Below are 144,179 nucleotides of genomic sequence, written 5' to 3'. Positions count from 1 at the left end.
CCAAAGGTTGAACCTTGGACTAGAACCCACCAGGCCAAACCAAAAACCTCTGGCAACCAAATTCTCCTTGCAGCCTACACATCCAGATATCCATTCCTTCCCAGACCCACTGCAGTTGAAGCTCTTGTCTCTCTCTCTCAATCCTAACCCTGACTTTAAGCCCAACCAGAGGCTGAGCCTCAGACATGGCCCTCCGCCAGTGCCCACAGCAAAAAGTTCTTGGAGCCAATTTCTCTTTGCAGCCCACCCTTCATTTTGATAGCCCTCTTCTAGCCCACTCCAACTGCAGCTCTAGCCCTTCTCTTGGATTTCTCTTTTTCTCAGCCCCAGTCATGACCACAGGGTGAGGCAGGACACCCCACCAGTGCCCACACCAAAACATTTCTCCTTCCAGGTTCTCTCTGCACCTCACTGGTTTTCTCTGAAGCTCCTTTGTAACCTCATTCCAGCTGCAGCAGCAGGCTGTCCTTCCCTCAACTCTAATCCTAACTGTAGCCCTAATCCTACTGGAGGCTGAGCCTCGGACATAGGCTCCCTTCAGACAGAGAGCTCACAGCCCAGATCTTCTCTTTGTTCCTTTACACCTTACGGACATTTCTGTGCATGCGTGAGGGAGGTTTTAGTTCATACAGCCTGGCATAATATGGCAGTTGTATTTCAGTCCATTAACAGTTTTTTATAGCATGACACTGCGAGTCAGCAGTGAGTTGCAGTCAGCATTCATGGTGCATATACAATATTGGGAGACGAAAGACCTTCTGGGACAGTATTAAAAAACTTCAGAGCTAAGACCAAACCTGGTGTAATGTTGCCTGTAGTGCTTGCGGAGAGACACCTCTTGGGCAATGTATCTCCACAACTGTATTCATGCTGCACTTCAGGCAGAGCTGCTGGTTTGGCTTCACAGATAAACTGTGAGCAAACTAACTTAGATGCTGTGGTGATGGTCCAGGCACTGACAGGAGACTGAAGGGCCAAATTATGACAGTACGACCTCTCTGAGGTTGCAGTGGGTCCTTAGCTGGCTCTTGGAAGTCTGCCCAGGATCTGTAGGTACCAGTGTTGGTAAGAACACTTATGAAAATAGAAGAGGAGATTAATTCTCTGAGTTACTGTGCATTTCAAATCCTGACTAGCACTTCCTACTCGACTTTAAAGAAATCCACACCCCACATCCCCCCCCCAGATATACAAGTGTTTGAGACTCCTTCAGTGGTGTCCAGACTTTTTTGATAACTGAATGTAAAGCTTTTGCACTCCACAAGGACTGAATAGGGGAGCACAGAGTTAATTCACAGTGCTTGGAAACTTTATTAAATAGGTGTGATATCACCAGTGGACTAAGCTAATCTTTTTGCAAGCACAGAACATGCTTTGCCTCTGATGAAGTAGTTTATTGTCATTAATAGAACAGAGTATATTTAGAAGCTTCAATGGAGACCTAAAGGAAGATCTTTTGGGCTTGTAACAAGTTGCAAAATAAGCCCGGGGAAAACTATTTATTTTGTTTTGTTCTGTCTGCTTCAGTTTTTTTTTCTACCATTGGTACTAAAATTTCTGCTTCGTCCCACTTCTGGTGCAAGATGATCTCCACTGGAAGCTATGGACAGGGGAGAGAGAAGACAAGAGGATGATCTAGCAAGACTGTGCTAATGAATGGCTGCCCTTGACTGACTTCATCAATAGAATAAATTAAAACAAGGGTGGGAGCTCTCACCTTGAATTTTAAGAAAAATCTGGGACTAGCCATAACTAGCAAGCTCACTTCTCAAATCTATTTGCTTTTTTTGACACTTGCCACAAAGTTTTGTTTAGCATTATTGTTTAAACATAACACTTTCTAATTTGTTACTTTATTCCAGTATGAAAAAAGTACATGAATCACTTGCTTTTTGTTTTACTGGTCATCAAAAACAATTCTACTGGTGAATTAGGGTCTCTAATTTTAAGGAAAGGGATCTCACATAGTTTGTGAGGCTTTGCCTAGCTACTGGAAGGTAATATTTCCCTTTACAATTATTTTCTGCAGCTGCAAAGAACAGAAGGCTCACAGAGTTTCCCTGGGCCAACTGCCATAGAAACTAATTTCAGCTAAGGCAGACTCATAAATTGTTCCATTACTCTATAAATTGGTCTGGGCACATGTCACTTCAAGCCAAGCTGGGTTACTTTAAATCTCGCTTGTAATTCTAAAATACTGCCACTTTTTTAAAGAACATGTCTTAAAGACATGACGAAAATAAATAATATCTGAAGTGAGTTAATCTGCTGCAAGAGCATGAAAACTACAAGGATGTCTAATTATTAACCATTTTATTGGAAATACATAAAGACCACACCAAATATTTTGAAGACAAAGCATTTCCTTCATTTGTAAAACAGAAAAAGAGAAATAGAAAACCAGTATCTATAAACTATTTAAAATGCAGCCTCCTTAATTGCTCTGTATTCAGAAGAACAAATACAATCTGTATGTGGGAATGATTACTGGCTACATGTGTTTACAGGCAGAAAGTATCACATGCCAGTTTTCAGATGTGCCATCAAGAGCTGCAGGATTCACAGAATTTCACACTATTACAGAAGATTCTAAAGAGTCTATGGAACAAAACTTAAAATATAAGATAAAAATGACTAAAATTAATTTACAAAAATCAATGTAATAATTTCTTAAGCAGAAGGGATTCTGACATTTCATTAAGCACTACCAACTTCCCTCTGTTCCTCAACAGGAAGCACAGTACCTAACCAAATGCCTGCAAAGAGACTATCAGCCCCACTTAGAGATCAGGCAGCTAACCTAAGCGATGCTTTCTCTTTTTGCTTGTTTGGTTTTTTTAAAGGTGAAAAAACAGACAGCCCACTCCAGTCTGGGCTTGGGAAATTAGTACAGCCAGGCATAGCTCCTTTAGTCACAATCCTAGAAGCAGTGGAAGCCAGGACAGGTTCTTTTCACCTTGTTCAACTCTCCATAAACAAGCCACCTAAAAGTCTCCCTGCGATCAGCATCCAGCAGTAGCAGTGTCCATTTTAGTTCAAAGTGAATTCTCCCTAGGCAGAGAAAGGCTAAAGCCCAACTATCCCACTCCCTTTGGGGCCCTCTGCTTCCCTTTTATGACTTCCCCCACTTAGGCAGCACAGCTGTCAGTTCCACCTCCCAGCAGTTTAACAAGCCACAACTGCCAGGTTTTGCAGCTTATATAGTCTTTAAGGGCTAACCTCTTCCTTTTTCTTTAGTGAAGGCTTTTAACCCTTTCTAGGTTCATAGCAGCTACAGCTCAAACTTCTGAGTTGTTTGTGTGCAGCTTTCTAGAGTAACTGGGAGTTTCTGATGTCTCTGTTGATCCAAACTCCTGTTTTATCAGGTGTAGTCAGCTAGGAAATTGCAGAACTGTTCCTATACACTGTTGCTCCAGCTGGGGGGTTAGAGAGCAGTATATAAAACAATATATAAACCTTTTTTTCCCCTGGCAAATAGATCAAAATTGTGGTATTTTATGAATGGTATCAGATACATGTAAGCTTAATAAGGGCATTTTGTATATACATCTTGTTTATTCTTCAACTTGAAAGGTACTTTGCTCAACATCAGGTAATAAATGTAACTTTGAATAATCTATTAATTGCACTTGTGCCTGTCTAAAAGCTGATCTTTTTTCAAAATATGCTCTTTTTCTTATTGAAAAGTTTTTAAGCTTCCTGTATCTGATTTTAATAACCTTTAAAATATAAAAGGACACACATTTTAATACTAGATGAAGAAATAAAATGTAGTATTTAATTTCTTTAATTGCACATCTTTTAATAAAAAATGGTTGTTGCAGAGCTTATTTGGTAAAAAACACTGTAAGTTCCATTATTCTTTAGCTGTGATTTTTATTATTTACAAAATTTCGGAAGGATTTTACCTCCTGCTACAGCACTTCAGCAGACTTTTCAATTTGTAGGCCAGAAATACAGCTTCCTTAGCATATGCCATTTTAGCATTTCTTGCTTACTGTGGTTAATCACAGGAACTACAATAGCTGAAGAACTGTAAGAGAACTACAGTTGTTCCCACATGTTCTAATTTAGATGTTGCCACTGTTACTGAGGCTTTTGTTTTAAGAGAAGGTTACGTTTGTGCGCTCTTTCAATGTTGCTATAGGACTTTCTAGCTTTTTTTTTTTTTTTTTTTTTTTTTTTGAGACATTGAAAAGCTGCGTTAATGCCAGTTAGGTTAGCCCTGGAAAAGTCTCATGAAAGTCATGGAAAAGTAAGATACAGAGTTTTCAAAGCTCAATTTACAAAAAGATCCTTTTATTTTGGATGCCTCCAATTTGGACAGAAAACACCACATACCAAGACCCTGAGCACTGACAACTGAATCTTGAGGCTCTGGCAGCACAGTCCTTGTGAAAACCAGGTCTCACATGTATCCATATGGTATCTAAAAGGAGTAACATTTAAAACATCTGGCCCTACGTACACTTAAACAATTCACATGGTCAGCATTTCACCACACATCTGTTTGCTCCAGACTTCATCCATTCCAGTTCTGAAATCTCCAAAGAAGGAAATCCTGCAACCTTCCCCTTTTTGGGGTGGTTCAGCCTGGAGAAGAGAAGGCTCCGGGGAGACCTTATAGCAGCCTTACAGTACTTAAAGGGGGCCTATAAGAAAGATGGGGACAGACTTTTTAGCAGGACCTGTTGAGATAGGACAAGGGGTAATGGTTTTAAACTAAAGGAGGGTAGATTCAGACTAGATATAAAGAAAGTTTTTACGATGAGGGTGGTGAAACACTGGAACAGGTTGCCCAGAGAGGTGGTAGATGCCCCATCCCTGGGAACATTCAAGGTCAGGTTGGACGGGGCTCTGAGCAACCTGATCTAGTTGAAGACGTCCCTGCTCATTGCAGGGGAGTGGGACTAGATGACCTTTAAAGGTCCCTTCGAACCCAAATTATTCTCTGATTCCAGTATTTGGCCACCCACAGAGGGAAAACATTTTTCCATATATCTAATAAGAACTCCCCATGCCCTGACTTGTGTCTGTTGCTGCTTGTCCTGCCACTGGACACCTCTGAGAAGAGCCTGGTTGCGTCTTCTCTATTCTCCTCTCCCATCAGGTATTTGGAGGCAGCAGTAAGACCTTCCCTTTGCCTTCATTTCTCACTGCTGAACAAAGATCTCTCAGCCAGTTCTCACGTAGTGTGTCATGCAGACCCATAACCATCCTGGTGGCCTTCCACTGGGCTCGTACCAGTGTGTCGATGCCTTTCTTGTCCCAGGTATCCCCAAACTGGACACAGCACTCCAGATACAACCTCACAAGTGCTGAATAGAGGGGAATAAACACTTTCCCCAAACAGGTGGCTGCACTTCTGCTAATACAACCCATTTATTCTGTCCCAGATGCAAGATCCCAGATTCTATTTGCCCTTGTTGAACTTCATAAGTTCCTGTCAGATCATTCTCCTGTCTATCCAGACCCTTTGAACAGCAGCTCTGTCCTCCCAGCATAACAGCTCCTCCCTCCAATGTCATATTGCCTACAAACTCACCGAGAGTGCACTCCATCCCACCACCCAGGTCATGAATAAAGATATTAAACAGTATTATCCCCACTCTGAGTCCTTAAGGGATGCCACTTGTACAAGCAGTCACCAGTTCTGTTTCATATTGTTGATTACAACTCTTCCAGCACACTGTTCCAGCTGATTTTCTACCCATGTTATCACCCACTTACAGAGTCCATACCTCACTAATTTGACTGTAAGGAGATAATGGGAGACTGTATCAAAGGCCTTGCTAGAATCAAAGTAAACAACACTCAGTGCTCCTCCCTTCACCCAGTGCAAGTCATCTCATCACAGAAGGCAATCAGATTGTTCAGGCATAATTTGCCCTTTATAGTTGTGTGCTGGCTGTTCCCAATCACCTTCTTATCTTTCCTGCACTTGGAAATGGCTTGTAGGAAAATTCTGTCTGTAACATTCCCAGGGAGTGCAGTTCAGCTGAGTAGCCTGTACTTCCTCAGATTCTCCTTCTGTCCTTCTCCAAGATGGATGTGAGTTTGCATTTTCTTTATGGCTTGTTTGTAATATGTTATTATTTCAATCAATTAAAAAAATTACAATGGGACCCTAATATGCTATTAGAAGGTTAGAATCTATCAGGTCTCTCCTTTTAAGGAACCTTTATATTCTAATGTAAAAAACTTGCAATATTTAGGTTTCAGTAAATTGTGATATGGTTCTGCTAGAGAAATTTTTACCCTAGGTAACAATCTTGTCTCAAATTCTTTTGCTTTGCATAACAAATACACATTTTCCAAGAAATGAAAATGGAAATTACAGTCACTTCCTTAAATCTGTTTTAATGGCTAAAAAACTTTCCTGATGACAATAGACATTTAAATTATTATTTTATATAAAATAAATGCAAATAATCAACTTGATAAACACCAGAATAAGAAAGGAAAAAAACCCCAAACAATATTAAGAAAAACTTGTCCATCTTAACTACTTTGTAATTATTATGTAAAACTCAAAGGACTTCAGAGAAAATGAAAGTCATTTCTCATAAGAGCAGAAGAATGGTGTAAGAGCTGCTTAGGCACAAGGCTGATTCTAGTGACATCTCCAAGAAACTGCATAATGTGCTGTAGACCTGAATAAAGAGAAAGGCTTTTGAGTGTATGGTAATGTGTTGCAAACCTGTGATTGGTCTCATCCTTGATATGATTAAGCAGTTGTAAGCCACAAGACCACCACTGTTTTATGTAAGGTAGTGGTAATGGTTGAGTTCAGTTTACTAAAACTCTTCACTGTCGCAAGTTTGAAAACACATGTATGAGGCCTGATTTGCACAATTCTTTTTTGTTAATGTTTTGCCATTAAATGAGCAGTGTAACTCTCAATGTAAATAGTCATACAAGTGCAGAGGTGACTGCAGTTGCTTATACTAAACAATTTTACTAGCAAAGGTAGGTTATTTCCTGTTCTTAGGAGAAACTGCTACACCATAAGAGCACTTTTTTACACGTATGACATCCTCTACCCTAAGAGGTTGTGGCTCATTGCCTATTCTGGTTTTAAAAAGTAGGTTAAACAAAGTAATTGCAGCTGTTCTAGAGCTGAGGATGTGCCTCTTTGCTCAGGGTTTCTTCCTTGGTAAGCTTTAGCAGTGGAGGTGGCACTTCCTGGCGATCATGGGGATGATAAGATACTGCTCAGTCTGCACATGTGCCTTGGTGTCAGTAACCAGAGTCCTGGTATGAGATTAATTAGTAGGGATTATTAGTGTTGTTCAAACAATGTGACCTGTGTGCAGACAAAGCTTTGATCATTATAATATGTCATAGAAAACTTCACAGCGGTCTTCAGCAGCCCATCTCCCAGGTTTGTTATCAGAGCTAACAGGCTTTAGGTTCTTTCAGTTTCACTAGGGAAGCATGATAATTTCTAGGAATTCAGCTTTAGAGAAAGCCAGTGGTCCCATAGTGAAAAAAGAGCCATTCTAGGCAGGAGCCTAATCAGTTTGCTCCAAACTGATTGTGTTGCATCACTACCAAAAATTATTCAATATGTAGTGGAGGACTCGGGAAGGCAGCTATGGCCAGGGCTAGGTCCAGCACCATTTACATTGCAGATATTGTTTTGACAAGTAAATGAAGGTAGTCTTCCCCCGTTTTTGGTGGTGGTAAAAATATGGTCAATTAATATGAGCCATGCTTTATTTTAAACTTAAAGTGACACAATATAAGTATGTGATTTATAATAGCTTATAATCGGTTATTAATGTATTCTACATAGTTTTAAACTACTTTTCTTACCTGTTTTCTTTTTTTCCCCCAAATGTTCAAGAATCCAGTTTGTATTTATTTTGCCTGAGACCAATATCCAGCAGAGACTGGATGTACAATTGACACAATGCAGATGAAGGCAGGGTATAGAATTACCTATGCGAGTTACTACAGGCAAAAAGGAATGCCTTTTCTAAGCACAGAACACATCTCAATGCCAGCTAGTTCCTTTTCTTACATAAAAATGCATAGTTCTTTTAAAATCAAAGAAGTTATAATAATTAATACCAGGAGAGCATCTTGTCTGTGATGACATATAAAGTAGGCTTGGTGATTAATTCATTAGTAGAGGGGAAAAAGGATGAAATGACAGGTGAACAACTGATACATGCCCAAGCTGTCTCTAAAGTATACAGTTTTACATGTATGGGGTGGGTAGGATTAGAGTGGCAAAAAATGGAAGCAAAAGAAGTCATGCCACAAACCACAGCTAGTCTGGCCCTCAACTTACTTATGCTCATGCTGTTTCTACATTTGCAGATGAAGTTGCAGCCACATTTCCTCTGCAAGGCAGGCAGAAAGGGCAGCTGAGAAGCTTGCAAACTGCAGGGTAAGTGCAGCGCGGCAGGAGTTTTTGTATTGATCTAAATGGCAGCTCTTTGATGTTAGGTACTGCACTGTCCTGCAGAAATTAAGGCAGAGTTCCCATCCTGTGCTGAAGAACACAATGAGGAAGCCAAGAGGCTTTGTTTTGCTTTGAAGCAAGGATGAATAAAGACTATGAATGAAATATTCATGCATTCCAGTGTGTTATTTCAGTTCCTTGAACAACTATATTTTGATTTGAGCTCAAGCTTAAGAAATGTCTTAAACTACTGCCCCATGGTAGAGAAGGGCTCCAAGGCCTAAAGGCTGTGCTGAATATGAGAAGCAGAGTATTGGTGACACTGGACCAACACCACACTTACTGTTGCAGACCCTACTTTTCAGTTTAAAACCAATATTTACTAACAGAAAATTGTCAAAACAAAAATAAAAGTCAGACATGCTTAAATATTTGTGATGGGAAAGAAACCATTTCCATGCTGCTCACAGTTTGCAGACCACATGGTTTCTGTTCAGGTTCCTGCAGGGAAAGCGGGGGAGGAAAGAAAACCTGTGGCAGATTGTGGGGTCTCTTCTATTTCCAAAGCAGAGAAAACTCCAGTAAATATAACCATGTAACCTGATATTTGCATGTCCTTTTCCCTATTATTTTGGCTGCTGAATATTGCAAAGGAGAGACTTCAGCCATTCTTAAACATGGCAAACAAGTCAGCTCTTTTCCCTAAGTGGAAGGCAGAATCTTTTTTTCACAATCATTATCTGACTACCAAAGAATGCTGTGAAGACACCATTAAAAAAATCACAGGAAAATATTATTCCTTGTCATTTATTGCTTGCACAACTATGCAGACACACATACACAAATATATCAGCCAGAAGGAAGAAGGACTGTTGCAGGGAAGAGCTGACAAAAAAGGAAATGAAGGAGAGACAAGTAAATGATACAATGAAAAGGGAGGGAGGGAGGAAGCAGTGAGTGTTTTCTTTCCTCTTCTGCATGCTCTTTGTGACAAGAAAATTACTTTGGAGGTTTAGGCATTAGATTAGATATTTAAAAAGGAATAGCAGAGAAGCATGAATGAGACTGATCTTTTGAAACAAGCATTACCTTATAAATGAAATCAAATAGCTTCTGCTGGGACAGCAGGTCTCATGAAGTATGCCATCAAAGTGACCTACTCTGTCAGATAGCAAGTCATGTTTCCCCTTTTGCTCAGAGCAAAGAAACAATTTGTATGACTTATCACATCAGTATTTTACTAATTTGCTTTCTCATCCATTACTGTGATATTTTCTATCAGTTACCAGGTTCCTCTTGGCTCTGTCCTTCGTCATATTCATTGGCAGAAAGTAGTACTGGCTTGAAACAAATCTCTCAAGGAGAAAGATGTATTTCTCTAGGCATTTCAATAAGTCTGAAATATTGTTGCTTCTAACAGTCTCTAAGGAAAAGAAGGAAAAAAGCCAAGTATGAATATCTTTTGCATGAGGAACTATTTAAACATACATGTAATCTTTTGTATATTAATTTGGTTTTTATGAAGAAAATAGTATTTGCATGTCAGAGAGCATAGGGTATGGTAAAGGAATGGTCTGTGCTGTGGTTAGCCCCAACAAGCTGGAGAGGAAAGTGCAATGCCCTCTCTTCCATCCACAGAGAGCTACACTGGTCAGCTCTTTGCTGCATTTTAGGAGTATTGCAGACACCATCCCCAAGGCACCATTCCCTGACAGTACCTGCTGTCTAGCTGTAGAGTATCCCAAGCTGGTACATAAGGAAATTATATACTCAATTCTTAATGTTCTTCCATCTACCACTCCACTTGTTAGTTAATAATAGTAGTAATACTTAAACAGTAATTACTAATATAGTAATAGTAAGAATTGAAAAGAGAAAAAAATCATTACAAAAGCAGTTAGCAATTTATAGGAGAAAGTAGTTTCTCTGTATTGCAGCTCTGAAATTATTCCTATATTTAAGTGTTTTAAGAACTGCACTTTAATTTTAGACAACAGTCTAACAAAGTGGATAGACACATTAAATGTAAGAATATAGGATGTAAGTGAAAATTTACAGCCATGTGAATAACATCAACATAAGAGGGTTAAGGTTGTTGGCTGAACTGGTTAAAACTCCCGTTCTAAAAGCTTCACCACTGTCCTGGAGAGTTTCATAACTCATTCCCACAGGAGTGGAAAATTTTGCATTTTAAAATCTCATTCTGAAAGTTGTCCATAAATAGGCAGACATATTTTCCATGATTTCCAGGTGAAATTTGTCAAGTTTACAAGTAATGATCAATCTCAGAACTCAGCCTCCAATTTGAAGATTTTTTTCTTCCCTTTTTTTTTTTTTTTTTAAATTTTGAAATCCTCTCTGGTACTAGAAGTTCAGCAGCATAAATGATACCCTCATTGACTTCACCTGGTCAGCTGACTGGGCTGAACCTCAGTAAAGAGTTCTGATCACAAATTAAGTCCTTTCAGAAAGATTAGCTCTGCACTGCATGTAGTAGTGAAGCGCTGTAACAATATTTTAACCACTTGAGTAGAGAGTCATCATGCCAAATATACACAAAGGAGGGAACTGAGGAGAAGGAAAGTGTCACTGATGATATATTTATCACTGGAGAAGTGCACTTGAAAAACATTCAGATGAAAAGAACTTCCTGAAAAATAGGTATTCTATGGTAAAACTACTTCAAACTGGTACCTAGAGAGAAGCAAATGTGAATAATGACACCTGAGGACTGGTTCTTTTGATTTTAGCTCAGAAGAACAACTCTAATTGAGGAGAATTTTGCCCAAAGAAGCACTGCTTGGGTGACTTGGGATCTACTTACACTGGCCTTGATAAAAACATATATGCCTTGGAAATGAAAATGAATGGTTTAAAGGAAAGGCCATAGCCCAAAAGGAAAGGAGCACTGGAACTGGTATGGAGTCAGGTACAGCCGGACCTCAGGGCACAGCAGACAACCACACCATGGCAAACAGCTGCAATGGAACGAGGGAAAAGAGGGAGCAAGCCACAGGCAGCCTTAATGTCTGAACTGGAATGAAACCCTGCGCTTCCCACCTCTAATGCTGCTTTGGGCATTCTTAGCTTCCTGATAGGGAGAAACTTCCAGTATTTTGGCCCTTCCCAAAATGCACATTCTGCCTGCTGGGCCTTGTTCTGCTGAGAGAAACCTGAAGTTTTTAGCTATTGGGACACGTGCATCCTTTGCTAGGCAGAACCTGCTGTTATTTTAGGAGAAGTTTTATAAAGTATCCCAATGGAATTTACTAGTAGTATTTGACATTTATATTTCATATTAGCTTTTGAAAGCACGGAACAAATTATAGCTGACTTGTTAATTAACTGATTTTCAGCAGATGGGGAAAGCAGACATTGAGAGGTTAGAATAAATTGGCTGTACAAGTTAATGGCAGTCAGGAACATGAATCAGTATCTTCTGGCAAACAGGGCACAAGTCTTTGCCAACTGTGCCACTGTGACAATATGGGCTTATCTGGTAGGATGTGCTCGCTCTCTCCATGTTTGCCTCCTGCCAAGAGGCGCTGCATTATGCCTGCCAGGAGGGCCCTCATCCTGGCACATGGTATGGTCTGGCCATAGTCACTGCTCTGCCCCGGCCCTCTTGACTCAGTGAAGGACTCTATTTTTCACATACAAAAAAGCTGTTGACTTTTCAAGGCTTAAGTTCAAGCTTCTTTCTTCACATCATTGTCAAAAGCCTTGAAGACCTGATCCACAGCAATTAGGTTTACTTTACTTAGCATTTTAATCTTCAACCCTTTTAGTCACTTTCCAAAAAGTCATCTAGCTTGTGAGATGCTTTACATGATTCAACTGGAGATCTCTGAATTTCAGCCAAGGCATTTCAGGTATGATGGATGATTGTTCGATACAACCATCTTAAATGGTTTATAATCTATGACTTGGTCTGCCATCACTTTGTTAAAAACTGTCAAGTCTTCGCCTTTCAGGCTGGAATCAGACAATTCATTTTGCATGTCTCTCTGAATGACACAAAACCTTTAAAGACAGTTAAAAAAACCCCTCTCTGATGCACTCTCCTCCTCTGTAGAGCAGGCTCGCATCATCAACATCTGTGGATGCCAACAGCAACACTTACCCTACCTACTAGGAGGGATGTCATTTTGCAAGGTCAACCCGATTTCTGGGCTTGATTTCTGCTCAGCCAGCAGCAGGGCTAGTTGTACCTACATGGACAATTGCTGGTGGTAGAGAAGGACTTGATTTAGAGTTCCTGAACATTGATGTCTAGATCAAAATGTACATCCTTGGAAACAGTTTTCCTGAACTGAAATTGGAGTACTCAGTTGTCAACACTTTTCCATGTGAGGGGAAACTCAACTTTGGCGAATCCCAAATCTGCACTGTTTTTGCAGGCATTCAAAGCATTTCTCTTAAGACCATTTGGCCATACTCATTTCTTTCAGGGAAGCAACATAGCATCTATCTGTCAACTTCACATGAGTTCACTTTACCCCTAGAATGCTTAATATGAAAATAACAATTTAGTTCTTCACATAATTACAGAAGAAAAGCCTCTTTGGAAATATTCAGGAGCCTTCTGGACATGTTCCTGGGCAACTGGCTGTAGGTGGCCCTGCTTGAGCAGAGGGGTTGGACCAGATGGCCTCCAGAGGAGAGGTCCCTGCCAACCTCAATCATTCTGTGATTCTGTAATTGCAAGTATAAAATATGTCACTACCAATCTTTTGTCTTAACTTTCACTTATGCTGCAGCTTCATCACAATTTAGCAACTCTTCACCCTTCACTCCTACCTGTTATTCAACTTGGAGGTTTTCCGGTTGCCACTGGATATACAGAGTCAACAGATGTTATAAGAAACCTCTGTTTCTCTAGGAACACTGTATTTCCCTATCTCTCTCATTATACTATGATTAAAGGCATGGATCAATTGCTCAGCATCTGGGAGAATGAAATGGAATAACCTGAAATTTGCTTGAGACTGCCCCTTCTGTGAAGTGCAGAGTTCTGTTTCTTCCCCTCTTTTGTCTTTGGAATTGAAATTTAGACATATTTCACTGTAATTTCATTGCTTTTGAGAATCACATATCATAAAATTGTTCTTACTGTGTGGAAATTTCAGCTGCCTTTTGGGATTACTGGCATCTTACATATATCATGCATGCCATGATAATACCACAGTTTTAGTTTCAGGGACCAGCTTGTCACACGGCCTCTTTGAAATGTTCCTGCTTTTTTGCACATTCAGAAGCTTGAATGCATCCATCCCTTGCAAAGGGCCAGACTGGGACACCTCATTCCCCAAATATTGCCATTAAATTCAAAAAGTGCTAATGGCTAAATAAAGTACAACTCAATATTACTAAATGAATGAGAATATATCCTCTACCTCTTGCAATATAGGATCCTGCTACAGTGCAAGCTACAAAGATGTCAAAAGATACTAAAAAAACCTGAGAACTGTACTGGTACACAACTAATCAGAATCCCCCTTAGCCACAACAAAACAAAGTTGGTTTTTTATGTCTTATTTTAAAGAAATGGTAGAGAGATCTACCAAGACTCCCTCCCCCACCACACACACAATAATATTATGCTTTACCCTTTCTGAAGGTTTTGCAAAAAAACAGGTAATGATTCAGTATTACCTGCCATACCCACAATGTATATATTGTTATTGAAATGGCAGCTCACAGAGCAGATATTCAGACACGCAATGGCACCAAGGAGTTACTCACATGCTAACTGTGTTTTTCACTTTGTATTATTCTGTACACTGGTCTCTAGTACTTAAATCATATTTCATCCTTTTGCTCTGTTCTAGTCTGACCCCAGTTTTTAAATGGAAAAATATATTAAGAGAGTCATAATCTTAATGCTCCCTCTGGTTCCATTAGCTTTGGAAGAACTGCGTTTCATACATTATACGTGACCAAATTAAAAGGCCCAAGTTTTTTCTGTGCAATTCCTGGCTTACAGAGGCTGGGTATAATTATTTCTTCTAGGGTATTGCATTATACTATAATTTGCACAATGGTCCAAAAGCCTTCCAATGTGCCAGCAGAATCAAAAACTCCACCACTTTACAGTCAAGTGCGGTGCTGCTGCTCTGCTTGTTTCAGCATGGATAAAAATTAGGTAATTAGAGTGGAATTAACTCCCTCATTCCCAAATTAGGGGTTGTACTAATATATAAAAAGAAACACTGAGTTTGAAACATACATATTGATCTCATTTCATCAGGAGTCATGAACATATCATTAAGTTACATACAAAGTAATTATTTTTAAGTGTGCAACTTGAAATGTTGAAGAGGTTCTGCATAAGATCTTCATACTGAGATTCATAAACCTGTTTCCTCTGCAGCCTTTGAAAGCAGAAGCCATCCTTCCTGTTCATCTGTACATGTAAAATTAGGTACCATTGAGTCACAGCCATCTCAGTGGACAGAAAATGTTATTGCAACAAAAAGTACCCTCATATGAAGCATTTAAGTAATGTCACCACATTCAGCTTGACATTTCTAAGGTGACTTCAGTGACATTTCTGTAATTTGACTAACTAATGAACCTGAATAATCAACTGATGATAGCTGAGATCAAGCCCAAACATCTAAAGCAGATCTTCAACTTACATTTATGTTACAAATTGCTGTGAAAGATGATTCTAAATAGTTTTGTGATCTGTTTAAAACATGGCTGGATAATGGATATCACAAAAGCAAAGATTATAAAGGAAAATTCATATCAAATCATTGTAGAATTTGTGCAACTGGGCTCACCATTCACTTCATACATAATGGGGGTATCTTGTTCTTCACACCACAGGCATTTTTTAATAGTTTATAATAAAGCTGAATAGTTTTTCTGCTCCCAGATTAAATTGTGCTTTCCTGAGATTGGATTAATTCAGTGAATTGCCGTTTTCAAGAGATTGGTTGAAATGGAAAAGATAGCTATTATGAAATAGTACCAAAGAAAAATACCAAAAAAGAAAGTTTAACTTCTTTCTTTGAGTTGTCAAACCAATTACTCAAGCTCTCATTTCAGGAATTTTTGATGCAATTTCAGTTTCCTATTATATTCAGAAAATGATGCCAATTATTCTGCATTATTACCTTTTGTTAGATATAGAAAATAAATGCTCAGGGAAGCATATCATACTTCATCTTTCATATGCTGAAATATATAATTTCATTGATAGTTTCTATTAATGTTCCAAGTTTATATAGTACTTACTCTGCAAGTATCATTTTAAGGATGTCATGATCTGCAAAATTAAAACGTGTCACTGCAATGAGTTGCTGTGACTCATTTTTCCTCTTGTTATAGCATGGCTAACATCGACATTACATCTATGCTCTTGAATATGTTTATTCAGATATACCTATTTTCTTTCTTCCATTGGAAGTGTTGGAAGTTAAATATACCACACACTATCATAATCTTTTAAAGAAATGCAGTTGCTTTTAATAATTCAGAGAATCCAGCAGTTCCCTCAAGCTCTTTTTCCTTCCTTCCTTCCTTCCTTCCTTCCTTCCTTCCTTCCTTCCTTCCTTCCTTCCTTCCTTCCTTCCTTCCTTCCTTCTTGGGAGATTGTAATTCTCTAAAAGCTTCACTTGTGTGCTTAGAAGCACATTGATTCTAAAAACTGTAGAATAGCAAAGAGCGGGGATATTTTAATTTCAGAAGAGGTTTTTTTCAACTCAGAAGTGTTGCCTTCTTCATCTGAACTAGTCATCTGAACTCCTTTCTAAGCACTGAAGATCCATTCATCACATCCTAGAGCAGGACAGGTGGACCATGCCCTGAAAGTGTCTGCTTCCTCTCAGCTGAATATGAGGAGGTTAGGATCACTTGGTCTGACAGAGACCTCTTGCTGTTGCAATTCAAAGTTAGGGAGATGAAGTCCTCCCAAAGCCCCTGTCTGTATATAAGCTTTAATAGAGTCACTGGAAGCTGTCAGCTCTGGCTATGAAGAAAGATCAGCCTGCTTAAAAAAAAACACATGGGGAAAGATTTGTTTCTGATGAGGCAACCTAGAAACAGTAACGCTATCAGGCATCTGGCATTTGGTTCCTATTACAGGGAACAGTAAGGACAGGTCAATGCTACAACCAAAAGAAATTAATTTCCTTACAGGAAGTGTACTGGCTGTCTTTTTAATTACTTCTGTTTCAAATGTTTTATCACTTTGAAAATATGCACTTCATTTTTATACCTCAGTGGGTGATCATGTGCCTATCTAGACTGGCAACTAGAGTATTATCTAGGGTGTTTTTTTCAAGAGGGAAAAAGCCCCTAAACTTCACATTATTTTGGTAAAGTTTAGTTAGTATTTTGGTTCCTATTGTTGTTCTATAGTATAGTCTATATTGGGACAGAATTTTTAGGGGCTCACCCCCAACCCAATTTGCATCATTATACTGGAATGCAGCTGCTTTTATGTAACCATCATATTTCATGTACCTAAGTTTCTCCCAAAGGTGCAGTAACAACCAGATATACCAAGAGAGAAAGAAGTCCTTGAGTAAAGAGAAGAGGCTTAGAAGTCCTCATGACTTGGAATGTTATTTATAGGGCTGAGTGGGGATTTTCTGAATATACTGTTTTGCCATGAAATATTTATTAGTCAAAAAAAGGAAAATTTTTTTGCAGAAATATTTGTACCACTTTGGACAAGAATGAAATGTCTGACCAAAACCACCTGGCCTTCTCCCAGGAAGCCAGTAGCCTAGTGGTCACAGCTCTCTGGTGTGATGCAGGAAACTAAAGTCCAAATCTGCGCTCTGCCCACTGCTGACCAACACCTCTGTTGGAGTCACTTCTCTTGTGATTGCCCCATCATCTGGTCTAACGACCGTTGAGGAAAGGATCTCTCATTATCTCCTGTCATAGTCATACTATTTTATATAAATAGTTAATTAGTCACTGAAATGGAGACTTAAGCCTTGACTCCCACATCTCAGGTGAACACTGTAGCGATCAGGGTACAGATCCAGTCTCTGACCCAATGAATATTTCACTTATACAAGGTGGAACTGCTCCAACAGAAGAAGAAAACAAAAGAACAAGAGAGAAACAGAAAGGCTCCTCATTAGCTGAATACTATCCATCCTGGGACCAGAAAAGCAACGTCTTTTTATGAAAAATACAATATGTAATGATGAAATTAAAGACTGACCTCAAGGTGTATATATATAGAGGAGGAAGAGGACAGGGTAAATTCAGCTTAATCCTAGCTTTGAAAGATTGGTAATGTAAATTATGGAGAACTTAGATTGTAAATTTTTAATGACATGAGTTTAGAACAGTAATCTGAAAAGATAGAAAACTCATCAGTTTCTTACTGAGACCCACAACAGACCAGTAGAGGGTGATTAAATATAGATCTACTCCAAAGACACCTGCCATCTAAGTTAGTGGAGTAATTTGCAGTCATAAGTGGTTTATCGCTGCATGTGACTGACAGCACAGTGGAATAGGATGGGACACACACCTTTGTATGGATGTTGCTGATCTTTGTTGGGAGTGACTAAAGAAGACTTAAAAATCTTATATTCTTTTCCAGTCTCTGAAGAAGAAGTGTCATTTAATTGGAATGGCTCTTCTTCCTATTGCTCCCAGGCCTGAACTCTTTTCTGCTGCCCCTTTAGTCTGTTCCTACCCAGTCCTCTTCTCCACTTCTCGTTGCCCATCACGAACCCATACTCCTCTACAAGTCACGGCTCTACAGGCTTCTGAGACTCTTACCCCAGTAAATCCCCGTGTCATTGGTTTAGACTGCCAGTCTTTCCTATTCCACTGTCCTTTTCTGGCTCATTATCTTTGTTCACTGATGGGATAGATGCCTGAGAAACCACATAAGCACAGGGCAAGTTTATAGTCAAGCTACAAGTTTCCCAGTAAAATACTCTCAGCTTTCAGTACTTCTCAGCCTAGAATTCCATGTGTCTTGTTATTTATTGGGTATTAATGGATTTTACATAGGACAGGATCAGCTTCAGGCTCAGTCTCACCTCCTCCAAAGTGTCATCAAGAAATCATAAAGAAAGTTCAGCTTTGTCGCTGTGTCCTCAGGTTGGAAAGATGACCACTTATTTTGTGGAGGTAGCTTTTGTGAAGTCTTGGCAATCCTGGGAGCTGTCAGACATTTGAGCATGCTAGGGAAAGTAGAATATTCACATTTTTTAGTTTCAAAATGCAAATTTCTCTACTGAGCATTAGCAATCTGTGATTTTATAAGAATTTAGAAGTCTGACAAGAAGGAAAAATGGACCGGTTGAATTTTTTTCTGTGCAAGATGGACACTTTCAGTCCAAATTGCTGGAGATGAGCAAAGCTACAAGTAACTGGGGGAAAAAATCTATAATGGAAACTGTCAGCTGACCCCGATAACCGTGCTGCTCTCTACTCTGCCTCACAATCATCTGCTGAGCTATAGGGTACAAAACTTGTAACACAATGAATTAGATATCTCTATGTTCTCATCAAACTAGGAATTTGAAACATTGTAAACCTGTTTGCTATAGACAAAACCAAGATTGTGCTGCTGTCCTAGGAATGCAGATTACTCTGCTTCCTTCTCTTGACACTGTAAGTGTTGGATGCACGCAAGAGCTTGACTTTCTCCTGCCGCCTGCTGTGATCCCTCTTCTTTCTGCTCTAGTCACTCAAAGCTCAGGAATGATCCAAGTCCTTTTCACTGGGGACTTAAGGCTCTTGCACCAAGCCCCATCCTTCAGCTTGTGATGTAGGAGGCACACTCAAGTCTTAGATCTGGTCATAGCAGTTTTGCATCCTGGCCACTTCAGTTGATGTTTCATGGACGGGAGGCTACACCTAACTCTGTGTTCCTATAAAGCATCATCTGCTCAGGCTGGGGCTGATATGAAATCAGCCTTGAAACCAAGGAGCTTCAGCAGATCCAGCAACCCTCATCATTGTTACCCTGCTCTGCATCAGGAGATACTTCATGGCATCAGGAGATACTTCATGGCCTGACAGTCTAGACCATTAGGGCCTTCTAGACCATTTATGAGAAATGTAGACACAGACAGGGTATGCTGGTGTTTATGAGCATGTCATGAAGCAGCATAATATATTCATCCTGAAAAAATATCACAGCTAATAACTAATACATTTTCGGGGAGGGGGGGGAAGTTTTAATAATGGTTTTCATCACAAATTTTGCAACTCTATTCTCCCAGTTTTCTGAAGAGTTTTTTTCTAACATGTTCTTATCCCTCACATCCCTGCAATAGCTCAGTTAATGTTTTTGCAAAGCCTTATAATTTCAAGCAAAGTCTGTTTCCACGAGTATATGCTGTATTACTGTTTATTGTAACCTGCATATCAAAGCCATGCAGCTAACAGAATACTGTACTTGCTTTTAGCCCTCCTCCCATACACACAATTGCATATGGAGAAGCAGTAATTTAAGGACACAATGGATTTTTGTCTATTTCTACAGAAGCCTGTACAGCTAGCTAGTAAACTGAAAGCTTTAAACTATGTATGACTTGTTTAAATTAATCTTTCTGGCAGTCTTTATGTTCTATGTTTATTACAATGGAAAATCAAAATATATTAAATTACTACCAGTATGAAATACTGTTTGTAGTCCATAGTCTGATAATATTTGATTTGGTTTAAAAAAATAAATAAAACCACACCAAAGACTAAGCCAAATTCACCCAATAGCTCAGTGGGTCTCAACTTCAGACTTATAATCAGTGGTGTTCTACCAACGGAGAATATGGCCCACACCTTTAATTTTGTTTGATATTAGCAGTTAGCTAATATAATATTCCCTATGAAAGGATATCACTTACGTTAACACAAATATGTTGGGTAAAAAGAAAGAGAAATTGTGATGCAAGTAAGTTAGTAGAAGTTAGGAAAAATATGAAGCAGAACATTTGTTCTTCAGATTTGGACAGTGATGGCTTACCACATTTATGAATAATTCCTTACAGTTTTTTATCACTTTCTGCCCCAGAAGCTAAATTAGTTTTACAACTATTAATTGAATTGTCTAACTTCACTACACACTGGGAGATAGAAAGGATTATTAACTCCACTTTACAGATAAGGAAACTGAGACAGGGAAAGGAAACGATTAGCTGGAGGTCACACGGGGAATCAGAGACAGATAAATCCCTGATCTCTCCATCCAATGCATTAAGCGCTGAACATTGCTCCTTCTCCACACAAACAGCCATCAGAAATGAGACACGTTTCAAAGAGAAACAATTAAAGCAACATTTCATCAAAGATAAAAGCTTCTGAAATTCATCCTATGCTGGTGATCCCAAACATTGTTCTTTTTTGTCTCTGTCACATTGTTTTAAGTGCAGATTATCCCTCCTTCCTTGCTTCCTGCACAATTAGCCCAGCATGTGCAGCACAAGCACTCACATCATTCCTGTAGCCCTCCTGCAAGTATCTGCCTGACCTACGTACTGTACACTGCTTTGCATGCATGTAATCACCATTTCCACTGTAAAAAGTACAAAAGCTTAGCATTCATGGTACATGAAGTATACATTTGCCTCTCCAAAGAGACCAGTCTTTACATTATACAGGTATAGGATGTTTTTTCTTTTAAGAAGTTAACGGTTGAGTTCATAAATAAATTGTGCAAGGTTTAACACTCTGAGAGGATGGGGGGTGGTTAACAATAAAGCAAATACCTCATACTTCTGAGATTTGTTTGGCCTGACCTCACTCATGCTCTGGGTGTCTAGGAGAGCTCTAGCATACACACCTTGCACAACACATTTACAATTTCAGCTATCACCACTCTGAGTAAGGTATTTGATTAAACTAATTAAAGTGGTGTTTATTAGCTGACAGCCATTAATAAGTGAGCTGGTTAAACACTTGTCACAGTGTATCAATCAACAGATTAGAATTTTCTTTGTTTTACTTTAAGCCTACACGTCTTTGTTGTAATTACTTTAGTACTTAGATCTAATCCTGAATTTCTGTAAATCAACAGACGTGTTGCCATTAATTTCCACAGGAAAAACATCAGGAACTCTATGAAAAACATTTTATAAAGCACTGTATGTGAGCAAATCAGGTGTCTATAAGATTACAGTTTTGAAGCAACCTTAGTTTCTGGCTTCAGCATTTCTTTGTGTACTTTTGTCTCCACTTAATACCTGTACACAAATTATTTTCTCCATTTCTAACAGAGTGAATGAGGTCTTGTCCTGCTTTTGGCCGGGATAGAGCTAATTTTTTTTCCCCCTTCTTAGTAGCTAGAACAGTGCTGTGTTTTGGATTCAGTATGGGATTTAATGAGAAGAATGTTGATAATACACCGATATTTTCAGTTGTTGCTAAGAGATCAAGGACTTTTCAACTTCTCATGTCCTGCCAGTGTGCAGGTGCACAAGAAGCTGGGAGGGAGCACAGCCAAAGGAACAGACCCAAATTGGCCAATGGAATATTCCGTATCCTATAATGTCATGCTCAGTATATAGATGAGAGTTGATTGGGAAGCTCACTCTCTCACTTCCAGGATTCTTGTTTAAGGATTCTCTCCTGTCTGGGATCGCTCAGCTGGGAACGGGCTGGGCAGTGGGTGGTGAGCAATCACATTGCTCATTACTTGTTTGTATTTTCTATTAGTACTATTATTATTATCATTATTATTCATTATTATTTTAATTCTATTTTATTTAAATTATTAAATTGTTTTTATCTCAACCTACGAGTCTTCTTACCTTTAGCCCTCCAATTTTCTCCCCCATTGCCTGGGGTCGGGGAGGGTGAGTGAGCATCTGTGTGATGTTTGGCTGCTGGTCGGGTTTAAACCATGACAGGTCTCATGACTTTAGTTTAACAGGGCAGATCTATACTACTAAAGAAGAAAATTAATACGTCATTGCAAACATTAGAGCGGAAATGCAGATTCATATAAAACAAACCAAAATGCTTCAAGAGGTAGCATGAACTATTCCAAAAATCTTTAGCTACAACATTTTCATTGTTAAAAACCTTTCTTAAGTTCTCTTGCACAAGTTTGTAAAATAGAGTTTCTAAATAGCAACGTGGATCAAAAATCAATGTATTTTTAAAATAGTTCTTAATGACTGCTAATTCAGTATAGAATTACCCTTCAGCATTTTTCAAAGTTAAATAAACAATATGTTTGTCTGGATTGGTTTCAGTGGAATCACTGGGAATACAATCTGAGAAAGGATTTTATTAGCAGTACTTGAAGTCTAAAGTTTCAAAAAACAATCTGGAATTCAAGAAAATGAATGCAATTAGTTAAAACTAAAAAGACTTACTAATCATTACTGATTACAATGGTTGTCTCTGCCCATTACTTACTATAATTATAGTCCTGAAGTCTCTTACAAGGCCTGGAACATGAATGCATTCCAATTTACCTATGGCATTCCTTAGCTAAAAGGTATAATGCATTAAACTTTAATATTTGGTCTAGACACAGAAAAAGTATTAATTTTGCTTGTGAGGTGAATACTCCTTTTATTTACTTATAATTGTTTTTGGGGCCACTTATATTTTGTTGGAACTATAATGTGTAAAGTATGATAGATGAATATTTGAAAAATAGACAAAGTGAGCTTAGTTTATAATAAGACTTTTCATGGGTATCTAAGAAACAGAATTTATAATGAAAGTCTTTTGTCTTCTCAATGACAGCTATAATAGCCTTTCTCAAACTCAGACCCACAAGGTTAGACTACAGCTGTAGGCCATTAAACACCAGTGACCTTATCCCATGAGCTGCTGAAGATCTTTGAAAATGACTCATTACCTAATAGCAACTGTGTAGTCAAAAAGACCCCAGCAAAACCAAAACCAAAACCAAAAACCACCACCACCAGCAAAAACAACCAACCAAACAAAAAACTTGCCAAAACAATCCCAAAACTCGGGGATGAAGCACTGCCCCTCTTCCAGGTAGCACTGCCCCTGGCATCCAGGGAAGTTTCTCCACCAGTGGTATTCTACAGGGGGCAAATTTGCTTGCTGTATGATCTCACTAAATGCCTAGGGCTGTGTAAGGGTACTGGATTGTCATGTCTGCACACAGATTAATTTTCAAACCCATCTCCAGAAATTCTTCTAATTCCCATCTTCGCCTCCCGAGTCCCAGTGCAGAGGCTTGTTCTGCTTTGGCTCCATTTTAGATGCCAAGAAGAACTGAATGTTCTGCCACAAAATCAAGGCTACAACTGTGTCTATATTAGTGTTGTGTTTTGAGGCAATGCAAATCCCGACAGTCCTCATTTACTGTGCATTGGTGCAGTCTGCAGAACAATGTTTATACTAACTGGCTTTCCTTTCAGAGAAATCTAACCTGATGGCTGTGCTCCATATGGCCACCAATTGCACTTCGGTCCCTAATGGGGACACATGATCCTGTAACAGTGCTTGCTGCTTCAGGGTACGTCTACATTACTGCTAGTCGGTTCAGATCACAAATGTGCATTTGAAGCAGATCTCCTGGTTGTCCCACTTTTTGATTCATACCACAGAGGGGTTTCAGAGGGCCTAAACTGGATTCCTTGTAGGTGAAATTAACCTGGAAAGTATACTCCAAGAGTTTCTCCTAATGTGCTGCAGCTACTAATGGATGTTCAGTACATAAGACCAGATGAGATCTAATTTGTAGTAAACCCTCTGAAACACATATAATGTGGTCCTCAGCCCCAGTTACTTCGCTCTGCAGGTCTGCTTTTCTCGCAGCACACTACTTGCTAACTTAAACACAACCTTAGATAGCACATGTGTGATGATGATGATTGTGGTGGTTCAGGGCACCAAATTAAAACTACTCCAAAGTAAAACCCCTGAACTGCACATAATGTAGATGTACATACTGGTTACTTTATTAACTTATTAACTGTTCCTTTTATTGCACCAGATTACTTGCGAATGTGGACATAGCAGGGTGCTCTTTGCTGTTAGACAGTGGCCTCTGATGCTTAATCATGCTAACCAGAGGACAGATATTTTAGCCCTTTTAAAAAAATATATGCAGTTTTGTCACATTGTTTACACCCGAACACTCTGTTGCTTTAACTCTATGGCATTACTGATGGTGAGGCTGCAAGTAAGGAGAGATGGGAGACGTGCCACCATGGAGACCCTGAAATGGGCTGAGAAGGGCTGTCAGTTTTCATAGCTCTACTCAGTTAAGACTTAAATTCCATCATATGGCTTTTACTGATGGTTTACTTAAATCCCACAAATGCAGTTTTATTTTATTAATGTGCTCTATATCCGATTAAATCTTGTGTATTTTTTTTTATCTCTGTATATCACCTAGCATTAAAAGTAGAGTCACTGGAATATAAATAAATACATAAGTGAACTCAAATCCACCATAATTCTGCTGGTCTGATTCTGATTTCATGCTAGCCTTAATCAGAACTAAAACAACTGAAAAAAAATCAGGGCCATATACTTCCAGAGTTTGTACTAGTGCACTTGATAGATGGTATCAGAAGGTCATCCTCTAACAGCACAGCAGCTTCTGCTGTTGCAGACTGTAAATACTAAAATAAAGAAGAAATCACAATAGAGCCTAAAATTAATCTGATGCAAAGCCCAAGACATATCCTCCATGGTCCTTGTCAAAAGGGAACACAATAGATTTGACCAAGTGTTATTGGTCCTAATTTAAAAAGTGGAAACGAAGGTTTCCACATATCTGACTTCTGCCTTGTGATTTCAGTCCGCAGTAGAATTAACCTACAAAAGAAAACAAATTGTGGCAGGACTGCAGAAACAGATCAAGGCTGCTTTAGATTAAGTTCTCTGTATACCTCATGGATCTGTACCATCTGTTTTGTATTGAAAAAGAATAATATTTTAAGGCACATTTATTACAATATATTAAGAATCTTAAGAGCTCACATACTCCTTTAAAATATATATTGAAACTGAGGGTCCTCAGCATCTTTCAAGAGACACTCAACAATTTCATGATAGCACTGTAAATGAAATTCAAGCCTAATATATATGATTCTTGCCTTCATCCTGTAAAAATAATCACTGTTACTTATACTACTCACATATTTTACATGCATATCCTGTAAATTACAAAGAATAAACTTCAGTCATAATACTCACTGATAAATTTCTGTTATACAACTATATGAAGAACTCTATATATGCACTGTATATGAAATTCATGCACTTTTTTTTCCTGGGGTTGTATAACTTTTCTCTTATTATTCAGATTTCACAATGTCCTTGCATTGTATGCCTCAGTGAATCCATTATTTTTGGGTTTTGTTAGAAAAAAAAATAATTGATGAACAGCCACATATTATCCTTGAGCACTGCAGTTACAGTTTCCTTTATACAATTTAGGCTAGTCACCCCTGCTAGGGGAACTCTCAGTTGTCTGTTTAAATGAGTTATCTAACATCGTGATAGATATAAAAGGGCCCTAATTGGATCTGGGATTTTTTAATGGTTCTTAGAAACTAGTTACAAAGACCACTTCTCAGCAGATGCCCCGTTCTCTGGCTCTGAATATCCATGCAGCAGCAATGCTAATGCCATGCTGGGCTGCATGAGCAGCAGCCTAGCCGGCTGCCTGACAGAAGTGAGTGGTCCCCTCTGTTCGACACTCATGTCCAGTTTTGTCAACCCCAGTACAAGAAAGACATGAGCATACTGGACCAAGTCCTGCAGACAGTCACCACGATGCTTAAGGGACCAGAAACATACAAGGAGAAGCTGAGGTATCTGGGTTTGCTCAGCCTGGAGAAGAGATGGCTAAGTGGGAATCCAGTTGCTGCTTTGAACTGCCTAACTGGGCTTACAGAAAGGATGAAGCCAGACTCTTCTCAGAGCTGCACAGGGAAAGGACAAGAGACAACACTCAGGTTGCAACAAAGGAAATTCTAAGTGGACACAGAAAAAAATTCCTCTGTGAGGGTACCTAAGGACAGGAACAGGAACAGGTTGCCCAGAAAGGGTAGGAATCCATCCTTGAAGATACTCAGAATTCAGCTGGACTGCCCACTGCAACTTGAAAGTCGGTCCTGCTTTGAGCAAGGGGCTGGCTTTGATGACCTCCAGAAGTCCTTTCCAACTAAATTCTAAGCCTATGTACATGGGTTGCTACTCCTACCACTGTAATACTTCTCATATCTAGCTTTTCTGCATCTATACACTAAATCTGTTGACTAGATCCTCATAATCTTGCATCCTGATTAATTCAAAACTGCTGTTTTCAGGCCATCTGTTACACATATCCCCCCCCTCAATCAAGTATATACAAAATAGTGGCTGTGATATTCCCTGACCACAATTCTGACGTTACTGCCTTTTTGCATCTCATCACAGCATTGCTTATCTCCCCCCCACAGCACAGAGGATTTGCTTGCCCATTTGTCAGATTCTGCCACCGGGATCTGCCTGCACTGGCAGATCTGCATGGCAAATCATGTGCCGTGACCAGTCCTTCAGAACTGGTGCATAAACACCTTCCAGCCTCCCACATTCTCCCACACAGAGTTCAGTTGTTATGATTTTTTGAAGAAGCTGCCAGATGATGCGTAACTAGAAGGGTCATGGTGTTTGTCAGTCTCTTTCTTTAAAATGATTATATATATATATATTCCCTAATTATACATATAGATTATATACATACTCCCTAATATTTCTAATCTGGTATGCCTTCAATTAAATAATTACAGCAGTTTTTCAAAGTACATAGGTTCCCATAGATACTATGGGACATGCTTTTTTCTAAATGCGTCTCATTTCCAGAAATATCAGTGAGAGTTAGGTGTGCCCTCTTGCAGCATATTTATGCTGCCTAAGTGTTTTTCAAAGTCTCACCAGGCAGAAATCTACACGTTTAGCTAAGCAAGTCTTGAAGATTTAGTTAATGTGACATGAGACATAACAACAGTAAAACTACTGCAAAGGATGATAATTAATCTTTAAGTTGTTTTTCAGTCCAGTATTTTTTAGGGGTTTTGCTGATTGTGTTTTTGGAGACGACAGTAGGATGTTGTGCTCTGTGTAGATACATAAATCTGCAAACTAAAGTCCATCACAAAAGTTTGATTCACATATTTGTACACAGGCACCTGGTGGTGCCATTTGAGATGTTCTAGCTTCCTGCATACCCGCCATGGCCTCTATCTGGGCACTGTAGAAAGAGAACCAATTATACACTGTATACACTGCTTTCGGCAGCTACCTGAGGATGTCTGAGATCCTCTAGGAAGTCTGAAAAGATATGGAGTACCTTTATGTGCAGGCAACTAAATTGGAGCCCCTAGTCCCTAGTTTGTACATAACTTGTAAAATAATAAAATAACAATAACAAAGGAGCTAATCCTACAAAAGACACTGAAATGCTGAAATGATTAAAAGAAAATTGTAAGAAATCCAGAGGAAAAAAAAAAATCATCAGGTATTCAGTTTCAAATGTTAGGTGTATCAGTACTTGGCACACTGGAGTGGAAAGGGCTTCTTCCAGTGTTAGCGAGTCCAGTCCCTGCCATCATTGCCATGACAACCTATAATCCTCTCCAAAAGCACAAGTTTTGTCTTTGAGCACATATCACCTACTGCTCTTCCAACTAACAGCCAAACATCTTCATCAGTTATAAACCATAGATATATATGAGAGACATATGGGATATATTTTACTGAAAATATCTACATTTTGATTGTTTCTCATGCCCTTTCCATTCTTCTGGAGTGTGTTTAGACCATGATTTTGAAGAATTACATCAGTCAAGCTGGATATCAAGTTGCAAGTTATGGGATACTTGTCTTCAACTATCTGTCAACAACTTTGTTAGAGAAAGTGAAAGCACTTACTAGACAACAACTCTGTATTTTTCGTGTCTTCAGAATAAAAACTACAAATAACGACATCTCCTTTTGCATTGCCTCTGCCCATTTTGGACTGACAATCAGCTGTCTAAAATCTGACATTTGGTTTATCTTATCCCAAATAAAAGAGAAGAAATAAATTCAGGACTAATACATCAGTACAGAAAAAAAAATCTTCATTTTCAAAGTGGTCTGACAAACAATAGCTCCAGTAAGGGAAGATTAGTAATATAACTAATAAATTAGCTTTGTACTGGACTCTCTGTATAATGGGAAGTTAGAAACATTTGTGGCTGGACCTTAAGCTACGCAGCCAACAGAACTCAAACCCACTGATTGGAACTGAGATGGGGATTTGATTCTCATTTCAAAGAAGTGAGCACTGGTCACTTCCTATATCTTTGGTAATTTTTTGCTTGATACTCTTTACTGGAAAGTTGAAAATAAGGTAGAGGAGGATAAATATGAATACAAACTTGGTGTTTGGATAAAATGAACATAGTGTTCATCAAAATTATAGAAAGCCTTGCCCACTAGATGACTACAAGGTGCTAGACCATAAATAACTGCATAACTCCATGTGAATATAACCACTGGCAAAATCTTAAATAACACTGTCTGTATCGGTCAAAACATTTGCATACTGAACTCACCAGAATACCCCCAAATGCATCCACATAATCATTATTCAGCACAATGTATTAATTATAGATTGAACTTGACAGCTATGACCAGCTTCATAAAAGCACTCTGACATAAAGTTTAACCCATGATTGCACTTATAGTAAAGGATTCTTTTCCGGGTTTAGATGACTTGTTACAACAATCTCTATCTTTTTTGGAACATTGTTACTATATTCTCTCCTTCCTTAGTGGAGAATTTGAAAATACCCGACATTGTTCTACTTGTTTTCTTGCTGTATGTTGCTTCTGGCATAGTAAGTACAATGTAGTTACAGCCTTCTACCTTTTTCATCTGGAAGATGTGAGTGATTGTACAAGATGCTAGTCTGCAGCAATCACATCCATTGGATCACTGAATTTAGACTTCAGACCTGTCAAGTATTTCACACTGCTTGCAGGTTTCACACAGTTGGCTCTCGCCTGCCATTCTCTTGCAGCTGGGGATCCAATGCACAGATTTATTCAGCATTTACACAGATCCTTTGATTTGGCACATGTGATCATGGAGTGGGAATGAAACCGTCGCAAGTCCACGCCATCCTAACGGAGCCTCCCACTCACAGAGGTCCTGCTAGGGGATATACTCTCTGGACGCAGCCCAGTTCCCCAGCTCCATGTTAGCCCATCATTCGGCGCTCCCTCTGTCCCCTGGCCTAGCACAGCATTCTCACAGGTACTGAAATAAATGGGACCTGAAAGCACTGATATCTGATACCATACAATGCACAGAACTTGCAGTTTATTATAAAGCAGACAGTGTAATAAATCCCTCTCTATTATATTTAGTAATGGTATCATTTGTGTCATTCAGGAAAGTAATCTTGATAGTTTTGTAAAACCCCACGGCTTTGAATAAATCACTTCCATAGTGAAATATTTGACTGATGAGACACTAACTGTCCTACAGCGAGGAAATTATTCAGGCTGGGAAGATGACAGGTTCAGAGCATGAAAAACAATAAGCCATAGAGAAGCTGGAAAGAACAACATGTACAAAAGACCAAAGGGCAATTGTCACTATCCCTGAGTAATGACCATAACAACAGGTGCTAAAACATACAATACAACTATATAGTACTAGCCAATTTCTAAACTGGCAGAAAGCTCAATAGCCAAGTGAAACCCTTTATAAGCAAGAGAGTCTCATTAGCACAATGAAAGAGACAAATAAAAATGGGTAGGTTTTGTTTGCAATACCCATTACAGTCGCCTGCAATGTGAAAGAGCTTCCTGTCTTCTCTGTCCATTTGATCTCCCTATGCTATAGCTAATATAATAGTTACCAATTGTAAAAGTAAGTAGAATCTTTAGCTAAAATTGTCTATGGCCTTGAAATTGTTATAATTTCTTTCCTTGTCTTTCTTTCCAAGAAGATCCCTTTCTTACCAAGTACAATATATAATTATTCCAATTTTCCTCATGGAGATGTTTATCCTTTCTTATCTAGCCTGCCTGTCATAGCTTGTTATAATTTACAGAAATCTGAAATACGCTGCTCTGATAAACCTGTCAGAATAATAACAGAAATACATATACTTAATCATTGTGATAGGGCTTCCATATTACTCTGAGAAAGATAGAACTGAATATTATGAATAACACTCTAAATGTAATTTATATGAATACATAAATCCTTACCAGTGGTTTCCATTTTCTAATAATCTTGAAATCTTATATTAATTGCTAATAAGCATGATTCATTATGACTTACTGTGTACAGATTTACTGTTCGTGACAGTGAAGTAAGCAAAGAGACATCGGCATGGACTATTCCTGGAAGTGATAAAAAAAGTTTTCGTTAACTATAGGCCTGTCAAATATGAAATAATACTTGTTCTAAAGAATGCCAGTATGTCTGTGTTGGTCTTCAGTACCTACATTACTCTAAGCCTTTTTTTTAGAATAAATTTACCAAGACTTTACAGAAGAAAATAGAGGAACTCTATTGTAACACTATGCAGCAGAGCTGAGCTAGCTAGAGATAGGAAGTGGTTTCAAGCTGTCATTTCAGGAAATGTTACATCCAGATTCTTTAGGTCCAGTCAGGGAGACCTGAAGGGAGATTTATCTTCTGCTGTATAATTGCTAATGACTTCAATGTTGAATTCAAGAGTTCTGAGAACAGAAAACATAAACCCCAGAGAATGACTTTTTTGTTTGAAAGGCACATTAGCTTTAATCCTAAGCATATGTCCCTGCCTCCTGCACAAATATAGGAAAATCCAACAGAATAAGCAATACCATCCTTTGATTTATTTCTCTGACTGCTCATGCTTCAGCTTTGTCATCAAGCGATCCATTTCAGTCTCCTCTGTGCACCTCACATCTCTTCTTTTTGCTGTTTCTCATTGCAGCTCTTCTTGCTGCTTCTGCCTCCTGAGTCACACACAAAGAGATTTAAGCATGAACATTTAATGGCAAATACCTTTGAAAATTCTAGAACTAATTTTTTTAAATTATTTTTGTCTAGTTGATAGCTTGCAGCACCAAACCAAACAGAATCATTAAATGGTTCAGTGGACTAAGATCAAAGACAGACACCTGTGAGCAAAATCCTCTATTATCCTTTCACTGTCAAAAGTAATTGTTGCTAATTGAACAAGTTTGTTTAATTCTAATATAGCTCAAGAGACCATATCCTGAGCTGCTGGAAATAGATCTGGTTCTGCTGAAGTCAGCTCTGCTAATCTATAGCAACTGAGGAACTGTCACAAGGAGAAAAACAGTTAACCCATTGCTTAACTGCATGGGCTGTGTGACCAGCTATTGCAACCAAAACACATGTCTCAAAACTTGATCCAGATCAAGAAAAAAAAATTACCACAGTTCGTCTGTGCCTAATTTTACATGAGAAGCTATTAAATGCACACTCTGATATCAGTAGACTATAAGACATCCAATAGAATTTGATGAAGGTAAAAATTAAAATATTCTGGAAGGTCTGCAAGCAGACACCAGACATCATTTTCTAGATGTTTTTAAAATCTGCTTTCCCTTTGCAAGAAAGAAAGCTTCTCTTCTTCCTACTCAAGTTTAGCACGCAACAACAATCAACCAGCAAGCTACAAAAAGCAGTGCTAGTGCATGGATTTAAAAGTTTAGAAAGTAAATAATCACAAATCCAGCACATCTTCAAATCAGGCATCTTTATAAAAAGAGCTCAAAATAAAGTGTGGGTCTATCTCCCACATCTTAATTCCTGGCACAGTGAATGGAAAAAAAAACCAACCAAGCAATCACCAAAATGACTTCCTGTAAGGGCAAATTAGATAGAGCTGTAAGATATGGGTCTGTTACACACATCACACCAGCCTGATTATAACAGTAAAATTCTATACAAGTAATGCTTTCTGAGGTAACATTGCACACTGAAAATGAAAGAATGTAATTTAGGGAGAGATTAAAAATAATTGCAATCATAAATACAAATATTATTTATTTATTTCAGAATCAGTGCTGGCTCCTTCACCCAGTTAAGTTAGGAGAGCCTACAAATAACTCCTGTAAAACCCCATCTTACCCTGTTTCTCTGTCTGGTGCCTCATGTGCTCCTGTTTTACAAGGGCTTGCAGCAGTTCACAGCTACAATGGAAAGCCAGTGCAACACTGGACTACTGTGCAGATCGTCAAGTAAACCCCAGCATTTAAAAGACTCCATATTATCAAGGCTGATGCACATACAGTCTGTAGAGAGATAGATGGGTGCAACTACAGAGATGTATCATGAACAGAACAGCATGCTTCATCATGGGTGCTAAGGACAGCCAAATTCCACTTGGTCCCCTTGCTAACTCCAATGCTATTTACTTACAATGCTTATTTTACTATTATTATTGTTGTTGCTTATTACTTATTTTCTGTCTTTTTGCTTGAGCTATTCTAAGTCTCCAACCATTACCTTTAGCTCTTATTACCTTGCAATTACATTGTTAAAAAAAATTAAATCTATAAACCACTGAAGAAGCTGACACATTATAAAGACAGCTTGTTAAAACTCACTCCTGCAAGTGCATGGGCATGACAGATGCCATACATTCAGCAAACATGCAAGAAGGTACCAAGTCCCTTTTTTTTTCCAAAACCAAGAAACATTAAGAGCCATTGCCTAAAGTATAGGGCACAGCTAGATCCTACCAATGACTGAGCTACGTGCATGCCAGATGCTGGGACCTAGATGCAGGTGCCAATACTAGGGATTATTGAGTGGAGAAACGGATTGAGGATCCAAAGCAGGTACAGAAAACAGCAGATAAAACAACATGTAGCAAGTAGTAATGTAGTCCAGGGATGAACAGTTTTTGGGAGAGGACTCGCTGGAGGGAGGCTTGGCACTATGAGCAGCTGTCTCAAAGCACACAAGATTTTACAAGTCTGTGTTTTGATTCCAGCATATAGAACTTGAATATTAACCAACTGCACATGTCTCAGGGGAGACAATATAGAAAATATACAAACAATATACAAACCAGCAGTATTTAAACACTGGCAATTAATTCTACACTGGCTGTGATGGCATCTCTTACTTCAGCGTAACCACAATGGAAAAGGAGACAAGACCTCCTGGCCTAAAAAAGAGCTTTTTGGTACAGAATTGTTCATTTGCTAGTGGCTTCCTGGATTGGTTAATGAAGACACGAGGTGCATACTATGAAAATATATACAAATTACTGTGTTTATCTTTTTAGTTCATCTCAGATGACTTGCAAAACTTTACAGGTTGAGATGCAATGCCATGATACTGTGTTGTGTGCCACAACACATCTTCTGCAAAAGTTGATCTATTAAGAGTACATGTCATGTGAAGAAATTATTTTAAATGATCACCAAAACACAGAGACATGCAGTTAGTAAGTAACTTTTCAGATCCTGCTCTATGTTAAAGTAAAAGAATGCTGCACAACACCAGGCTCCCAAGAACAAAAGTCCTGGGAATTGGTACAGGACCAAACCTCATTAGCTTAAACCATGGGCCCAGGGGTGTTTCTGAGCTCCCTGGTTTGAGTGTGCTCAGCTGCACATGTCCCACGTCAGGGACTAAAACCCATGAACTCTCCAGCTTGCATCCTTCCCCTTCTCACCCCTGCTTTGGTTTCTGCAAGACAGTCCCTAAATCCGACTGGTGAAAAGAACAAGATCCTGAGGTACCACAAAGACAGCCCTTGTTCCGCCTAGGTACAGTCATTTGCCTGTCTACCTAATTATACAGAAGGTAACCAAAACACAATTATACGCTTTAAAAGCCTTTTTCAAGGCCCTTCATTACCATCTGCATTGGAAACCACACCCTCGGGTCAGACTTCCCAAACTCTTTGGAAGGTTTTTGCTGTGCTCATATTATCTATCAATGAACCATGTAAGGCAACTGAACTCAAATTATTGCCGCTCTGGACAACAGTGATTTTGCAAAACCACACAGCATTTAGTCCTTTTCTGATGTAAGCATAGCAAAAGGTGCATTAGTACGTATCTACTCAGAAATCAGGACTGGGCAAGTACAAAAAGTATACTTCTAGAGTAAAGGGAGTGCAAGATCCAACAACCCCTAACTGAACATAGGAAAAGCAGAAGACAAAGGAGGGCTGTGTTGCAGAACATGTTAGTTAGCATCTTATTCAACATCCTAAACTAAACATAGCTCTGAAACCATCTGTGCAGATGCCCTACCAAACAGTCCTGAATGCGCTCAGCCAAACACCTAAAATGGCTGGGCTGATGACCAATTTCTTAATATCCAGAAATAGGTAACATTTTGGTAGGCTGACAATATGCCAAGGTAATTTTCAACACAAATAATGCCAAAACAAGAATTGGATATTAATCAAGCTAGAAAATATGTATGAAATTCAAAATAATTTCAAGTTAAAACAAGAGCCTTATTTATTGCCATGCAGTTTCAAGGTCACTGACAGCTCATCTCACTTTTTGTACTTCCCTTCCACTTTGTCTAGATTTTATAGAAGCAAAAATATAAGACCTCAGCTGATAGATCCAGATATAGATCTAGATTTAATTCAAGCAGTGAATTACACTATTCTAACAATAAGGCCTGGCACCACAAACAGGCTTCGGAGACAGCAGTGCTGGCATCCTTCAAGTTACCCGTGGGCTCATTAAGTGGTTGGCCAGCAAGATGCTGGATTCTCATATCTGGTCTGAGTCTGGCAAGAGCACTCCAAAACAAGTGTTTCCTTAAAAATTAGTAGGGTGTGGGAACAAATAGATGCTCTGATTTTTACAAAAGTTCTTCTAACTGACTATGAGGGGGAAAACAGTTTGAAGATACTTAGCTATCCCTAAATACATGTATCTGACTTAAAAATATTTCAGTAATAACAGGCTATTTACATATTCTCTCAATATCAGGAAAAAAAAAAACAGAGGTATCCCAGCTAAGATTAAGAAATGTGATAAATAATATTTAAAAGCAATATATAGACTGATAATTTAAATAACTTTTAAATACAATTTCTTACCTCCGAACATTTTCTAGATGTAAAGGCCCTTTTCCGTTAAAAAAAAAATTCACATCAATAAATGGACTATCATCCAAACTAGTATCTTTCTCAGGAAAATGTATTTGTATGCCTTGTGTGCATAACTTCAAATGTAAAAATGTTTGTTTCTTTTCTGATTTCCAAACTCAAAAAAAAATCCCTACATGGAGGATTTCTCTCAGCTGCAGATCTATTTTGTCTCAAGTTTTTAAAAGTTACACAGTAAGCAAAAGGAAAATGAAACTGTAATTCTGTACCCTGTACTGTTTTCTGAGTTAAGAGTTGTGTAAATTACAGAGTAGATTAATGAAGAGGAACTGAAGAAAAGTGAAAAAATTGCTCAATTTCCCCTCCAAAGCAGAAAGAAACATAGAGAGGAAAAGGGACAGAAACCGCAAATTCTGAGAATTCTAAATCTATGATTAAAAGAGCAAAGACTTTGACCAAGAAAAATTTCCATTTTGAACGCTACAGCACTGAAACAACTTAAAAATATTCATTAAACTATCTTCTATATTTTGTGACTCTAGCCTTCAAATCCAAGATAAGAACAGAGTTGTCATTCCTTGTTGAACCACAGCCTTTGGCAAGGCTTCAGAGCATCGGTGCTGTTATAAGAATGGCAACAATACAGCACAATTTGTCCTGAGGACACTACAGAATGTTTCATCTTTGAAGACTGAAGTTGTAAATTGAAATTTGGGCAAGAAAAATCTCAGGTTTTTTATACACAATCTGTATATTCCTTCATCAGAGCAAGAGATTATGGCCTCTGAGAACACCCAGTATCAAACTTAGCATGTCCAGGATGACACTTAATAGCATCCCAGAGAATTATCCTGGGATAAATTATCCCAGTTTAGCCTTAAAAAGGGTCTATGTTTTTGTAAAACAAGTGATGTTTTAAAATATATTTGCTAAGAGACTGTGAAAATATTTAGGCAGAATTATCTGATCTGTGTTAGATGTGAGGTCAAAAAGGTGATTTCTTCAGTTATCCCTTCAGTCATTCCTTACAGTCATCCCTTACAGTCATCCCTTAACATCTCTGATAACATCTACAGTTTTCAAATACCACTTTAGATAAAAACCACACTTGTATATATATGTTCATTTATGTTAGCTGACTGTGGTCACTCCTAACTTACTGTCTTTTAAAAACAAAAAAATGTGATAGTCATGGTGACTTAAAACACAGTCTCCTTTTCTTAGGATACCTATGCCCTAAGAAACAAGTGTGCCACCTATTGATTTACCAGATACCACTTAAGCATACCCTCCCTAATTTTGTAATGCTTACATGCTCCAGCAACAATATTTGAGGACCTCAATGAACTTCAGCTCAAAACACGGAGTGTGATGAGGACTTCAGAAGTGTCCTGTTTCACAGGCAGAAATTCAAATATAGAAATACTAAGGTATTTGGTCATTCCAGTTAAACAGCAAAATTGGTTTCATTTTATGCAGTTTGTTCAGGATTATACAGGAAGTCTATGGTCTCAACTCCCAGCTTAAAACTTTTGCTGCTGAACCACCTGTCCTCTTCCGAGTGACTCAAGATATTAAGAACATCATACACATACTGATGTTATATACCACTACCAGCAGAGATCTAGGCTGTAGATCTAGCTACAAGCTGTGGCTGCAAGTTATCAGTTTCTAAACGATAGTGCTAAGCAATTTGCCATTTACAAACTATGATAAATACATTTGCTAAAAATAATCATCCATTAATTTAGTTTTAATGTTGTACAGAAGAAAAACTGACTAGAGAATACAACTACACTGGGAGGGCTTTTTTTAATACTCTCACACCGTACACTTGGTGCAGGCAGGGTGCCTGTGAAAAATGAAGACTTACAAATCTCACGTGCAGCCAAAAGAATGAAAGGCTTGTTCTTTGTTTTGATTTCCATTTTTTTTCCTAGAGAAAGAGGTCCATTTACATTGATATTGAGTATTTTAATGTGTGAACTCATACAGCAAACTGAAATGCCAAGATGATATGTTATAAATTCATCACTCCGTAAACCAGCTGCTTCTTGTCAGAAAAGGAAAGTTCCTTTTAAGTGTCTTTTGAGACTGATATAAAACAAGTTATCTGACAAGACTGTTTGTACTGTATGTCATCAGGTATTTCTTAAAGCATAAATTATGACTGTTTTTTTTTTTTTAAATTGAAAAAAAGAATTATTTCAGACAAGCAATCCAGCAAATAGTAATTCCACTTCTGATGTTTCAGGAAATGAGAAATTACTCCCCCAGTGGTGCTTTCAGTAACACTACAAAGATAATTTCAAACACCTCAACATGCAAATTTCCAACACTTATTCAAGTGTTTTCAACAAATAGTTTGATTTAGCAGTAGCTTATGCATTTTGAAATTAAATATCTAAAGTGTTGCTCCACAATATTCTTTCAAATACATTTTTAATCCATACTTGATTTAGTTTTGCAGAAGCCTTAATCAAATTGATAGGCTATTTGGCTCTGTTCCTTCATAGGAAAGCACACATATTCTATAGTGGCTTTATCAAAAGCGAAGTCATGAAATTTCATTAAAGTGTGCAGTTAACAAAGTCCTTATTCACTTTATTAGGTATTTAGTCTCTAGAAAGCTCTTTAATTTCATAATCTCCTATCTTTAATACAATTTGTATTATTTTGGTTTGTGTATTTTTTAGCATTAGAATAAATTATATTTCAGTAAAATATTTCTGTCATTTGTGACTATTTGTCAGTTGTGAATTCTCATGACATTTTGTAAATGTTCTTCTCATTAGTCCTCTTCTTTTGCTTCCTTATTAGTATACTGTTACTTAATGACACACTCAGAATATTTTTACAAAATTAAATTTAAAAATTATTTCTTGATATATTTGCATGATTGTGCCAAAACATAATAAAAATACTGCAATTATATGACTGCCACACAGTGCTTGATTGCCTCTACCCATGGCAAACATAGATAAAGACAGAAAGGATAATCTCTGCAGAATTCATTTCCATGGAATGGTAAGACCACATTTATTTAGACTATGGAGTAGGTAGGTGCCAACAATGTGCTCATGGTCCTTAACTCCCAGGCATACAACTGAATAGAAATAACACTGGACTAAGGAACACAGAAGGGATGTGCTCAAATCTCACCTGTCATGGTGTCCAAATGCCACAAAGGCACACACCTGGAGGTGCTTCTAGGTCCTGAAGTCTAGACATGTAAACACGGCACAAATAACAGAGCTGGGGAGGGAAGAGCATGCTCATCTTTCTCCTGGTCATCTGCTGTTGTCCTTCCTTTCTGTCTGTCTGTCTGCTTCAAAATAGATGCATACTCCACAAAATTTGTGAGAAGGTGCTGATTATGAGTTTGAGACTGCCCACTCATTTCCTATCTGCATGAGACACTTTAGTCTTCAAGGATAACCGAGCCCATTGTTCCAGGAGTATACTGGAACACACAGTGGTCATGCCATGTTACATAACCCAGTTACCATGTCCCTCTTCTTTCATGTGGATTCTGCAACATCATATGTCTTTTATGTGACCACTCGTATGCAATAAAGACCCAACCAACAAAAGTTTGGCCAGAATTATATTCGAAATAGCCATAAGAACTACCATCACTGAAGACAAGAAAAAGTAAAGCTTCCACAGTCATGGAAATCACTGGGTTCATGGTGAGTAGATCCCAACCAGCAACTAAGAACTAAGATCACCACCCCCCACACACCCACAGCAGGATGGGGGAAAGAATTAGAAAAGCAAAAGTGAGAAAAAAGTAGTGCGCCAAGATAAAGACTGCTTAATAAATGAAGAAAAAGTTTTTAAAAGCCCCAAGTGATGCAAAGGCAATCACTCACCACTTCCCACAAGCAGACCAATGCCTAGCCAGTCCCCAAGAAACATTTACCTTGGAAAGACCATCCCCCAGCTTTATTGCTGAGCCTGATGTTATACGGCATAAAATAACCCTTTGATCAGTTGGTGTTAGCTCTCTCAGCTGTGTCCACTCCCAGCCTCTTGCCCACCCTCAGCCTCCTCCCTGGCGGGTCAGTGCAAGAAACAGAGAAGGCCTTGACACTGCGCAAGCACTGCTTAGCAATAGGTGAAACATTGCTGTGTTATCAACACTGTTTTGGTCACAAATCTACAACATGGCAACATACAAGAGCAACAGCTGTTACGAAGAAAACTAACTCCATCCCAGCCAGACCCAGAACAGAGTTAAACCCAGATCTTTGCCTTCACTATTTACATGCATCTCTTCTTACATTTCTATCACCTGCCCGCCACTGCGGTGCTGGACTCTGTTTACAGAAATAAAGATCCACAAAGAAGGTTGTGAAGCAGATGACTTGTCTCTACCAAGCTACTGCAAAATTTTTTCCCTTTCTTCCCTGCCAGTGTGAGCCTCTACTAACCATTGTAAGCATGAGAGATCGATCAGCCAGACTTCATGGAGTGTCTGTCAGAAATTGGCCTTAAAAGTTCAGTGTGATTGCTGAGATATGGGTCGGTATAAATGGTTCTTGACTTGTCATTGCAGTTGCTTTCCAGTGAAGATGATTATAAATCTTTATCATTTTCTATGGGAGTGGTGAAGTTAAAAAGTGAAATGAGACACCTTCACACACGTGGCTTGTTTACACTTAAAAATAACCCACCAACTCTTCTGTTAAGATGGTAGTAGTCACATTTCTCATAGTATAAACCAACAAGGCTAAGACCTATTTGTGCTATGATCTCAACAGATTGATATGGCTTATAAAAATAGAACTAAATTCTTACTTGCAGTGAAACATTGTAAGAAATGTATAGAGAAAGCAATGATATTTGTGATAAAAAGGAATCACAGGAGACAGTTCATAGCTCTAATTTCTTTACCTATTATTACCTAACTTTGCCTGTTTCCTGTTACTTCTGCAGTTACTGACAGCAATTAAGCTACCTTTCTCCAAGCTAGAAAATGTTATTTCATTTCAGAATTTGGCTTAGTATTCATTCCAAAATAGTCCTGGTTGGCAAAAGAGAAATACTACAATGAACTATTATTCTGAGAATAGCACAATTATCCATAGAGCCTGGCTTTCTCCATCAGAGCTGATAATAGAAAAGAGACAACTCTTTTGGCCCCCTGACAAAGCTCTGTGCTGACCAACGGGCCACAACAGCTCTGACAGATTGCCTTGGCCTTGCTCTAAGTCATAACTGTTTCATTTGTTTACTCCCAAGAGCGGATGGTTTTTTCAACCTTTTTTTTTTTTTTTTTCCCATGAATGCACTGAAAATAGTGAAACAGGAGCAACAAGAGAAAAAAAAAAACACAAAAGGAAGGCCTGAACACGGCAACTTTTAATTTTTAGACAGACTGTACACGTTTATTAATTTTCAGAAACACTCAGTGTTCTTTGGATGAGAAAGTTGCCTTTTCGTTTAGTTTTGAGAAATAACTGATTTATTTTTTCATCACTACCCCAGCCTATCAGTATTAACGACCTAACGCTTCCCTCAAAGATGTGTTACCAGCACCTTGGGGTTGTGATAAATTGGGAAGAAATGTATTAATGCATGTTACATGGTGAAATCACTCTCCCGGGGCTCTGGAAATTCCTGTTAAACGAAGACGATTGGAGCCGCTGCCCGGGGACAACCGGGAAAGGCGAGGGGAGGGAAGGAACAGCGGCAGCGGCGGGTTTCCCTCGGCTTTCCCTCGGCTTCCCCTCAGTCTCCCCTCGGGCTCCCCTCAGGCGGGCGCCGCCCGCCCCGCCGCCTGCCCCACCTTCCCGCCCGCTCCCGCGCGCGGCGCCCAGCGCATGCGCCGCCGGCGTCTCCTAGCAACTGGCGAAACACCGGCGCGGGCCGCTGCTGCGTGGCCGCCCCCGGGTGGCGCGTCGTGCCCGGCCGCGGCGGGTGAATGGGGGCGGCTCCGGGCGGCGGCAGGCGCGGAGCGGGCCGGGGGTCTCCGCGGCGAGCGGCAGCGCCTGAGGGGAGGCGGGCGAAGCGGGCAGGTACCGGCAGGGCGGAGGGCCTGGGCGCTGCCAGTCCAAGGAAGCAGCAGTAGTGCGGTCTGCGTGACTGGCGAGCCGCCGGTTAGAGCCCCAACGCCGCGAGCGCGGGGGGCGGCGGTGCCGGGGCGGCCTTAGGCGGGAGGTGGCCGGCGGAGCCCGCTGCCTTCGGGACGGGCCTGGCTCCTCGGCGCCTCACCACTGAGCTGAGGCCCACGCGGCCACAGACTTCCAGAAGTCATGAGTCAAAGTTAAAAAAGAATCGCTAATTATTCTCGTTATTATTCTTAAAGTCATGTGTTGAAGTTTCCTCCAACCACAACCGAAAAACCCCAAAAATTTACTGTCTGCTTGATAATGGCACCTTTAAGAAAAGCAGTGACAATTGCAACATTTATAATAAAATTGTAAGATTTAATAACAGCTGAAGTATATCAGAATGAACATAATAATATGTAACACCAGGCAGAGCAAATCCTGCTCTTAGGGGCTCCTGACACTATTTCCTACTAGAAACTGGGAGCTTAGGAACAACTGTCAGCAAAGGCAGGGAAGGGCACGGGCAGACTAGTTCAAATTCAGCAGAGGGGATAACAGTGACCAGTATTTTTAGATGTGAGCTGGGAAGCAAGAAACTGCAGTGGACCTGCCCTAAGGAAACTTAATATGGTACAGAAAAAGAGTTGTACTGAAAAATTTGGATAGGCAACATGAACAATGAAAGAACAGTGCACTACAGATAAAGTATGTGGAGTTTATGTGTGACAGTAACATGAAAAGTATGAGACTTAAAATTGTATGGATAATAGGTGAGAAAGAAAAAGAATAACATTTAAAATACAGAAGTTTTATCCTAAAGAACACTAACAGGTGATTAGGCTATTAGGGAGGAAATAGCACCTAATTTATCGATGTGTCAAAGGTTTTGGGGCATCTGCAGACAGGAATTTCAAAACAAAGTATGGATTTGCTGGCAGAGTAGCATCATCTGTAGAACAGAACTCTTTTATAATCTTATTGCTAGTTTGAAATTATCATCTATATAAGGTAGTCTGATACTTTATTGTCTTAACCTATGTGAGATAAATACATCTGCTTTCTGTTGTTCATTGGCTGTGAGCAAGCTCACTTTCTCATCTTGGTGGAAACAACATTTCTGGTTGTTGGGGTTTTTTAAATTTCCTTTCATTTTCATGATTTTTATCATGCTGCCATTTTCTGATTATCTAATGTTCTGCTAATACAATGAATGCCAAGATGGGCTTATATGTCTTATAGTTCCTACTTTTGCTTGCAAACCTGCTACCTCTATTTTTGTCCTGAACTGTTACACATGTTTTCTTGGTTTTGGTTTTTTTTTTTTTTTTTAACTGTTAGCTTGGTAAATGAGCAGTTAAAATTACATGATAGGGTTACTCTTGCAGTCTGACATAACCATAACAGTCATGAATGTGATAGTAACACAGCTGAGGTATTTCCAGTGTCAACAAAGAAGTATGAGTACAATTTTGTACAAGACAGGAGAGGCTTCATCAGGGATGCTATGTTCAGCTGAGGTCATCCATGTTTTCAAGAGGTTGACTTAAAAAAGGCTTATGAGGATGATGTGGGGAATGAAGAATCATTTTTCTTTGAGGAAATTAGAAGAGTTCTTTAACCTAACAAAGTGAAAACTGGGTGGGGATATGTTTGTTATTTTCAAATATATTCTGTTTCTATATATGTAAATATATATAGTGTATATATAATATACAGTATTGTATGTATAGAATATAGTAAATACATATTGTATAGTATAAATATTTAGTATAAATAATATATTTTGGTACATGCCAACAAAGAAAGTAATTGACCAATGTTCAAACATGACATGAACTGGTCATGAATAAACATAGACTAAAAATTCAAAAAAGTCCCTGGCTGTCTGAGCAATCGGCTTGTAGAACAGCTCTTTAACGAGAGAAGGGGGAACAACATACCTGATGGTTTTTAAGATACAGCATGATGGGTATCTGGTGGGGTTAACATGATGCAGTGGCTGTGACAGAGGAGGGCAATGTATCTGATCATTCGGAATGTCCCTTTCACCCAATGTCCCTGTGAAACTGGCAGAAGGAGGCATTCATTTTAAGACCTGTAGATTGGCACAGCTGACTAAAAACTTAGGAGTGTCTTTAATTTTTTACTAGTCTTTAAAATATCTTTCTTCCTAAGGCAGACCATCTTTGACTTCTGTATGAAAAGCGTCCTGCTATTATTGCTCAGACAGTGGTTGTGTAACTACTCACTCTCATTTGTTTTAGATTAAGTCAATTTTTCTTTAGCCTGTTTCTCATGGGATAAGGGATATCACTATGTGTCTCAGTGAGACATGTAAACTCACACACATAATTTCTAAAAATCTCCTTCATTCAGGTTGTCACAGCTTGAATTCTCCAAGGATAGATCCTAGGTCTGATGTTATTTAATATGTTCATTATAACTTGGAAATGAGCGATAACATAGAAAAATCAAAATTTTCTGGTGAGAGAAAATAATTTATGTTAAGACTAAAGAAGACTGCTAGAAACTTCTGAGAGCTCTTGTGCAGTTAGGTGAACTGGTAACACTGTGACAGATAAAATTCATTGTTGATGAAAACAATGTAATTTACACTGTCAGGAGTATTTGAAACAATATACTCTTCAGTAGTGAGCCTAAATTAATTGTGATCAACTGGGAAAATGACCTGTTTACCATATGTGGATAGCTTAGTGAAAATCTTCACTGAGGAAATTGAGTAAAAATTAATACCCAAAAAGTTATAATGTCGCTGGAATAAATCAGTAGTGTTCTAGAATTGATTATGGTATTTCGGGTTAGGTTCATCATATCTGAGAAAGATTTAGCAGTCACAGAGGGACCCTGAGACAAGAAACATATATGTCTGGAAAAGCTATATGGAAAGAAATAATTAAGGCAGCTTAGAAAGGTGATAAATCAGAATGTACAGGGAGTTATAAAAGCAAGTAGAAAAGATCAAGTCAGGGCATCTTTTAACTAAAGTTGTAATACAAGAACAAGGGGATGTTGTGTTGAATTGAATAACACATGTAAAGTGTTTACATATTTTTTAAATCTAAGGAGTGTTCTTTATACAGTACACTTGACAATTGGACCTGTGCCGTAGCATGTCAGACTAAGAATGAAGAGTAAAAGGATTGAGCATGTATGTGGACAGTAAAAATAGCTACTATTGTTAGGAAGAACATAAAAACTTCAGGAGATCTAAACCGTTGTACTTTAGGGAAATAAAAAACCTGTAACAGATGGAGGAAATCTGACTTTTGGGATTGGTTTCACGCATTTATCAGAAGCACTTGGCTCTTACCACTCTGGAGGCAAGATACTGATCTGCCATGGAAGACTGTTCTTATTCACTGAGGGAGGTTTTTTTGTGCTGAGGCCTCTTAGTTATTCTGTGATTTGGAAAGAATGGTATCATGTTCTTTAATACCCATGACTTCTTTTTATTAACATTCATACATCATCTTTTATACTGTACAGATTGGAAAATACATTCTGCCTCTACAGCTTAGGACCTTAACACAAGTGAAACGCTCCTGACTTAGTACGCCTCTTACTAGGTGTACCAGGTTGTTCAGCTTCAGAAAACAGCAAAGTATGGTCCTTGGGCAGTATGAAAAAAGGCACTGCTATTAATCAGAGGCTGTACATGAGTCAAAATTTTATTGCAAATCTTGCATGTTTTCACAGCATCAGGTTGTGGAGTCACCTGATAGTCTTGGCTTTTGTTAAAAATCTAGGCATCTACTGTTGGGCTTCTGAAAGTAACACTCAGCTGAATATTAATGTGATATCAGAATGCAAATAAAAAGTGTCAATTATTTTTAATTGCATTATTTTTTAGCTCACCTAAATTCCCCATATTTTCTCTCTCATAGCTGTTTCCTCAACCTGGCATTTAACTACAAACTCATTTTGGTTTTAAGGTTTGCAGAGTACTCCACCCTCAGTATTTTTTTAATATTCTTTTGGTTTGTGTGTGTATTATTTATGAACACACAGATCATTTAAAAAAACGTAATTTTTAAATGAACTCTCAGAATGATCAGAGTACATTTAGTCCTTTTCTGCAGTGGGATAAACTTTGTCCAGCTGAATCAAAATATCTAGGAACAGATTCTAGTTAAGTTTGGTTAGTTAACATCTGTTGCACAGTAGCTAATTCTTGACTTAATTCGGATCATTTTTTGCCTAATATACACATGGGCACAGATAAAACAAGATTGGAAGGTGTTGACTTAATTGGTCTCTCATATAATGTATTATTTTCATACAACATATTTCTTCAGGAACTGAATATTAAATTGGACCTGGTATTTCTTTTTAACTCTCTTCTCCTATGAAGCCAAGTATTTTATAATGTGTTAAATGCTTGCACTGGCATTACAACACTGGGCAAGGGGAGTCTGTTGATCCATTTGGGAGAAAGAAAGAAGGGAGTTTCAAGATTATTCCACAATGTTCTCTTAATTATGACAAAGCTACCTGAGAATGATGAGGAAGATATTTAAGCTGGCATACAAAGTTTCTGGGGTAGAAAGGGGTGAGATTGTCTGCTAATGCCATGATTATAATTTTAATATCTTCCTTTTGATTGCATCGGAAGGCAGCTGAACTAGAGTGTCCATACGGAAATCAATTGAAATAATCAACGAAGATGACCAATTTATAGGCAATTTTCATTGTTATCACAGAAAAAATAGTTTTAATTTCTGTGAGACAAGAAGAAACAGCAAGACTTCACTTAAACTAGCTAGACTAAATTGAGATTACGTTATTATCATTTGGGAGGCAAAAAGAATCTCACTTGTACGTCATTGTTGGGAAGAACCTGAAAATCATGGCCAGGTTGTAGTAACACAGCTTCAGACTGTCTTAAAGCATGGGACAGTTAATTCGCAAAGTAGATCATGTGATAAATAACTGGTTAGAAGCTATTCTGAAATCCTTCCCTTTGCACTGCTTTTCCATAGGAGTAATTGCTCTCAGAAGAGACCTTTGAATCCTTGGCTAAAAAGTAAGTTCCACAGCTGACTGTGTGCTTGACTTGTTCATTGTCTCATGTCTTGCTAACATTCAATATGTGCAGGGTCTTAGGTTGTTGTGTCAGTTATTTAAGGTTTTAGAAAACGGAAGATGCAGGTGGAACAGGTGATGTTTTCTAAATGCATTGTCTGACTTAAAACCACATAATATTATGGTCTTTAAGTGTATGCAACAGGACTCCGATAGTATAGGTATACACTCCGTACTGTAAAGGAAGTGTTTAAGATACTTCAGTATTTTGAAAACCACCATCTTGAACAGAAACATTCCCTCATGTTTCAAAGAATGATTTATAGACTCTTTTTTGTTAAAGCTCACTTGCTAGACGTCATCTTGGGTTTTGTGGGTTTTTTTAAATATAGTGACTAGAAATAAGTGGATATCTCAGATTTGCAATCCAAGAAACTATTCACACTGAGCAGAGAGAGCTTCCTAGAGCAAGACAATAAAATTAATTAAGTACAGGGATCATGGCCGTCATTACCTTACGATCTAGTACTTGGAATCTGCCTCTCCGGGCAGGCATTTACAACAAATCTTTCAAAAACTAAATAAATTTTCCTTATTTTATTTGACATGGCAGAGATGCCAGTTCATGATATAATAGCCAAGAGGTTAGAGGGTTCCACTTCTGAACTAAAAAGTCTGTATTTGTGACCTTCCTCAAAATCATTTTCCACTTATGGGCAAAATGTTTTAGTCACAGAGATGTTACTGGAGATGGGCCTGTTCCTTCAGCCACTTTTTAAAAGACAAGGTGGCTGTGTTTTGTCATATGCCTAGTTCTGCTAATGCTCAGCCTACTGTGATAGTATCTGCCAAAGCTAGCCTGGTATGTGGATTCATGTGGAGAAACAGGATAATAAGTTTATCTCATTAACTGTAGATATCAACATAAATGTCCGTACATGAGCTATTAACTCTTGACTGGTTTTGGTCCAAGGAAAAGGTAGTTATTCTTAAGGTATAATTAAGTTTTAGATACCTTAAGAGCTATTGAATACATTGACTAGATCTCCATCAATTATCAGGGAGAGTGACTAACTTAAGTACTGATGCCTAATTTAGTTTAGTGGACACCACTCATAGTTTCTGGGTATTTAAGATACTCACCCTGGGGTAGTTCTGGTCCTATGGGAAAGCTGGAGGCCCTAGTGAAGTTCAGAGTGAAATAGGGAAGTGCCTGCTGAGCTTAGGCATGAAGAATAGCCAGAGCTGGGGAGAGTGTTGGGGACTGTAGTTCTGGAGTGAGGATTTAGTTAGACATATTTACTGTCCTGCTGGATGAGAGACAACACCTGATTAGACCACTGCACTGAAACTAAGCAGGAGAAAGTAAAGCAGGCTCATTTGTTTACCACTGAAGGCAATAAATTCCAGGTGAAGGACAGGAAGTAACATAGAATGATAACTTCATAGATTGCTTGACTATATGTTGGCTACATCTTTTCTGTCCAAGTCCTTTATTAGCTCTAGCTCTACATGATTTAAAACAATCAACCCTTTAATCTCAAAAAACATAGGTGAAAGAAGTATGCTCCTATGATTCTAGAAGCCTACAGAACATGAAGTAGAGAATACTACCTAAATGAGAATCTTCTTTATTTTGTCTTTAAGATTTAATTAATTACACTTCATTACTAGTGAATAGAGTTTTAGTTTTTAAAAGAAAATTTTCAGGTAACATAGACCCAGCATCTAATCACATTTAAAAATCTAAATCCTGCCACCCATTCGTTCTGAATTCTAAGTGTTTAGAATAGTAAACTGAGAGTCAAAGGTATGCATACTGTAAACCTACTGAGAAAAAAGACAACATGCAGTTATCATGGAGAGAAAGGGATTTGAATAAGTTCTTTTGTGGGTCGGTAGCCTTTCAATACCTGTACACATTGATTGTCTACAATAACTAAAATTCAATGCAGAAGACACATTTTTAATTATCAGTAAGCCAAAGAATTTCACGTGCATCATTGCCTCAAGCCAGAGAATGACCACTGAATACAGAGAGCTTTACGGGAACAAAGCTAAAACCAACAGCTGATGGCAGAATGCGTTGAAATCCAGAATAGTAACTGCATCAAAGAAACAGACAGAGAGACATAATCCACAATAAACTAATTGATTCATTCTCTGTGCTTGTTGCTACAGATTGTACTGCTTTTCTAATACTACCATGGAACCAAATATTTCTGAATGTGTAGAAAAATGTATGTTTCTCGAAAATATTCTCAGAAGTTGGATGTATTTATACAGTGTGAAGAAATATCTACAATTAAAGGCTTTAGTTATTCACACTCTTGAAATATGTGTAATTATTTGAATCTGTGAACATTAATTGTACAACATGATAAATACTTTTACATGAATTAACTTTTAAAATTGTATGGTTTAAACCTAATTGAACTCATTCAGAATTAAAATTGCCTTTTATGACTTTAGCTTAATTTGTATCTGAAATGAATTGAGATGAAATGAATAATTCTAAATAACTGTCTGTATATCCATACCAGGATTTAACACAATTTAAATAACCCAGATTTCCAGAATGTCCTTGTAAATCTGATTCTTGTATGTGTGCATGATGCTTACTTTCTGCAGTGATTGCATAAATCAGAAGGTAGCGTGTCCATCATTTTTGTTGAATATACTGTCAGTAATTTGTCCTTATGCTTTCTCTTATATGAGTTAATTTCTCCCTAGCCAAAGCTGCACTTCCTGAAACACTGAATTCTAGTGCATCTGTACGTGTTCATAGAGGTGTATATATATATATGCACAAGGGTAAAGAGATTGGAGCTGAAGAATCTTTGATTGTATGGGTCTTCCTCTCAAAGCTACAATTAGTGACCTGCCTATGAAGTTTTAAATTTCAGATCCATTTTTAAGATGTACTTATCAACTGGTTTCACTACTGCTGTGTTACAGTTTGAGAGGCTAGTAGAGGAACAATACCTGAAAAAATTCAGAGGATTCAAGAAGAGCTCCAATTTTTTGTTGAACACAACTGATAGCCCTGAATTCTGTAACCAGCCAGGCTACAGCTCATATTGCACTAGAAAATAATCTCTTATACCACAGCGAGGTTGTCAGGATAGTCCTGGCTGAGGGTGAATGTGTAGTTTCCCTTTGAGAACTAACTAATGGATAATAACAGTGTACATTTCACTTTTACACAGTGTTAAAACAAACCTAAGTTTGGCATAACTTGGGTTATGTTCTATGCATAGCTAGTGCTAGTGGGTCATGTTGCTCTTTACTTTTGCCTGTAGCTTAACTGGAAGGCTGTGCTGAAGTTTTGCAAGCCACATGAAATTAGGTCCACATGAGGTATTATATCCATATGCTTCAGAAGCTACTATTAGATGCAGCTGAGAAGGTCTTCCTGGTTCACATGCACATGTGCTAATACAGACAAAGCAGAAGACAGAAGCTGGACTTGGTGTAAATAGATGTAACCTTTTTTAATCGGTGAAATTTGTATTGTGCAGAACTGCTTCTTAATACTTGCAGACCTGATTTTTGTCTTCCGTGAAATATGAACAGAGAATTCAAATTGAATTTGAACCTCATTTTCAAGGTAGAACTTATTTGTACATTCTGCAGTTGTATAGAATGTTTGCCAACATAGAATGTATAAACAGACAAGGGGAACCTAATAGGACCTTCAAGTTCACATATGATTTATAGATGCAGATAAAACTAACTTGCAGAAAAGCATGTCCTATGTATTTGTACCACATTACAACTTGAGCCTGTGATGTCTCAGATCTTTCTTTTTAGTTATGTATTTTGTTGACAGATGTATTTACCTAATGTGTTCAAGTGTTAGAAAGTTTGTTTTGTTTATAAGGGACAACTTTCTGCATAGAAATCTTCAAACTGATTAGGTGGGTCAAATGAATGAGAAAGTCTGTCTTACAAGCTTTCCTAAATCACTGGTAAACTGATTCCTAAAACACAGAAGGGAGTTTGTTTGTCTGCTTTTATTTTTTGTTTTTGTTTTTAGAATGGGTAAAAAAGTAAAGAAGAAAGTAGAGCCTCCACCCAAGGATGTGGTAAGTTTATAAATTGCTATGTGCTATAAAATAAGCATTACACAGTTATGGGCCCAGTTCTGCCATCCTTACATAGTTCCTTACTCTCCTAGCTTACCCACATTATTCTAAAAATGTCTTTTAAAGATGATTCTGTTTCTGCTTTTCTTGGACAGAATACAAACCAGAGTGACTGGGCATGTGTAGTTCTTTGTGGAGATTGTTGTCTTTGGCAGGCTTTGCAAACAGTAATGTATGAAACAATCCAGGCTTCTTTTTATTTGAAGAACAGTATTAGCTTTCCATTTGTAAAAATCAAAGGAGAAGGGAGAAGAGCGACCTGAAATCTGCCTGTCTTTTCAACTATGGAGGCATTCCCTTTCTTTAAGGATGAAAGAGTTAAGAGCCTAGATGGATCTGCAGAGGTTTTTAATACAAAATCTTACAGATATTTTGAATGACAGTACTACGTATTCTGGATCTATACAGTCTTTAGCACCAGTTCAGGTTTTTCTGGTATCATTGGAAGTGCCGCAGTGAGAAGTAGTAGAGCTGAAGCCAAATATGGAATAATGGTGGTAATGTGACTTTTTTTCAAAAACATCTGACACTAGCACACTTTTCAAGAGTTTCTCTAACTTGACAAGGTAGAAAGAGACCCCCAAAAACATAGAGGTCCAAAATACAGGTATTTTTAAAGTTTAATTTATTTATTCAGAAAGAAGTAGAGGAAATAAGACAGAAACATTGAAAGGAGTATAATATAAATCCTGTGCCAGATAATAACTAAGTTAATGAAAATCAGGACCTCAGTGAGTCCCACAGAGGAGCATGAAACTAAATGCAAAGTTCAGTACACTGTTTTAAAAACACAATGGGTTTGTCTGTAAAGAGTAATGGTACTGCAAGAGCTTTTTCAAAGGTCATTGAAAAGTTTATCAGCAAAAATTATGTCACAATTTCAATATTAAATAAGCATAAATAATTTTGAGTAAGACGGTAATAACCAATAGCCATGATGTCACTGAGGCATAGCAATTGATACCAGGTTTTGCCCAACTGTTCTGTGGAAATATGAATATTACAAACATAATTCATAAGCTCCAATCAATAGTAAATCCTTATGAAGGGAGACTTGACATAAAACTTCAACGTGAGAGGATAAATTGACCTAAAGCCATTTCTGTATGGAATAACCTAGAAAATCAGGAGGAGACACAAAGGTAATGTGGATAGGACTAATTAAAAGTCTAAGAAAAAAAATTGAAAGGCATGACAGTAGATTTAAGGCATACAGATGAGCTAACTCCCTCCAGAGTAATAAAAGCTGACTTTTTCAGTAAATATCTAGAAAGTAGAAGCAGCACCACAATTTGTAGATCCAAAAGACACCATAAATGTTTCTGGAGAAAAGTATGGTACAGCCTACTAACTACTACAATAAACTGTGAATAATGTTAGAAAATATATTTAATAATTGAAAAAAAAAATTACAGAAAAGGTCAGTAAAACTATTAAAAAGGAAAGAATTGGTAAGAGTGAAGTCCAGATGGCATCTGCAGTTTTTGGCTTAGTTGTTACCCTTATTGTACTTCAGGCTAGCATATCTCTTCTAACAGTCCTATCAGGAGAAAAAAAAAAAGAATGTTGCATAACGAAATAGTATTAAGCATTAAAAAATATCATTGATTAGTTGTAACTATCAACAAGAAAATCTTCTAGCTATGAGAATATTGTTAATAGTGATCATGTAAATTCAAATCTCAAAACTTTACATTTCACCTGGATATTTCAGATGGCAGGAAATGAGATGCAGACAAAATAAAAGATGTATTAGCTATTATCTTCTGATTGATAATCTGCTTATGAAAATGTCAAGTCCAAGAAAAGAAGCCTTGAGATAATGTGGGCAGGCTTATAAAAGAGAGCCTTTGTGCTTGTGGAATGCTCTGGGAATATATGGTACTGCAGATGACCACTAATTTTTATAGATTTCTAGGAACAGGTGGGAAACACATCTCTTAGCGTATCCACTGCTTATATGTTTAAGAAAGTATTCCAGAGGACTCTGTTTTACCTGCCTTTCATAATTTGTCTGTTACTATTATCTGTTCTAAGAATTAGGCTTCTCCAGGAAAAATACTGCTTTGAGCCTCTATCTCTATATGGATGACCTTAGACAGTAATTCAGGCAGATAAAATATGTTAGCTTTGACATAGATTGATAGGAACTTTTCATATGATATCTTCATTAAGTTAGGTCTGGACATTACTAGTTGATCATCAGCTAGGGCACAGACATTAAAAGGGAAGCCTAAGATTACCACTAGATAAAATACTGAGGCATTATCACTGAAAGAAAACTATAGCTACCTGAGTATTTTTGATAATGGCTTAATTCACAACAGTAATGTTAAAGAGGTGGAATATATGAAGTGGCACTGTCAACTCCTGAAATTCAGTCTCCACATAAACACCTTTTGAGCAATTAATGCCTAAATACTTATTTGACTTGTCTTTAGTAAGGCTTTCAACACTGTCTCTCATAACATCCTCGTAGACAAACTGATGAAATACAGACAAGATAAATAGACAGTGTAAATGAATTGAAAACTAGCTGAACTGCCAGACTTAGAGGATTGTGGTCAGCAGTATGAGGTCCAGCTGGAGGTCAGGCTCTAGTGTTGTGCCCCAGGGGTTGATCCCAGGGCCAGTACTGTTTAACCTCTTCATTAGTGACCTGAATGATGGGACAGAGTGCACCCTCAGCAAGTTTGCAGATGATACAAAATTGAGGGGAGTGATTGACAGACCAGATGGTTGTGCAGCCATTCAGAGGGACTTCAGCAAACTAGAGAAAAGGGAAAATGGGAATTTCATTAAGTTCAATAAAAGGAAATGCCAAGTCCTGTGCATGGGGGAAGAATAACTGGTACAGACTGGGTGATGACCAGCTGGAAAGCAGCTTTACAGGAAAGGACCTGGTGATTCTGGTGGACGTGCACCAGCAATGTGCACTTGGGGTAAAGAAAGCTAACAAAATCCTGGGGTACATTAGGCAGTGTTTTGCCAGCAACTGGAGAGAGGGGACTATTGTCTTCCCCTCAGTGTTGGTGAGTGAGACCACACCTGGAGTTCCGGGTTCCCCAGTACAAGAGAGACATGGACTTACTGGAACAAGTCTGCCAAAGGCTTGGAGCATTTGTCATATGAGGAGAGACTGAGTTGGGTCTGTTCAGTCTTGAGAAAAGGCTTGGAGGGGTCTTGTCATTGTGTATAAATACCTGATAGAAGGGAGTAAAGAAGTCAGGCCAGGCTTTTCTCAGTAGTGCCCAGTGAAAGGATGAGAGGCAATGGGCAAAAACTGAAACCCAGGAGGTTCCATTTAAACATAATAAAAAAAAAATCCTCTTTTACTGTACGAATGGTGGAACATGACACAGCTTACCCAGAGAGGTTATGGAGTGTCCATCGTTGGAGATATTCAACATCAGACTGTGCACCAGCCCTGAGCTCTAGCTGATCCTGCTCTGGACAGGGCAGTTGGACCAGATCACCTCCAGAAGTGCCTTCTAACTTTCTAAACACTGTGATTCAGTGGAATATCTTGGATTTATATTGTTAGTATAGAAGATCAGACAACGACAGAACTGAAACAATTAACATGACCAGATATATATTAACTCTGTTATTCTAGGTAAAGGAAAAGGGGTTAAGAATATCAAATACATCAGTAATGCTTCTAAAGAGTCTACAAAAGGTGCAAGGATAAAGCAGACTTGTAGTCAATTAATTCAAATTTAAAGGATTATTTTTTAAAAATAATGGCATGATTAAACAATAGAATAATAGCAGATAAATACATCCTTCAAAAGGTGGGATTTGTATCTAAATGGGAAAACAAGAAAAACCTTGCACTCACAAATGAGAAGTAAAAGCACAGTGTCACAACGCACCAAAATATCTTGGGAGAGAGCTAGAAAGCTAGCAATAAAGCTTTTCCAAATTGACCAGAAGCAAGAAGCTTCTTAGAGGAACACTACAAGGTGATTAAAGTCATAAAAGAAAAGCAAAATTACTTATTTTTGTGTCAAAAGACAAAGCTATATAATGAATCACTAAACCAAATGTGAATAAATTGTCCAAATATGAACAAATAGTATTTGCCCAGGTCTTGTCCAACTGAAAAATAACTAAAATCTGAAATTGTGGTACTGTTACTTATGGTATTTGATTTGTACCCTTTGTACTAGAGGAATGGAGGGTAGAAAATTTCCTTTTCAAAAAGAAATACATCAATAATTACAGAAAGTTTGTCTTCCATGCTGTGTTAGTTGATAGAAATAGTTACACCAAAAAAAAACCGAAAGAAAAAGAAAAAAAAGGATGCATGGATAAATAAGATAGTAATGGGGTAAATCAATACTGTTTGTGTAGAAGAAAGTGCGGTCTCTGAAATCTTTTTTAATTTTTTCAAGGAGTCAGTGAGCCAGTGGATAATGGTGATCTGGTTGATACAGTTATTTAGCTTTTTCAGAAGTTTTTAGACCAGGCTCTTCACTCACGTAAACACCAACAGGCAAAAAGAAATTCCATTCCTGGCAATAATGTCTGGTTATAAAATAGAAAGCAAAGGTGAGAAAACAAATTACTGTTCAGGTGTCATAATGGAGAGAGGTTGCCAGTGGAATGTCATGGGTTTTATTCTGCAACCTGTGTCACCCAGTCTATCAGAGTTAATGTGGATACTTTCATGAAAATGGCAGCCAGTTACTAAGTAGGCAAAAGTGAATAAATACAACATTTCAAATTCCAGAAATAAAAGGCAAAACACCCCATGTCACTAGCAAATGCATTATACATGCACAAGTTGAATGCCATTAACAGTTCTGGTGTTTCCATCTCAAAAAAGGTACAATTGAACTACAGAAAAGTACAAAGAAAGATAACAAGAATAGACAGTGTGGCTTCCGTATTAGGAAGGATCAAAGAGAGTAGGTTTCTTCATTCCCAAAAGGAAATGACTGTGAAGAGGAATATCATAGAAACTCACAAAAGGATGAATATGCAGAGAAGGCAAATGGGTGTAATTTATTCCTCTGTTTCTTATGGTGAATGAACTGTGGAGGACAAATAAAATTATCAGGTGCTAGTTCTAAAACAAAAGGCACAGCTATTTATATGGCTGTTAAACTGTGATACTTGTGTCTCAGAATATTAAGGGTGGCTAAAATACAGATGGCTTCAAGAATTATTTACCAAATTAACTGGTGGAAAATTTTTCTTAGACTTTTTAAACACAAATATGAAATCACTAGCTCACCAGTTCTCTAGGTGGCGGAGTGCTGGAGTATGGGAGGGAATATAAGCAAAGTTTAATAGTCTGCTTGCCCACACCTTTTAGTGGCCTTTGTCGAGAACAGGATGCTGGGCTAGGTGGGTCTTTGGTCTGACTGGAAACATATTTTGTATCACCTTCAATTTCAACTAAGTTAAGTTGATGGAAGTGGAAAAAAAACCCCACAAATACTCTGCAGTTTCTAATGGCTTTGAAATCAGACGTACACAATAATAATGATTAAAGTTATATAGAAGTTTTTGAATTACAGCTTTCTTTTTCATTTAACTTGTTTTTTCTTAATATTATTCTAGCACACAATCTGTCCTGTGTGTGCCATTAAGGGAAAAGTCTGTGATGATGTATGAAGATTTAGGACCAAGACTTGATTTTTTTTATTTTTAAAAAGAGGGGGGAACTCTAGCTATGCTGGCATTATGATAAGCAAAAGTCACATCCAGTTCTGTGATAGTTTTGACAAACAATGTTACTTCCCAGCAAATCACTGACCTCTTGATTTCTTAAACATACATTGATTTCAGTGACTCGTCTTACCAGGTTTTCAGCACAAAACTGCTTCTGCTAGGGAAGTGCCTATTGAATATTTCAGACAGTAGTGGTGATGTAGTATGTAGTAAAGTCTATACAAATGGGCAGAGATTAGAGCAATTTCATTCTGCTCATGTGCCAACCTGTCATTAAATCCTAGGAATTATCATTGAATTGTAGTTTATACGATTACTTGTGAACATGAGAGGCAATGAAAATTAAGCAACATAATAGCATCTTTGGTATCAACTCAATGTAAATAAATAACTGAGATTTAAAACTCTTATTTCATAATTCATTTCTTATTAAACTTCATCCTCGATCAATCTTTGTGTTTATTTTTCTCTGGAGGACTAACAGCCTCTACTAAAAATTACAATTTTATCTCATCACCAAGTATTTGGCCAGACTCAGGTGATATGTCTGTGCTTAAATCATAGCACTCACCTGGAAGATCATGTTCTGTCCACGCAAGGACACAAATGTGCAGAAGTACAGAAGTATGAAGGTAGCTACAGGGACTTCAGTCATCTCTTAATTCTCCTATATGCCTCTCACAGGGGTAGAATGAGTGAATGTAGCTGTGATAAGCTGAATTTTTTGCCTCCTTACAATCCAAAAAGAAAATTTCCATTTAAAAATTCCATCATTTTAGGCCTATCATTAAGATGTAACTTGGACCACTGTGCCACTATTTGGTTTAATTCTTGTTGCTGAGTCATTATGAAGCAAATTACTTATGGTACAGTAAGCTGAATATATTTTCTTTAATAAGGAGCTTTGTTCCATGACTTGTCCTCTGCCTCTAGCTTGTCACAGCAAACATGAAGTTGGACATGTCTTCAGGTTTTCAGACCTTCTTGAAGATAGGGAGACCAGTTAATCACATTAGCCAGGCCACCTCTTAACTGTTAATGAAACTTGGATCGTGATCTTGCAGACTGTTAAGTGTGTGATATGCCTCATGGAAGATGATGAAATTGCTTGGGTTTAAAAACCTTAAAATTTAGAAGTCTGGGTACTAGTATCATATTTTGCCTGATTTTTTAACAAGTCAGAGGAGGGAGAAGAAAAAAGACTCCTCTTTGTTCACTTTCCTTCTAGCACACTCATAACTTTTTTGAAGATTTGCTCCACATAATTTCCTTGCTTGACAACTGACTTGTATGTATCTTCATGCCCTTATTGTTCAGCAACATGTGCCTCTGATGTAGCTATTAGAGGGGTTTTATATGAAGTAAAACAAATAATAGAAATTTAAATATATATGGTATAAGTATACATTGTAATAATATTTTAAAATAGCCTGTATTGCTATTTTAAATTATTAATCTCCTGTATTTTAAAGATAAATACATTAATATTGAGGGTCTGCATGGCTCCAGTATCTGGTAGTTTCTGTATGCAACACAGATACTCTATGGGCCTAAAGTGTGAGGACAGATGACATTTTTTCCAGATTAAAAAATTATTTTAAACCCAAATAAGCATAAAACTTTTTAGTGGGTAGAATTTTCAGAAAACCTTGAGTCTTGTTAAAGAACAAAAGGCTTTTTTAGAAGATTCCCTTACTCAAGTGATGCTAGTCCTAAAGAGTCTATTAAGAGGGTGAAAATTGCCATATTTGTTGGAAGATTTATTTCTGTGTAAGAGAGGTCAGAAATAGAAATGAAAACTTTGTGTCATTTCTAGCTGGATGAGCAGGGATTATATCATGGAAATACTTCAGCTGGTACAAGATCATAGTGAGCTAGTGAACTGAGTTGACAAAGGCACAGGAAGGGTCCTTTTCTTTTTTTAAAGCAACCACAAAGTGTTAATGCCACAGAGTAACCAAATCCTCTTCCTCATACAACACCTAAGTTCATAGGCTCTGTGCACAGCTGCTCAAAAGAAGCTTCTGTTTGGTTCCGAAGCTGCAGGATGCTCTTATGTGTGTAACAGAATTACATAGTTTATTGCCTTCAAGACTTCCTAGATGTACAGGGAAGTGTCAGGGTTTCCCCAAAATCTTCATACGGGATGAAATAATGATTATATTTGGAAGTCAATTATTCTTTCTTATTTTTTGACAATGTCTCAAATTGTTATTAAAAAATTGAATTTCTCCAAGTAAATAGCAACTCATGTTAATATTTCTAATTCAGTGTAGATCTTAAACTAGATTTTTTTTTTTAATGAAATGTGGGAGTCTACTACAGCACATGGGAAGGCTCAGTATAAATCTAACTGTTCTTTCCTTTTTTTTGTTTGTAGTTTGATCCTTTATTGATTGAAAGCAAAACAGCAGCAACGGTTGTGCTAATGCTTAGTTCTCCTGAAGAGGAAGTTTTGGCCAAAGCATGTGATGCTCTGTATAAATTTGCATCAAAAGGTTAGTCTTTTTGGAATGAGCTTTCTTTGAGTTCTTTAGATTTTGATAGTAGTTCAAAATTTTTTAGCTTTCTAGCACTGAAATCTTCATTTTGTCTCAAAGGTCTCTGTCAGGGTTTTGGGGGTTTTCTGAAATATTTATCAAACCTGTATTTGCAGTTATAAAGAAGTCCTGTGGTTTGTGTGAAGGAAAACTTTATCATTTTGTTATAAAATTTTGCATTCTCTGTTTAATAGAGCTTGGTTTAAATATAACCTAGATCTGTTTTGTTATGAGAAACAGACCTGCATCTGGGAAAGTATTTTTTATGTTACAGTTTGAAACTTCTGTACCAGTGTAGTTACTTCAAGGTTCAGTTTTCAATGAAAATTACTTTTTTAGCCTGTTTCTGTTATTTTTGCATATAGCTCTTGTGTCAGTACTTCTGTGACAGATGATTTATTGGAGACTGCTCAGCCTCCTTTATCAAGCTTATTTCTGTATATGTTGGGAATCTAACAAGTCTCCAAGATTCCAATTCTTCCAGAGTCCCTGTATTCTCTATAGCTAAGCATCATGTTCCGGGTACCCAGAAGACAACTGTATAACAAAGGCTCAAAATTATGTAGCATGTAATTTCCCAAGTTCCTCCTACTCACTCCATGCCAGCCACTCAAATTGGTATACACTGGTAGCATACTTGGTATAATTACTCTGTTTTAATATTAATTTCCATTTACGTTTTCTTTCAAAGTTATGGTTTTATATGCTGATTGTTGTACTGATGGCAATTATCAACACTGCTGAAGTTGTGAGAGAGGAGCTCAAGGCTTTGACAGTTGGCTAGGGATCATTGGATTCTGAAAGATGTTTGGGTTCGGCTTAATATGGCAAGCCTGGTTGAGGGCATGCAACCAAATTTTGAATATGTGAGGAGAAAATTTGGGCTTTTGGGAGACAGCTGTGAACCGCACACCATAAACTCTTGTTGGCTCCTTCCCTGCTGTTCACAGTAAAATATGACACACTGCAAGAGGACAGATATTTAATTTTTCTGTTTCTACTAAATGAATAATACTTTAAATTGTTAATGTGGGTATTCCTGCAATCTTCTAGAAGACTAGACTGTAACTTTGCAGTATGGCACAAGACAAGGAGTTGTTTTCACTTTGCAGTTAATTTATTTCTTGAATGTTGCTAGTAAATTAAGTCCCATCCGTCAATAAAAAATAGTTCTTGTATTTTAATTGTGTTTTGGCCTGAGAATGAGCGTAGTCACATTGCTCATTTGTAGCCAGAAAGGACAGACATGGCTCATTAGATAATTAATTATAAAGCTCTTGTGGGAACTGAGAATAGGAGTAGGTTTTGGATTTTGTTTCTTGGGGTTTGGGTGGTTTTTGAGTGAGCAAAAACAGAAGGCTGTAATCATACAAAACACTTCTGCTCTTTGAATGGCCAGAGCCTATTCAGCTACAAGGTGCTCCATTCTCAGGTGGTAGAAATCTCAGGTGGGATTTAATGATCCAAATCCTGGTAGTTGCTTCAGTTGAGAGGTAGTGCAGATCTACAGAACGAATTAACTGTTATTTCAAGGAAAATAAAATTGGGAGGCAAGAAAAGAGCAAAATAAAGTGAGGTTCTTAATGGTATTTCACTAAATAGAAAGCTGTCCTTCGTACTACCACTGCAGTCTCCTACAAATGAGTTGGGGGTCCAATAGACAGAAGCATGCTTTGATTTACAAATGTGAATTAATCCTAGATACTGTAAATCCTTGATACTATTTGACACATGTTTATTTGGGGTATAGATTAGACTATCTGCCAAGGTCCTGTCCAGGCCTTTGTTCTTTGATTCTATGGTCCAATAAAAGATTGGTAGCTGTTTTGCTTTGTTACATTAGAACTGTGAGCTTGTTTCATTTTTGTAGAACTTTTAACCTAATTACTCTTCAGGTGATGAAAACAAAGTGACGCTTCTTGGTCTTGGAGCAGTGGAACATCTGTATAAACTCATCTCACATGAAGATCCAGTTGTACGCAGGAATGCCATCATGGTATTTGGCATCATGGCTTCTAATCGTAAGAACCTCCATTTTTAAAAAATATTTTTCAATGTGTATGAGTGTGGTCGTCAAAGCAATAGGTGGCTCTTGTGAAAAAATCCCACATTAGCAGCCCAGAATAAAGGAACAAATTCATCTAGAGTGAACTCCACTGATTCTGAAAAAAAAATTACAAGATAAGTTAATTTTCCTCCAGCCCTTGTTTTTATTTTGACATGGCCAAATTGAAAGAGTTTAATACTGGAAGTATGTCTCTCAGAGAAAGCCTGACTACATAAAATGCTTGCCAGTGTGGACACAACACACTCTTCTCTTACAAAAGTTGGAAGAGAAGGATAAAGTGCTATTTATCATCTACAGAAAATGCTATGGTTAAATATCAGTTGTTACTTCAGGCATTAGTGTAACTACAGTGATAAGGGAGAAAATGTATTAAATATAAAGTAGCAAATTTAAGTGTTGATGGCAAAAAAAGCCCTGAACTATCAAGTGTTGGCATGCATATTTACCCACCTTCTTCGGCAGGTCAGTGCTGCTTTAAATGTTTTGTTATCTGCATCTGAACTAGTGAAATTCAGGTAGTCTTGAATATCTCTTGGAGACACTGCATTCATGGCAAGGTAGCATATCTACTGTAGCCACGCCATTATTAAATGATTTAACCACAGTATATGCAGATTTTGTTGTACCTTTTTATAAGATGAAGATGGGTGTATGACTTCCATGCTGGATGGCTGAGTGACAGATGATCAAGCTGCAGTGGGTGGTAGGTAGACATACCTGAAGATGAAAGAGTAAGTGAAGTAAGGTTGAGTTTCAGTGGCTGTTATTTTTACATTGCTTTATAAACCTACATCTAATGAATATGATTAACAGGTCTTATTTTGATAGATGTTCTACCCAATTGTCTTCTATCCTAACCATTGTTTGTAAGACATCATAACCAAGTCTTTTCATCAACTGCTACCTGCTTTTCATGTTGCTCTGGACCTTATGTTCTTTACCTTACTTTCAGCTCAGCACTAACATATATACTCCCTTCAGACCTTGGCTTCCAGTGCTGCTGCACAAATGTGGATTTGAATGACTGAAGATCTTCTATTTATATTCACATCTTAATTGTTTTTTTCTTTAAAAGTAAATTTAACTCTTTTTTTTTTTCTTACATTTCAACACTGTAATGTGTTGATAGTAACAACACAGCACGGTAAGATCATATAAAGTATGTCCCAAAGAGTGTTTTCTGGGTATTCTATCCAGTGGTTGTGGTTTTGCTAGTTTGCCATTGACAACAATAAAAATGTATTCTGAAACTCTTTGCTGTGATTTTAGTAAGACCTATATAATTCATGTTTTCAGTTTCCAGTGTGGACTGTGTTAGCATAAAAATAGAAAGTGATGGCTTGAAAATGAAATAACAGAAGGATTGCCTTTGGTTTGATAATTTTAACCGCAAATAATTCTAACTATTGGGGTATGACTTCTTTGACAACTAAAACTGTGCGATATTTAATCAGAACCTGCTAGATGCAGGTATTCTGAATAAAGTTTCAGTGAACTATTGAGGAACTTCATATATGTCAAATGTCAATGAATGTCATCTGGTACTTGAAAATCTCCTCTATGTTTTCTGGGCCCATTATGATCTTGATATAACTTTAGTTGTGTGTCGTTCCCAGTCAGATCTTTTTGTCACTCAGGAAGTAACCATAAGTACATTTCCCTTAGAGCAGAATCTGTTTCTTTACTCAGCCAAGATTGCCAAATGAAAGACTTCATATTTGTATTTATTTCATTGTAGATGATGTCAGGAAGTTACTGAGGGAACTGGATGTCACAAATTCACTTATATCACAGCTGGCGCCAGAAGGTAGCTTGCAGTATTCATTCCTTGTGCAAAAATACACTCAGAAATAATTTGTGATTGCCATTTTATTGGACAATTTATTAAAATCTTCCTTGTAACTTATGATTTGTCTTACTACATGTTAAATAGGTAATTGCTTTTATAGGAGTAGCTCTGTTACTCACTGAGTAGTGGTTTATGTTGTACAGATGGAGCAACATGTTTATGGAGATGTCAGGTATGATTAACAGCTATTGTTTATTGACTTCAAATAATATTCTAAACCACTGAATTAGTGAATGTACACTGTGCTGAATAAAACATGATCAAAATATTTCTTTTTTTTCCCCATAGAAGATGTAGTTATCCATGAATTTGCTACTCTCTGTCTAGCACATATGGCTGTTGAATATACTACTAAAGTACAAATATTTGAGCAAGGTGGATTAGAACCACTTATCAGACTGCTAGGTAGCCCTGATCCTGATGTTAAGAAGAATTCAGTTGAATGTATCTACCTCCTGGTGCAGGTAAATTTGTTGTTTTAAATTACAGAGGCAGATAACCACTTCCCCCCCCACCCCTGACATCCTCTATGGGGTTAATTATTTTAAAATATTTGGTTCCTTTACTCTCCAGGGTTCATGAATGTATTTGAAAACATGACACCTGAGACCTTGATTGTTACGTTAGTTACAAATATAGCTGATTTGACTCTAATTCTGTTTAACTTAATGCAGTTATCCACGCTGTATACCACTGTGAGATCAGAATCAGATTCAGATTTTTTTAATTAAATATTAATTTGTTTTCTTAGTTGGAAAATGTTATAACCTGTCTATCTAAAAGGTTGGAATAATCCTGTAAATTAAAGAACTAGCAATTACATTGTGCCTTGTTTTGGCCAGCAAGTCCTTAGTCACAATTTTGAACATCTTTTTAATGATAGGTGAATGCTGTCAACAGCTACTTTCCATACTGTGAGGAATAGATTTGTTATTGGCTACTTTGACACTCAGCACTAATGTCATCCATATGCTGCTTAGCAAAAGAATGGTGCATTTGTATGGCAGTTCTCTTCCATGGCTTAAGCGAATCAATTCAATAATGAATTCAGTTTATACCTCTATCTCTTTTGGGGCATCAGAGCATGTCTATTCAAAATCACATTTTACTCTTTCTCCTTTTTTACTATCTCGCTGTCTTTGTTGCAGGGTATATCTGGATAACTGCACCTGGTGCTTGCTTATATTGATAAGGGTAATTGCATGCTGCACATGTGCAATAAGCTATTTAAAAGCAAATTGTAATTTATTTATTTTTTTGCTATTTTAATATAATCTACTACTGTCTGTTTATTAAGCTGCATATACACTGTTTAAAGTTCATATTTTAAATTGTCGTTTTATAATTACTAAAACAAAAGAAGATATAACTAAGCAACCACAGTAGAGCACAAAAACTATTTTCCCCCCACTGAGGTAAATAAAAATGATGAAACTAAATTTAAAAAACTTTCTCAAAGAAACATGTATGTTGAGGTAACCATGACAAAAACAAGAGTAAGTATGCTTCCTTAGGCAGGACTAGATTCCATAGTGTGTACTTCAGTCATGCAAAAAAATTGGAGTTTATGGTTGGTGGGGCTTGATTATATTCATTTTGATTCTTGGCTGAAAAGAAAGAAATCTTCAAAACTGGAAGTTCTTGAATATTGACTCTTGTGTGTTTGAAATTAGATTTTTGGTGTTCTTTCTGTGAAGTCAGGAATTGATGTACTGTTATATTCTCTATCACTAACATTCTTTGTTGAATATTTTACTGCAGGATTTTCAAAGCCGTGCTGCAGTTCGTGCACTGAATGTAATTCCACCCTTGCTGGAACTACTGAAATCTGAATACCCAGTTATTCAGTTGTTAGCCCTTAAAACCTTAGAAGTAATTAGCAAAGACAGAGAAACCAGGATAATACTGGGAGAAAGTAAAGGATTAGATTGTCTTCTGAAGATACTGGAAACCAATGTACAGTTTACTTGCCTTCAAAAATTTTTGTTCTTGCTGCTAATGTTTGTATGACTAATGAGAAATATTATTCATGTTGTGGAAGAGTGATAAAAGAAGAAAGAGCTCCTTACTTGGAGCTAACTATGATAGAAATAGGATAAGCTAGGATACCTAGTTTACTAAGAAAGGGAGCAAAGGGATTCACCGAAATGTTTTTATTTGTTTTATTGCTATATTGCTATTAGTAATACTGTTCTGCATTTACTGTCCATTTCTCAAATTGTGGTAAATATCAGTGAAATTCACCATATAGCTTTTTATACAATGTTTTCTCAAAGTTTTTTATTATATGCTGAATTCTGGTGCTGGTCCCTAGTTTGAACACTGATTTTTTTTCTGAATTTACTTTGATATCAATGGCCTTAAATATAATTTACTACCTTGGAAATTTCATTTTTTATGTTATTATGAGACTTATTTTAGTGCTTCTTGAGTACAGATGATACCATGGGAAATACAATGCATAGAGAAATTAGTGAAGTTCTTGAAATTTTAAGATGGCAGGTCCTTTCTGAATGCCTGGCTAACACACTTTGATGTAAAAGATAAACTTTTGGGGTTTTTAACTGGTTTTGATAAATTGTGTTGCATCCTAAAGCACATCAGAGAAAGTACACAAAAATATGAGTATGAAAAGATGTACTTTGAGGTATGAATAAACTATCCAAAAGAGAGTTATGACAATTATCCTACAAAGTTAAAAACCAAAGGTGTTTTAACCCTGATTTGAAGGTTATTTGTTTGGGGTTTTTTTTCCTTATTAGGAATTCAGTGATCTACATGTGGAAGCTCTTGCTGTGTTGGCAAATTGTCTCGAAGATGTGCATACTCTGCAACTGATTCATCAGACAGGAGGCCTTAAAAAGCTGCTTTCATTTGTAGGAGTGTCTACTGTTCCAAGTATTCAGAAGAATGCAGCAAAGGCAATTACCAGAGCAGCTTATGACTGTATGTGACTTTTTAAAAATCCATGGACATGAATTTGTTTATGAAGTAAATTTTCATCCAGAATGAGGCCATCTTACCTGGTTGAGGGTACTACTTGTGCTGAGGAAAACACTGGCAAGAATGAATTACAGTGATGAATCTTGCTAATCAGAGCAGCAATTGGATGATAGGCTATATATATATATATTAAAATGTTAAGATTTTGCATCCATTTATTTTTAAATGTAATATATTCTTGCAAAATGCTGTCCTCAAAAAGGAAAGTGGACTCTGAAAATATGATCTTTATTGTTTGTTTAGTGATGCCAAGGTAACTGGCATTTTAAGCCACCTTTACCGGCACTATTTCTCATCGCTGTCAGTTAAGACTTAATCGCAAGCTTACTTCCTTTTGCATACAACTGCTCGTCTAAATGTCAGGCAATTTCAAATACAAATTCCTTTAACAGGGACATGAAAAAAAGCCTTTCAAATGGCTTGCAGATTAATATTCCCAGTGGAGTTAGTTTCTTTGTCATCTTTTGATAATTATTTATCTCTTATAGTTCTTTTTTATACACTTTTCTTTAATTCACCAAGGAATTATGAATTAGGCAGAACATGCTCATCATTTTTGCCCACAAGAATGCTCTTTAAATAAATCTACATTGGAAATTCCTTCCATACATGGGCTTCTGAGTTGCAACATATGCCTAATAGTGCTATGTAACAAAATGCAGTGTCAGAAATAACATTGTTCTCTCTATAGATTTTAATTCTGTCAAGGGATTTTGATGACCGTAAGTATGACAGTAGAGCTTAAATATTTCATTCATATTTCTATCATCTTGTGGTCAAGTCATGGTTTTAATTTATGTGTATTTTACAAATATGTTATCTAATTTAATACATGGCTAAAATAATCTCTCCTTTCTACAGTATTTCAGACCTCCTTTCTTCTCTCCCCATCCTATCTTTCCAATTCTTTTCTCACCTTCCTTAGTTTGACATCCTGAATATTTGTAATTATTTGGATTGCAAATGATACATGAAAAGAGCTGAATCTATCATTCCTAGTATTTTGTGGGTTTCTGTATGCTTTTATCATTCTCTATTGGAAGCTTTGCAAGTTACTGATTATTATTTTCATTAATGTTAAGGTGTCAAAGATAGGAAGGAACCTTCTTTATTTGTGTATTTTCCTGTATTATTTTATTATGCTACTTAAGACTGCCAGTATCATTTTTATAGTCCTGTGACAGGCTTGTAAGTAGTATGATAAGCAAATTTATATTTGCTCCTACTACTTTGTATTGCATCTTACTCCTTTTTTCTATTTCTTTTCAAATAAGCGTAGCCTTCTTTTCCTCTTTCACACCTTTTTCAGTTTTTGTGGCCTAATATTTTAGCAGCTGTTAGTAGAAGCATGTCTGAACACAACATTTTTAAAGCACGGTGGCAAGAACTACACATAATATATTACAGTTCTGCCTATGATCTTATATCATGGGATGTTACCGTCAGTGAAGATGCATCTTCTTGTCATACTTCTTTACAAATGGAGTCAATGTGATTTCATTATAAAGGTTTGCTCACTTCTTCAGCCTATGACAGTTGGTATGGATGCAGCAAGCTGGGAAAATAGATCAGAAGGAGATTTAAAATATTTGATTCCAAGCTGTAGAATTTTGGTGACAACCAGTTAGACAAAGGGAAATGCATTGTAGTGGTACAGTGGACAACACAGTCCAGTAAACCTGCTGCTCGACAGGTCCCCCAGAATTATTGAATCTATTTCAGATACATAGAGTACTGGCCTAAAGTCAGCCTTCCAGTGGAAAGAAAAGTGGTATTGGGGCCATTATAAGAATAGTCCAAGTGCAAAAAGAAAACAGAAATATTTGCAGTTCTTGTTTGTTTGGATTCTGGTTGTAAATATGCTAAACAGCTTATCCAAACTGCAACACTAATGTATACTATACTAATACTTGCCTTGATGTAAATCAAATATAATACAACACAGCTCTAAGTTCTTTTATGACTTTTTCATTAAATTTGCAATAGCTATATAGCCCACATTCTTCAGGTTTGATGATCGTAGTTGCAATTTACCAACATTTCCCACATACTTGAGGAGAAAAATACTGCTTTTCATTGAAATGAAGAACTTACTTTTGCTATGACAGAACATGCATCTATCTGTTTTTGTAATCCTGGCAGCTGAGTATACAGCAGTGTCTGGTTTTGAAATAATTATTGTTGACAGATGGAATTTAGTTTTGTTTTTTTTCCTGATAGATGTGATCATAGCAAACAGTTTTGGTTTATGTCCCTTTCAGTCCTTTGGAAAGGGACTCCTGAAACTTTTTGTTGTTGTTGTTACAAGAGGGAGATATCTCTTAAGAGCTATTCTCAATATCAGAATAAATTACATGGTACAAACACGATATTCAATTTTAAATAGCATCTTTAGGATGCTGCTCTATTTAAGTAAATTAAAATTGATCGTATTTCTATACATAATCATTATCTCTTTGCCCCTGAAAATTTGTTTTGTTCTGTAATGTAATTTTGAATTTAATATATTAATTTATCAATGGTTTTATTTTGTATGCTCAGAATTACAGTGGTGAATTTTACTGTGATTCCCTCCTTGCTCAGCAAATAATGCAGTCATTTCAGAATGCAAAATATAATTTAATGCTATAAATTATTGAGTATCTATGAGTGGATTATCTGGACTGTTGATTAAGGAGGGCCTGACTTTCCCCTGATAATGCCAAACACACCAGCAACAACAAAATGCTATGGAGTGTGTATGGAGAAAATGATGATCACAGTCACTCGAGTTTGGCCTCACTCTGCCAAACTTCTGGTTTGAAGCTGTCCCCATTTTTTACATGTATCTAAATGGAAATCCTTTCAAAAGGAAGCATACTAAGCATGCTCTGTAGCCTGATTAACATATGCATACAGGTTTTTATTTATCTGCGTTATCTCAACCCAAGATCAGTGAGAGTTCATGATATTTAACATTAAGTTTTTTTCATTTGAATTTGGTATAAATAATTCCGTAAGGTGATGACAGTGAGCTGAGTAGATAAAACTCGGATCATGATTTTGGGGTAAGAAGGGGAAATAGGAAAATATACTGTAAAACAGAGGTTGGCTCATGATGAGATCGATGCATGAAAAACTTGACAGAAATGTTAGTACTCCAAACTCTTTTAGATGGGTGTGCCTGAGTAGTTTAATTCACGTTAAATCAATGTATTCAAATTAGTTAGGGGTCAAGAAATTCATCACTGTAAATACGGCATTAGCATGGACATGAGAAGTGCTTAAGTACAAAGGATGCTTTTCAATCATACATTCTTTCTTTTCTATAGTAAAGGAAACAACTCATACGGAGAGAGGATCAGCAGAGAATATTAATCCCTTGGATAGAATTGGCACCTGGATCTTAAAATATTAATAATTTTCATCTGACTAGCTAGCTAAATATAGGTGCATACTCTTTACCTTAAGTATAAAAACCAAAATCTGTTTTTCACATTATTGTAAAAAATCTTTATTCTGTTTAAAATATTTTAAATCACTATTTTCACTCATTCAAATTAGTTATTCATATTATTATTTCACATATGCATAAATTACCTTTAAAATGAAACACCCATCATCATAACAAGAATCATTTTTAAGAAAATCTGTATAGTAATAAGTAACTTGCTGTACAAGAACCAAATTACTGAGGCATGAAGAACCTCTAGAGATCATTATTAGGGATTATGGACTACTTTGGCAAGCAACAGGCCAGCAGCATACTTGATAACTTGTCAAAATGGTCTGTAATCCCAATTAAGGTCTTCTCTTGAGAGCTGGCTGGTATGCATCGAGGTTGCAGCCAAGGTTCTGCTGAGACTTAAAATCCTCTGTGTTTTATTTGTTGCATCTTTTGCTTTGTGATTTCAATTGCATATCTCTGATGATTCTAAAAATACTTAAAACTGAGCTAGAGAGGAGAAAATGGCTAACCATCTCATGTATGTGCATTGAGTCATTTCTGCTGTAACTAGATTTTCAATCAAACTTTCTTTTCATTGGCTTTGTGGACTTCTCTTTGTTTACTTTTTTCACTACAGATTCAGTTTTATTTAAAAGAATACACACGATATTTTTCTTCCCTTTTTAAACTTTTTATTTGCAGGACAACAGTCCAAATAAGGGAATGACCCCTCAAAGCATTAGTAAGCACTGAAAAAATTTCCGAATGTGTCAAAGTCATGCTGACTTCTCAGTTCCTGAATTACTTTGATACATTTGAAAATTTTACCATGTAGATATAACTTCAAGCATGTAATTAATTTGCTTTAAATTATGCATATGCTTAAATGTTTATTTACCCTCATGTAGAGCTTCTATGCTGTCCAGTGTCTCTCTGGCTGAGATTTTCACTCAGGGCTGTTTCTAACACCTGCACTTCTGATCTCATCCATTTTGGGATGAGTGAGTTTATTAGTATAATTGTCAGATGTCTGTAGATACTTTGTTAGACACTTTATGTTGTTACTTGTGTAGAGGAAGGGAACACCTATGTTCTTCCTTAGCTGCCGCCGATCATTGCAGTGTAGGTTAGCTGTGAACCCTCTGTCACCAGGCTAAAATACAAAATTGAAATTCTCTACAAAGTGTGCATTAATGAAGAACTGCAAGCTGAGCAGAATTTAAAATCCAATTTTTAGTATGCCTTGGCTTTTTTTGGCTATGGTATTATGTTAACTGGTACTCCACCAAGTTCAATTGTACATTTACAAATATGTTCTTCCATTTTATGCATTTGGACTTTGTTAGGATAAACCAAAGTTAAGCATGATCCTGCATAAGTATGATCTGTTGAATTGGAAAAACTGTTTTCATCAAGCCTGTATGTATTCTGCGGTTTTTAAGTCATAGAGAACAAACTTTGCATTCTGTTGGGCTATGTATGTTTAAAGCTGTGTTTAATAGTCATCTTTTGGGCTTGATTCAGAGTTCACTGAAGTCTCTAATTGGTTTTGGATCGGGTCCTTTTTGCACATTTCTTAATTGCTGGTGCCTCTTTTACCAAAATATTTCCATTTCCATAGTATCAAAAACAAGTGTTATGTTGGAAATAAGTATAGGAAATAAAATTCATGTCCTTTCACTGATTTGGAAAATTAATGCAGATTAATGCTATTGTTCTTCGTTTAAAGCTGAAAATAGAAAAATCTTAAACCAGGAAGAGGTTGAAAAGTGTCTCATAAACCTTTTGGAAATGGATAATGATGGAGTTAAAGTTGCTGCTTCCCAAGCAATTTCTGCCATGTGTGAGAATTTAGCTAGCAAACGTGCATTTGGACTCCAGGGTAAGCAAGGTGGGAAGGGATGAACTGAGAATCTGTACATACTATAATTTTGCAGACTGACATGGTTTATTTAAAGGTTCATGTATACAATTATTTCTTTCAAAGGGATTCCCCAGCTAGTACAGTTGCTAAGCAGTGACAATGAAGAGGTAAAAGAAGCTGCAGTGACAGCATTAGCTAATTTGACAGCAGCCAGTCCTAGTAATGCAAGGTGAGTCTGCAATAATTAAATTATTATTTAAAACACTAATCTGAACACAAGTGATAATATTTTGATTTTTAAAGAATGCCTTATCTTGTCCTTATTCTTTAAGGCAGATCTGTTTGAATTTGACTGTAAGGCACTTTTTGGTGCTTGTGAGTCATCTGGAATAGGTTGGTTCTCATCAGTGTTACAAGTTACGCTATCTCTACTAACGTTTGCTTTATCCAGGAAAGGTATGAAGCAGATGTAATGAAAGCAGAGATATAAATCATGTTTTGAAGAGAACATATGAGGGAAATATGCCTCGTAATCTAAGACATTCAATGTGGGATAATTTTTGAAAATTCAAGATCAGTAAGGTATCCTTTAAAAATTTGATGGTTCATGCAACTTTTTGGACTAATTTTAATCTAGTCTTTGAAGGAGATAGCACTCAGCTATTCTGAATAGTGGCATTGTCTTTTTCTTACTTTTTTTATTGTTTCCCAAGTAATAGAGAATGCTCATAGTGCATGCTCTAAAAGAAGTATCGCTTCAGTATCCACAAAGATACAGAAGCTATAACAAAGAATGGTTAGCTGACTATAAGTTGCAAAATAATTGTATCAACTAAATTCTACTGTCAGTTGCAGAGTTCTGTTATCCCAACTCTATTAAAAGTTCTGTTCAGGGAAAAGAAACAGAGCAGTCTGACGTATATGAGCAATCACATGTAACTAACAAACCATAAAATAAAATTCCTTAAAAGTTTCCTGAAATATACTTAAGGAAGTTGTAATCCATTCACAGGCATTCTTTGAAGTGAAAAAGTAAAATAACTCACCAAATAAATTATTTGTTCCAATTTACTGATTCAGCTCTAATAGTCACCAGTATTCACTTAATGTTACCAGATGGAGCCATAATTTGACACAAGAGAATAATACTCTGTTCTCAGATTCACATAGTAGATTTTTTGTCTGATATTCTGCTCTCCTCATGTGCATGACTCTTCAGTTGGTGTCAGTGGGAGTCATACGCACATAAAAAGAGCACAGTACTGGAGTCTAGGGGTCAAACTTTCAGCTCCGCTACAGCTGTTTTTCATAGCGCAGCCCTTTGAGGTTTCACATTGTGAAAAGGGAATCTCTGGAGAGTTTTGAGTTGGTATAGCAGCTTATGCCAACTCATTCAGTTTCTTTTGCCAAGGAGATAGTCAGGACATTGTTTAGCTCAACTGCTAGAACAATTCTCTGAGACCACAGGCAGGGAAATAGCTGTCTCTGTTCCTCTGCATTATAATGGAGTCCGTATTTGTTTCTTGCTGGGCAGAGTCAGGAAACTGTAAAGGTGGCTTACATATACTCTCTCTCTTTGCAATCCAGCTCCAAGTACAATATGGAAGCACCAGATAATCTAATCACAGGTCTTCTGTGAAAATCAGGAAGCAATAATTTACATTAAATATGTATACTGGATGAATGCCATGTGACTATATAATTACTTCAAAGCTTCATTTCTAAATCAAAACCATTAATAAGTCATAGAAGGGTCCAAGTGTGACTAGGATCTATAAATGAATATATAGAGTTGAACCCTCAGCTGATAGAAATTGGTATAGTTCCAGCTCACTGACTGAGTATCTGGCCCATATTTATTTTACATTCACATAATAGGAAAAAAAATTGTTTGGAGAAAATGCATTCCAGATTGAGTTACCATAATCATATTTCATTCTGGAATATTTTGTGTGTGTCTTGTAAACCACTGAAAATAAGTGTATATATAATGAAGATGCTGATATACTTTTATAATAATGTGACTTTGCTGTGTGATTATGTTGAAAATATTCTGGTCCCAAATGAGACTAATGAGACTAGTGCCCTTTTATTGGTTATATATTAGATTCTTGTTATAAACCCTTCAAGAATATTAAATCATAAAGCTAGTAGTAGCAGGTAGACCTTATGTGGCAAGAACAAAATGGCTACAGTAAAGGGGAAGACTATTTACTATAAATGTTTTCACTTTTTACAGGCTAGCCAAAAATTCAATCTTGTTGAACTCATATACATGTGTTCTGTCATATTTCGTTACATGAGCATTTTTGCATGTATTATATTGATTGAAGGATGTGTACCTTGCCTTTTCATTTTGTACAGTATATATTACAGGATGTAGAGTACAAGACTGCTATTTTTGCTGGAGATTTGTTGCTCTTCTTAGGAATGTTTGTTCACTAAGCGTTTGCTTTTCATATAATATGGAAAAAAATACAAGTTAAAAAAAATGTGTAATTAAGGCTACCACAATAGCTAGCTCATAAGGATAAAGTCCTCCATTGATTAATAACACAAGAACAGCATAGGCAATGGGCAATACTACCCCCCACTAATGTATATTAACCTTGACCTTTAGGTGCTTCCCCACAGCAATGAAAGGCTAGTTCTATACCCCTACCCAATCAATCCTTTGTTTCTCAACTGAGACAGCTAATAAAGGTGTCAAATATGGTGGAGGTTTTGTAATTAGAACACCTGTTCACGATGAACGGGACAGAGACCAGCTTGTCATTTCACACAAGTCCCCAAACAACCACAATTTGGCAAAAATAAATAAATTAATTAATGACTCTGACCCCCGTAGTATTTTAACCAAAGATTTAGCGCAGAAGAGAACATGAGTCCCGTATAAATGGTTTGAGTTTTCACATTTACTGAAAAACATGGATTTTCAATATGATCTCTACCAGAACACATAAAAATGACTATAAATAACTTCTAAAATATTTCAGCATTTAAGTTTTTGCTACAGAGCTGATTTGTCATGCTTCAGTAACACATAGAAAAAAGTACAGTGGTCAAATGCCTCATTAGTTTACAGATTGACACCCTCAGATGATGCTTTTATCAGAATCTTATTATAAAGTAATGATAGAATTTTAATGCTGCTATATATTGATATTAGGCTAAATAAAAATGAAATAGCATAGTATTCTGCAGTTTAAAATCCCATGTACTTATTCTAACATATGATAAAGAAATTATTTTGTTATGTTACTATATGTATAGCTCTGAAGCATCCTTGATATATGTGTCAGAATTTGTTTCTGTGGTCTGCTTCTGGGGAGAAAAGAATTATGTTCAGCTGGCTATTTGCATCCACTTCATATTTTTTAATCCAGAACACCAACTTGCTTTATTGAAAACTGTATACAGTTATTTGGACAGCAGAATGCCATTTTAAAGAATCTGTGAAATCTGTCTATTTTTGATGTGTCCAAGCAGTGGGAAATGTAGGCACAGTCACTTCAATAATGTACATTATGCACAAATTGAAAAATTGCACACAAACAAAGAAACAGCAGTGCCATCTATTGGACAGAAAAATAAATTATTCTGTGCTATACAACTAACTACAGAACAAACGTTTTACTTCAGCCTCTGCCTATTTTTTCGCATTTAAAGTATAACCAATTATTTTTGCTTTTCATGTATTTAGGATGAGCTAATCATGTTAAATACAAGTATGATATTAGTTAGAAGTAACACATAGAAATAAGATCTCAAGTGTACCAGTTAGTCAAACATTAATTTGACCAGCTTTTTTCTTCAGTATTGTCGTAGCACAAATGCCATTTCTAATAGCTATCTTCATAAATCTGGCAGTGTCTGAATTCTGGGCACCTAATGGAGTTACCACTAAAGAAAAACATGTGCTCTGAAATTTAGAGCTTTGTACTGGACATGAAAACTAATTAACAGCCTCAATAATATTTGTCTTAAATTGTTTATTTTAAGTGCAAAATTTATAGCATTCAGTTAGAGTTTGGTCTGGGGCAAGAAGAAGAGGGATGTTTTTTGTTCAGCTGTACTAAGGGCTGCAGGAAATTGTGGTACATGACAGACTTATGATCTGGCAGAATATTTCTCCTGGGGTTTATAATTAGTGTTATGTTGCATATTTCTAAGTATTATATCTGGATTTGAGATAGTAAAGTGACATCCCAAAAATTGCAAAGTCATCAAGCTTGATGTTATTTAATTTTCTAATTCTTTAATTCTTCACAGGAATCAGTGGACCTATTAGCAAAATTATGTCCATATAGGCAGTATCACAGCATTTGAATGTATGATTTCTCAAATGTATCAAGATTTCCAAGATCTGGGAGTAGGTTGGGGGTAGGAAGGTAGGTTGGGAACTCATTAGTTATGGGCAGTGCCCAGTGAGGAGAAAGTGAGTTGTTCCCTTGACTTCAGTGGGTGTTGTGTCTATTTCAAACTGAAATTCATATACTGATCTAATGACCCAAAATACATCCTCAGTCTATTCCACGTGGATAATGCTCACCTGTAGTAAGAGTCTCTCACCTTCTTCAACGGAGATTTTCGGTCTCCACAACAAATTTTTATTGTTTTTAAGACAGGTATGCCTGTCAAGGAATTAATTTAAAGAATGTCCAGTTTTCTTACATTTCAAATTTTATTATCATTAGGAAGTAATGATTATTACCGTTATGTAGTGATATCACTAGGCAGTCATCTTCTCTATTAGAAAATGAGAAACTTAATCATAGCGTTCCTCTTTCAAGACTGTAGATGGAACCTAATTTGCATAAATGGATCAATATTGAAGTGTCGGTATTACACTAAGATAATACATTTGCATGAATATATGCATTAATTTATGAGAACAGGAACAAAAATTTCTAGTACATGAGAGCTACATTTAAGAACAGAAATAGGTAATAATACATTGCATAGGTTTTGTCTTTTTTGTGGTTTAATAGTTCTTCTTTATAACGTAAGTTTGTGTTTCTAAAGGAGGGAATCAACAATAGAATGCCACTAGCTGTATTGTGTAAAGGTAGTATGTTTTAATACTGACCCCTAGTGACAGAATTGTATTTTTGAGCTACTGTGCTGCAAGGCAAAGGGATTTTGCTGGGTTTTGTCGTTGTGTTGTTATTTTTCACAGTAGCACCCATTTTGCTGAGCCCTATGCAAATACAAACAGTTAACTCATGCCATGAACAGATTCTTGTTTTGACTTTCTTTTACTGAATATCAGCAGTGTGATGGGTGCTTTCTAAAGAAAAAGACAACACGGTCGTTACCTAAGAGCTCACAAGCTTTTCCTTAAAAGTTACATATTGACTTCCACTGAAAACTGCAAAATGTTTTATGGTGAATTTCTCTATTGGCAGAAAAGCTGAATCAAGGCCTAATGCTGGTATGTCATTTAGAAATGAGTTCCCACTATGACTTTAACATCACATCAGATGACTGATGCACAATCCATGGACAGTACCCTAAATCATGCCCTGCTGGCAGGGGCAAAATGTTTCACTCAGCCAGCTGTTGGGTTTTCTCTCTTAGATTTGTGAAGGTGTAGCTACATGGAAAAGTCCCTCTGTAGACACTGTAACTGCATTTTTTTCCCAGTACAGCTCTTTTTTCACAAAAAATGTTGTTACGCATCTTCCTGTTTGTTTTTAAACTCTGTTGCCTACCAGGGGTTATACTGAAGACAGAGACCAATATAGAGCATTCATCTCTATATAAATCTCACGTCACAGCATCCTAAAGTGCATGAGAACCTAAGTATATCGAAAATAGTTTCAGACAGAAAACAGAGCACTTCTAAACTGGGATAATGGTAACTATATAGAAGTTCTACCCCTTAAGATATAGCAAAATCGTTTAGGCTGTTTGTACTCTCCTACCTTCAAAGCCTTGCTGTATGATCACTATTTATCTTAGCTGTTGAAGGTTGGAATGTCACTCAGAGCATGTGTGTCATCACCTGTAACTTCCCATGGTAGATCTCTGTGGGATCAGGTGAAACCTTTTTCTTCCTGGATGGAGACTCCTAAGCCTGGGAGAGAAACTGTGTTTTATATAATGGCATAAGTAAAATGATTTCTTTTGAGTGTGTATCCCTACAATGACATTCGGTGATACGCACTGAGATTGATTATACTTTTTATGAATTAAAAGTGGCAAGGGCTATTTGACATTTGAGTAACTTTCAGACAAATGTATTGGTGCATTTACACGCACATTTTCTTTGTAGCATATTTCTCAATTAATGCAAATTATTTAAGTATATGCTTTAACTTACTGTAGTATAATGTGAAGTTACTTATTTCAAGTGTGTATAAGGGAATTGAAGGTTTGTGGTTGATCATGCAAACTTAATTCTGTCCTGCTGTGAATTTAACCTGTGCACTGACTGTGGCACATTTTCTAATTGGACTGTCATACACACAAGGGGGTAAAAATAAGCTTTCATAAGTAACTTTAAACCTTTTGACTTGAAACCTCAGTAATTTCCTCTTTCTTAGAGATTTAATTTTAAGAGAAAAAAACTAAAAGTGTAAGTTTCTCCACTCTGAATCCTTATAAAAGCTTGAGCCTTTAGCAAGGCAGAACAGATTGCTGCCATTTGAGATAAAATTCACAGCTGTCCAGAAAAGACTTATCCAGAAGTGAAAGATGGAGTCAAGTTTCACAATCCGAATACTATGTGTAGAGGGACTGACTTGGCACAGCTTTTTTGTCCTTCCTCAGCTAGTGCTTCCAAAGATGGAGAAGAGCCACTGTATCCTCAGTCCCAGTGTTCAGATCTTGTTGTGGAGACCCAGCTTTGGCTTTCTCTTTCTTCCCTTACACCTCCATGAAGGCTGCTCTAGCAATTCCTGAATGTTCCCTGTTCTTTTGCTTTTGTAACAATGTGGATTCCAGACTCTCATCATTTGTGCTGAGTTATTGATTTTTGCATGCGCTACTTCTTGGATCAGAAAAAAGAGAGGGGGATAGTGTCATTTTCATGAGCTTATCCTGGCTGAAGCTATGTGGGATCTTTAAGGGCTGAAAAGGGTTTCTATTGCTGAATTTCAAGCCATTGGCGTAATAGTGGAAGTGTCAGAAATTCTTAATAAAGGTTGCAAATAATATTATAATTGAAAGGCTCAGATATCATGAATAGATAGTTCATTGCCAATGCCACTGTAATATTTTAAATTAGGTATACTACAGTTTTAGAACTGAGATCTATGTAACTTTGTCAGATGAGTTCAGTGACAGACATTAGAAGATCTCTGTGTATCGCTAAATGAGTCAGGTATTACAGTCTCTGCTAACCCAGACAATTTAAGGTTTTATTGCTTCCAGACCATGAGGTTTATTGAGTTTTGGGTTTGTTGATGTTTTAACAAGATACTTGTCATTAAAAACCAGGAATAGAGGGTTCAGTTCCTGAAATGAAAAATTAATATGGTTTGTTGATAACAATATTTTTATTGTAGCACAAAGGGGCCCCAAATTGTAGATCAGAGTCTCTTGTTGCTAGTCCCTTACTCAGAATAAACATACTGACATTAATTTCCCTTGTATAGTGAAGAAAACGGAAGTAATATTAGCCTTTAAATAAAATACGAGTGACTATATACAACAGTCAATTGCTTTTGAAAATAATTAAATCACAAAGTGAAATTTTTGGTAAATGCAGAAGACATTTATTGGATGTGATTATTCTGATGGTATAACAAGGCAAATGAAGAATACTAATATATTTAAGGGATAAAAAGGAAGATATTTCTTGAGGTTTTTCAAACTTCTAGTTATGATATTTTTTCTCAGTCAGAAATTGCATAATAGAGCTGGATCAAAAATGCCCTGTGTGAAAAAGAAGTCATGCGATTTAACACAGATAGAGTTGATTTTAAGAAATGTGTGTGTAATTAGATGCATAATTCTTATGCATAATTTACATGCAATTATGTATGAAAATGAGATATGCACAGGCACAAATGGCTAGCTAAGCACCTCACACACAATCACAGTAATTTTGCACAGAAATTAAACATGCAGTTGCAAATACATTTGGAAAATGAAGTCCATAAGGAGTCCAGTGGCCTTTGTGAGGAGGAAAAATTTGAATTTTTTCTAAGCAGAAATTGTGTTCAATCCTCAGTCAAAAGCGGGGGGAAGTAAACAACATAGAAGTGAATAAAAATATAATTTAATATAAACCAGTTTATGTTCAGTTGTGGTAGAAGAAGCAAAACCAAACATACTTCACCATTTTTATGAAGTGTCAATCTCACTAGCGTAAATTAAGCACAATCCAGAGTAAATAGTGGTGTGAAGCTGCACCACTGCTCTTCCCCTCTGTCTCCCCTTCATGAGAGGGTACTTCAGTTAAGGGTTTGGGGCCCAGTCTCAGTGGTTTCTGTCAGCTCTTTGACCACTGATAGTTGCTTTCTCCATTAGGCTAGACCTTCAGGAGGAAAAGCTAGCTGGACCATTCCCTATGCACTAAGTAAATAACCAGTTATCTCTCTTGCCATGGCTAGGAGCCTTGGTCGGGGACCAGAGCTATTATGCTTGATGTGATGCCAGCAGAGAGGTGGTTCTTGCCCCAGGGAACTTACAGTCCTAAAAATAAAATAAAAAAACCCACAGAGTTTTGGTCCAATTTTTACTGATGATTGTTTTCACAACACTTCACTAATGTCTGAGCTTTCCTATTGCACCTCAGCAACCAAAGTAACAAAATATTAAGTTCAGTGAAATTCATATGCATCTCCAAAGTAACTGTTTAAAAAAAGTTTGTATTGTGAAACTTGGTAATGATTTTATTGTCAACTTTTAATTTATTTTTGCAGTAAAACCAGTAAACATTTGTTTTTCTCTAATTCTCAGCATTTATTCTTTGAGCCTTGAGTGATCTTTTATAGAATTTTCAAGAAAATCTCTTAACTTGTTACAATGTATATTTAAAATTCAATTGTAATCAGAATTTTGCTGTTTCACTACAGGGCATGGTTAAGGTCATTAGGGTACCTGAACCATGTATACACTGGTTAAGGTAAATGCCTAATCCTGTTAGGTTAGACACTCTAATGATGATAACCATGTGCTTATAAATCATAACATTTGAATTATTTTATCTTTAATTTGAGCTTTTTACTTTCTACACCTATCTTGTCTGGTTTTTCTTGTTTGCTTGCAATTCAGTCAGCTAGCTTTCACTTTTCAAAAAAACATGGTGATATTGCAAATGCAACATCCTTTTTTTTCCCCTTGTCATTGCCTTCTTTCCTTTTCCCTAATTTTTTCTCTCCATGATTAGGGAAGTTGATGTATTTTGAATCCACACAATGTGGAGGAAAAAAGCTGTGGATTTATATAATTTACTCCTTTTCCACATCAAAAAGTGTATAGTTTTTTTCAGCTAAACCAAGGCTCCCTTCTTCCTTGAGGATCTAGTCCTGTAGGGGGAGCACTGATAAAGTGCACCATCTCAGCAGGATGTGTCTGAAGCAGTGTGTTCTGGAGGCAAGGAGAGAGGCTAGTGCTGATCTACATTAAGCAGAGACAGTGCTTCTTCCTTTTGTTCCCTTGTAATAAAAAAAGTACACAGTGCATATCTCTGCCCAAGATGGAAGGGAACAAGGGCCTCCATACTTGGATCTTAATGTTGAAGTATTTCAGCCCCTTAAAAATTTAAGCATATTCATTCTTTCAGTTCCCTTCTGAGGCCAGGCACTGCTGTCTCTTTAGCAGCTGGGGCTCCATGGCCCAGGGTGACAGCGCAATTTCTGTGCTCTCTGGAGGGCTGTGGGGTAGGAGTGAGTTGAACTATGGATTCCCCATTCTTCCTTCTTCCCTCATAACCTCTTCTGTACGCATCTCTGTTACCAGGACACAGCATTGCCTTCGGGTGTCCATGCCCTCTTAAAATCTTATTCTCAAAGATATTGGTTACCTTCAACTCTCATTACCTGTTGTTGTCACTTCTAATGTGAATTCTTTTTGCCTTGTGATCCATTGTGTTACTTGATTAAACTATACTCATGAAACTGTGATTCAAAATGAATCTGCGCAGAAGTAGAATGCAGGATTGAAATAAATATGTATGATCTTCTAAATCAGTGGTTCTCAACCTTTTTGAAGTTGAGTGGCACTTGAGAAAATTGGCTGTGCTCTGTACCTCGCTGAGGTCAGCTCTGAACATACAAGGAGCTGTCACCTTGCTCTTTTGTTAAGTACTTGTGTACTTGCTGGTTTTATGGAAATTATAGTAAATTTGCTTATAATGTGATTGGCTACGTCACTCAGTTCCATGTATTATCCTGGAATCAGTGTGTTAGGGACTATATGTTTATTAGGATTTCCTATGAGAGAATACATGTGTTATTGGGTGAAATCTAGAAATAGTGAGTCCTATACATAGTGCAGAAGTATTGGATATAATACACCTGTGAGTTGCGGTGATGCATTTCATGAGTAGTGGATCTGTCCCATAAATCCTGGAATTTCTGTGTATCCATTGTACAGGAATAACGCTTTGATTTTGGGTAGGTTTTTTTCCCGGATAAGGTATGTATGTAGATAACTGTGTAATGCTGTAAATCTGATAGCTTATGGATGTGCCTTACTGTCCATGGCTGTGTGCATGTGTGGTGAGTCTCTACCACACTTTGTCAGCAGGTACATCAGGTCATTGTTACATGTGCTATGAATGTGATGTTTTCCAGTAAAGCTGTGATACATATGGTGTATAGCTGATCCTTACATGTGCAATCAGCATGTCCAGGATTTCTTCATATACAGCAACCTGGATGGAGCTACAGCACACCTGAAGCTGGAAATCTGGATAAAATTTTCATGGGGAAGAGAAGACAATATTAACCAGAGAACCTAGAAATAGTGGCCTTACCTAAGTAAAAAAAAAAAAAAAAAACAACCCAAACCCAAACCAAACATAAAACCCCCAAACAAAAACAAAACAAAAAAACCAAAACCAACCAAAATGTTTTCAGCTCTTCTTTATCTGGTCAAGGAGGGAAGGGGAGGGAGGACACCCAGATAAGGGGAAGTTCAACTAATTGAAGACAGTCTGAGAGGTGCAGTGCAGGACATCTGAAAACATGGGATTCACTTCTGCATAGAGACTGAAGTACTTGCTTTAAAGTTACTGGTGCTCCAGGAGGATTAATTAGCCAACACCAGAGTGGCCCTATACTTTATGCTGCACCCAAGCTAATAACCCTACCCACCTTCAGTCCCTGGATTGCTGCCTTTTCTCTGGTTTTCTGAACTGGGAACTATTGCCTGCCTGACAGCTTTCCTTACGCCCATGCTCCAGCACTACCTGAGAGCTGCCATTGCCTTGTAGCTGAGGCAGAGATCAGGCTAATAAACCCTCTTAGCCTCTACCGATTCATTCCAGCTATGCTCAGGAGTATCTGCATCCCCCTCTCTGAAAATCTGGTTTGGAGATACTTGCACTAAAATGAGTTCCCAGTAAGATCTACATCATGTTGCCTACGTAATGGGTTTATATGGCACAGGTTGGCATGTATTCTGCTTTCTATCTTGTTTGTGTAAGAGCATGACTATCAGCATTCCTGAGGTTTCTTGTTTTTATCAATGCCTTGACAGTCTTTGATAGCATAGCTGTTTCTTGTATATGTAATACTTCTAAGCTTGTGTTTATTTTGTAACTGTGAAAATTACCAAAAGGTTAGTTAGATTTTGGTAAGATGCTGTTACAGTAAAAGTAAGATTTTTACATCCAGATTTCTCTTATTAATGTGTTGACAGAAATTTAGCAAAACTTATAAAAAATGTACACTCTTCTGTTGTTGAAGTGCTTAGATATGCTTGTATAGAGGTGGGAGAGTTTGTTACGTTTTTGATATAGACAAAATGTACTAAAAGAGAGTATAAAAAGCAATTGCAAGGAAAATTCAAATTGCCATCTGCACATTTCCATTGCTAACAATATTGCCAACTTTTGTTTAACAAACAGATGAGCCCAATGTAAAATTACTAAGAGCAGATAGTAAATTGGACATATGCCTCAAATCATTTGATCAAATTTTATATACAAACTCAGAATGAAGACAATTCAAATTTTATAGTGTACTGGCTTATAATGACATTGGAAAAAAGAAGTTCCTGTCGTTTAGTAGAAAGCGAGGTCAACAAAAATCTTAAGTTATGGACTATCTTATGGCATTTGAAGAATGTAAACTACATTTGTATCAGTAGTTCCATTTGCCTATGGCAAAGAAACAAAAGAATACATAATCAGGTGGTAACCCAGAAACGTGCCTTTTCAGATTATTTAGAGCATGGTAGTTTCCCCTCAGCCAGGCCAGGTTCTCTCTTCAGGATCTGCATCAGTTGTAGTCAGGAGTTTACCGTCATCATAAACCATGTCACCAGCTGCTTTCAAATATATTCTTTACCCCAGATATTCAATATGAAGTTGACTGTTTTTTTTTCTTTTAAAAGGCACTATCCCGATGGGTGCTGGAAGCAGAATAGAAGTGTTAACATGAAGTGCTCATAGGCCAGTTCCTTCTGCTGTGACTGAGATGTAGGCCCATGTGACTATTAGTTTTGCAGCACATCAGATTTAAGTCATTTGCAAACGTGTCTAAAAGTGCAGTTGCCTGCACCTTCTGCTGTCTCCTGCCTGAAGTTGCTATTTCCTTAGTAGTGCTTCTTCAACTGTTTTTTTTTCTTGGCTGTCCTCTAACCGAAATCTATGAAATGATCCTTCAAATATCTGAACAATCTTCCCCAATTTTATCTGCAAACAGGTTGTTTTGCATGTCTAGCTCAGAACTTGGCCACACCCACATTTGTCAAGCACTGATGAGGGGCAGCACCCTTCAGCCACGGCTTCATTATCATCTGGGAGCAGAGGGAATATTTAAGCTGGATCTGCTGCTGATAGACTAGTTGATGTGGAACTGTGATGAAGTCACAGCCAGCCCTGAACTCTGTGCTGATGTGTCTGTTGTACTCCTGCCATCTAAATCAGCTTGTATAAAGCCAGCTCAATAATTTCTATATTGCACTGAACTGCACCATGTCCACATACTCCTGTAAGAACAGCAGAAACTTGGTGTACTATGTTTGTGCCACCTAGGTATCTGGTCACAGAAATTTACAGAGACAGCACAAAGAACAATGTGATATTCTGTGCACTATAATCCTCCTCAGAAGTAGTGCTAGAATGATTATGGGGAGAGGTGATAAGAGTCTGCAGAGGCATTTGCCTGGAACTAAAGATACAAAAATTCTGCATCTTTGAAAATATGCAAGATTTAATTCACTTGTTTGAAACCTCAGAAAGAATCCATGTCCTGAAAATTAAAGAATCTAGAAATTTGTGACTTGGTTTGTCTGCTTAGGTTGTGCCTCTTGTACTTCACATGAGTCATATATAAATATATATATATAAAAAATCTTGAAATGTAATACTAATTTAATTGGTAAATACAGCACATAAGAAGAAAAAATGGTCCTAAAATAACAAAGATTTTTTTTCTTCATTTTGTTAGTGCTGTTGCTGAAGCTGAAGGAATTGAGCCATTAATAAATACCTTGAATGCTCAGAGAGATGGAGCCATTGCTAATGCTGCCACAGTGCTAACAAATCTGGCCATGCAACAGCCATTCCATGTAAATATCCAAAGCCATGGTATTATGAGTGTGCTTGAAGAACCATTGCGCTCGACCAACAGCCAAGTGCAAAGCAAAGCAGCATTTGCTGTGGCTATCTTTGGTTGTGATGCTGATGCAATAACTGAGGTAAAACTACTTTTTAAGGTTGTGATGATTTATAACATTTCTCTATCTTGAGGCTGGTGTTATACTTCTCTAAAATCATTGTATTTTGTTGTCCTAAAAGTCCTGGGGCTTCTAGATTGTAACTAATCTTTTCACTTTCATCATAGGCTTGTTCAGCTGAATTTAGCTCAGTTTGTCATGAGAACTTGGAAAGGGTTTTCTTTAATTTGTGTTTTTACTGCTGTATTCGCTTGCACCAAATTAATGTTTTACAGCTTTCCAGTGGCTTCATTGAGCTTTAACCAGGTCTATACCTTAATCCCCATGTTTATGAGCATTAAACATTAAGGTTTTTTTCAGTTGCAACTGTCAGTTGACCTTTGAAGATGAGAAGTTCTGCCATCTGTATGCTCTCTCAGTGTGGTTCTGTTGCCCACTTTCAAGGCCTGAACAGCAATATCTGACCTTGATTAATAAGATACTGGATGTGCATGAAGTAAATGTAATTCAGAGAAAACTCAAAATATAATTAATCCCTTGATCAGTGGCATCCAGCAAGTTGAACTTTTTGCTGTTTATCAATGGTCATACTATTTTCTTTTCATAAATAAGGATGATGCTATGTGCATTCATAGATCATAAGCTGGGGTTTTCTCATGGGTCAAGGCTGTTAATTAGGACATGAATAAGGGACATAGATAATTAATCTACCTCTTTCAGTGTCCTTAAAATGTCTTTCTCTTCAAAAATCCAAATGAGCAATATTTCCTCCAGCATGTATAGGAAAGATACTGTAGCACACAAGAGAATAGGATGTTAATAAGATTGTCATACACACAATACAATACAAATTCAAATATATTGTGATGTAAATTAGTTGCTAGGAGGCAAGAGAACACAGAAAAAGCTGTGTAACTCTCTGTGGCAGTCTTGGGTTGCATAATCTCTTCAGTTTCCACACCGCAATCTAATAACTGTAAAGCAAGGCAGAGCCAGAAGGGATGTGTGCCTTGTACCACTCTGAAGCTTACTTTGGCTCCAGCCTATGCAGAGTTCACAGAAGCATAGAATCCCCATGAATGGCCTTTCTACCAGCCCAGCATAGCTTGTCTACAAGGCTTGAATGTTTCGGAAGGTGAATTTCACAGGCCGTTCTTGCTGGGATAGATGAAATATGTAAGTGGCAATGTCTTCATTTTTTTATAGTTGAGAAATGCAGGTGGACTGGGACCACTCGTTGAATTACTGCATTCTAAGAATGAAGAAGTCAGAAGAAATGCCTGTTGGGCTGTTATGGTCTGTGCAAGTGATGAACTAACTGCTGTTGAACTATGCAGGCTAGGGTGAGTAGAAATTGTATTAAGGGACAGAGGGAAGATTTTGATGCGAGAACTCTATTAAGTCAATCATTTATTTATTTATAGCAGAATAGCAAAATGAAGCTATAATTTTTCGTAAGCAGAAGCTACTTTTGCACCACAGATGTTACAGATGCAATGGTACTGATTTCAAGTAACGGAAGTCTTAAGAAAAAAATGTAAGCCTGAAGAGAGTAATGTCTGGAATTATAAAAACATTTATTGTTTCTGTGACTGAATTAGGCTTTATACTGAAGATGTGCTTGTATCAGTCAAAATTAGGGACTACAGTGCTCCATACATATGAAACCAAAATTAAGGTTTCAGGCTAAGTTAAATACACAGTAAATTGTACTTATTACACACAGACTAAATTTGATTTACAAGCTCTGGTTAACTGCAGGTGTGCTGAAGTGTCACGTAAAATAGACTCTATTTTATTTCTTCTTAGAAACTCCAAGTTCCATATATTAATATCTTAATTACAAAAGCTGGATTGAGTTATAAGAATTACAACACAGGGCTCCTTATACGGGGTGACTCTTTTAGTTATTGTTAGTTTTAAATATATGTAATTGTCCTGCTCCCTCTGCTGGACACTTCTCCGATTACTGCACAGATACTTAAAATCCATCTATGAGGGGATTCTGCAGAGTGAGAATCTCAGAAATTTAGGACAGCAGGGGACCTCGAAGGTGATGTTATCCATCTGCCCACTGTATGACTGAATCAGGTATACTAACATATTTTTTCTTGTTCAGGGTAAATACCGATTCTGAGGGGGTTTCACAACTTTCAGAGGTAACTTGTTCCAGTGCTGGAGTATCCTTAAAAAGGGGTTTCTGCATTCTAAATATCCATTACAGCAAATCAATCCAGCTACATGCTGTCCTACATTCAGTGGGACTGACTAACCACCTTTTTATAGCAATTTAACTTACTGAATTTTCTCACATTCCATGTCCCTCTCAGTTTTCTTTTCATGACAAAGTAAAAATTTTAAACTTCTTTTTGTTTGAAAACTTGTATCATTTTGTCACACATCTCTGAATTTCTCTCATTAATTTATGCCATTTTGAAGTGCCATCTCCCAGCCTGAATGAGGTACTTCAGCTGAGGTCATACTATCATCAAATAAAGCTCAGTAATTATTTTCTATATCTTGCATATAGCACTGTTGTTTTTTAATCCCTTCTTTCTGACAATATCAGAGTAGGATGCTAATTTATGTGTCCTTCCAGTTTGACACCATATTCTTGATAATAATACATTAAGCATAGTTTTCAACCAGTCAGGCACTATTTCATGTTACTTCCATGTAGATTGTATTTCCCTGACTTGCTCATGAGTATTCAAGTAGGAATATGTGAAGAGACTTATTAAAGTCAAAACATATCTCAAAGTCAACTTGCATCTCACATCTACTTCTTTTGCCTATACATTAAGTCAGTTACCCTATCACAGAAAGGATTAGATTGGCTTTACATGATTTATTCTTGACAAATATATAATGGCTATTTCTTATCTCTTGTTGCTTGCAAACTGATTGTTTAATAATTTGATATTATATTCTTTGGACACTAAAATTTGGCTGAATGATTTCTATTATAATTTCCTTGTTCTTCGTTTTTCAAATCTAGATACTATCTTTGCCCTTCTCCACTCTCCTGGCACCTAGCCTGTCCTCCCTGAATTCTCAAATACAATTATAAATAGTTCAGAGGTTGTTTTTGGCAATTCATAGAGTAGTATGAGGTATGTGTCCTCAGGGACTGCTAACTCTGTCTCCTCAAACTTATTCTAGACTGTTAAGCGTACTGTTTCTACCTCCTTGTTAATATTACTGCCAGGCATCTGCTTGCAACCTTTTTATGAAAACTGAAGCAAAAAAGGCATCAGACACTTCAGTCTTTTCTGTGCCATCTGTTATAAGTTTTCTTTCCACATTGAGTAATAGGCCTACATTTTCCTCTCTGACTTGTAGCATATGAAACATTTATTTTTGTTTCAGTCCCTGAATAATTGTGTCTCACTTTGCCTGTGGGTCTTTTGGGTTTGTCCCTTAATTTTTGTTTTCTGTTGGAAGTGTCAGTGTCTCCACTTCTATATGAGTCCTTTTTTGGTTTTCAGGTCTTCACAGAATTTTTGGTGCAGCCGTATTTGTCTGTTATTAACTTGTCTTTCCTCCATATATTGTGCCTGTAATCTGGTTTAGACACTGCTGTACACATTAGCCTTTCCTTATTAATTTTCCCCTTTAAAATTCTTCCATGCATTACTTGCTGGTTACCTGACTTAGTTGCAGTGTGCTGTATGACAAATAGGCTGTACTGCTCTTCCACTATTTTCTCCCATTGCTGTCTTCTAAAAGAGAAGGTTGTCATTTGCCTTGCCTGAAAAACTTGTTCTCTGGAATTCATCTGACTTAAATTCAGATGTCTACATTGTAAATGTCCACAGCTGAGGTTCCCCGTTCACAGAGAGAAACAGTCTAAACGTGGAGTTCATTTTATAAATATATATAAATTGATTCCCTAGGATGTGAAGAATGTCTGCATGTGTGTATAGACACACACAGATATAATTTTGAATATGTATACACACATACATATGAATATATCACCCTCTTTTTTCATTTTTTTCATTCCTAAACAGTTCCAAAATTGCAGTATGCTATGTTCTCCTGATTCAGCTTCCTTTATCTTCTTGCTGAGCTTTTCCTAAGTTTTTCAGGTCAGAAGTTATCAGTATGTGGGTGTCAGCACCAGAAACAGCTTAAGAAATGAATTCTTGTCCTCCTGTGGCCTCACATGACTGTTTCTACCTCCATGCTGCAAAAATCCTGCCATCCTGGTGGTGCTGACACAACTGCTTGTGTTTCTATGCTCATCCGTATTTAGCAAATCTCTGCCAACTGCGCCTTCCCCAAACACAGTAACAGTCCTAAACCAGAGGATTCACACATTGCATAATGCACAACTGGAACTTGCAAATTGCATTGCAAGTTGGGCAGAGAGAGAGAGAGAGAGGTTCCCTGAACTGTGTCATATGGTCAGCTCTGAACATTATTCCCTTCACTCTACTTTTACATCCTTCTTTTTCTCAAGTTCTCTGCGGTGCCTAATATCCTTCTGATAAAAGGTTGCGGCATCCTGTCTGCATTTCTTTATGTAACAGTTTAACTGCCTAAAGGAATTGCTTTTGCTTTTGAGCACTGCAAGGTGTTTTCTTCCCTAGAGAAAGAATTCTGTGCAGCACAGCCAGCTCCTTGCTGGCCCAGAGGGCACAAGGCTAGCACTTGGAAATGAATCTGCCTTGGCGTTGGTAATGCTAAAAACTAACATGAACTGTATAATAACAATTAATTGGTATTTAATGACTAATTAGCCTTTATATTTTATTTAACAGTGCTTTAGACATCCTAGAAGAAATTAATCTATCAACAGGGTGCAAAAATAACTTTAGCGAAGCTGCTCTGGAAAAGCTACTTGATAACAATCTTCCCCAAAAATACAGCCAGATGGGATATTTATCATCAAGTAATATCATTACTGATGGATTCTATGATTGTGGTCAGGTAAGCTACTTTAAATAAATTACTCTACTTAGTAAAATTTCCTTCTTGGTTTAGAAAAAGCCAGAATCTGGCTACATAAAATACTTTGTTTTCTTGTCCTGAAGTTTCCCAGTTTTTATACTAATGTCTTTGGATTATCTTTCTTCATGGATGAAATCTTATCATCTTCATGCTATCCCCCAGTTGCGGTCCTCTTCCCAATCCTGTGTAAGCTGTGCAGACCTAGTTCCTTTCCAGATCCTTTCTCAGACCTTAGTTCTTCTGGTCTCTTTCCCTGCAGTATACTTAATACTAACCTGACACTGAATGACCTGTGGACTTTTTGTTTGTTTATTTTTACATAAAGAAGTAAAGAGTTCATATTTGCACCTTGGTCATGACCCTTTCTCTCATAAAGTAGTGTTTATATATAAAGACTGACTCCAGTATCACTTGTTAGTGCTGTGTTCAGTTTAAATCCAAGGAGGACTTTTCAAAATGCCCAAATGAATTAGAAATACCAGTCTGACTGAAAATCAGTGAAATACCTGCTCCTAAAGCACATGGTTGCTTTTGAAAATTCCATCCTATATTGTAAAGCCTTCAGAGGCAGGAACATTTCCTTATTCTAGAGCTGTTTGGAATGACATAGTAACAATAACTACAAGATAAAGTATTTATAAACAATCTTTTTAAGAAAATTGATGAAGAAAATGCAAATTAAGAAGAAAACAACTGCACATACTTTGAATGGCTCTGTAAGTTCTTATGTAAATCTTCCTTTAAAGATTAAGAATTTTAAATTACTCTTTAGATATCTTTAAAATTTTTTTTCTCTTAATCTTTAACTGAACAGAACACCTTATCTGTTATGCTAATTTTCTTGTAGATAAAGCCTGGAGTGAAATTTTTATCTTTGGAGGAACTGAGTATGCAAGAGCTTACTGACTGTCGGGCCATAATCTTCATTAATGCTAAACCACAAGAAGAGTGAGTCATGTTTGATCTACTAGCATTTTTTGCAATAGCTCATCATTTCCATCACTTCCACTGTTCCCAGTACAAACTACATAGTATAGATATATATACATATATATAAAATAGAGAGGTCTGTTTTAATCCCAGCACAGTGCTTCATGTCCTAGAAGGCAAGAGATTTGTATTTGGTAAAATAAGAATTTGGAAAATAACTTTTTTTTCCCCCTCTAGATATAAAAGATTTATCCAACTGAGTTGCTTTTTTTTAACTTAGCCATTAAACATTCATTTAACACCCTTTGATTACTGATGGCGGGACACCCAGTATTTTATTAGTTATAACAAAGCTTGTCATCTGCAATAATAATTATGTCATCTAAGCTGAATGTCAACATGCAACAATGAAACCTATGATTTGATTATCTTCTTGTACAGACAAATGCATGGAATTTTAAGCATAACATCCCAAGAGGCAGGACAAAGCCAAGCATCAAGCTTTCAGGCTTGATAAAGAACCTGTGTCCATTTCTTCTCTGTTTAAGTTGAAGCCAGCCTAACAAATCTTCTTAGATTTGAATGCAGGAAGTTGGTCTTGGGCTTGTTTAACTGGGAGTCATTTCCTGTAAACAGTCTCACAGATCAAAGAATGCTCTACCAATATTTTGCAAGTCCAAAACCTTCTTCTCTGTCAACACATCACATATTTGGTTTACAGTATCATTAGCTTCCCTTTTAAGCTTGTATATGACACCATAAAGATGTCTGAGAATATCTATGACAAATTAAACTTACATACTCTTTGTTGATCCCTAGAGTTGTCTTTAACTATCAGGTTTTCTTTCTTTGACTTTGATACAGCTTCTTGCCTTTGCACCTTTGCAGCAGTCTTATTCCCCAGTTACTTTTGTGTCCATCATTTGGTATTCCATACATCATTTTTGATCCCTAAATCAATATCTGGTTTATTAGTGGTTATGTTATTTCTTCCACTTATATACTCCCTATGAATTTATTTACTGTTCTTTAAAATCAGAACTCCATTTTCATAGCTTAACATGCAAATGCTAACTCTGCAAATAACATGCAAAAATATCTTATTCCATTTCAGTCTTACAGTAGAGAAGGAGGCACAAGATTCATCTTATGAACAGACTATCTTGTCACCTTCTATTTCAAGAAAAAGCAATAGAGAAAAAGCAAGGTATGGTTTTAAGATTTACTATTTGTCAATGTTCTGTTATTGCTCTAACATTAAAAATAGAATTCTGATTGAAAATAATCATAAACAGTTTCCTAACGGAGTACAAATGCTCAAATACAATGTTAAATATGTTTTCGAAGTCTTTCTTTCAGCTCCTAATTGCAGTAATCTTCCTTTGTCTACCTTAGTAATTATTCGTCCTCCCTCCCCATGCTGTATTTGAACATCTCCTATTTACTTGGCTGTTTTTCCCTTCAATATCCTTTGGAGGCAGTGAAATACTGTTATTTTACAGCTTGACAACCAAGACACAGGGAAATTAGGGTAGAAGTTCTTTCTCAATTTAGAACCTAGACCCACGAAAAGTTCCTACACTGCCTACATGCATCCTTATTTCTAGATTAAATTTCTTCCAGTGAAATTTCATAGATGACTAAAAGCTGAGAAGGGTGTGCTCAGAACTGTCCCAGTTTTGACAGCAACAAGCCTAAAAATGCCTCGCTCTTGCAGAGCTCCCTCTGATCCATACAATACACTAGGTACAGTCCTGCAGTCCTTTCTATGGCACTGATCTGGTGGGCATGTCCGCTCATACCAAATAGCTCAGAACCTCTAAGCTTGCAGTGGGAAATTAATTTATTTTACAGAAAGAGGATTTGAGCTTGTCCTTCCCACATGCAGATAGCTGATCACAAAATATTTGGGGTTTAGCAATCTCTTTCTGGTTTGTTGTAGCTGTTCACTAACGATGAGGCATAATGAACAGAGCTTTCTACTCAGCTGTTAGGGCACTTATCTGAGAGAGTAGAGACCAAAGTTCTAGTCCTTGTCTTGATGACTTTTAATATAAAATACTTAACCCTTAGTTTGTTCCTGTGGAAGGAAACTGAACCACGGTCCCCAGCTGTGCTTCATGTGAAACAGCAGCACGATCATGACCACAACAGTGCCCTTCAGAGAAGGCAGGTGTACATGCCTAATTCCAGGGAAATGCTCAGGATTCCAAAACCGGTCCAAATAGAGCCTCCTTGCCATCAGTGGGATGGTATCTAGTCCTTCATAGGAACGTGATGTAAAACTCCCAACTCTCCTTGGCTTTTCTGTTAGCTGCCTTAGTGAGCTGACCATTTATCATGCTGGCTTCTGTGGGGCCCAGTCCTGACTTCCTAATCTTCCTTGTTTTAGGGTATAGAGAGCCTTGACCATACCTCAGGGCTGTGAATTCTAGTCAGTGGTGGGCATTGCAAAATGTTAAGTGCTGCAGGGTTGGAAAAAAAAGGAGAGATGGCATGCCTGTTGTAGGAACTGAAGTGCTATGTTTGCAATTTTTATCTTGGAGCTCATTTGTGAACTGTGATATGCTACTGTCTGTACAGGCATTTTATTGATAGAGATAATGGTTGATTTCTTAGACCCATTATATATTTCTGTGTATGTATGTATCTGTGCTTGAGTGATGAAATCTGCAGTAAGAAAGTCAAGAGAAAACTGGAACTTGCTTTGTGATCTCAGTAGTTCAATGATATCTCCAGTGGAGGAAAAGCAGGAGTTATCTGGACAATGGTGTTCACTCAGCAAAAGCAGCACTAGCGAAAAAGACTTAAGGTATTATACTTTGAATTATACCTGTATCTGTTTGTTTAGAACTGACATGCAAGTTGTTGACAGATAATAGCTACTGGCTGTGAAGAGTTGAGGTTCTGACTTAAATCAGGACCCAAATAGTGAGATTAGTCTGTTCAGAAGTTACTGACTTACAAGGCAGACATTTACATTTGACTAGTTATTTGGACTGCAAGCACTTCTGGAATTCAGTTTAAATCATTTCATAGTAGATAGCCAAAATGGATCATATGAATTGCATTGTGGAAGGTTCCTGTTTCAGGATGCAGAAGAGTAGATACTTCATCTTAAGTGTCTTACCAGGCCTGTTCCAGCTTCTGCTCATTTAGAAGGTCCTCCTGATGCCCAGCAAGCTCTGGTCATGACCCACCATGCATATGCCAGTTTACTGAAAGGGAGCAGGAAGGAAGGGGGGATACTGAGCCCCAGTTATGTTTTCTCTGCACCAGTGGGGGATTCCTTCATCTCAAAAGATGCTTTAGAGTCATAGGCAATTTTGCATAGTCTCAAGCAGCTGTGCAGAGCTCAGAGACCTGTTCTGACAAGACACTATGTTTGTTTATTGCAGTGTGAGATGAGGGTACCCTTGGATAGTTGCTTTTTAATGTAATTTATGTCAATTACACAGTAAATGACTGCTCTGTTAGCAACCATAACTCTTTTGGAAAGCAAAAAATTTTCTTTAGGAAAAACCAAATACCTGGCTCAATCTCTCATAGTAAACTTGCAGGAATACAAAGACTTCTTTCCTCAAGTATGAAATAATTGCTTTTGAATGTCATGATCAAGTTGTTTGATTTATAACCCCATTGTCATTCATTTTGATTCCATAATTCGTACATCATTATTATTATTAATTTGTGAGATATATGGGAGTTACTTGAAGGTCAGTAGCTGACTCCAAGTCTCAAACATGCTTAGACTTTTTCCTACATATTTTTTCCTTTGATCATATGTTTCTGTTCATCATTATTTTGCAAAGTACTACTGAGCACAGTTTAAAGCCATTGTTTTGAAAAAGTGATACTACTTTATATAAACCAAAGTTGAAAGCTAAGAGAAAGGACAGTTGTAATTGTCTGCTGGAAGTGTTTGAATTAGATGTAGAGGAAGTGCCTAGTTGATAGTTTGACATATATTTGTATAGACAGATAGCAACATTTTTGATCAAACAGTTGCGATCTGATGCACACATTGACGGGGCTAAAAGATTATATTTAATGTAGGCTGATAAATGTGCATTTATTCCATGCTATGTTCCAGTACAGCATTTAAGGAAATACTTTCCAAAGCTCATTTACTCCTTTTCTAAAGACAGCCAAGGCAGATATGCAGAAAAAGAAAGAAATAGGTGTCATGGCTGTGTTTTGGTGGTAGAATATTTTATTGACTGTCGCCTTCATCACACTGACTTTCTGGTGACGCACTGGACTTTTGTACTGAAGTTGCAAGAAGAATCAGAAACAGCTTGGAGACTATTAACTGCCATGAGTTCTCCTTTGCAATATTCCTCTCCATTTGCAGCAAGATCGTCTCATGAGTAATAAGACAGCTTTGGGAAAAGGGAGTGATTTTTTTCTGATGTCGTAATTCCCACTGGTAAATAAAATGGGGATTTTAAAAAAAGGACAGGAAAAAGATAGTAGAAGTCTATTGTAATGGTTACTGGTTATTTTACATCACTGAGCTGTAAGACAGCACCTCCACAGTTCCTTATGAGGTAAGTATTAGTCAGATATGATGAACTGAAGACTTCAGGAGTAAGGTAGAGACAGATGTGGAAGACAACCTTAAAGCAGCCATTCCACCAAGGAACAGAACATAGTCATACCTGAGAGAAATACACAGCAGCAAAAAACCCCAAACCAATCACTGTTCAAACCCATTCCTCTCAGGTGTTTTCTTCCTGAAAACTGGAAAGAAGTAGAATAAGAATGATTCAAGAGTCATTTGAGTAGTAGGAATAGGGAACAAACTCTCCTGCTACAGTGCTGTAATCTAGTGGTGCACTTTTCATAGGGAAAAGTACTGGGAGGATAGAAGGGAAGAGCAGGGGACAAAGAAAGAAAATGGTCAAGGAACAAGAATTATACCATTTGTAGAAGTTGTTGTTTTGAAAACCTCCTAAGTGAGACACCAGAGAGGTGGGAATAATTCAGAGTTTTTTAAACAGTGTTTTCTTAACCATAATGTGTAAGTGTATAAATGGAGAAGTGTGTAACTGTTTAATCTAGCATTAGAAGGTTCCCTGGCTATAGTTAGAGTCAAATCGGATAATGAAAACTGTTTATCTGCTTTTTTCAAGTATAAGTGTAATTAATAACCAGAACCTTTTATTTAAGAATGTGTTGAATTTTCTATAATTTTAAGATTAAATCTTAATTGGTTATCCTTCTAAAATAATGTGCTTTATCAAACCTATGAAAAGGGCTTTTTGTGAATATGGTAAATCTCAATAGGTAAAATAAAAGTTTGCAAAGTATTCTGAAGAAAATTGCTTGAATTGGACTACTGGTAATGGTATATGCCCTTCTGCTTTGTCCAACACCTTCTGTCTTAAGACTGCTGCTCACTGTAAAAATTTTAAGAATAATTTGAAGATCATACAATAATGATAGTGTGCCCTGGAGCCATGTACTCTAGTAGTCCTTTATTTCTTTTTTTGTTGCTTCCAAGAATGCCAGAAGTATTATGGATTTTAAAAAATAAACCAGAACTCTTAAACAAAGGAAAGAAATTTTGTAATATTTCACGGTAGAATTATTCAGAACCTATGGTGAAAAAAGATATAATGCTTACAAAAAAAAGTTCTATGTGTTCCCACGAATGAAAAATCCTAATATGCCTGATTGTATAGACCTTAATGATACCCCTGGTGAGGTACTGATTTTATAGTTGCTACATAACTTGTGAAAGGCACAGTATTCAATCTAAGCAGAACAAGAATTTCATTTATACTTCTGCTAGGTGCTTATGATGCCTGTTCAGGATCATAGTCATTTTTCAAATCCTGAGCATTAGTGCAATACGTAGCATGTACAATGAAAAAAGTCAGCAAAAACACAGACTTCTTATAAAAACTTCATCTGACAAGCCATATTGTAGTTTGCATAATGCTTGAAGTACATGGATTTGCAACCACAGAGACTACTGCTTGGCATGTCCTGTCAAGATTTCAGCCATGCTCTTGATACAGTTTGTTCCTTTATTTGAAGTCCAAATTTCTATCAAGTTAAAACTCATTGGAGTTCATGATTTTTAGTTCATATCCATATGGAACCAAACCATAACTGTCTAAAAATGTTTCCTATATGTACATAGGTGTCTTCTCCCCTAGATAGTCCATTTATAGGAAAGGCATATAAGAGCCATAGACAAAAGTAAAATGAGAATTTACAGCAATATTAACATGGAACTACTGACATTTGGTTCTTAACCATCTCCTGCAGGCATGCTCCACAAGTGTTCTCTACAGCTTTGTAGATTTTGGAGTATTCATTATCAAGAGAAAGGATTTCTCCTACCTTCCCCCCGCCCCCAAATCAGTTTGTCTAAAATGTTCTGTTGGAGAACTACTGTATTTGAATTTGGACTTTAGATATTACAGTATTCTAAATAAGTGTATATTGTTTTCTGTGTAAGAAAAGGGAAGGGGAAAAAAGAAGAAGAAAAATCGAAAGAAGTTACTCAGATTACACCTAAAGTCCAGGATGAAATAAATCTGGAAAATTCACGTTGGCTACCACCACCTGACTTCATTTTACTGGATTACATTAATGATGCTTCCAAAACAATTCTACCCCTAATGACTACCCGGGAACAGGTTATGGCTCTTGCACAGTGAGTACCAAATTATATTTCCATAAATAATGTAAGTTGAATTTGTAAAATAACTGTTTTCTCATCCAAGGACAACTTTTCTAAATTTGTTATTTTTCCCATCCTTAATTGGAATCCAAGTCCGCTTTGGTCCAGAATTTTGACATAATTTTAGAATTTAAGCTTCTTGTTTCTAATTTTGTTGTAATTAGTTTTTTTTTTTTTTTAAATAAGATATCACTTGCAACAAAAGAGTATACATTTCTCATTTTGAAAATACATGGACAGTTTCAGGGTTTTTTTCACATTGATATATCTGTACTGATCCTTTCCAATGAACACATCAGCTGCATATGGCATCTACATCATCAAGGAGCAGGAGAGACCCAGCTGCTGCAGAGCCTAAATGCACAAGCTAGAACTCCAACCTAATAGTCAAGACTGTTGCAACTTACATGTATTGTGTCTGTTCTTATGATCTTTCTTGCCTAGTTGGTTTAGTTAGAAACCCCTTGGGACAGGAACTCTCTTGTATTCTGTTTTCCTATAGAGCCAAAAGCATGAGACATTTTCCTAATGTAGTTTTTAGGTGCTACTGTAATTAATATCCTGATGATTTAATAGTGCCAGGATATTGCAATGGTGCCTGTACAGACTGTTGTAATCGATGGGTGATTAATTAGTTGCACTGACTACTCAGCCTAGGCACCAATCACTGTCATCTCCAAGCAGTGTGTCTCCTTTCATCTTCTCCTTAGTTTAACCTTTACTATCTTAGCAGTTTCCTGGCTACCTCCTGAATCTGGAGAGTTTGGCGTCAGATCCCACTGAGTCTCACAAAATTTGTTTCTTCTACTAACTCATTTTTAATGAAGTGATCTAATGTGATATGAGGAATGACTTTTCTGTTGATTGCAAAATTTGACAGGACGGATATTCATCCTTAACTATCCAGCTGTGTATAAATCATGCTGCCTTCCTCAAGGTGGAATCCATAAAATGCTCTTTCAAATCCTCTCTTCAGACACACCAGTGAAATACTTGCAGACACACAACCCAGCGAAACAATCACGGGAAGTTTTAAGTAGAATGTTTTCTGTGGGGATTTTTATGTGTATGCTCCATTTTAGGCTGCTGCCTGAATAGTGTGTGTTGAATAGGAAAGGGAGGAGGAGGCAGCTGCAGCAGCCCTCGGCAGCCTGGCAGCTTGAGCAGAATTCCTGCTGCGCTCACCGGGGAGGGAGCTGGGGTAGACGAGGGAACACACGGTAGTGCTGGCTGTCTCCTTTAAAACAAACGCAGCACATCTTTGTGCGCACGCAGGAGTGGTGTGCATGGAGGCTCAAGAAGCTTTGCTCTCTTTACCGAGGGCTGGCTGTAGGCACAAGCAGCACAAGGGACTGCCTAGAGCCCCCAGCTTCTTCAGGTTCACCCAGTAATTCCCAGCTTTTAGATACCATGTCTAGCCTGCTTGGTGATAACTCCTTGTGCCCATGCGGTCGCAACCAGTACCTCCCCAGGCCCTAGTTTTTCAGAAATAAGGCCTCTGAGGTACCCTTGCATGTACTGTGCGGACAGAGCCTGTTCACAGTTACAGCAGAGGACACGATGCAGATTTTAACTCCCTGTCTGAAGCAGTGGCTTGTGATTCCCACATCAGCATTGCAACACCTTGTCCAGAGAGTCCTCAGTAACATGTGTGCCTGTGGCTGAGGACACTGTGAGGAGCAAAGGTCTTTACATACAGGGGCCATGCATAGGGGAGGTAAAGGTGTGTGTATGAGGAGGTAGGGACTCACAAATCAGGGCTTGATCTCGTGTGTGCACAGTCACCCAAAAGGCATGCTTTTGGCAGTGTTTGCACTGAGTTCTGACCTTCTGTTTCTGTGACTGAGCCATGCTTTTGAATGGATAAGTACACACCTCTCACCCCCTGAATACTGACTTCAATATGAGAAAGCGCATGTAGAAGTTAAAGTACCCTTTATGGATATAGTTGTTTTCTTGTGCTGGGATAATTACCTATGACTTTATTTTTGTCACATATGTTCTTATGCCTTTATTACTATTCAAACAAATGGTAGGGCTGGGGATTGTAATACATAGCTCACGTAATCTGTTAGCTGTAAAGATGACTAGCTTCTGAACTACTTCCTCAGTAATTACGCTGTTATTAATGATTTCCTCTGAGGACTTTGTGCCTGTACTAGACCTCTTCAGAATCTCTGCTGACAGCTGTTGCACCTTGGTTTAGGTCTGTGACAAATGTGAATGACCTGAGTTATGCTTAACTGTATTTAACAGTGAGCATTAAAATACCAGTTACTGAATTAAAAAAAATAAAGCAAACATAGCAAAAGTATTAAAGTCTTGTATGTCATTCACTTATTGCTTGTATACATTTGATTTTGCTACATTTTTTGTGATAAATTATAGATGTAATTGATCCCAGTATACATTGGAACAGGTTTGTTGCAGACAAGATGGGTGGCCCAATTGAAAGAGACAAACTACATGAATTCAGCTGGGAACTTCACATCAGTGAAATAGAATTTGAACTGAAATGCAACGTTGTGCCTATAGGGAAAGTAAAAAAAGGGACATTCTGCCACAGGGCTTTACTTTTCAAGGTACATTAACATTTATTTTACAATATAACATATTGATGTTAAATGGATATTATAAACTAAAGTATACTTGCATCAGTATAATATAATATTTATATTCATGTAAAATCTTTTGTATACACTTAAGTCATTTTTCACTGGCAAAGTTGATTTCCCAGTGAATGGAAGCCAGCATCGCTTCCTTCTGTAAACATTCTTGTTGTCATTAAATTGTCTTAAGTGATATCAGCAGAATACTTGATAAATGGCAAAAAGCCAAAATATTTGATTGGGAGTCAAAACATTTTACATTTTCTGTAAACTGTAAAATATTGAATTATGCAGCTTCCTTTTTTTTCCATGCTGCAAATGTAAACTCGTTGGGACAATTTTTATTTGGTATCTATCCAGTATTCTATGATAGTATATAACAGCTTTTATGTTCTAGTTTCTTAGACTGGGAAGATTCATTTCTTCTGTCTTCGTGTGAAGACATACTGGTGCAGCCTGCTTATCTGTCCCATCTTTTTTCCTTGGCTCTTGGGTAGCTGGAGTTTTCTCCTTCTTGGATGAAAAGGAAAAAGAGAAGCAAGGGCCTAGCACATTAAGCAGGAAGGACCTAGGAAACAGTACACAGGAGAAAGAGCACAATCCTAAATTTGTGGTACCCACGGGGAGAGAAAGTTCCTGACATATTTTATGGAGGTCTGAGGGCATGAATTAATTGTGCTGAAGCAGCACTGATGTTTGCTTATCCTGCACTGTCCTAAGAAACCTTTGTAGGGATGGATCATCTCTCTTAAAGCCACAGCAGTCTAAGCAATGGATATCCTTGTGCACTTGTAACAAGTTAAAAATCCTTCAGGATTTCATTCCTTCACAGCAGATGCATTCTGAGAAAACAGTTCTGTAGCTGGAAACCATTATATGTCTGTCAGTGATAGCGCAGCACAGAGGAAAGGCAGGTGTTTCATCTAGCAGAAGCTTGCCTCACATTTCATTGCTTCCCACATTCACAGGGCTGAAAAGCAAGGAGTATGCTTTGGAGTGAAGCAACAGTCCTAAACTTGCATTGATAAAAATATTGCATTTTTACACTTAATATTTCACACTAGCTATATGTGTGCAATGTACCTACACCTCATTGCTTGAATAGACGGTTTTTCAAAATGTTATTCAGAAGTAAGTCTTCCAACTAGAAAAAAACATTGCTGGGTACTGTGGGTGTTGCGCTTCTTTTGTGATCTGAAGGACTGGCTGATAAACAAATGTATCAATGTCTGAAAAGAGTTAAAATGAATATTTTTCATGTTGTGCATAGAATATGGCAGAAATAACATTTAAAACCCTACACTTTCTAAGCAGAACCAACAATAGAGATTTGCAGTTTGGAACACTTTAGAGATTTACAAAATCTATTTCTAGAAAGCTCTTGGCCTTTCAGGTATTTTCTTTTTAAGTATCTCTTAGCCTTGCTGTATATCACAGAAGTTACATGTATTAACTGTGATTAACTCCTTTATCCTTTTTAGGTGATAGCAGACAGAATTGGCATTGGCTGTACTTTAGTTCGTGGCAAGTATAACAGAGCTTGGAATGAAGTTAAATTGGCTGATGCCTCTCCTCAAGGAATAGCTGGACTTCTGCTTCCTCCTCAAGAGTATATTGTAGATCTAATGTTTGAGCCAGGCTTTTTGATAAAACAGGGAAGTGCAGAGGCAGATCAGTACAAACATATTTAATCATCTTGACAAATTTCACCAAAATAACTATCTTAAAGGTGTTTGCAGTGCTTATATTTAGGAAACATAAGGGGTTTCAGGTCCAGCTATGAAAAAGCAGCATATTTAGTACGGTGTCCTCAATGTTTAATTAAACATATTTTAGGTATCCAACTTCAAGGCTTAGAAATTTTGTTAATTTTTTTGTAGTATTTTAAGACTAAACTGTAAAACTACAGATAAAAATTTGGTAGATAAAGAATATTTGGTATGTGTTACCATTATAATGCTTATTAAATAGGTTTAAATTATTTCCAAAATACAGTGTATTTGGTTTTTTCTTATGTTCCTTCAACTCCCATGCACATTTATAGGAATTATATGTCCATGAAGCAAGAGAATATGACATCTGGTGAAATAACATCACCTAAAAACAACTGGACAATTTTTTGTGTGAAATAACCCAAGAACTGAGAATTAGAAGAACTAAGATAACAGTATACTTTTAGCCTCTGTAGAAAACATCCCATTTATATTTCTTGGAACTTGGCAGAGTTAATAATTACAGATAATAACATACCTGGATGAAAGTAAATACTGTTTGTTCTGGCACAGGGAAGACAGATGACTGATAAGTTATTGTTTGCAATTTCCCTTTAAATTCTTTATTTTTCACTTGAAGATAAAATGGACTCTGAGAAGTTTTTGACAGGGAATATGTATTTCTTGCAGCCTTGGGTAACATGGTGTTGCTGAAATGTGGTGGTGCATCTAAGAGAGACAAAACACTGGCTAGAGCACTCTAGTAACCACTTACTGGTGAAGCTGTCAGGAATGTGCTGGAGTATTTCAGGGAGCACCACTAGTAAGTGAGTTTACTGTGGAAAACCGAGAAAAAATCCTGTACAGAAGTTAGGCCAATGCAGGCAACATTGCGCAAAACTGATTTCAGAAGACCAGAACACCAACAACAAGGCATTTTCTTCCTGCCCGCCAAAAATGGGATTAAAAATTTGGGGTATGTGTTCTTTTAATTTTTTAATGTTTGTATAAGCACAGTCACTTGTATAGTCCGCTTTGGTTTGAGGAGGTTTATATCTGTTGTATTCATTACTGCTTATGAGCATGATCCCGCCACTCCCCCTCCTTCCTCTTCTGACATGCAGCATGATTTTCTGGTGGCCCTTTGGGGAACATTTTATCTTTCTGTTGTAAATTCACTTATATGGCCTCAATGTTAATTTCTTTACCTTATGTTCAGCAGTACTCTCAACATCAGAATGAAAAAGAACTCTGGAAACAAAATGCACAATATGGTAGCAGAACTGAGTGGAAGGTGAGGATGTGTTTCTTATCATTGCTATGTAGCAGGTAGGGGACTGATGAAAAGTGATATGCTCTCACTGTCTGGCATGATTGGGTATAGAAACCTGCAACTTTGAAAGTGCAGTAAATGGAAGTAAAATAAGAATTAATTTCCTACTAGCTATCATTTTGTATGGTTTTCTTACATTGGAATTTCATTATTTTGTATTGGAACCATAATGTTAAAGTATGACTTATTCTGTTTGAGGAGGTCTTGAAAAACAAAGCAATTTCTGTTGTTTCTAATAAAAGTCAATATTTTTAAAAAGACAAAATGTAAGGTTTTTTAAATAAAAATTAGGAAACTTCTATTCTAGACATTTCTCTGTGTGTGCAGGGACCACTGTGGCTAAGGGGATTCTAAGTGGATGATTCCAAGCTCTTCAAACCAGTTTTTGGCTGACACCTGTTTCTGAGGGGTGCTTCTGGTAAACACCTCGCTGCAGAAGTGGATTCTTCAGGTTTTCCCCAAGCAGATGCAGAGGCAGTACATACTGCTGGCAGCAGCAGCACCAGCACTTCCATGCTTCCCTTCTGTTGCCCTTGATCCCTGAACAGTAGGAGCACTGAGGTTAACTTACACTTGTTTTATCTTTATGCTAGCAGGGAACAACTGCTGTGTAATTTATAGAATTAATGCATTTCAAATAGTTTTGGATTACCCACTGCTAAACTACAGCAATGGAAGAACATCACTCCCTCAAACTGTGTACTCCCTTGCATAGTAGAAATTGAAATGAACTCTTCCTCCAGTAAATCTCTGTTGCTGATTAACCTTGGATCCTGAGAAGAATTCAAAGCTCTTGGAGCAAAGCAGGTGTTTCTTTTCAGATCCAAGAGGAACTTTTATTCTGTTATTTTTTACATCAAACTTGGCTTCAGGGAAAAACAAAAAGGTCTTTTATTAGTAAATACGGGTTTTGAATGGTGACATATTATTTCATCCAGATCTCCTTTGCATGAATCTGCACCTCTTATACTACATGATTCATTTGCTCATAAATCCAGCTCATTATCAGTGCAGAGTGTCAAAATGGAGACTGTGGAGAGGCAGTAGACCTTTACTGGCTAGCATGTCAACTCAGTTAAGATAGAAAAGTGCACTAATACATTTATTATATTCATAGCTCTCTTGCTAGTTTATACAAGAGTCTTCTCTCCAATAACTCATTTGCAGTACCTGTTTTCCTTCAGAAGACTGAAAATAAGCAAAAAAAATCCCATATAATTCAAAGTCCGAAGACAGCATATGCTGTCACAGCAAAGTAGAAGAAGAAAGCATAAGAATGGACATACAGGCTCAAGCCAAGAGTCTATCCAACCAAATAACCCATCTCCAGCAATGGTCAATATAGAAAAGGTTAACAACACGGCACAAATATGTTTATACATTTCCAGATTACACTGATAGGCTCAGCAGTTTGCAGTTCAGGGACTTTCTTTGTGTCTAGGTATTTAACAGCTCTTAAAGCTTTCTACCCTCACTACAGATGTGCAAAGCATGTAACTGTTTTTAATTCTGAACTTGTGACCTGCTGCTTTCATTTAATATCTCCTAGTTTTTGTAGCAGAAGAGACAGTGGACATCCATTTCCTACTTAGCTTCACCATAATGCTTGTTTTCTTATGGGTCTCCATCCTATCTTCCCTCAGTGTTCCTAACTACTACTCTTTCCTAAGTATACTTATATGCAGGATATATTTAATCACTTATTGTGTGGATTCCTACTCATACCTTTGGTCATTGTGCTGTTCCTTACTTGTACCTCTTTTAGTTACACTATTTTTAGAAATGAGACTAAACCTGCATACAATATTGAAGAGTTTGTCATGTATTCTCTCTTTTTTTTTCCTAATAGCTCCTAATAATCCATTTACAATTGACAATTGCTGAGCATTTAGCTACATGATTTCCTAGCATTAAGAGCTCTGGAGGAGTAGGTACAGCTCATTTCAGGAATCTTAGTATGCAAGGTCTAATAACATGTCTTTAAAGCTCTCCAGATAAGCCGTAACGTCAGTGGTTACAGTGGGAAGCCTAACCTGTATCAGTATCATAGATCTCAGGATGCTCTGTATAGCTCCATGGTCTTCCTGAACCCTAATGTGAGTCAAGGTTTCCTTGTGGTTCCATGACAGATAACTCCATTGCCATGTGATAGCTGAGCAAGCAAGAGGTACCAGATAGACTCATCGTCATGCAAAATAAAAGGTTGTCTATGGAAATTATATGCTTAACATGACATTGCGGTTCATCCTCCAGACTTTCACACAATTTCCTTGTGCAATAAAGGATTTGACCATTATGCCTTTGTGACATCCTGAGCTGCTAAATGCAACAGTAAATGACAGCTCTTATGCTCCATGAGGTGGAAAGTCCAGATTTCCAGGAGATGGCTTTTTTGACTTCACGGACTTAGTCCATTTCATGTGTACACTCTGTTACTTCTGATCTTAGAGGAAAATAAGACACACCAGAGAAAGAGTCTGAAGAACAGGATGTATCAAATAAAGACAAGCCCAAAGTTTAAGACTTAAGAAAGAATAATAAATAAACAGCTCTTATACTTCTTGTATCTTTCTTGATTAACTAGAAAAATACATCTGCCAAGCTTCATTCCTTCATTCCCATGTCTTCACTCCCATGGTGTAAGGACTAATGAACTAGCCAAAATGGGGAAAAACTTTCACAGTACTTTTGAATATTTTGGTTTGTAGACTCTCACAAGCTCCTGAAGGTGTTCTCCAGTTACTATTCCTTCTCTGTTCTCAGAGGGTGGTTGTGAAAATGTGGTTTCTAATCCTGTGCCAGAGTTCTTGGTCCTACAGAGCTTTGAGTGCCAGAATGGAGATTCAGTGGCAGCTAATTTAAAAGCCTCAAGGATTTCACTGATATGAAACTGAGCAGTCAGCAGAGTCACATTTATTGATTTAGTCACTCAGATCAATTGAAAAATCAATTGATTGATACAAGGGGTTTCATTCTTCATAAGCCTTTCTTTTTTTTTTTTTTTTTTTCCATAATGAGGTACTGCCATGCGACAGCAACTGCCAGCAGGGAGGTGGCAGTTCAGGCAGCAATATAGGTTTGGGCACCTGGGCTATTTGGTACTACAGCACGAGATACTGGCTAAAAGTTCCTGCGATAAAAATCACTTGTCAGGGCCCCAGGTGAAGCAACAGGCCTGACTGGTTCTGACCCATCTTGACTGGGACCACCACCCCCACCCCTGCCCGTGGCCCAGGACCCCATTTCAGCCCAGCCCCTGCCCCAGTGATGGGAGTTACAAACAAGTAACCAGCATGGATGGTTCGGTGACAGCTGTCACAGAGGAACAAGGCACAAACCAAAATGACAGCCTCTGCGGACGGTAAAATGTTACTTGTGTCAACCTATAGGTAATGGGAAGAAGCATTCTCACATCTAGTCTGTGTGCCCATTAGTATTTATCCTCATCGTCTTAATAATGACCCCTTGTGACAACTGAGTTGAACTAGTAGAAAGATTTGGTATCCTTCTATCCAAAACATCACTCAGTGGTAAGAGCTGGGGTGTCCCATCCCAAAACACTGGGCAGTGCGGCCCCCCCACGCATGGTGTCCGTGCAGCGCGACATGCACGTGTCTGCTGGGGCACAGTCCAGCCACAACAACCAGACCAGCAGGGAACCAGGAAAGCACAATGCTTGCTGAAAACCATAGCTTGGAGACAACCAAGCTGTGTTCAAAAAGTTATTATTTATAGAATAAAAGCGCTATTGAATATGACTGGTAAGTTATTCATGATACTGGCCTGTGTAACAGCATCATCTGTTAACTTGCTCTGTCCTTTCCTTCACTTTCCCTCTTTTTTGTTTTTACTCTCTTTTTGCATCTTCTCTGGAGGACTTTTCCATATGCAGAAGCACAAGTACAGCAGCACACTTCAGTGCAAGTGAGCTGAAGGACCTGTGTTGGCCATGTGTGTGTTCACCCTGCATTCCTGCAGGTTTGTAACCTACATGTTAAGGCATGTCTGTCCAACAAGCCATACCAGGGGGGGTGCCTGGGAATGCCAGAAGCTTCTTTAGAGTCACAACATTGAGCAGAGTATCCATAGCCAATGGTGGGATCCCAGGGGACTGGGAAGTGCCCGAGAAGGCAGGATTTGAGATCCTAGGGTCCTTCCTCCAAGACCCCTGAACTCCTTTGCATGACGCTTTGCCAACTTGCTTTTGAAACAACCCCATGCCAGCACCATGGCCCTGGAGGGGTTGCTTCTGCCTAATGGCAGGATCAGCCAGGCGATCTGCTACCAGCACTGGGATAGTGTATGAGGCACACGGATGCTGCTCAGGATAGCAAGGGTGAGTTCAGACCCACCTCCCACTGCACAGGCTCGCTGCCATGCAGGTGAGCGAGGGCGGGTGCTTGGGCTCCAGGCTGCTGGACAGGGAAAGCATCTGCACTGCCACTGCTGGGATTTGGCTGCGCTGGAGCAGAACAAGGTCAGTCACATCTTTTCACCTCAGGGAAGAAAACACACTGATAAACATCGGTTTGGTTGTGGGCCAGGGTGGTTATGAATCACAGGATTGCTCTGCAGGAAAAGATCTCCTAATCTATGGCCAGTCTCTCCTCAACAAACTTTGCTGATAATGCAGCAATGGCAAAACCCTTACCACACCTTGACAAAAGACCTCTTTTTTGCCTGGGTAAACTATTTCCCTGAACTACAGAAGCTAAAAAAAGAGCTCTCTCGATGCCGTACGTTGGATCTATGTGAGGTACTGGACATCTGCAGCCCTATAAGCCAGAGGGATGCTACCCAAATGCTGAGAAGTGGGGCTGGCCGTGCAGTGAGCTCTGGGAGGCAGGACTGCAGATGGCAGGGGTGGCTCTCAGTGGTCAGCTAAAACGTGTTAACTGTCAACGGCTGAGCAGCACATCCAAAACACCATGAAGCACCACACAGAGATGAAAACACATCATACAGCACAGATACACATGTACAACCACCTGCTGGCACATCCAGAAAGCAACCCCTCTACCGCTACAGCTGTGCCAGGGTGTCTCCTCTTCTCCCAGGCAGCTGCACGTCTCTCTGGCCAGCACTGAGGGAAACAACCAAAGGACTCTGCTCCAGCATCTTGCTGTTGGCTTTGCAATACAGCTATGTGGACCTGGGGCGTGATTTTTTCACATTGTCTACCAGTACAGCTATTACAGCAAAACTTTGCAGATAATTAACAGCTCTTTAGTCCTCTTAATGAGCTAATTATTTTTCCATTATATAAACACTAGCGCTGACACTGAAAGATATCAGAAACATTGGAGTAACTTTATCTGGCCTTCCTTGTCCATTATCGCCCAGGCAGAATTTAGAGTTCAGGTACAGGTAGACCACGTGCAGCAATGACAGAAACACGGAGAGACATGCACACATACGTGTCTTTGACCTATAAAAATGTTATTTGTAGGACATGGAAGAAATTAGTGTATTGGAGACACAATGAGCTAATAAAAGCTTTTCTCTCATTAAGGAGTGAGCTTATTTGCATGCTAATGAACCAGCTAGTTCTTCCAGCTCATTGATGTTTCACTGACATGCTGAGATGCCATCTATGGAAACCATGTGTAAAGCATAATTGAAGCCAGTTCTTGCCTGAAGTTGGATAAATGTTGGGGGAAATATAGCAAGATGAGAAAAGCACTCATATCAAAGTAGGCAGCAGATCCTGTCACTCATGCAGCCCTTTGCCCAGGCTATACCCACCTACTCAAATGCTGTTTACAATCAGCTCTCCTTGTTCTAGTCCCACCTTGCAAGGGAGCACAGCAGAGGGGTTTTTTGACCCTGTCTTCCAGCAGTCCTAATGCTTGGTCTATGCCAGACCACCTTGCCTATTTTAGAGCAAGAGACAAAAATGACTCTTCAGCAAAAGACTCTTCTAGAAAGTGCAGTGCCATTAGGTTCTGTGTGGAGGTCTACCTGGGAGCAAACTTTTTCCAGACTACATAAAGCTTTAGAGCTGCCCACTGCTGTTTCTCACTCCCTCATCCATGTTACATAAAACTGCCAAAAGTAACAAACCCCTATGTGGACTCCATAGTGTGTAACGTCCTTCCCTTTAGTGGTGCCAGTGTTGTGCAAGTTTGCTTTAAAACATGGTGCTAAGTTCTTGTGAAGCAGAAACCACTCCAAAACAGTTTATTTATGGTAGATCATACAGAAGAATCACATGCTGTGACTGCCAATTTCTTTTCACTACGCTATTTTTGCTGTAGACTTCTAATGTAAGTGAGTTTAATCCTAGATCTACCTGCTATAAATGGGAGCTGCAGTACCAAAACCAGAGCCAGATGACTAAAGGCTGGCCCTTAGGTACAAATATATGAAAAAAAAAGCTGGGGGTTGTAAGACCAAGCATTGGATGAGCTTAGAGCTATTCAGGTATTAAATTCCTTCAGGAATTCCCAATGACAAGACAGCTAAGTATCAGGAATTAACAGGGATTGGGGCTTTGCAGCACTAGGCCAAATGTTATGTTGGGTGTAAGAATCTCATGGCAGTTTCCACAAGCCAAGCGCTGCGTAGCATGCGGTATGTTACTAATATACAAATATTATAATGACATGCAGGGTGAGTTCAGGATGCAGTGTTACACGTGCCAAGGAGCACACTGCTCCATTGGTCAGGGTGCTGCCTTCAGAGCAAAACCTCTGGTCAGAAATCTGCAGTTATTTACACAGGGATTAGTCTGTAGCTTTTGTTACTATGGGGTAGAGGAGGGGTAAGAAAGGAGCCACGACTAATTTAGTGTGTTGTTGCCACTTGCCGTGTACTGACCACAGAAATACAGTAGAAACAGGAGCACAGATTTCAGTCAGGTCTGTGCTCAATTTTGGTACTGAAATGCCACTGAACATTAGGTATGCTGGGAAGGTGTCTTTGCTTGCCACTCAAAAATTAAAGCAATGCATGCTAACCAACACGCTAGCAATACCTGATTTACCAGTATTTTTCCCTGCTAGATGAATGGCAGTATGGTGTGGAAACAAGAGGTCTCCGTAAAACCTAGAGCCTGCTCTGATCCTTTCTACCCTCTTTCTACATAGCAAATATGGACCAAAACATTTCCAGCAGAAGCATCGACTCAGTACACTCTGACTTTTAAAAGGCTCCTAACCTAAAGTTCCCATAGAGGTAGTTGTCCCTGCAGATTTGGCCAGTCCTCATATCATACGAAGCTGGAGTAAAAGTTTTTGCTCAGCCCAGAGTTGCTCAGATGGGCCCTGGAAAGGAAACCCCAACTCCTGTTCCTGTGGGAGTGGAGTGCTGGGCCAGACTGCCACTGGGCACTTCATTTTAATGAAATGGAAAACCCGCTCATGCCTTGAGAACAGAATGCTAGTTTTTCCAACAGGTAACTGGTGAGCATGCTGGAGACGAAGGATTATAACCAGATCTTGAAGTACTGCTAAAAGAATGAGTTTAAGGCAGGCAAATGTCACTAGACAAAGCAGAACTGCATACTGTACACACCTGCAAATCCCTCAGGCAATTTTTTGAATTAGAGTGCTCTCTTGCACTGCTTCCACCTTACTATGTTTCTTATTTTTCAAACAGCATAATGCATTTGAGAACATCACAATTTGGTTTTAGATAACGGGGGGGGGGGGGGGGGGGGGGGGGGGACAACAAAAAAACTAGAAAGCTTCCAAAAACCCAGATGCCAAATTTTGAGGTATTTCCCCCCTCCACTATCCACCTACCTTACCAACAGTTCTGTTCATTACTCCATAATTCTTACCCAAGTGAAATCAAGAGGCGAGTCCAGTCTCCGTGTCTGGCCACGAGGAGGTGTCTCTTGCATGGAGCCAGCACTGTGTTCAAGTGCCACATCAAACTTCCCCACAAGCCCAGTCACAGCCTTTAGGGCTGCTGAAAGCTCTGCCAAAGCTGCTGCAGACCCAGAGCACAACACTTCACACTGGGAAGAGGTGCTGGTGGCAGGAGGATGTACCCTCTAAAAAATACAGAGGACCAAGACATTTCTTCTTGGCCCCCTAACTTAACTTGCTCAATTGCATCCATTTTTTAGTATAAGATTTCCAGAGGACAGAGGACAGACGCTGCCAGGACTCCTTACCCACACAACACAACTGAATCAGAACTTGAACTCCCAGCTAAACCATTGTCACTACTGGTGGCTCGGACTGTGGCCAGACAAAAGAACTTGAGGTCATTCATAAGAAGCAAGGCATGCACGCTCAGCCCCCGCTTTCTGCCTATCTATCTCCTAAACCAAGAGCATTGCAGTGAAGATGAGTTACCAGCACAAAATCAGTGGGTGACTTTACCAGACATACCTGCATCACAGCAAAAGTGAGATGGAGGAAATACAGAGTTTGCGCAGGATTTTTAAGGAGCATGATTTTGTGCTTTCCATGATTAGAAAATGAATTAAAAATAAATCTTTTGGGGCTCATCTAAGAGAGAAGGAAAGAAAGTTCATAACTGCACTTATGTGAAACCCAAATTTAAAAATACATCTAAGATGAACGATCAGGAATAAAACCTGTTCTGGTGAACCCTACTCCTCAGGAGTTTGCTGGGAAAGAGGCAAACTCTGTTATCAGAGAAGTCAGTCTATTGAAGGGAGAGCAATTTCCCCCAACTGGAGTGTGAAGCATGACATATCCTGCTCTTAAATCATTTATATTTTACTTTTTTATGATGCAATCATGAATTAGCTTTTTCTGCATTTGTAATTAGAGGATAGAACAGATGGTCAGGGCTTAGTTCAGGGTGATAAATCCATTAAGATAACCTACAGAAAGCTGCTGCTATGGCAGTTGCTGCCAAATAACCGTTCATTCAATGCTTTGTTCAGTCTTTGGGTAACGGGTAGAAGAACCATCCCAGTTCTGCACTACCTTGAGACACAAGGGATAAGAACTCACACACAAGTTTGGGGGATGTATTATTACTGTCTATGTGGCTCAAGAAACGTGGATAGCATGATATAGAAGATGCATGGGGCAATCCAGGGAAATAGCCTGGAGTTGTTGCTCCCTAATAGCTACCCCTGCAGACACACTCACTCCACCCCAGAGCACATGTCTACTTTTCAAAGTGGATGAAATTTAGCTGAACAGGTGGCCCGACTGCAGAGCAGAGTTTTCTACCAAGGAGTGATTGCAAAATATCCATTTCACTTTGAATTCATGTCTGCGCTCATTTTGCAACAAATTTCTCAAAGCATTTAGAACCCTAGAATAATTTACCCTGGACAGGACCTATGGAGGGCCTTTGGTCTAATCCAACTCAAAGCATTTGTCACATTGGACCAAACCTGTAGGTCCCTTCCAAATGGAACTATTCTTATTCTATTCTATTCTTATTCTATTCTATTCTATTCTATTCTATTCTATTCTATTCTATTCTATTCTATTCTATTCAAATTCCATCCTCCTGCTTAAGCTAGTCCACAAATATGACCTATTTTTTTCTAAAAATGGAGGTCAGAATAATTAGGTATCCTATAGCTTATGATTAGCAAAACAAGATATTAAATTGTAAAGCAAACAAGGCAAGAAGTTGTGTGTTTGTTATTTCTGATGATGTCTTTGACCAGAATCACATTATACTACTCCACAACTGAATCTCGGCAGAATCCGTGGGTCAGCTTCAGGGAGGTTCAGATCTGTGTTCAGTCTCTCTGTGCCTCTGGAAACCAGCAGTACCCTTTTCCAAGATGCTTCGGCAATTCTGCTACTAATAATTTTTGCTGAAATCCCTTTCCATCATTGGAACTCAGCACCACAGAATTACCACATATCTTTGGATAGCATTTCCATGTCAAAACAGTATCTCCATATACCAGGAGCTCAGAGTTTCGTCACAGCTAGGAACTAGCTATGGAGTTGTATCAAATCTGTTAGAGGAGGTGGAAGACTGTGCTGAAGAAGGATGTGGAGGTCCTGTGATCATCTCCTACAAAAGCAGTGAGGATTTCTGTGGGGAAAACGGAGCCTGCCACAGATACAACCTACCCCCCCAAGTGCTCATGCCGGTCCCCTTTTCTTCATTCTCCAGGGACCTGGGCACACAGTACCACTACATGTGACAGGTCTAAGCCAAATTCTTGTATGCTGAGCTCCCATAGGTTTCAACGGGAACGTCCCATAGGAGAGAACATACATTAGGTATGACAAAATGAGCAGAGGAAAACTGATTGCATACAAATACATATAAAATAAAAATACCACTACTTCAGTGTTTTCTTCCATACACAGTAATGTCAGGGGCTTTATTAACAAAAGCTGCTTAAGCAGAGGTTTGAATTTGAGCAGGGTTCATTTGATTCCTGCACTTCACCACTTCCTGGCTGACTGCTCAGTATCTGCCAGCGTAGGCATTATGTGATGCTCTGCTTGTCCCCAAAGCTGTCAGTCAAGACAGAGCCTGGGCTAGGAAATGGTTAGAGCCCGAATAAATATTAGTAGGATAGTCTGGACCGTGACCGCTTCCCTCCTACTCTCGCCTTCACCCGCCTACACACATGCTGCTGCTGCTGCCTCAGCGCAAAGTAACGCTACAGGAGGAGCTGAGGAGCTTCTCCCCCATCTACACACATCTAATAAGACATTGTGCTTTTGATGAGTGACCCTTCCCTGGATGCAGCTTGTGTATGTGCTGGGGTCAGGTGACGTTTTTAACAAGAAACCCACTGAATTACAATTCAGGGAGAATTTACTTAAAAATTTACATAATGTAGCTAGGGGAGACTTTTAACTGCTTCCCCTTGTGCATAAGGGAGAAAAAAAAAAAAAAGGAGGAAAATTAAGTAACAGCCTAATTGGCTTTTATAACAGTCTATGGGGAGAAATGCAGGCTGGTTCTCTGCCTAGCTACGAAGCTTGGTATGTGCTGTAACCATGGCAGGCAATATTACAGGCATGACAGGACAATGATTTGGTTTTTCAGCACTGAAGATCTGAAAATATTAAATACCTCCAGCCGGGGGGGGTGTTTTCTGCTTGAGGAAGAGCTGTCATGCTGCTTTGGAGGACTTCAGGTCAGACTTCTGCTGGAGGGAAAAATGGAGGATCTGATCTGCAGGTGCACCACCTCAAATGTGGATCAGGGCCATTGGGATGAACAGGATCTGCCTCTTCTACCACGACGCTCATTTTAATTAAGGAGCAGCTTGCAATAAACTGGATAACAGAGAGGATGATGAGGCTAGGGCTGACTAGCCTAATGCCTTCTGCTCCCACTGCTCCCCTGGGTACACGGCCCAGGCGTCCGCTCCCCTCCTCCAGAGCCCAAGGAAGGTGGCACAGCAATGGCCTGTGCTGGTTCAGTTCCCACTGCCTCAAAACTGCTGCATTTTGGGATAGTACCAGTAACAAAGAGCTGCAAGGAAGATATTGAGGGTTCGTTTTTTATTGAATTTTGTCTTTTAAAAAAGCACCAGTTAAATCAATGTCAATTACATTAAAACATGCAAGTTTCAGGACTAATCACTTTCTCTCACCCTCCTTCGTTTCCCAGATACTTCAGGGAGAACCCCATTGATTACCTGTCCTTCTCAGCAGCAAACACTGCCTGAGACCAAGGCCAGGAATGGGAGGGAACTGCCCCTCTTCCACGGTTGAGCCAGAAACAGCAGCAATGGGCCCCAGGAGCAACACCATCGCTTGCCACCACGTTCCAGCCCTAAGCCATTTGCCAAAACTGGGAGAGTGTCAAACTGGGCCCCTCCTCTCCAAAGGCTCTTTAACACGTTCTAATCCCCTCCTAAACTGTGGCTAAATGACTGATATAAGATGCCATAAGGGTAAGCTAGAAGGGGTTTGGAAAGATCTTTCTCTGATCTTCACTTTCCAAAATGGATGAACATGGAAAAATGTTGTCCTTCTGCCTACAGCATAGACGCTGTCCTCTGCCTGCACTGAGAGCCCTGGCAAAGCCCTCTCCTCCCTGCCCAGCAGCACTGCTCTCCTACCATCCTGAATCATGATCCTGAGGACTCACAGGCATCACATCCCCAGGATTTTTATCAAGGTACTCTGGCTTCACTCCACCGTATCTTATTATATAGGACAAAGCCATTAATCAGCTGTGTGCCCCCCTCTCCCCTGCTGCCGCAGACAGCGAATGCGATCATCTACGAGCCTTGCTGCTATCCGTCTTTCGGTGCACAGCTTTGTGGATCTGAGCAGAGGATTTGATTACAGCCACGGTACCAATCATAGACAGTGTTGGATGTCCTCTGCTGCCATTGAACTCAGCATCTTAGACATGAGGTTCAATAAGGTTGTATATACACAGGACTGATCACACAACACTATTTTTTAGCTTTGATTTTAAAATTAGGCTAGAAGAATTAGACTAAACAGAAAGTAATTTTGTATTAAACACCATTATTAGCTTTGCTATCTGATGAAATCAGAACAGTTCCTTCCACATCATTCAGTAATGATGAACCAATCCCAAATCAGGAAAAAAAGCAGACAACAGCATTAAGGCTTAACCTGTCAAACTGACTTGTGTTTAGGTCTACCTTTTTAAGACAGGAGGCCAAACTAAAATACGTGTCCTATTACAGGTATATTTATAGGCCAAGTCAAAGCAGCTGTGACTGCAAATCACACTGCGTAAACAAGGAGCCACTTAGATAACACATCTCCTTCACAATTAATCAATACAACTAAGAGCAATGCCTATGACATGCATTAAGGAGAGCAAGAGCACTTTTGCATGCAAATACCAGACTGGTTCTCCTTAAAAACAACCTATAACTGCTGCAAGCAAATGCCTCGACAGGATTTTGTTGTATTTACGGCTGCAGCGATCGTTCAGTTTTTAAGCCGATCTCTTTGCCTTCTCGGTAAGAAGTGATTGGAACCTTTACCTGCAAAAGCTGCATCGGTATTTAAGCGGGTGCTTTACTCATTGCTTTTATAAAGAGCAATTACTTAGGGTGACCGCTCGGATTAGACGTGCATCCCTGCGGGGCGGGACCGGGGGAGATGCCAGCCCCGGTCCCGCCCCGCCGAAATGGCGGCCCGTCTGTTCCGGAGGATGCTGGGGAGCCGTCGCCGCCGCCTCCTCCTCCTCCTCCGCTCCCCGCCGCGGAGCTCCAGCAGCGGCTGGGCCGGCGGTGGCACAGGTACCCCCTGCCCGGAGCCTGGGAGCGGGGGGACAGGGCAGGAGCCGCCCTTCCAGGGGAGGGCATTCCCGTCCCCCGTGTCCTCTAGCCGGTTGGCAAGGGCTGTCAGCCAGCTGTGGGTATTTCTCGTGAACGGGCAGGCTAAACTATAGGTTTTTATAGCTAAACTGTAATTTTCAAAATCCTATTTTTCCCCCAGTTTACCTCTGCATCGCAAGACATGAGTCCAGGAAAGCGTTCATCCCTCAGGAGCTGATTTTTTTCAAGGATTCTATGCTGATGGGAGATAAGCGTGGAGATAGTTCCCCACCTCAGACTTCTCGATTAGGAAGGAATGAAACTATTTTACTTACTGTTTTTCAGCCAATATATTAATTCTGTGCCAATCCCATACCACCACAAATGTTCTGCATGGTGTGTGCAGACTCACAGGAGGTGTTGCTGGAGGTTTGCACCATGATGGGTGACTCCTGCTCTCCTCTTGTGTGTCCCTCACTTAACTATGGCCCCATTTCTCTTGGGCTGTAGGTGTTGCTTTCTTCCAGTACTCCTTCTCCGAGTTGCTTTTCACTGAGGCCTGTGGAAGTTGGTAATCTTTAATAGCTCATAAATGAGCGTTACTTCTGGTTTCTGAGGGTTTCCAAGAGGCAGATTGCCAAACCTTTCAGTGATCTGCCCCAGCAGGCCAGCAGTTTCTGCGCTGGGAGAGTGGATGGTTCCTCTGGTTGTAGGTGCCCATTCCCATTCAGAGCCTTCCCAAGTGGTGTGCTGGAGCTGCTCTCTGCACGTAGCACACAGAATGGAAAGCAGATGCAAAGTCCTGCACTCGCCCCTGCCTTTATGTCCCTGAACTGCCCTCCTGTGCTCTGTCTGTACCCACAGAAACTTTGGGAGAATTGAGATGATGACAGAAAGCATCAACAGTCTAAGTTAAAATGGTGTTTAAAATAATACGATTATCTTTCTGTATCTAACTGAAGACACGAGCTCTCTGACTAAAGAAGCTGAAGCAACTATTACTACAGACTGGAAAAAAAAATTGACTCCAGAGCAATTCTATGTTACAAGAGAAAAAGGAACTGAACCGGTAAGCAAAAGCACTAATTCTGTCCAAGGTTAAGCCACCTCCTCTGCCTGCTGGGCAGAGAAAAACCTGCTTTGGGGAGCTGTCACCACTCCGTTGCTTCACAGGTTTTCCCCTGCCTTCCTGTGGATGAAAGTTAGACTCAACATACCAGAGCGGGTTGATTTTGTTCTGACCCAGGCTGGTTTGCAGATGAAAAAACATTCTGCATTCTTTTCATATTTTGTTTTTTTTTTTCAGGGATACTTGCTGCCAGCTCAGCCGTCTGTGTGGCAGTAATGGAGGCCTCTCCAGAGGGGAGAGTGAAGATCATATTTTTGTCCCGTAGTCTCCTTTTTTTGACCATATGTAGATTAGCCATGGAAATCTTATACATAGCACTCCATTCAGGAGCTGGGTTGTCCTTCATGTGCCACATCACCCACCCATCTTGTCCCTGTGCTTTGCTTCCTAATGTGATGGAGGCCATGTAGCGTTGTGGGTGGAGAGCCAGCGTCCCTAGCCCAGAGCCAGGGATTCTGTGCGTGTGGAGCATGTACTGTGGGATTAAATCATGTGAACCATGCCCAAATCCTTATCTGTAAAATAAGGATCCCAATTCCAGACCATGCAGGGAGGAGGAGAGTCCCTTTGTAGATCCACTTTGAAGTTGTGGCACTCCATAGCAGAGCCCTGGTCTTTGGGATCCTGCACATTTCACAAGTTCCTCGGAGGTCATGACTCTGGCCCTGGTACCTGGATGATTTATGCATCTGACTGGTCTCAAAGTTTCTGGGGGCAGGGGGTAGTCTTCACTATTAATCCAAAGGCATCTTCCCCTTCATTTCTTTAGGCTGCTAATGTTTGTTCTTCAAAGCCCCCCTGTGAAGCCTTCTTTTTATGGTTTTTCTTCTGTTTTGAATCTGATTCCTGCATGCTTGTTCCAGATGGTGAGCTTTTAAAGACCTGCATTATTAACTTCTCTTTTTTTCTTCCTTTTTAAAAAGCCATTTAGTGGGATCTATCTGAATAACACAGAATCGGGAATATACTACTGCGTGTGCTGCAATGCTCCACTGTTCAGGTAACATCCTTTAGATTTCCTATCATCCTTATAATGTCCTAACAGTGGCAGGAGGGGCAGTGTCTTTTCGTGAGAGGAATGGAAAGTGTAAGTCAGAAGAACAATCCTTTGGCGCCAGAGTGCTCTGTGTAAGATTTCCAGAATACCTGTGGTGATACAGGTACATGGTATGCCCGTTTCTTGAGCATATGAGGCTCTCCAGTGGCCAGCAGACAGTAGTTGCTACCTTAGGGCCTGCCTGTTTCTCCTGCCACACACACTGTCCTTTTTGGTTGATAATAATTCTCTGTGTAAGAGGAACCTAAGCCGCAAGCTGCCACAAAATACGTGTATCTATGCATAAGTATTGCTGTATGTTTGCTCTGTTCTTGTGCTCTTCCATAGTCACATTCTGCCACTCGTGCTACTGGGCTAAAGACCTTTGGTCTGCCTTAGTCTACCTGTTGTTATGTTCTTACTGCTGGGTCCCTCGTACTGGAGCTGAAACCTCCTCTTCACCCCCACCCCCTTCTTGTTTCCTAAATTAAATTCCACTATTTTTGCTTTTTTGGTTGCATCTACTTTTTAAAACCTGACTGTGAATGACTGTGCTATTAACCTCTGTGCTCTTTACAATACTATATATTTTGCAAGTTCATTAAAGTCTAAGTAAAAGGAAATAGAGTGCCTCGGAGTAGGATGTGCAGAGGGTGTTCTGTTCTCTGTAACTGAACCAGGAAAGACAGTTCCTCATATTTTTGACCTAGAAAATAGCCTTTTTTTTATTCTCAACTGAGAGTTCAGTGGAATATGGCTGATATGCCCATTTTTGTGAAGACTTTAAAGGATGCTTCACAGATCAGAACTTCAAATGGGAAGCTGAGGAACAAGGGATCTGGATAATAAGAAGAGGGGAAATATGTATTTAAAAATAAACTAAAACTAAGCAATTAAATAGTAAAATTGGAGGCTGATAATTGTGAACAGTTAGTTTTTCTTTGGCCAAGTACAGAAAACTATTGTTGTGCAAATGAACATTCGCTTAAATATATCTTCTTCTGTAGAAGTTTGCTAATAAACACTTAAATAAATTTATTTATTTAATGCAGCATTGCAGAATATTCTGAAGACAAATACAAAACCTAAAAATACCTATGGAAAATTCAGATAAATGAGAGAAATTTTAAATTACTAAACTGTGGAAGAGTTCCTTCTATTCCTTCAAATGTTCCTTCAATTTAGGCATCCTTTATATTAAACAATAGATATTGACAAGCCAACATGAAGAGAGATGAGCACTGGAGGGAGTTGTTTCTGCCGCTAAGCTAATAACAAAACAACAATATAACCAAACAGTTGTGCTGCTTTTTGCAGTATCCAGCTCTCAGAGAATACAGGTACTTTAGTTTAAAGCGTAAAATAATGCTGAGCCTTACAGGCTGATTCAGGGATATAAAAAAACCCCAAAACTTATGAAAAAAGCCTTTTAAGAAAATTGAAAATTATTAAATGTGCAAAATGGTCTGAAAATATATTTTCCATGAATGCATTATGTTGTGGAGGACACTAACAATGAGGGGAAAAAACCAGTATGTGATAGGAGATTCATTCATCTTTTTCTTTTCCTAGTGCATTAAAAATGTTCTTTCTTTTTCAAATGCATTAGATCATTAGCTACAGGTAAACATGAAGCATTTCCTCCTTTCTTTCAAAGTATACATGCATGTATACAATTATACTAGAGTTTATTACTTTCTGTTACCAAATATTAATTTGAAAGAGCTGGAAATACATGGAACAAACCCCTAACCTTTACAGATAGCAAATTGTGGTGCTTTAATGAAATCTCAAACCTTCAGCGAACCATAAACCTACAGCTGAGATCCATACAGCAAAAAGCACTTTTTAGAATTATCTGGATTCCATCCAGGACGACTGAAATAGGGATCAAAGTAAATGACATGTGCTGGAGGAATGGTGTGTCGAAGGCTAATCTAATGCATATGTTTAGGGAAAGTCCATTTATCCATAAATTAAGTGGTGAAATACTTCAAAGGACAAATATGATCTTGAACAGCAATATTTTTGGGTACTAAAATGTTTCTATTAGGGATAATAAGTGATATTACTGTTAGTAAAACCACACAGAGGCCATTTCTGTTGAGAGCTATTTTAACAGCTCAAAAGATTGATCCTTTAGCAGTGGAAAACATCTACAATAAACTTAAGTATTGTGAGTGGCATGTAAGGCATGGAGTCAGTCAGGGTCAGATCCAAAACCCACACAGCATTAACAACCTTCCTTGACTCTACAGGGTTTCAGAGGATCCTCGTATCTATGTATGAATAAGCAGAAGAAACCCTGTGAGAAAAAATGAAGAGTTCTGACTGAAATCTTTTGATAATAAAAAAGAAACAGAACGGGTATATGTCAGGGAAACTCAGAAGTCATGTACGGACATTTGGGTTCCCCCAGGTTATTCTCCGGGGTTATTCTCTGTGGCTGGTAGTCACACTGTTTGTGTGGTTTTGTAGCAGGGAAGGCAAGGAGCCCTCTTTGTCTGGAAAGAAATAGGCCTGGAGCCTTAAATACCTTCTCGTAGAAATGCAGAGTCTGCAAACTGCAGTTGCTTCGGTGCAGCCTGCTTCTGTGCTGTGTCCTGTTTCTTCCCAGTGTTATGGAGGGGAGGAGGTAGGAGAGCATTTCTCATGGGTCTTCGTGGGTTGGTGTAAAGGACCGAGCAACAGCCCACACAAAACCTAGCCTTTGGTCATCCTGTGTGTGTAAATCCTCTTTTATTTCCACAGTTGCATTGCTCAAAGACAGCCCTGTACAGTTAATTATAAAACGCATGCTGAAGCTATTCTTTGGGTTGGATTTTTTAAGCTTTTTGCCCAGCTTGTTTGTCTTGTCTTTCTAAAAGGCCATGCAAGTAAGATTTTCAGGTTTTTCTTCACTGTATTAATATCCCACCAAAATATACATGATACATACTAGATATTTTGCTTTGAATTCTGTATTGATTAATGGACTAATAATCCCCTTGATCACAGAAAAGCTGCTGGTGGTGTTGGTGTCTCCATCCACCACTAGATGCCAGTAAGAGCATTGGGTTTGTGAGACTGGGATAAAAGATGGGAAATCGTGAGGAAAGGGTTGTGGTGGGTCTCCAGGCCGCTTATCCTAGTATTACATGAGTCTGCCTTTGTTTCTCGCTTTAACTCACCCTAAGTCACTTTTCACTAGAAGAAAGTATTTCTTGCTATCAAAGCTTGCACAACTTTAAATAGGAGGGATTATCTCATTTCTGTATGCTAATCCCAAAAATATTTTCTGATCATATTTTCCAATATGCTCTAGGTTTTAATATGCAACTAAACAGTGTTGGTAATCCTGGATGTTAACAGGAGGCACACACAAGTTGACAGTCTGTAGTACTGTTTCTGATGGCTGCGATTATCTCTTGGGAAAAATAGATCTTTGTGCCGTGAGGATTTGTCATTGGTTGATTGATGGTTTGAGTAAGGCTCTGTTTGATTTTCCAAACCGGTTTGATGGCTGACTGCAAGCCGAAGACATCATCAGACGTGAGCCTGATCCAGTGGGGCAACCCAGCCATTTTCCATACTTCATTTCTTCTTGTAAACTCTCTTCTCTGAGGTTGTGCTGTATTGGGCCAGGCTTTGAACTGCAACTTTGCAGGTGTAATTCAGCTAAACAATTTGCTCAGTTGTTGGGAAAACCTTTTTTCAAGATTTATAAAATGCCAACCTGTCAGTGAAATAGAAATGGTGAGGCAAAAGCTCCTGTTGTGGGCTGATTGAGAATTCCCTGTGGAAAAGAGCTTCCAGCACAGTTTGATGCCAGTGAGAAAACTTCTACTGTGCCAAATATTATTAATAGTAGTACAAGACAGGGATGAGGAAAAAAGCCAATGTTCTTATTAAAGCCAGACGATTTTGTAACATCTCTGTTATTAATTAACAAGAAGATCTGGTTTCCACTATAGCTCAGAAAAGAAGTACAATTCTGGGACTGGATGGCCATCATTTTCTGAGGCTTATGGTACTTGTGGCAGAGATGAAAGTAATACCAATATCATGAGACGACAAGATAACTCGTTGGAATCAACTAGAACTGAAGTTGTCTGCAAACAGGTATGTTTATTTTGGAGGTGATACCCAAAGACCCAGATGTTAACAGGTAAGTTTTCTTTGTGCTCATGAATGAATCTAGCTAAATACAGCAGTGAGAATTACGATATCACAGGAACTATTCTGGCTCACTTCTTGATATGAAGCAAATGAGTAGAGTTTGAAATATCAACTATAGGCAGTTGGTTTGGGGTGAAGAAAATTATGTGACTGGGGAGAGTAGTTGTGTAAGTATAGCCAAGGGCTGGAGTTTAGACAGAAAATTTATTTAGAGGACATCAGGTGAACTGCAGGATGTGACAACAGACAGTAGAAGAGACTCTGAGATTTAGTCCATGCATTTGGCCCATCACAGGGGCAGTCCTTCCTAATTCAGTCCTGCTAAATGTTTGCTGAAGCTGTTCTTTAAATGTCCAGCAATGGAGAGTCCACAGCCTTACTAAGTAATGAGTGGTAACCTTCATGTCTTCCTACTGTTGGGTAGACACTGGGGAAAACACTGATTTTTCTTTGCAGCAGTTGAAGCTTATTACTGTTTGCCCTGCAAGGCGTTAGTGGTGCCTTGCACCTTCACAGCTATCTTCTATGAGTTCTCTTATTTCACAGAAGCCACCCTTCTATTTTGTGTAGCTATTCTGACTCCCTCAATCATCTCTTTTCTAGACCAGAAAGGGCCAGTTCCTTCAACTGGTCCTTTTTATGCAGTGTTTTTTAGAGCACTGATCGTCTTGTTGCTCTATTTTGCACTCCTTCCAATTGATCCTTTTCCTTCTTGAAGTACAGTGCAAAGCTGGACCTAGCACTGCAGCTGGGCCTAGCCTGCATCAGAGATTAGAGGCTGTTTAGGTACGTTGTAGGTAGTGTTCCTGTCCTTACACCTTTGACTTTCCACAGCCCATGACCCATACTTGTTTTGGGACCTGCTGTAATACCCAGGTCCTTTTCTAAAGAACTGCCACCCCTAACCATTTCTTCCCAACCCTAAATCTGTGCTGTTTATTACTTTTGTTAAGGTATAAAAGTATGCAATCAAGTTTAATGAATTGCATCTTGGGCTTTTTTTGTGTGTGTGTGTCTCTTTTTCCAAACTGCTAAAACTGCTAATACTGCCCTCCAGCGTGCTTGCAGCCCCTTCTAGCAGGATTAGGTATTATCTGCAAATGTGACAAGCATTTGCTGTAGTCCATTACCATGGTAGAGTTCATGTTTGCAGTTATATCCAGCAAGCACCTTTCAAGAACACCAGCTGGAGAAAACCTTCCAATTTTATAATGACCCACTGATAACTATTCTGAGTATAATTTTTTCCCATCCGTAATTTTGCAGGGGAAATCCTCAGCTGACCTGTGGTGAGAAGGACCTACAGTGATTGTCTCAATTAACTTGAAATTTTCATTATATATTGAGATGTTTCAATCCTCCCATTTATTTCCTATTCTTTCTTTCACCTTTTGACTTCCTCTTCTGGGATCTGCTTGTTTGGGGACAGATGCTCACCCACTCGCCAGAGGTGATTAGTCCAGGATGTATTTCTAGTCCCTTGCCAAGACTCCCCCACCCACACAACTCAACAGTGAATTCATCATACAGGTTTCTTAATTCAGGATAGCATAGTAGGTACCAGCATAATGTTGGTCCATAACTGCAGTGGTAATAATGGTACATAATTTCTGTTGCAGTGTGATGCCCATCTAGGCCATGTGTTTGATGATGGTCCCACAGCTTCTGGGCAGAGGTTCTGTATCAACAGTGTTTCACTAAACTTCAGACCCGGCTCTGGTCAGTGAGAAGTGGATCTCTGTGGCTTACAGAACATCCTTTCACTGCTTGTACAACAGGCTTGTGAAAAACTCTCACGCTTTTAATATAGAACTCAAATTTTAGTACTTATGCCATTGTAGCTTTGCTTTCCAGCTATTATCAGTGTTGATAAAATACATATTTTTGTGGTAACTCTTCAGCAGTCTGCCTTTTCATGGTTAGTGTGATGTAAGTGTTGATCTGTTTGTTGTATTTTTTTAATTAAAAAAAATCTATGCAATAGTTCACATTCATAACTATCATCATTAACTGTACTGAGGCTGCTGAAATGAAGTGCTCTCCTGAACCTGACTTTGCCTTCACCCAGGAATACAGGTGTACATGGCTGATCATGCCAGAGCTTTTACTTCTGTAAAATCATCATATCCTTCTAAAGGGACCGAAAATAACATGAATCTCCAAATAAGGTTTGAGGGGTTTTTTTCCCCCTGATGTGAGAGAGACCTTTAGCCAAGCCAAGTGACTTTTCCATGAACCCATAAAAGCAAAGTCCTGAAGGAGGGCCTAATTAAAACTGTTCTAGTCAACAGAACCAGTGGAGACAGAGAGTCTTTCTTCTTTTAAATCGATTATTTCAATTGTGTCCAATAGCAGAGCTGAAGTAGGGTTTGCTCCAGGAACTTCCTCTTATAGAAATAATATGATAATAATGTAACAATCTGTGTAGTATCTCTAGACTTCTGTTATCAATTGTGTATTTAAGAATCTGAAAATAAAAATGGATGTGAAATTTACTGCATTTCGCAGGAAAATGTCAGCATCAAAAAACATGTTCAGTAAGGTGATGCTTTTGTTGAAAACATGCCTTGTTTTTTTCTTCCTTGTACAAGTCTGTAAATACTTCTGTATTCTCCCAAGCATTGTCACCATGGTTTGCTGTAACAGGAAATAAATCGTATGTTTGTTAAACTGAGCTTTCCTGCTTTCAGATTTTTTTCCAGAGAAAATAATCTCTGAGTCAGAACATCAGCTTCACTAAACTGGCTGGGTTGAAATGCTTCCCTGCTGAGAGTTACTAGGCAACATCTCATTTGGCTTTACCTATAACAGGCTGTTTCCATTCTCCCCACTTCTGTTGCCTCAGTAATAAAAAGGGTGTGTTCATTTACTAGTGTAGTCTTAAAACTGTTTAATGTTTTCAGAAAATGGACATCTTTTGCACTGAATTTACTTTGCTCCTTCGATCTTGGAGCTCTGCAGTTTTTCATTCTCCTGTACTTTCTCCAGGAGAACTCTACAATTCCGTAACTTTTAAAAACATCATACGAAGACAATGATCACTACAGCCAACCTCAACCAGAATGGCACAAAGGCTACCAGAGGTGTGAAGCAGCATGAATGAAGCAGACGCTGCTGCTGGTTTTATGTAGTGTCATTGGTGGTGATGGTCACATTGTCATCAGAGGTGTCTGTTAACCGCAACAGCATGTGCTTGCTGTGTCTGTGCTGCAACATCCTCTGCCATGCAGAGATGCCCTTGCATCACCTATTGCTATTGCCTGCCTCCTCTGACCAGAATGTACATGCCCAGCCTGCTCAGGTCTCTGCTCCCAAGAGTCTTCACAGATTGTACAGAAATCACTGTCCTTGCATATTCCGAATTCATGTACCCCACTATGCTGATATACTTTCATTCACTGGTGGGTTTTTTTTCCTTAAAATCTATTGCACAGCTACTGGAAAGGGGGTTTGGCCTTTACAGACATTCTTTAGTCAGGCAGCCCTCTCCCCTCTCCTCACCTTTCCCATCAGGAGAGGGTTGTCTCAGAAAGGAGCGTGACTAGGTGTCCCCAGCTGGGCTCCTGTGTTCAGCCAGGTGCTGGTGCAGAAGCCAGCACCTGCCTGAGTACAGTGACTTTTGGCTTAGGATACCAAATTGAAATGCTCCTCATTTCTGCAAATGGCAGAAAGTAGGAAGAGAACTGGCAAAATTCCTGTTTCCTGCCTGTCCCCACAGATACCAGGTCTCACTGACACCTTCTGAGAATGATACTGAATGCCACACAAACAAAACAGACATGGAGCCAACAAAACAAGTATCCACACACAGACATGTGTGCAAACCACACTTGGATGTATATGGTTGGTGGAAACCAACTCTTAGTGAACTGTCAAGTTAGTAACTGACAGTTACTAATAATACTATAGTATTACTGACAGAGGAAGCTTGCCTGAGCAGAGAACACATTTATTTTACACCTATAAACATCATTTTATGCAACTGGACATTTGGCCTAAGCAGCAGCTGGTGCCTCCTTATTCATACAGCAGGGTGACCTGAGGAAAGAGTCCTGTAAGGCCCTAGTTTAGCTTATGCAGTGTTAATTACAGATACGTAATCATATGAACAGAGTCATAGCTTCAGGGGCCTCACCTGACCTGTCCTACACTGATATGTCAGTAAGCAAATGGCATAAAGCACAACTCTACTGCCCCAGAGAAAGCAGATACTGAGCTAAGCAACTTTGTTCTGCTTATTCAAATGAAAATGGGGAAAAGAGGAAAGTTTGGCTTTCACCACATGTGTAAAATCAGAGCAATGGCACATCACCTTTCAGTGTGGCTGTGTATCCCTCAGTTTGGAGTAGCTACACTGAGAGGTACTTGAATATCCTGCCCCTTACACTTCACTGTAAATCTGAAAGTGTTTAGATGTCTGTATGTACACATGAGTATATATCAGTAGGGGAACAGGGAGAATAATTTTGCTTTGCAAGCATAGCCAGTAATCAATTTGGAATAAAACCCAAAATCAACAGAAGCCCTCTCATCAATCCCAGCCCTCTCCATTGTGGGCGGTTTGCACTTTTCTATTAAAACACAGCCATACAAATGAATGATGCAGGATTGAGCAGAGGAAAAGGGAGGGGGGTAGGTAAGGGAGGAATGAGTGGAGGAAATGGGTATGAACTTCTTGAATTAGCTCTTATGATGCTTTTTTTTTGGTAATATCTGACTCTCTTACATTCTCTGCTGTATCAGATAGCAGCTGGAACTGGTTGCACAGGGGTAAGACAGAAATTTCTTAACTGATCCATCTTTTTATTACATTATCATTGTGAAAAATGATATGGATCAAATGGGTTACTCCTCAGTAGTCCCTTATAAAATGACATATTTGACAGCCTTGTTTTCTATTGTTTGTCTTACAGTGCAAGGTAGGGGAGAAGGGCCATGTTCATTTGTGTACAAGTTAATTATCTCTTGAGCTGAGCACTACTATTCTTAGGTTAACAATTAATTTTGAGGATGTGCCAAGATCTGAAAGCTGTTTGTGTCTTTGGTTTTACCATTCCCTCTGCTGGCTTTTTATTCTCTATATACCAGCTCGAAGTTCTGTTTTTCACTTTTAGTGTCTATCACACCTTCATCCCACCTTGTGTTTTGTCTCAGACATGCTGATGGTACTGGCCTGTGCTCTGCCAGTAATGTCTGCCTTTGTAAATTTAAGGCCAAGTTTTCTTGCAATATGTTTGTGCTTTATCTTGGGCTGCTAAAACCAAAAAGGAGATCCATCTAAGACTCTGCAAGGCCACTTAGTTACCCTGCCTCTTCCTGACCTCTTTCCCGAAATTCACATCTCTCAGTATGCACATAGAGCACATCTAAGTGATTGGTGTACTCTGACAGTTACACCAGCCCTAATGATGCCACTGTTACCTTGTGCTTCACGCATCTTCCAGAGGAATCCATGTGACATATCTCATCATGTATTTGAGCTTATCTCCCATGATGATGCGTTTACACAGACTAATTTTATGTCTATAAACTGAGCTGTGGACATTTATGGTCTCATCCCCATGTGATGTAAACTGCTGGACATTCAGGATTCTGACTGCATAAGGTCTTTGATTGCAGAGAACTTCATTATCTTCTGTGTCTGTGGTAATGCCCAAAGTGTTACAAAATCATGAATAATAAAGGCTGATAATAATGGAAGACACTATTAAAGAGTATCATAGGCTACAAGAATTTGCTTGTGTATCTGCACTGACTTTGTTCCACCATAGCGAATAAAAAGCAGTTGCTTCTCTGAGCTGAATATACTCTGCCAGGCAACTGCAGATTTATGTTCCATCGTTCACATCTGAGAAGTTTTTCAACATTGTTATTTCATTAAATAGTTTCAATGATGATAGTTTTTATCCCATTGTGTTTTTAAATAACCTTTTTATAAATCCTAATTGAGGTTTCTACATAATTGTTAAGAAATTTTAACATCTTAAATAAACTATTTAAAGACTTTCTTTGTCTTTGCAGCATCTCTACGAAGCAAGTAATTATTCTCAATTTTACTGAGGGAAGACTTGATGAGAAGAATTTCATTGACTTGCTCAAGACTACAAATTAAATTTGCAGCCAAGCCAGATTTAGACTCTGCAGGGCTCCTAACAGCGTCCAGATCTTCAGACAGACCCTACTTCTTCTAAAACTTGTTTTGGTACTTGATTGTTTGGGGGGATGAATTATCAAGAGAGGAGGTAAAATTAGCATACATTTTCCCACCTATGGTATTAAAAGCAAAGCTAAGCCAACTAGGGCAACTTTGGCATGTAAGAGCAATACTTGACCACTTTCTCAGAGCAAAGGTGGTTCGGGCTTGGTTTGGAATTATGCTGCTGTATTCTCTGGCTGTGTTGCATATTGCCACGCAGTCTAAAATGAACCCATGTTCTTTATGTTCCAAGACAGCTTTAGGTAGAAATGATGCAAGACAGCTTGCTAACAGTAACTTCTTTGCTTGGGAGGCAGCATGGCTACTTTGTGAGCACAGAGAGAAGATAGGAAAGAAAGAGCACGTTACTCTTATATTACTATCAGCTTCATGCTCCTTTCACCAGAAATTGTAATGCCCATTATTTTAGCCATGTATCCACAGAACTGTAGTGATGCTCTTCTTTGTTGCGCCACACTGCAAAACATTTGGATTCTCTTTTAAGCTTGTTGACAAACTAGTCTTATTCTGGTCAGAAAAAGAGAAGAAGAGAGACTTTTCTCAGAGCAAAAGTAGGATTTTGGCACCCCAGAACATCTCCAGTATGAGTCTGCTCAAGAGGTAGCCTGCATGAGAAGGAACTGAAAAGGTCTCAGTTTGGGTTTTGCTTTTTTTCTGGTTTTGAACAGAAAGGTGAGGACTTCGCTAGTACTCCTAAGCATGTCTGTATTTTCTGGTCTTCAGCCTTGGCCCTAGCGTGTAGAAGAAATGAGTCCTGTCACCACACAACTGAATTGCCTCCTCTTCCATTCACTTAATGACTTTTTGCCCTGGGCAGCGAAGTGTTTTAAACGATACTCCTGTGCCTGTCCCACCTCCTGCTACAGTGATGAGCTGCGGTAACACTACCCTCACAGCATGTCGTGTAATGCTCAGCACCCCGTCAACCTCATGGATTTCACAGCTCTTTACACATAAATGATGCCTAGCCCCAGCCCTTTGAGGTAGTGGTGAGCCACATGTCACAGAATAGGAAGCTGAGGGACAGCTGTGGGAAGTGACTCGCCCACAGTCCCCCGGCACAGGGCAGGGAAATCTGATTACAGAAAGGGTTCTCAAAAGCTCTCCAAGTGTGAGCTGCTGCCAAAATTCACAAAGGCAAAGTAGTTTAAAAGCAAAGCTCTTTATTGAAGAAGTGCCCAGATTTTTTCAAGACTAAAAGAATTTGTCTCAAGGCAGGTGTGTCCATGGGGACTGGTTTCAGTGGCACTGAGGAATGTGTGTGGAAGGGATTGGCAGCTTGCCACGGGGCAGAAGAAAGAGAAATTCATGCCCATTATTGTGCTCCCTTTTACTGTCTTTTCTTTTGTTGTTTTGTTTTGTTTTGGTTTTTTTCTTTCCTCTGTGGTATCCTTCCTCTCTTCTCCTCAGAAATCCCTTTGCAATATCCCCCGGGCTCTGGCTTTCTTGACTGCACTCACCCTCACCTTGTGCCTGAACCCTCTTAGTTCCATACACTTAGTCCACTTCCCTTGGTGGCAGAGAAATGATCAAACACGCAGTCCTGCATCTCCACATCTGAGTCAGCAGCTACTTGCACATGCTGGAGGTGACTGTGGGGATCTGGCCTACAGGTTCTGGGGAGGCTGGCAGAGCAGGCATCAGCTGTGCTCATCCAGCTTGCCTCCTGTGTGCACTCAGTTTGAGAGCATTCACAAAGTGACTTCCAGAAAAACTTGTCAGGGACAGAGGAGCTGCCATAGAAATCAGGAAAAAGAAAATAAAAGTCATCAGGGATGCTCAAGTAGCCTGCTTAGTTCTAGAAACACAGACTGTGCTGCCCTGCCATGTTACTGATGTATGGGATGTAGAAATGTGGACCACAGCCAGGTCATCCTTGCTCAGGTGTGATTTTTGGAAGATCAGAAGATGGATCCAGAGATTTTACGACAGGAGAGAGGAACAGGAAAGGATAGCAAGTATTTTGCACAACTGTTAGGGAAGAGGCAAAGGCAACACAGAGGAAGGTGCTGAAGTCAGAGAGACAACGAGAATTTGTGTTTTCCTTTCCAGAAGGAGTCAGCACTGAAGGATGAGGACACAGCTGGTGGGCTGAAAGCCTGTAGAGGACAGCAGCTAAAGAGCTGTGAGCTCTCAGGAATGGAGGAGTTTAACTCAATCCTCCCTGGTGTGACAGTCTCTTGGGGACAGTTCTGACAGAGCCATGGCATGCCTGTGCATTTTCTTGGATTACTGAAGGAGAAAGCCTTGTAGTAAAGGGTTAGGAACTGAGTAGAGCTAGAAGCAGGTGTTCATGCTTGGGGAATTGAGGAGATTGACCGCACTGTTAGTCAGAATACCAGGTGCAAAATGAACCCTCACACATGCCCCAGGAATGACCCTATTCCCAATCCAGAAAATGTTCCCTCCTTATTTCAGGCTTTACATTACCTCTTAGTCCTGGGCCTCTCCTGAATACACTTGGGTATTCATGCTTGGGTCCATTATGAACAAAGGTCATTAAACCTTGTCATGTACAATATGTCTAGCTGGAGTTTCCTTAGGCCCCCAGAGAAGGAAAAAAAAGGGCCTCCATGACACTTCTCCTTGGCAATAAACCAAATAGCCTCTGCCTCTGGGCTTGGTCTGTAAGAAGGGCATTTCCCAAAACTGGATCACATGTAACTTTCTATGACCTTGTAGCTTTCACTTTACTTTTATGAATGAATCTCTATTAAAAGCAGGGGGTAAATGTTTTTCCTTTGTCCCTCTTTCAGTTTACAAATTTGTCTTCTCCTATAGCCAGCTGTTAAAAGATTGGTTCTGCCCCTGCTTTCACCTTTCCTGTTTTATCAGCTGAGACATCAAACTGAGGGCCTGACCACTTGGTGTTAAAGATCCATGGCTCTTTTTGTAAGGCAATGGCCTGGCCAACTCTAGATTCTAAATGCTGCCTTGTCTTACAGTTTGAGTTAGCCTCTCACACCCTAAATTGCAAGGCGTCATTGCCTTGAGCAATGAACGGCTTCTCTGTCCTAATTCAGGGGTGACAGCAGTTAAGCAATAGGTGAAAGAAACTGCATATTTCTGACGTATGAGCACTGCTGAGAGGCTTAATTTTTTTAGCTCTTGCAAATTGTTTGACATCCACAGATGAAAAGGGCTGTAGAAATGCTTATGATGGCTTATTATTTTGGTCCTGTTGCTATTCTTATTTCTATTACCCCTATGCCAATTTATCTTCTTTTCTGCAAGATTTCACCTTCTTGTTCGACACCTGCCTCAAGAATAGGCAGAAATTGGCAATAACAAAACATTGCCTAAAACAGAGACAGCAGATGAACTGCTCCAAAGAGACACAGTAAAACTCCTCGACTCTGCCCATGCCATAGTATTTAACTATGCCCATTAAGCACCTCTCCACAGATAACTACAGCTGATCAGAGGTGTTCAGCTGTGCTTGTGATGACTTCCCAGCTTGCAGCAACCACAGCAGTGGCTGCAGTGACCTATCTGCCATCAGACCCGTTCTTCTGGCTGTAGAAGGACAAACAAGACTATTTGTTGGGACCGGGGTGGGGGCAGCCTGTGGGTGCTAGGATGATGTGATGCAGACAGGATGATGAGGTTGGGCTACTCCGCAGAAGGAAGACCTAATGGAAGGTGTGGTGTAGGGAGTAGGTGGGAATATGAGGTGGAGGGTGTAGCATGAAGGAGGTGACATTCCATCTGAGAAAGGTAACGGGGTCAGTTTTGGGATCCTGATCTGTGGCGGTATGGCATATGATAGGGTGGTTTTGGAGAGGGACAGACAGTGACTACTCAGAGTCACCTCAAGATACATTTAAGAAAAAAAGAAATCTACTTTCAATATTCCAGAATATTTTGACAATTTTCCCCCATAACACAGAGTGGCTCAAACGGTTGCTCTGCAGTGACCTCTAGGGTACGTTTGCTTTCAAACCTGCTGCAACCTTAGATCACCTGGAAAACACAGCTTCTCCCAAACAGATTATACAGACCTACTTTCTCTTCTAAGACTGGCTTGTGCCTTTGCCAGTCTCAAAGTCATTCTCGACATAATGCCTTAGGTAGGGCATGTATAGAGAAGAGAGGCTTGTTATCTCCAGTTTGCTGCTGCATCAAAGGAAGTTGCAGATGCTCTGCATGGATCTGATCCAATACTCTTTGAAGTCAATGAGAACCCTTTGCTCGACCTCTCATTCAGTTCCCCTCTCTCAGTAGCTCCTTATGCAAATCAGAGTCTATTTTGTGTGTCTCTCAACAAAATCAACATGTTTCTCCCAAGCATATCCCTTTGTGGAACCTGATAGCAAACCTTTCAGAATTCTTGGTGTTCTCTTTTTGTGATGAAGAGTGACTTGAAAGCATATTAGCACTATCCAGAGGGGGGAAGAGGCAAGCTCTGACCCTACAAACCTGTGGAAGTACCAGTTACTGACAGTTATTATCACTCTGACTGCAGTAGGACTGCTCACCTGGGTAACAGCCAGGAGGAGTAGGCCTCAGATAGGGGCCTGCTGAAAATCAGACACAATACAAATGAATGCAGACCACTTGACAGCAGAAGGTTGTCAGGAAGCCAAACTGGAAAGAGCTGGCCAAGCCTAAAATTAAATCAACTGCATTTGCTAAAATAAATAAATAAATAAATATAATCATGGGTGGAAGTATAGAGTACAGAAGTTCTAGACAGCTCGGGACAAAACTGTTCAAAAATGAGACCAAAATTCACAGTAGAAGCTAGAACTAAAAAATGGACAGCCCTACTTGTGATGACTGGGATGCAATCCTAACGCTTTGTGCCTTTTAAGACAGTCCTTACATATTCATGTGCCAACAGCCCCCCCGCCAACAATTAAAAACCCAGGATATGGATTAAAGCGATAGCAGGTGGCAATCTAATTGCTATCAGTCTTACATCTGAACCTCTCTCATTTGTCACATAAACTCAAGAACAGCTAGCTCTCAACCCTGGTTATCCTCACGACTATTATGACAGGTTCAAAGAAGGTATAGATGTCGGGTCCTCATCCGCACACTGCCAAGGAGCAAGGGGAGGAGAGGGTTGTACAGGTGTTGCACTCTGAAGCAACGAGATGAAGGGGGCACCAGCTAAGCCCCCTTTTTGTTCTCTTCACAGGAGTCATTCACGGTGGGACTCAGTGTTCATTATCTGGTACCAGCTCCAGCCTTCACACTTAATGTGATCTGAAGAACATCCCACCGGCCCGGTTCGCAGCCAGAAACCCACAAGTCATTGAGGCAGAAGCACAGCAAATGGGAAGAGCTGTTATTAACAAGAATTAGCAAAAAAGCAAATTTAAACCATTTTCAGGGCTGCTTTAGTCATATCACAATCTTTCAGGCATTGCTGTGCCTTGGCGAGGCTGGTTTTTTTGGAGGGGGTTTTAACACGTTTTGGTGCACTGCGGAAAGGAAGGGGGTGGCCACGGCAGGTCGCACCACCTGTGGGGGCTCACCGAGAGGACCGGCCATCGCCTGCCCAGCCCCGGGGGTGAGGTTGGCGGCGTGGCGGACACGAAGGCCTCGGGGCCTTCGTGTCCGCCACGCCGCCAACCTCACCCCCGGGGCTGGGCGGGCGGCGATAGCGCCATCACAGGGCCATTCCCTGTCAGCGCCGTTCCGCGCGGCGTCACAAGATGGCGGCAGAGCCCCGAGGCCGGGCCATCCCTGCTCCCGGCGCCTGGCCGGCTTTTCCCCTGAGGAATCGCCAAAACTGGCAGGAGCTAGGGACCTGGCCTGGAAAAAACTTGGAAAAAAGCCGTTGTGTTGTGAGTTTTGGAGATGTCTGTGTTCAGGCTCAACAGAAGCTTGGTGGATTTTGGCAGCCAGGGACACCATAGTTTCTTTATGAATACGTCACACTTCAGCCCAAGAAGTGCAAGGTCTAGGCCCAAATTTATTTGTAGTCTTGAGCAGTCTCTGTGGCATTGGCCTCTGGAGTTAAAAAGTGGAGGTGGGCTGTGCTATCTGTGTCTTCTCTGCTGGCATTTTGGTGGAAGACAGCAACATCTGATTTCAAGAGAGGCAAAGCTTGGGTGGGGAGGGAGAAGAGGGAGCAAAAGGAGATGGCAGCTCCCAGAGATTAAGTGTCAAGGGCAGAGGGGAGTCTAGGATGGGAGGGAGGGAATGAGGCACTCACTGAAATGAGGTGGCATGGACAGGGGCTTCAACAGGTACCTGGGCTTAGTGAGGGAAGAGATGGGGGTCTCATCATCTTTGAGCATTCAGTGGAGTGTATAACCTGGGTGTCTATGGGTCATGCTGCCATTACTAACATTACACTTCAAAGCAATGGGGGTATGCTCACCAAGTAAACTCTACTTGGATTTGATAACAGGGAAGAACTGGTGATGCTGTAGTCAAAAGTACACCTTAAAATGTATTATTGTCCCTCAACCGCTATTCCTAAACAATTGCAGACCCCAAGAATCCAAAATATAGAGAGGCAGAATCTCTGCCCTCTAAAGAAAGGACAATCCAGTGTGTGAAATACCAGGCAGATGCCCTGGGAATGCAGGAGCTGAGCCGTGAAGAACTCCAGAGGATTTGCAATCAATATTGGCATGGCATAAAGAGGGCACTGGATTCACACGCATTCCCTTAAGCCTTTATGTGCCAGTGCACAGGGCCAGCTCTCGCTGCCCAGCCCCACAGCCGTAATTAAGGGATTCCCACTCACCACGAACAGGTGCAGCCCCACCCAAACAACAAGGCTGCAGACAAAAGATTACAAATAAGGGCTAAATCCCTCTACTGTACATTGCAGTGGTGAGCGGGGACAGGTGGCCTAGGGTAATTCGGGTTCAGTCCTCATGCTGGGGCGGGAAACTGCAGCAGCTCATTTGGATCTGAACTATTATATGATAACTCCTTGTGGTCTCTGTTCGTGGGGAAACCGATGGAGGCATGGATTAAATCAAACAGCCTGTAAACTACTGGCAGTGGAATTATTCCTATAAATTTCTGACAGCTTCCAAATAAAGGCAGAGATGAGGGAGAAGCCGCTTTCTCCAGCTACCCCTTCCTCACCAGTACTATATGTCGTTCATTGCTTTAGCTATAATTGATCATAAAGTTCTTGTACATCAAACGAGCATGAGTGTATGCATGCAGTGGATTTACAGTGCTCATGTACCTCTGGGACTTGCTATGTCCAGAAGAGGTCTTGAGCTTTTTGGTAACAGAAGCAGTTGTCACATGATGTTTGTTGTTTTCTTAATTTACTGCATTTGTTGTTGCATTAGAGGTGTGCTGCCGTCAGTGTCCTGTCTGTATATCTGGAGGAAGGCCTTAAGACAGCTCAGGGCTGTGGGCAGCTTGGGTGAATTTCCAGTATTGCAATATGTACTACAGGGTACATCAAAACCTTCTGCCTTGGGTGCATGTAACTCTGTTACGACAGAGTGCTCTGCAAGCTTTCATGTAGTTATCCTCACAACGCTTAAGAGTGAGTGAAAGGCTGTTTTCTGCACTTAATAGATAGTGCTGGGTTATAAAACCCTGGATTCCTCTCAGTCAACAAAACCACCCAAGCTAAGGTTTAATCAGTGCAGATTCTCTTGGTAATTGTTAGAGAGCTATAAGCATGTAAAGAGGGCACTCCAGATTTCGGGAGGCTTTGGAGTAATTAGCTTCCTATACTGGGTATCTTCCATAGTGCTGAAAATCAGCCAGAATAAGCATGGTCCAGCCTGGGAGTGAGGCGCTTAGGTACTTCAAAACTCTTGCTAGGCGTTTGAACCATTTAAATGTCATAATGCCTTGAAAAGCATGTTGCTGCCTGAATATTAGTCCCATAACTTGAAGCTAAAATTGTTTGGTTCCATTGCCAGTGAAATGGGAGTGGCATCTTCAAAGGCCATCAGACTCCATCTTAAGAAAGTTCCCTCCTGAGGGTGGTTTGTTACACCCATCTTTTCCCCTTGACTATTAATGAACACCTTATACTTAGGGGTGCAGTTACCCTAACATAGATACAGATGCCCTATCCCGTTCTAGATGCTCTCAGCTATGCCACATGGATAGCCTGCTCAGCTCCAGATGAGCTTCCAGAAAGGTGCAGGTCTCCTGCGGGTACTGTGCCATATCTGCAAGCCCCAGGAAATGTCTTGGATACTATATAATACTTAACATGATATTAGACCACACGTGTCACACTCCTGTGTGTAAGGAACTGAATCCCTCTCCTAATTAGTGTCCAGCCTTTGACTGGCTGAGTTAGAGACAATGATGACTCACACCCTAAGTCACTTGCTTGAGGACATTGATGCCAGAGGCGTGTGTTTACAAGCCCAAAAAAGAGCAAAGAAGAGGATCCTGGGAAGTATAAATCCATCAGCGTAACCATGATAATGAGAGTCAATTATTAATCAATTTGTAAGCACATAAGTGATAAGGCAGTAGAACACATCAACATGGATTAATCAAGAACATATCACTTCAAATTAATTCAGTGTCCTTACTTGAAGGACTAACTAGCCAAGTGTATAAAGAGATAGATGTGATGTATGTCGACTTTGTTAGTGTCAAAAGCCTTACTCCCCTTACAAACAAAACTGTGTAATGAGATCTAAATGAAATTGGGATTAGAATGAGCACATGATGTTTGAATCACACCAAAGCACTCATCCACAGTTCACTGTCAAAGCTGGATGTGCCAAGTGGGGTCCTGCAGGCATCTGTTGTGGCCGCGATGTTTTCAACAATAAATAGGCTACTGGAAAAGAGAGTACTTAATTCAACTCCTGAGAGCACTGGCTGGGAGAGGCTGGGAGAGGTTGATTTGGAGAACAGGATCAGGACTCACATTGATCTTCACAGATTGGAGAGCTTGCCTGAAATCAATAAGCTGCACTGTAATAAAGACAAGGAGAAAATGCAGTTTTGGGACAAAAGACAGATCAAATGCGTGGCTTGTGAAATGAGGAATAACTGATAAGGCAGCAATAGTGCAGGAACGGATCGACTGGCTGTTGTGAACCATGCACTAGGTAAAGCGGGATAAAACCTATGCAGAAAAACAAGTATCATTTGGGGATATACTAGCAGCAGTGTTTTCGGTAAAACACTGAGGTAATTATTCTGCTCTACTTGGCACTGGTGAGGCTTAGCCTAAGTACAGTGTCCGGTTTTGGACACTACGCTTGAAGAAAAGCTACAGGGAAATTAGCAGCAAACAGCAAAAAAATGTTAAGATGTTTAAAAAACTCACACTGAAGGGATATGGATTTGCTTAGTCTCAGGAAGAGATCATTGAGAGGAGACATGAAAACAATCCTCTCTTGAGGATTTGAGACATGAGAAAGGTTCTCATAAAGTGGAATGAATAATGTGCTCCCGTGCCTACTGGAAGGTGAGCACAGGAGAAGAGCTTCCAGGCTAGGTAAAACAGTACTTTTTCACATGTGGACAACCTCCAAAGAAAATGCAGCATCTCCTTGTGTAGATGTTTTTCATGTCCCTGACTTGGTTAATAATTTGCCACAAAGATAAAAGCCTCAGGGCTAAATGGATGCAGAGATGAGGTTTTGCAATGCCTAAATTGTAGGTGCTGGGCACCCAGCCCCAAGGCTCCTGGTATGGTGAGAGGCGGGTGATTAACAAAGAATGCAGGAGTGAGCCAGCGGGTCTAACTCTGGGCTGGAGAAAAACCTAACTGCATTTAGAAGTGGGGGTTGAGGGATCTCCACTGGAAATCCGTTCCTGGAGCTGAACAACCACGGCAGGTCAGCAACTCTTAGTTAAAAATCATCAAGATAGTTTTAACATCATATTACAGCCAAGACTATTCCATGAAACACCAGCAGTGTAGGATGTCTCCTTGGGAGAGACACTTGAGGGGTTAGATGGTAGCTGAGGAGAGATTCCTGAGGAACGTGGACCCCTAGGGTGCTTTTAAGCCTCTGGTTTTACCTGTACCTCTAAGTCTTGCACCTCTTTCCAAGACAGGAATCATTCATTTAAAACTCAGCTCTACTGAATAGTATCTAATAATTTTAACAAAACAACTTGCTGCTGGAGTTCTAAAAGCCATTAGACAAATTCACGGAAGAGAGAGAGAAAAATGTATCAAGAGCTCTTAGACACACAGAAACAATCTCTGGCAAAAGAAAGCCCTGAGCTCTTACCACCCGCACAGGTGGGTGAAGGAACTGGATGGACCTATGGTATGGCCCAGGATTGTTGTCTCTTTGCTCTTATGGACGCAACAGAAAATTTTCATGAACAGTTTTAGAACAAAAGAGGAACTCTGCTAACAACATCTGACAAAGTCACAGAGCAGGAAGGGCATCCTGGCACAGAGGAGGCTTGAAAAATCATCAGGAGGAAGCCTAGGACTGTGAGTACCAGAGAGGCGGAGAAGGAATGAAATCCAGGGTTAAGAGGTCGCGCGGCTGGGACGTGTGGTAAGAATGTGTGCTGTGGCTGTGGTCTCAGTAGTCCTTGCCAGATAGAGGAGGAAGAAGGCCTTGGGGCACTAGTTAATGACGCAGAGTCATTAAGAGCTGCTGAAGGAACATGGCCCTGAAAAGGGTAAATACAACCCTTGCGGTACCAAGTGAGGGGTTTTGGCAGAAAGGCAAATGCTGACGCCATTCTCCAAGGAGCTGTGAGGACACTTCTGGATGACTGTGTACAGTTACAGTTCTGGTTGTCCCAGCAGCTTAACTCGTATGGAGAAAAGGGCAGGGAAAGGTGATTTGGGTGATAAGGAAACAGGGAGTCTAGTCCTGAGCTTGCTTTGCTTGCCCTGGCAAAAGGAGAGCTGGGAAGGAACGTGGCAACTGTATATAAACGTAAAGGAAAATCCCGTGGAGATTGAGGTCTTTCATGGGATCCCACACTCGCACAAGAGCAAATGGGAGGCAGAAGTCGAGGGAGGAGGTTGGAAAACAGAAGAAGTTTCTAACCCACAAAAAGGAGCAATGACTGGAAAACCTTATTTCTATTTAATCTAGAGCTGAATATATTTATGGGAGAGACGATGTAACACCGTTGTTTACTGGAATGAAGAAGTGCCCTGTTATCCACTGGGATAGGACTCTTAGTCGTTGGAAGTTGTTGGGAATAAAAAAATTAGAAGCAAGTCCCAGTGCCTCCTGTCAGCTGGTGCTGGGGAGCCTTATAACCCCTGCCAAAGCTGTATGGCGTGCCGCTAGTGTGTCACCAGCAGTCACCGGCTTCGCTTTGTGTCACCCGACCCTTCTGCAGTTACGATGCCAGTCCTGTGTGATTTTTCACACAAGCGATCCTCTGGATCAGAGCAGAGCGCTGTCAGGACCGGGCCTCGAGGATCCACTCCCCCCTCCCCACGAGTGGTGTTGGAAGATACGGGCCTGACTCCTCATCAGACGTGCTTTTTGCATCCTGCTTTCCTCCCGGGGCCGTGCTTACAAATCCCCCACGGCGGGGGGGGGGGGGGGGGGGCACCCCGCAGCCGGTACCGCGGCGGGCGGGCGGCGCTGGGCAGGGCTGCCCCCGCGGGATGATGCCCCCGTGGGGGGCTCTGGGGGAGCCGGTCCCTACTCCCAGGCGGCTCCCCGCCCGTTCCGGCGGCAGCTCCCCGCGGGGGCCGCCCGGGTTTGGTGCCGTTTCATTCCGCCGCGGTGCCCCGAAGGAGCCCCTGCGCCCTCCCCGTCCAGCACGACCGGCACCCGCCCGGCCTCCCCCGCGCCGCGCCGCGGCCGCCTCTTCCTCCGCGCTGTCCTGGCCGCGGGCCCGCCCCGCTCGCACCTGAAGCGCTCCCGCAGGAGGAGCTGGGCGGCAGCCGCGGCCCCGCCGCAGCCGGCGGAGCCTTGAACTCGGCCATCTCCCTTGATTTAAATGATATTAGCTTTGAGCCCTTCTGTTGTCGGGCCAATTTAGAAGCGGATGAAACAGTAAATTGTTGGTGGAAACGGAGGCAGCTTTGTGCTTTGCCAAGCAGGTGCCTGGCGGTTTTAGTCAAGGATTGGTAAATTTACAAGAGTGCAGTGGACGTGCCCTGCCCGGGCTATTGTGAAATTCAGGGGCGAACAAAGGAGAACGTGAATATTCACACAGCCGCCTTTCAGCGTGTGGCATTGCTCCGCAATGTTTAAAGCGCTGCGCTTTTTTTTGTTTTGTTTTGTTTAGGAAAAAAACCCACCAACAAAACACACCCCCAAAAAATCAGAAAGTACCTGTTTGCGTTTTAAAGCACATGGAAATCATCCGTGAGCAACCATATAATTTGATTTGCTAAGCAATCTGCGAGGCGATTGCACATCATTTATAATGTTCATTGAGCATTTTGCTTAATTGTGTCTCTTTTTGTAAAGGAAGCACAGCCCCCTCCCGGCTGCGGCCGGCACAAGTGGCCAGATTCCCATGGACCCGCAGACAACCGCCGGCCTTGCGCGGGGGCTTTCCCAAGCGGAGCCCCCCCCGCCCGTCGGGGGGGGCTAGAAAGGGGCTCAGGTACGAGCTCGCTGTCTGAACCCCCTCCGCTCGCCACCCGCGGCTTCGGCAGGTGCTGCCCGTCGGGGCTGGCGGGTGCCCGGCTCTCCTCTCGCCGGGGCGGTGCGTCCCCCGGGCGGGCAGCCTCGGGCTCCGCAGGTGCGGGACAGGCCCGGCGGCACCGGTGCCGGCACGGGGCTGCGTCCCTCTGCCCGCCGGGCCGCGGGCCCGGGAGGGGAGCTCGGGGAGGGGACCTGAACGCAGCACCAGAAGGGGGGCAGCGACCTTTGATGCAGGGCCTCGCTGGAGTCCCCCCACCCCGTGTGTGTGCCCGTGTCCGTGCGTGTGTCCGTGTATGTGTCGTGTCGTGTCGTGTGTGTTCCCCCCCCCGCCCCGAGGTGCTTCGCCGTAGTTGGTCGCGCCTCCGCACGCCGCGCAACCTGCGCGCAGACCGGCGGCGAGCCCGGGGGGCTGTGGGGGCGGCTCGGGGCATGGAGGCACCGGCCGGCGGTTTAGCGGGACCGGGGCGAGCCCCTGGCAGCCGGCGGCCTCCCGCCTGCGCACGGCCGGCGCGGTTCCGGCCCCTCCGCCGAGCGGGCTGAGCCGGAGGGAGCGGGGCTGGGGCCGGCAGCCGCCCCGCGGGGAGCGCTCCGGCGGAGGGAAGCCGCCAGCCCGCCCGTCCGCACCTTTTGCCGGCCGCCCAGCCGCACCATATAATTTGATTTTCCCCCGTGCCCGCAGATCGATTGCAGCTCATTTGTTACATTCAGCGGCTCCCGGGGGCGGCGCGGGGGGGGGAAGGGCGGGCCGGGGGAGCCGCCGGCACAAGTGTTGGGATTCCCAGGGGCCGCGCCTGCTCTCCAGCTTGCCGCGCTGGCACCCCGGCCCGAGCGCGGCCGGCGGAGGGGGGGTTGTAGACACGGTGACCTCCGCGATCTCGGCTTGAAAGAGCCTGAAAGGCGGCTCTTTATGGTGCATTACCGGCCCAGCGCCCAGGTACCGGCGCGGAGGGGAGGGCGCGCAGCCGGGCCGACCCCGGCCACAGGTGCCTCCCCCCCTCCGCCGGGCGGGCGAGGGCCCAGGGCCGCCCCGTCGCCTTTGTGGGGCCGCCGCCCCGCCGCGCCGCGCTCGCCCCGGTAGCGGCGCTGAGGGGGGAGCGCTTCTCCCCGCCTTATTTATGGGCTTCCCGTGGCAGCGGGGGAAGGGGCGGGCTCGCCGCCGGCGGCCCCGCTCCCTCTGCATCCCCCGGGACACGCTCTGCGCCGGGGGAGCCGCCCGTGGGGCCGCGGGTGTCCCGGGTACCTGCCTCCGGGAGGGCCGGGGGTGCTGTGGGGCACAGCCCGGAGGCGGTGAGGGCTGCTGGGGCTTCGCTGGCCCGCGGGAAGCCAAGGAGCTCCCGCAGACGTCTCTGCAAAGCGGTTTTCATCCTCCGGTGTCTGGCAGAACGCGGAGCTGCCCGGTGTGCGGTGGGGCACCCTGACGCCCCCAGCGGGGTGGGCGGGTTTCCTCCCCTCGCCTTCAGAGAAGGAAAGTTGTATAAAAGTTTATCACCAGGAAACACAGTCCCCCAAGGTTGCACTGAGCAAAGCTTAGTTTAAATTATGCTTTCAATGGTAAAAAGACCTGAGATGCTGCTGTATTTTACAATTAAATAAAGTGCCACTTCAAATCAGGAATTGCTATAGGGTTGCAGGTTTTTTAATCCTCTCCTGGTAAAACACAGTTTGCATGGATAAGAAGCATGACCAGCAGGTCGAGGGAGGTGATTCTCATCCTCTACTCCACTCTCATGAGACCCCACCTGGAGTCCTGTGTCCAGCTCTGGGGCTCCCAGCATAAAAAGGACATGGACCTGCTCGAGCAGGCCCAGAGGAGGCCACAAAGATGATGAGGGGGCTGGAGCACCTCCCCCTGTGAGGACAGGCTGAGACAGTTGGGGTTGTTCAGCCTGGAGAAGAGAAGGCTCCAGGGACACCTTATAGCGGCCTTCCAGTACTTCAAGGGGACCTACAGGAAAGATGGGGAGGAACCCTTTGTCAGGGAGTGTAGGGATAGGACAAGGGGTAATGGTTTTAAACTGAAAAGGGGGTAGATTTAGATTAGATACAAGGAAGAAATTCTTTGCTGTGAGGGTGGTGAGGCACAGGAACAGGTTGCCCAGAGAAGTTGTGGCTGCCCCCTCCCTGGCAGTGTTCAAGGCCAGGTTGGATGGGGCTTTGAGCAACCTGGTCTAGTGGAAGGTGTCCCTGCCCATGGCAGGGGGGTTGGAACTAGATGATCTTTGAGGTCCCTTCCAACCCAAACCATTCTACAATTTGATGGTTCTATGATATTGGGCCAACTCTGGTTCAGTCTTTCAAAACCCTCCTGCTTCCCTTCTGCATCAACCATTGCATCTCTGAAAGAGTGCAGCACACCAAGGAATCCCAGTAGGTCATCTGGTGAGATTTATAATCTTGAGGGAACAATAGCCATACTCAGTATTTGCCCCACTGTGGCTTTATGGACCAAGACCTCTTGTTTAACCAAACACTGACAGGGTGGAGGGCAGGACTTGGGAAGAATATTGGGTAGTGCCTGCATGGAGGAAGGAGGAACTCTCCCAGCTTGTCTTTCCATGCCTGTGGTTTCATGGCATTGGATCAGCAATAGGAGTCCGGAAAAATATGCAGGTAACGTAAGAGTAAGAGCTGGATTTTAGGCCTGGGTGGGAAACCCAACAGACGTGAGGACCTTAGGGGAGCTGGGGTTTTACCTTAGCTTTAGCTAACAGGTTTCATTATTCTGGAGTATCACATGAGTTTGGAGCTACTTCAGGAGACTCTGGACTGCAAGGCAGCGTGCCGGGTGTGGACCTTG

General features: G+C 39.6%; 2 protein-coding genes across 2 annotated transcripts; both read left to right on the top strand.

The window, feature by feature from the left end:
* Window positions 1-50,488: 50,488 nt before the first annotated feature.
* Window positions 50,489-102,287, top strand: ARMC3 (armadillo repeat containing 3). Its single transcript, XM_074848918.1, has 17 exons — window positions 50,489-50,635; window positions 58,758-58,875; window positions 60,813-60,938; window positions 62,724-62,792; window positions 63,123-63,298; window positions 64,596-64,790; window positions 65,597-65,780; window positions 70,994-71,146; window positions 71,252-71,357; window positions 84,700-84,949; window positions 86,135-86,271; window positions 89,695-89,863; window positions 90,732-90,832; window positions 91,929-92,021; window positions 97,287-97,484; window positions 99,931-100,093; window positions 101,602-102,287. Exons 1-17 carry the CDS (start codon window positions 50,588-50,590, stop codon window positions 101,809-101,811), a joined length of 2,496 nt encoding a protein of 831 aa, XP_074705019.1. The 5' UTR covers window positions 50,489-50,587; the 3' UTR covers window positions 101,812-102,287.
* Window positions 102,288-116,206: 13,919 nt separating this feature from the next.
* On the top strand, window positions 116,207-125,333 carry MSRB2 (methionine sulfoxide reductase B2). The gene is made up of 5 exons (XM_074848907.1): window positions 116,207-116,318; window positions 117,299-117,405; window positions 118,389-118,465; window positions 122,455-122,602; window positions 124,279-125,333. The coding sequence occupies exons 1-5, from the start codon at window positions 116,207-116,209 to the stop codon at window positions 124,384-124,386; spliced, it is 552 nt and encodes a 183-aa protein (XP_074705008.1). The 3' UTR covers window positions 124,387-125,333.
* The last annotated feature ends 18,846 nt before the right edge of the window (window positions 125,334-144,179 follow it).

Source organism: Strix aluco, chromosome 1, assembly GCF_031877795.1.
Source record: "Strix aluco isolate bStrAlu1 chromosome 1, bStrAlu1.hap1, whole genome shotgun sequence".
Lineage (NCBI taxonomy): Eukaryota > Metazoa > Chordata > Aves > Strigiformes > Strigidae > Strix > Strix aluco.
This window is presented reverse-complemented; position numbering and strand designations above follow the sequence as displayed.

What these genes read in the sequence shown, in the direction of transcription:
- MSRB2 (XM_074848907.1), top strand. Translation starts at nt 116,207, where the DNA reads ATGGCGGCCCGTCTGTTCCGGAGGATGCTGGGGAGCCGTCGCCGCCGC. An exon ending in GAGAAAAAGGAACTGAACCG is followed by an intron (nt 117,406 to 118,388) that starts GTAAGCAAAAGC and finishes CTTTTTAAAAAG; the next exon opens with CCATTTAGTGGGATCTATCT. An exon ending in CTGAAGTTGTCTGCAAACAG is followed by an intron (nt 122,603 to 124,278) that starts GTATGTTTATTT and finishes TTTCTGTTGCAG; the next exon opens with TGTGATGCCCATCTAGGCCA.
- ARMC3 (XM_074848918.1), top strand. Translation starts at nt 50,588, where the DNA reads ATGGGTAAAAAAGTAAAGAAGAAAGTAGAGCCTCCACCCAAGGATGTG. An exon ending in GATTCTATGATTGTGGTCAG is followed by an intron (nt 89,864 to 90,731) that starts GTAAGCTACTTT and finishes ATTTTCTTGTAG; the next exon opens with ATAAAGCCTGGAGTGAAATT. An exon ending in AATGCTAAACCACAAGAAGA is followed by an intron (nt 90,833 to 91,928) that starts GTGAGTCATGTT and finishes ATTCCATTTCAG; the next exon opens with TCTTACAGTAGAGAAGGAGG.